The sequence below is a fragment of the Syngnathoides biaculeatus genome, chromosome 19 (genome assembly GCF_019802595.1).
Source record: "Syngnathoides biaculeatus isolate LvHL_M chromosome 19, ASM1980259v1, whole genome shotgun sequence".
NCBI lineage: Eukaryota > Metazoa > Chordata > Actinopteri > Syngnathiformes > Syngnathidae > Syngnathoides > Syngnathoides biaculeatus.
In genome coordinates this window covers 7477034-7621212 of record NC_084658.1, presented here as the reverse complement: position 1 = coordinate 7621212, position 144179 = coordinate 7477034, and the positions used below count along the sequence as shown (strand labels likewise).

General features: G+C 40.8%; 2 protein-coding genes across 5 annotated transcripts; both read left to right on the top strand.

Moving 5' to 3' along the window:
- Positions 1-31085: 31085 nt before the first annotated feature.
- prmt6 (protein arginine methyltransferase 6) lies at positions 31086-32817 on the top strand. The gene has a single exon (XM_061805862.1). The coding sequence runs from the start codon at positions 31360-31362 to the stop codon at positions 32416-32418; it is 1059 nt and encodes a 352-aa protein (XP_061661846.1). The 5' UTR covers positions 31086-31359; the 3' UTR covers positions 32419-32817.
- A 13651-nt stretch (positions 32818-46468) lies between these two features.
- ntng1a (netrin g1a) lies at positions 46469-122277 on the top strand. Of its 4 annotated transcripts, XM_061805270.1 has the most exons (10): positions 46469-46846; positions 72453-73096; positions 91812-91984; positions 102580-102606; positions 106452-106496; positions 108131-108190; positions 110182-110349; positions 114755-114889; positions 120791-121020; positions 121352-122277. In XM_061805270.1, the coding sequence occupies exons 1-9, from the start codon at positions 46571-46573 to the stop codon at positions 121009-121011; spliced, it is 1749 nt and encodes a 582-aa protein (XP_061661254.1). In that variant the 5' UTR covers positions 46469-46570; the 3' UTR covers positions 121012-121020; positions 121352-122277. The 4 variants fall into 4 exon arrangements, with proteins under 4 accessions (XP_061661254.1, XP_061661255.1, XP_061661257.1 ...); XM_061805271.1 differs by lacking the exon at positions 108131-108190 and having other exon boundaries at positions 120791-122277; XM_061805273.1 differs by lacking the exons at positions 102580-102606; positions 106452-106496; positions 108131-108190 and adding exons at positions 97563-97578; positions 100187-100193 and having other exon boundaries at positions 91812-91988; positions 120791-122277.
- The last annotated feature ends 21902 nt before the right edge of the window (positions 122278-144179 follow it).

Sequence of the window (144179 nt, the reverse complement as noted above, 5' to 3'; positions counted from 1 at the left end):
CTTTTTTTTTTTTTTTTACAAGGCAGAGAACATATCACTTTCTTGGGGAAATTGTTGGTCCACCATATTGGCAGATTAAGCAAATTAATCCCTTCTTTATGATTAATCCCTTTCCTTATCATAAGATTATGAAAATACAGATCCCTCCCTCGTCTCACATATGAAATTCCTCACAGAATATAACTTCTGGCATGAAAAGGAAAGGAGGGCAAAAAGAAAAAGGGGGAAAAAAGAGAGCCCTGAGTTGTGTTTCAAGTGGTTTTTGGTATGGATTTCTTACAGTAATTGATAATTCCTCTAGTATGAGTTTCTGGTCTACTGCTTTACGAATGGGCCAGCCAAGCTGTGGTTTTCAGTTGTTGACAGTCTGCTTAAATACGCATCAGCATCTGACTCAAATCAGTGTTTTGTATGAAACTCAAGGAGCTTTATTTTTTTTTAAACCATAAAAGGATGTTCTCTATTTTGTGTTGCATATTTAAAAAGCTGTACAGTGGATGACTGGTTAGCATCTCTGCCTGTAAGGAGTTTGCATGTTCTCTTCGCACCTGCCTGGGTTTTCGCCAGGTACTCCGGTTTCTTCCCAGCTGGCAAAAACATAGCTGGTAGGTTAATAGAAGACTAAACTGCTCTTAAATGTGAATATGAGTGAATGATTGTTTATTTATATGTGCCCTGGGATTGTCTGGCAGCCAGTTCAAAGTGTACCCAGTCTCCTACCCGCATTTAGATGTAATCGGCTGCAGCAAATGCGTGACCCAAGTGAGGATAAGCGGTATAGAAAATGGACAGATGGATGCTTTATATTATTGTCCATGCATAGTTTATCTTTTATCATGACATGTTTCTCAATGTGTTGTAGGGTGTTGTACAATCAATATATATATATCATACCATTTTGTAATATCCACAAAAAATTAGCAACATATCATTTTGATGTCTCAGTGGCTCCTGACTATTTATAATTTTGTTTTCTGTTTCAAGTACTGATAAAAGAAAATTGCTACACAGTCACCAGAAAGTTTTCAAATCTCTTAATCACATTGAATGCATCCCCTCTTATTTAGCAACATAAGGACAACAAAATGCATTGTAGAAGAATCCTGTAGTACTTTATGATGCGGATGCCTAATGAGATTATGCAAGTGGACAACGTGTCCACTGCAAACTTTTACTGGACAGTTTCTGTAGAGGTACTGCCTTGAACCAGAAAAATAAAAGTGTTTCAAACCCTTTGCTATCTTTTTGTCTAGGGTTCAATCAGACACTAATTAGCGTTAAAGTATTACTTTACAGAGAGCAAACCAGACAACTGCACTACCTGCTATTGGGAGCAGGGGGCAGCTACATGAAAATACTGCATCATTAGCACATTATCCGAAATGTGAAATGTCACATTGCCACAAATGAGACAAAGAACTGAGAGAAAGAGCATATATGGCTAAAGCAAAACTCTTCTTAAGATTCAGGATCTGCTGGGATGCACCACTGATCAATATTGACCTTCTTCAGATGATTATATAGAAGGCGAATTGTGTGTGCATGCTCATAAACACTCGTACACACTACATATGTACTAGTACATATACTAATACATCTGGTTGGTGACTATGGTTAGTGATTTAACTTTTGCTTTTGGACATCTGGCATGAGCATTTACAGATCTTCCGGTCTCTTCAAGCTGTTGTCAAGCTATTCAAATGCAGGTCTGGTGGAGGGGGCTGAAGCTGTCCGCTGCGTCGGATGGGGTTCTGTCAATATTATTCATCAAACGGGATCTGATCAAAGACCTGCCTATGCCCGTTCATGGGAACAACAACAACAAAACAATCCTTTGCGGATAGTGACATCTCACTCAAGTACAGCTGTGACACATAACACGATAATATCTGTCCATGTGTCCATGTCCGCACAATCATGAGCTCACCTAGCCCCAGTGAAATACCTCAGCAGAGACTTACTATATAATGATACTCCTTATAGGTAATTGTGATTCTTGATCATTCTATTTTGTATTCTGGCAGACTTCATTACCTCCTCTGTTCCCTCTTGACCTGAACTCACACTCCAGGTTTCTGGATGTGACCTTTAAAATACCACAGATCCTTGTGGATGAGTCCTGCCCATTTTAAGCTGTTAACCTGACAAAGATTTTAATAGGCATTGTTTGTATTGTATCATATGTACACCATGTATTTGTCTCTTTCTTTTTAAGTTGAAGACACAATTAGAGAACCACATTGCTCTGTTTTTAGTAATGTTTTTAGCATGAGCATTCACTGTGCAAACACGGCTGAAACGTGGTCTTCGTGCTTGTTAATAGACTTTAACAGTCTTGTATTTGACAGCTGGAGTGAAAAAGCAGCTACTGTACTGTGTGGTCAATGTGGCTCCCTTAGAGTGCCTTATTGTCAGCCGTGACTCTGCAAATGTCACACGGAAAAAGATTGAAGTGCGAGGATGAGGAAAAACCTTTTTCCAAAAGCCCGGGTTGAAGTTAAGCATGTGGACCAGGACCTTCGGATAGAGTTGCCACTTGAGAGTGCCTCGTTGATATACATGAGTGCATGCATCTGATGGAGAGAAGTCATGAAAATGAATTTGAAAAAAATTCCCTCTCTCTCTGTTCTCAAGTGTTTTTCACTTTGTGATTTGAGTCTTGGGTCTGTAACTTTCAGTTCAATTTCTGACACTTGGTACCACATTTTGTTCTTGAATGCCTTCACATTCTTGAGATTTCATTGAACCCTCCACACACTCGAGACATTCTATATCAGATGTAGCAGAGCATCCCCAGGTCATTATCAAGCCTCCTTCATCTTTCACAGTCAGTATATTTTTCTGTTCTTTGTATTCCTCCTTCATATTTCACAGTTGATATATTTTTCTGTTCTTTGCATTTTTTTCATCTGTAAACAAAAAGCTGCGGTTACATCACATCTGTATGAAGGACATTATCCAAAAGGAGTTGTAGCTTCTCAGTAGAGTTTGGCAAATTCCACATATTTAGTAAATGTTTCTATATTGGTTGTTAATATGAGCTATTTGGTTTAATGCATATAGTCATTCATCACTGGTGAGCAAAATATATACCCGTATTCTTTTAGATTTTTGCAAAATGCATAAACTGTCGTAAAATTCTTTCATGTCACACCCAAGAGAGAGTCGCGTGAAAATGAAATCCTCACAAGGAGACACTTGCCATAAATAACTTTCAAAAAGGCCTTTTAAGCAGAGTATTGTTTCCTCTTGACATTGCAGAATTTGAAACAATAATTTCACTAAATATACTTTCGCAGAAGCCCCTTTACATCGGAACAGCAGGGCTTCATGAATACCAATCAACTCAGAATGATTTTAGAGTGCTGGAATGAAAACTCCACAGGGAGATGAAATATCAGCCCGCAAGCAGTAATAACCGCAGAATCCTGAGGATGAAAGATTATTAGGCATACAGATGACTCCACCCTGAGACTTGTATGAGCACAGCGAGATGAACATTCATGTGTAAACCTGTTTGTCGCTATTCTATAATGGAACACGTGAAACATAATCCTTTGTGTTTATTTTTCAATTACGTGACCGACAGAGATAAAATCATCACTTTACATTCATTAACCTGTCAGATGTCCTTTTATGCAAGATGTACAACCTTTCCGAGGGAGGCAGACACTAATGAGCAGCCATTTAGCAATGTTATAAAATGAGCAGGAAAAAAAAAAGATTACCTAGGGGCAGGTTTAGTGCTAGAGAATGAACCATTATTGGCACGGTTTGAGGCCTTTTTGGGCGGTTTCTTATTCACATGACCGAAACATACATAAAAGGTCTTTCCACCAGATCAGTGCCATCTGCACCCAATGGAAATAAAATGCATAACCATGGAATGAACTGTAAAATACATTTTGAATCCGCAAAGTGTCCTTTCCCATGTGATTGAGTCGTGCATGGATGGAGGGATAGGATGAGATGGATGGGATGGAATGGATGGATGGGATGGTATACTTCCCTATTAACCGAGTATACTAGATATTGTTTTGTTATATCGGGAAAATATTCTGTCCCAAAATTTCACTGCGAGGGGATGAAATGCATCCACACACACACACACATTGGGCACACACGCATGCATACAAACAATTCCGTCTCGTCGCAGTTGCCTCTCAACACCTGCACAGAGGGGAAACATTTCCTCATCAAAGTCACTCCTCTCTCCACGTCTGTCAAGGAAACCCAGTGGGATGCTGTGGCAGAACAGTGGTGGCGGATCTCAAGGAAAGACCCAAGCTGCTGCCCGACTTTCACAATAAAAGGCAAAAGTATTTACATTGTTTGGCCGACGGTGTTCTCTCATTTTTATGGGGAAAACAAGTTATATTATCTCCTTTGTTTATGTATAAAAAGAGAATATGGAAATTGAACCTCAAAAGTGAAGTTGACTATATCTTTAGGGGATGTTTTTAAACATGAACCTATTCTGATAAAAGCCATTTAAACTGCTTTTATTGTAGAACAATGTGTTCCCTGATGAGTCCATTACAATGTGTGTTTTGTGATGCTGTTGAATGAATGAATATATGAGCACTCTTTTGTCATTGCCTTTATAGAAGTTCAAAACTGATGCAGGGAAATGAGAACTCTTTTCAATGTGACTAATAAAACCCAAGGGGTGGATATGGGAAAATATTCTCAATCTACTTGCTGATCTGTTTTTTTTTTTTTTATTAGATTTTTTTTTTCACTTGACCAGTAAATTCAATCAGAATGTTAACCCCAAGCCCTTTGATTGTGTCGACAAAAGTTGATGGTTTTGCAGCTTGTAAGCTGCCTATCAGATAATAAGCGGGACCGCAATGCCAGCCAGAGTGCAACAATGACGGCGTACCCGGTGTTGTCACCAGACGTCCGGCATGTCTTTTCCTGCCCTGTCTTAGTGCTCTCTCTGGGGAAATCTCCCAAGAGCAGCTGTCCTTATCAATGTGCCAGCTCTCCGCTCACTGCCTACCTGGGTCGCATTCTCCATGACAGCAGCACAGAGGTAGCGGTAATCTGCCAAGACTTCAGCAAAATTAAATCACCAACCAGGCCACTGGGTGAGAGGCAGCGGGGAAAGATTTGCTGCTCGCTGTGATACGGCAGTGAAGGCCACACGCATTAATATGCTTTCTATCTGCCCGAGATGCACATTGCTCGGTGTTCAGTTAGGTGCTACCTAATCTTGGCCCTCTTAAAGAATCATTACAAATGAGCAAAAAAAAAAAATGAAAATTCTGGCTGGATTTACTCTACATGATATGTTATGTGGTGGCATAGTTATCACATCTGCCTCATAGTTCTGAGGCTCCAGGTTCAAACCCAACTATTTGCATACAAACAATATATAGTAATATGTAGTTATTAAAAACGTACAAGGTAATAAACGTTAAATCGTTTGATGTGGCAAGGAGCAGGCCGACCAGTTAGCGTGAAATCTGTTAAACCCTCCCAATCTCTCCTGTGACATCCAAACACATCGTTAGCCATGCTCACTGGTTCCTGACTCTGGTGACGCACTTGGAGCCAGGAGATTAATCCACAGAGCGGTTCTACTAAATGACACTATGTTACGCCATGTTATGGTTTGTCATCGCTGAGGCGCTTGTGCCATTTTCAAGCTTTTGCAGAATCCTTTTGTTACGCTCCCAGGCTGCTGGTAAACCTTCAACACCGTGAGTGGTTCACAGTCCAAAATAGTTATTACACAGAAATCCCTTTCCCTCTTCAGCTAAGATATATTTGGAGGGCTAGACCAAGGAAAAGAAAGAGGTCATGACATCCTAAAGTTCGGCACATACGAAGGGAGGGAGATCTAAAATTTGGTGTTTATCATTAACATTTCTATAGCTAGAATTAATAATTCCTGAATCAAAAAATAATCCAGAAGATTTATTACCACGTATACATCAGCTTCTATAATGCACATGAACTATATACTATAATTTCACATTTATTCTTGATGTTATAGTCTGTCTGGTTAGTTTTGTCTTTATAATTTATTTTACCTTATTTTATGAACTTTTAAAAAATAAGATTTACAATTTTAGACAACTCCACATCTACTTCTGCACATATTTGCTCTTTATCCAGCAATATTTGAAATAACTATCTTCCAAGTTTCAACCACAAACAAAGATGAAAATATTTTTACTTTCTCTCAAAAGCTTCAAAGTTCTGTCTAATTTTTGTTGGAAATGATACATTATTTTTTTCACTCTTCGGCAAGGAAAAAATATTTGATTTTACTGCTACATGAGAGACATGAGAGGTCCATTTTCAATACAAACTGATGCACTCACACTGGGCCAATTGACTTGTAACGTTTTGAACTATAGCAGTTGATAACTGCAGGCAAAAGGAAGGGTTGCATCGATATGACATGACAAATCTATGTTGCTTTGACAACCCACTGTGCTCATATTCTACTCCATTAACCGTATTGGAGTCAGGCGAGTACTGATATACCGGACTTGAGCATGGTACAGCGCACAAACTCAGGTATGAAGTGTACTTGAGCCTGGCGTGCAGTGCGCCCTTGAGTTACCAAATATGTTTTCGGGCTAAGAGGCCTCTTGTGATATATGAAATAAGAGCGTCCGCAGTCTTCCGCGGTAACAGCGGCTCTAGTTACACATAAATACGGTAATAATAGTGGTGATTCATTATTTAAGCGTAATCTGTAGTAGACATAACATGATCCCACCTATTTATGACATACAACACCTTGACGTTTCAAAAATTTTGCACACTGCATAGCATATCACCAAACAAGAGCCTATAATTGTGTTTTTGTGAGTCCCGCTGGGAAAAGTATATACAACAGCATTTTTGCACTAAATATTAGTCTGGTATTTTTGTTCCATGGAGCTATAGGACCTTTCACATCCGGAGCCTCTGAGTCTGGACACACTAGCTGAAGGCCAGAGTATACACCTCCGACACACACACAGACACACGCACACACTTTAAGAGGGATGTTTCTTTTTTCAGAATCATGCAAAGTGCACTCTGCTTCATCACATAGAACTAGAGAAGAAAAGGATATCATCTCGCAGTACTATTCTAAAACTATTGATTTTCAACTTTTCATCACTGGTAAGAACATTACAATAAAATAAAGCCTGTTCATCGCTCTACTGTGAGAGATGACTTGGGGGGGCTTCTTCATCTCTTGAGCTTGTGCTTATTCCTAATAGGTATGGCTTGAAAGGCAATTCTCTGAAGATATGTTTCTTTAATGTGCCTCATGTGGCAGTTTAACATCAATGAAGATATACTTTAGTAGTTGTTAGCCATCTGTTTTTCCAAACTTGTTGATCGGTGATCAGCTCCAAAAATGCTGATCGTTTAAAGCCTAGTCATTACTAAGCTCTATTTTTTCTGGAATTATCAGGGTAGAAATAAAAAGCCCACATAATATTCCAGGGGAAATTCCAATACAGTTTTACCTTTTTTTTTTTTTTTGTATCCCGCACAGCAGGAGGCTAAATAAAGCTGTGTGGCTCATTCTATAGCTTGCATCAAATGACTTAACCAGGGCATAAAGAAAGGCTCACTTATACAGATGCTGCGTTGCCCCTGTACTCTGCATTTCATCAACCCTAGGGAAGGGTGAAATATGCTCCCTCTGAAGCTAATGTGCCCTACCTCTGTCTGGGAACGGCCAAATTTATCGCCACCATTGACTATATTTACAATCTGTCCTAGGCATGATAATCTGGACTGTGGCTGTTATAAAAGCTCCGGAGGTACAGCCATGTTGGTAATACAGCCATGGTGAGTTGGCCCAAAAGAGAGAAGCAAAGTATCTGCCTTTCCAGTTCCAGATGAAATAAACAATAATCGTGTGGAGAAAAAAAAAATCTAATTATCATAAGATTTTTTTTTGCTGTCATTCAGCAGTGGCTAGGTCCAGAAGAATTTGGAAATGACAGACATATTATTTTGGCTCTCTACATCATTGACAATAAACATCCAGTAAAGTTGAAGTGTAGACTTTCCACTTTGATTGAAGAAGTCTCACAAAAAAAAAGACCTTTCAGTACGGTGGAGAACATTTCTGAAGCCTAAGAAATGAAATGGTCTTCAATGACTAAGTCAGCAACCCAGTCTCAGTCTAATGGAGCATGCTTTTCATTTTCTGAAGACAAAACCAAAGCCAAAAAGGATTCAGAAAAAAAAAGCAAGTAAAGGTACCATCTCCATGGAGGAACCTCAGAATTTGATGATTCTTATGAGATCCAGACTCCAAGTGGTCAAATGTATCCGTTAATATTTATGTAAATTGACAAAATTCTTTTGAGCGACTCAAAATGTTCTGCATAGAATGGAAAATGCCACGTTTCTAAGCCGTATGAATGAAAGTCACACGTTTACGTTTCAATCACTTTGATGGTTTCTTTGTAAATACTGTCCTGTTATAAAGGCAAAATAATACAAATGTTATCACTGTCCAAATACTGGATGTACAGTAACTGTATAAAGATATAACAGTACTTTAAATTTCCCCTCTGTAGCTGCATGAAGCAATATCTGTGCAAGTTTTTTTTTTTTCGCTCCCCCATACAATTCCATTTGCCCATATCATCATGTCACTTTTTGGTCTTTTTTTTTGGGGGTGGGGAGTGCTATAATTTACCCCAACATCTTTGCCATTTTCCACAGCAACTTTTAAATTATGATTTTCACTAGTTTACAAATACATTTGCACGGAACTAATCAGCCACTTACATTTAATGACCTTCATTAGGATGCAATCTAAACTACTACCTTTAACTAAGTAGTAAAATATTTATTTTCTAATCTGTCTGAGACGGATACATTTTATAATCAATAGAATCTAATTTGTGTTTGGTAAATAATAAATAAGCCGTGTCAGCTGCAGAGAAAAGCCCACATTTTTATTTAATCAAGTAGCTCCTGGAGCAATTAAATGGTTATCACAATCAACAATTTTACTTCTCTCATGACAGCATTTGAAAAAAAGATATGAAGCTCCCCTCTTCCTAAATGTCATCCCACCTAATATACTCTTTTACTTATTTGCAGATGAGATGAGTGCAGATTACTCAGCGAATACCCTCTTTATCACTCGTTGACTGATCCATTTAGCAGATCGATTAAATTAGAAAGAGCAACGTCTTGGCATCAACAGCCATAAGAATACGATTGGCCCCACCATCTTTCAATATCAGCTTGTGTGAAGTTGTTGTATGAAAACATCATAAAAATGCAACATTAGCATCCATTAACGTTGCAGCACTGGACACTTACGGTCCTCACTGGTAGTAATAAAGCAGATTGCCTTCTCTTCTTGTGTTTGATTATAACGCAATCATTTTTGAATGCAGTTCTTTCTTTTGACAGAAATTCCATAGCCATCGAATGCATGTGCTCATTCCTTGGAGAGTTATATTTCTCTCTTAGGTTGTCAGGTCAGGGTATTAAAGAAACAAGACAGCCACGTGCATATCATGTGGTTTTACATTTGCATATCCTATTTGTGATTGGGTTTTTTTGTTTTGTTTCATTTTATGATGACATGACAATTTTTCAACGTGAGATGCAGTTGTACCTTGACATATGAGTGATCCACGGTACCAGTTGTGAGCTGATCTTTTAGATTTGTGATACATGTCAAAATTTGATTTCAATCACACTTCTGGTACGAGTGAAATGAAATGAAGGGGAAGGAACACCTAGCGATGGACTTTCATTCAGTTCTTGAACAGTCACTTACAGTCTAATAGTCAAACAAACAAATCCAAAATGAAAACAATTGCAGGGAGCACGGAGGGGCATTCGCAGTCATCAACCAACTGACTCATGGGTCCACAACAATACATAAATGTACGACATTGTGTGTGCGTACATGTGCGCGTATGTGACTTTTGTCTTAGTTATATACTTTATACAACAATTTTTTATTCAATTTTTTTTTTCATTATGTGAGGATAAGTATTGTAGAAATTGAACGGATGGATGGATTCTTTATTCTATTGTTATATTGTACAATAGAGTACAATGCTATTTTTCTTTATCAAAATGTAACAATAATATTGTGATTGTGTTTTGGGGCTGAAACAGACAGATGATAAAGTTGAATTCATTTTACAATATAATTATATAATATATAATAATTTTATAAATTTGGCCTAAGTGGAGAAAATCAAACTCCAAGTCAAGTACAGGGAGTATACGACTGAGATCCGTTTCTGCAGTAGCGACTTAACTCGAATTTAGACCTAAGTCGCATTCCACCATTAAAGTCAGAATTTACATTAAAATACTTTATAAAACACAAATACATCAAAATAAACAAGATGACGTACTTAGCATTACTGCTGAGAGGTGGATGGAGAAGAAGAAGAGGAGGTTGTGCTTCGCTATTGCGAAGGAAGCTGGTCCTCAAGTCTCTCCATCTCGAGAAGTATCAAAGAACCAGACACAGCTTTCTTCTTTGGGGCGATAATGTTTCAAAAGGAGGGCAAAAAATGCGAATATACTCCCAGCGCACAAACACGGACAAGCGTTAGCCAGACAAAATGACGGATGGGGGACCGGCGTTGTAAAGTCAAAACATCTTTGGTCGAGCCCGTCTTAACCCGAGGACTGCCTTTAGTTGGTATTACATAACTTTATTCTGATCTCGCATGATTTTGTGCTTTTCTGCTGACTCCTCTGGATTTGGGCAACATTGATAGTTTCAGTGAAACATTCCCTTTAACGGGATTGCTGCATTTATTCAGGGCATTATTTTCAACAAGACAATCAGTGTTTTAAAATCATTTCACAAATGTGTGACCTAGTGGACCATGTACATGTAATACATATCGCATATGTAAGGAGAATGTGAAAATAAAAAATACTTTAAACAGTGTTAATGGCTCCTCGGTCATATTTTTACTTCTAATATGTGCTTGTACTTGTCCTGTATCCAACTTCTTTCAGCATTGGGTAGAGAATGATGACTGCTTTCCTCGACCGTGCCTTTCAAATGCCTGCACATCCATTTAACTTCCACTTTTGTCGCTTTTGGTCCCTCACTCTCTGCATCTATAAAACCTCAGCTTCATCTCGCCATTCCTCACCACCCTTCACTCACTTCGGTGCCTTTTCGATTGGAGTGACAGTCTTTACAATATGTGACCGTGAATATACTGTACCTCAACTTTAATATTTCAATAAAAAGTCAAATGGTGCCGAGCGGTGAAGGGCCTTGAGAATTGACTTGAAGCTGGTTCTTTACTTCCATCTTTGTTTTTTTTTTTTTTTTTTACAAGCACAACTAGAAGATGCAGACGGAAGCCGTATAGGTAGTTATATTATATACATGATGTGTAGCTGTAGATGAAAAAAAAAAAAAAAAATATATATATATATATATATATATATATATATATAGTATACAAATATAATGATGCCAACATACCGGAACAATTTGAAATGTTGACAGTTTACAGGAAAAAGAAAGTGGCCAGTGAGATCGACTGCTTACTTCAGCCACCAGCTGCTGACAGCCTATCTGTTACTGTTTGTGTTTAATTGTTTGACGCTCCTCTGAAGAGCCGCAATGAAGATTCAGCGCGCCGACTTGCCGACGCGCACCACTGTCCTCGCACCCTCTGACCGACCACCGAGAAATGAAAAAAAATAACCTTTTAAAAGCTTTTCTCTTCAGAAATTGTTTATATTGTTTTGTATCGACTACAAAGCTCCCAAAAATATGGCAAATATTGTTGTCTGTAACTTCAAAACAATATCATAATAAGGTAGCCAGATACTTGAAAGTTCACCTGAAGTGCATGGTTAGAGAAACCTGTGCTCTCAAGAGAGTACATAAAATATTCCAATCACTGTGTGTAAAATATGCTACTGAAGGGATGCTCATGTACTGCATTTCAAATAATAATAATTACACAGTTCCAAAATACCAGTATATATTTGTACCAGCCCACATGAGCGTCAAAGTTGCCCATCTCTCTGCAACACATTTATTTATACCTTTATTGTCCTTGTTTTGTGTGTAGCAGGAGTTATCCTAGATGCATGCAATCATCCAGTAAGTCTTAATAGCATAAGAGTTAACATTCGCAGAAAACGTAAGAGCGTATTCCGACCCTTATTGATTGAGTAGCGTCCCTCAATGCAGCATACAGTCGTATTAGTCCAAGTAGTTCTGTTCATTTACTGTGAGAAACTCCTCACTAAAGAGATTGACTGGGTCTAGTATTTCTACGGAGTGGAGGTGAAAGACAATACTTTTGTCGCATCGCCTCACTTCGTTCAGACAGAGGCTTGATCAATTTTTTGGCTCTGTATGGACTGCGACTGGTGTTTCTAGGCGTCACTGAACTCGTTTGTGGCGACAACCCTTCAGGCCTCCGCCGCACCTCTACCCTCCACCAGTTCGGTTACACTACAGAGACCCTTAAAAGAAGAGTTACGACAAATTTGAGTTCCTTGATACCCCAGATGCCTTGTTCTCGTTGGCTGCTGTTGAAAATGCCATCTTTTTTGACACTCGCTTCCAGTGATATTTCACTTCTGTATAACCTCAACGCTTCGGTAAGCCAAAAGTCAGACAATTACTGAGTCAACAAGCATCAAGATGACATGATTATGCGCAGAAATATTAGCTCAGCTGGGTGCAATCTGTTCGCTACCACGTTCCGGTCTCTTCTTTATGGCCTCTTTTTTGCATATTGATGGTATAATCTCATTGACGTGGACCCAAGTGAATCAGGAGGATAACCTGAAGAGTTCACGTGAGCTGTTTTTTTATCCGGGCCACGGCACAGGAGTGGGTGCTGGGGTGCAGAACGAACGAGCTGGAGCTCAACTGGGTGTGTGCATACATGATTTATGTGGTTTACCCTCTAAGGGGGAGATACAGACGACCTTCTGTGGAGTCAGAGCCAAAGCTCTCTCCCTATAAGTGAAAAGTGGGCCTGATTACTGCAGGAAAGATGACACAATGCAAGAAAGGTCAGATTACTACTTATGATGTGGATGATGCATCACTTTAAAAGGTTTACAGTAGTAACATTATCTCTGAACTTCACAAGGGTTCTGCAATTTACAGAAGCAAAAATGTGCCGCTTATCGGGGCTTCATTTCGGAAGGTTACTTCATGAAAAGGTTTATGTTGGTGTTGTCCTGGCTTATAATTTTCACACAGAAGCATTGTGATCCTTCGCCATTTGTCAACTCAATCCTAAATCAATGCTGCGTTTAACCGGGTTTTTGTTTTTGTTGACCCCTGTCAAAACAAGTTAAGATTATATTCTATGCTGCAGTCAATTGTTGTGGTTTAACTCTTGAACGAAAGTTGCATTTTGATGTACACTAAAAATCTGACGAAAAAACAAACACAATAAAGGGGGGCAGGTGATCGCCGTCAACATTTCCTGACTTATTCATTTGAGAACATCCATAAGAAGTTCCTGCTACATTGTCTGCCGCTTTTGAGTTGACCTTTAGTTAATAATTTTCTCTTTTTTTCTGTTTGAAGAGTAAGACTTTAAGCTTTTCATTACTTGAGCTAAATGACCCACCATAAATTATCGCAAAACATTTTTCACCCAAAAATATTAAAGTACTACATTGCATAAGTGTGACCCAATCTATAAAAGTAATGGAGTACCTTGAAGTATTTAGTACAATATTATGGTTTTTACAGATCAAAACCCCTATGTATTCCTTTGACTGCGTTGTTGTCTTATTTCACTGACTCACGCTCACTTTGATTGCCACCTCTAGTGGTTCTTAAAGTGAGAATATAATTTGATGCCAAATCGTGTTTCTGAGACCTTTTCACTCTTCAAAATTGACTCTCATACTTAATTTATAAGGCAAGCTCCCACCGTCAGCACCTGCTCGCATCCTCTCATCGCATCAACATATGGTAGCGCACATAATCAGGCTTGCTATTATCCCGCCGCTAACATTTCAACAGATGCACGGTGTACGTACATTCGCCGTCGGTCACGTGAAGGGCCACAGGCTTTTCATTCGCGACTGTCAAAAAAGATGGCCAAGTAATTTTGATTTACACAATGGTTACAGCTTTAATTTCACCCGTTCATTCATTATCTGAGCCGCTTATCCTCACAAGGGTCGCTGTAGTGCTAAACCGCGGTCATCAGAACTGTTGGGCTAACTTTCTAACCCGTTGCTCTAACCAGTCTCACCTTGCCAACTTAATTTCCTTTAAGAATTTCATTTATGAACTGAAACCTCTTAGATTTTCTGAGAGTCCATTTTATGAAACCGTTTCTTTGCTTCCAGAACTCTCTGTCAATCAAACATAAAGAAAGAAGCCAATTAGTATGATGCAGCCACTAAGGACTGTGTAGTTCAGAACAAACTTCTGAAAATGCAAAAAAAAAAAAAAAAAAAAATGTCACTCAACACCGTACACATCCATAGGGAAAGCTATCAATATTCATAGGAATTTCTTCACAATGGCAGACGCTCTGACTTTCCGGAGACGTCTCATTTTCAAGCAAGAAAATGTTCTTCTTTATATGTTACACACTCTAGCTGGGTCAATATAATGTTTTTATTGAGACAAGATAAATGGATTATCTTATAGTTATTTTAGAAACTGTTTCCAGATCTGAGAAGTCTTACACGTGTACACACGTGTACAACAAGCTGCATAATGTTACTCATAAAACCCTTGACACCTGGAGGTTTAACCATGTTCCAAAAACACAGCAAAACTCCAATATACTCCATTTTATTCTTTTTTTTTTTTTAATACAACAATCATGTGATTTGACCCAATCATTTCGTTATCACTGAAAAGAATTCTGTGAGGTGTGAATTAGGACATTTAGCCGTCCGTTTTCTCCACGACTTCCCCCAAGGGTTGCGGGTGGGCTGCAGCCTAACCCAGCTGACTGGGGGAGAGGCCAGGGACACCCTTGGGTGGTAGCCATCAAATGAAGAATAAAATGGGATTGACTCAATTATAAAAATCTTAATTGAGTTGTAAATGGTGGAAATCATTTTCAGACAAATCTCTTCCAATACTCCAGAGGCGCCTCCCCCTCCGCATTTGATCAGTGGTCAGCCAGTTTTTGCAGTGAGATTTTTTTAATTATTATTTTTTTAATGTCACACAATGTAGGAACAGTGGAAGGTCATTAGGTCCCCAAATCTACGATTCTACTGTCATCTACAACTTACATTTTTTACACCTATTTAAACTTGGTCAGCCACCAGGACTCTGATGAGTCCCCCCACCCCTCTGTTGCAGTCTACATGAAGAGTGTTGTTGCACAGAATATCCTATTTTGTACCTATTGGTGGTCGTCATCAGCAAGGTATTTAGATAAAGTAGGACTAGAAGGGCAATACCACATTATTGTACTTTGCTTGTCAGTAATTCCTCAACTTTTTGGGACTCTCGTGTTCATTCCTTATTCTGCTTGACTCGCCACTGGTGAATTTTTGCCACTCTTGCGTGGGTTTTTGGTTTTGTGTTTTCATTTTCACCAGTTGTCTAAGGGTTAGGGTTTTATTATCAGTTATGTGTTAAACCCTAGTTAGTTTTTAAGGTAAATATTTAGTCGCCTTTTAATTCCCTATAGTCTCCGACCAATTGCACGCCTTTGTGGTTTTAGTAAATTCTGTAAATTTTGTTTGTTCGATTTGGGATCCACAGTTAACATTTGTACATACCATAACATGGCTCCATATTTGAATTTTCTGAGCTGCTTATCCTCACAAAGGTAGCGAGGGCACCGGAATCCTAATGATTGCCATAAAAGCAATCCTCTCTATGATGTGCAGTGGTTTTTCATAGAATTGCTATCATCATTTGCGTATGACTATTTCACATAAATGTAAAGACTACAGAGGCAATGAGTTGTGATGAGATTTTATCAATCTAAAAATATACTCAACAAGCTATATCAAAGGACCTGTCGTTTTGTAGCCGAAGGTTAAAGGCCCACACTGGGGAACGAACAAATCATAATGGTCCACGCTCCCTGGCTGACACTTGCAGCCTGGGAGTACTTTAATAAGCTGCTGGCTGACAGACAGAGGCGAAGGAAGTGAGGCGCTGTCTTTGGGAACGACACCTTGCTCTCCCTGACGGGTGTGTGTGCTGAAGTTATAATAAGAGGTTCAAAAACCTCTTGGCTGAGGTGATATCATAAGATTCCAAAAGATTGCCAAGCTCCATGCTGATGATAAGTGCGACTTGGGAGCAGTAGATTTGCAGTACACAGCTTCAGCATTTGATGTGAAATACAATCCTTAAAACCAGATTTTGTAGAACTTGAAATATCAATTAAAATGAATTTTTGAATGGTCATGCTGTGTGTTAAATATTTCATTACTTGTTTTTTTGAAGTCTCGGCACCTTGCCGCGTGGCCTCCGGCGAGACCATTTCCATCATGGGGTGAATAAAATTGTACTGCATTCTACATTCGAGTCACATGGAGAAAGTCATTTTGATCAGAGCAATAAGAAGAAAATGAATGACTGAAATGCGCTACCAGTAACATTACCAGAAATGAGACAAATACATTACAGGGGAATATCTCATACTCTCGACTGAGTGGTTTAAGCAATCGGAGGATTATCAACAACTGCCTTTATGCACAAAAACTATTCGCGGGTTGTATTGAGTGCATCTCCTTACAGTGTCTTCTTAAAGAACATAATTTGAAGTGGATCAATGGTTTCGAAGGAACTACAACATCCTTCGAAACTTTGGGAAAAATCTTTTGGTAGTGTCCTGAGATTTTCTAACTGTCTGCATTTCCGTTAGCATTGATAATTCTTCGGCTTGGTGTCTTGCCTCAGTACGACCAAACTAAAAATGGATTCAATATCCCCACGGAGGGGATCACTGTTGTCGCGGTGGCCAGTCGTGCCAGATATAAACACCCCTGTTTAAAGATTATTCTTATCAGTCATCTGTGCATTGACTGAGCCAACCCTCCGCCATGTAAAAGAACACCACTGCCTGTCCCTAGATTAGAGCTGTATCGCAGTAAATTTCCATTGCAGGGCAATAAAAAGTAATATACCCAGCTTTCACTCACAGGTTTATTCGCCGCTGAGAGAATAAGGAATTGGCAGTTAAAAAGCAGGAAAGATAAGCGAGCTGTAAGAATGCAGGTTTGTCCCCTTCTGTAGGTGATGCGGAAAGTGTGTGGCAACCTACATAAAATATTGTTTTCACTGTTGCACATGATCCAGCTGGACTCCAAGTTTACTATTTAGATTTAAATTATATTAGAAGACAAACAGATCAGGGTCCAAAATGCTCTTTACCCTAGTAAAGCCCAATGCCTCGCTGTCATAGTGTAATGCTGAGATTTCGGATGTGATTGCCCTTCTATCATGGTTCTCGCTGAATCTTTGTGTGCAGGCACACCAACCACAATGTCCTGTGCATTCAGGGCATGTTTGACACCTGGAGGTATTTTCACAGGCACTGCATCTGTGACATGGCACAAAACCAGCGGATTCTGCTTTTCATGCAAGTGCAAGGCTCACTCCACGAGTTTGCCAATTTGGCAAACCTCTCTGCACCAACCGGGGTGCTCCAGTACAGCGAGGGTGTGTTCTAGGAGATTTGAGCAAAGTGACAATTTGGTGGCAGAAAGTTGGTCTAAACTCCCACTTGCTTGGACCGCATCTAACTGTTGGTGCAGATGGTCTAATGATATTCCTTCTTTACACAGCCTACTTCGCTCCCATCAATAATCATGAACACACATTTTCTATTAAGAAAATTAAAAAATGTTAAAATTAACCTTTTGCAATTCCCATTTGTTATTCTTGGTGAGACTCTGGAAGAGGCTCTGAGGCTCAGTTACAATCTACTGGCTCTATATTAGTTAATTAATTCGTTCCTTCCACTTCACCTCTTCGTGGAGTACATAGGTTTACTCTTCAGTACAGTCCAGAAATTATTGCAGAGTTCACCTTTCGCTTTTTAGCCTTCAGAATGCTGGAGCTTGATTTCTGACCACAACAAAGAGGTCAGTAAAGTCTTTACACTGACTTCTAGTCAGCTTTAGAATATATTTTAAAGTTCTGCTACTAGTCAATAAAGTCCATTTGGTCCTGAATACATGAAAGAAATGCTTACAAAATACACACCCAGTAGCGGTCTGAGATCGACTGACTCAGGTCAAATAATGGAGTGCAGGATACAAAGGAAACATGGTGAAACTGCATTTATTATGAAATAACCAGATGATATTTTTCATCCATCCATCCATTTTCTTAGTCACTTATCCTCGCATGGGTCATGGGAGTGCTGGAGCTTATCCCAGCTGTCATCAGGTAGGAGCTGAACTGGTTGGCAGCCAATCACAGGGCACATGGAGACAGGCTATAGTCGCACTCACAATCACACCTAAGCACAATTTAGAATCTCCAATTCATGTTGCATGTTTTCGGGATGTGGGAGGAAACCTTGAGCGCCTGGGGAAAACCCAGACAGGCACGGGGAGAACATGCAATCTCTGCATAGACAGAGCTGGGATTGAACCCTGGACCCCAGAACTGTGAAGCCAACACTTTACAACTATTCCACCGTGATCCCCAGATGATATTTTTATTAAATACAAAAGATCATTGACCAATCATGTTTGAAGTATGATAATTGTAAGAGAGCAGAAAGAGAGAGAGAGGCGCAAGAGGCAGAAGTTGAAGTGAGACAGCTTTTGATTTGCCTGCATTGGACACAGAGGCTCAACCGCTATGATACTGGGTTCATTGTAAATAGTCTCCTTTTTATGGATCTTATTTCTTGCGTGTGAAATGTTTTGTTATTTCAGATGACCTCCAAAACCCATCAACAACTTGTATTTTACGTGACTCCAAGACATTTTCTTCCAATCTACAGGGCTTCATGTTTCTACATACGCTATTAAACCCTAGTGTCATATGGGTTCTCTTTACAGCGCACTTCACATTTAGACAGAGAGCCACGAAGATAAACCAGAACCCTTCACTTGCTCTGTTGTCTTTTGCTGCTGAGACAAAAAGGACAGGAAATTATTGCCGTCAGAACCATACTGAGGAAGGTCAGCCAAATCAGGGTTATTAATCACCTTGAGGAAAATCAGACCAAGGAACCCAGGTAGGGACAAACCTGTGGTCAGAGACACTCACTTAATCCCACATGAAAAGTAATTGTGTTTACATGCTAATCAAGATATGCAATTTTGTTAGTCTTTTCAGAATGGGCGGGGGGGCTGTATATATATATATATATATATATATATATATGTGTGTGTGTGTGTGTGTGTGTGTGTGTGTGTTGTGTGTGTGTGTGAGAGACAGAGAGAGAGAAAGAGAAAGAGAGAGAGAGCGAGAGAGAGAGAGAGAGTCTGTGTGTGTGTGTGTGGTGTGTGTGTGTGTGGTGTGTGTGTGTGTGTGTGTGTGTGTGTGTGTGTGTGTGTGTGTGTGTTGGTGTGTAAATAAGCAGTTTGGAGCCCAAGACTGGAACGCTTTGAGCGTCGGGATTGTTTCCACTTAATTTACATACAACTGTGCAATCTCACCTTCCAGAAATGTGTTCCCATTGTTGGAGACACAGAAGAGCTGCCGGGTCTTTTCAACTCGGGGATTCATTAAATAAGCAAATCATGTGGATGTTAGCATGTCAGACCCACAAATGCAACGACAGTCTGCAGTGATGGAGGAAAGTGAAGCATTTTTGAGAATATGATCATGACTTTGCTGGCAAAAGGACCTTTCTTACTCTAGACAATGAACAACAATATAAAATGACAAGGTACAGTTGACCTACGATGGACAGACAACTGGCTTCTGACAAACGGTCCTCAAAAGTGCATACCTAGGACAACTGGTCCTTGCAATAAATTTAACAATTTTATTTTTAGTTTTTTAAGTAAAGTGAAGCTTATTACTATAGCCCTCAATCACAAAAGAGATCCAAATGGCTTCATAGGCCCACAGCTGGCAGTGATTGACAGGATCTCTTTAACTAAACTCCCCAATCAGGGATGAAAAAACTCACAACCGCATTTTTGGGGAAAGAGAAACCTTAAGAAAGGACTGTAAATGTGGTCAATCCCCCTTCAAGAATGACCAGGCTACAATGGATGTCATGAGGGCAACAATTATCACATGTTCTGGACCTGTACAGATTTAACAGGCTTTTGTTTTTGTTTTTGTTTTTTAATGGTTAAGGCTCAATGGCACGGTGGATCAGCTGGAAAGCATTGACCTCACAGTTCTGAGGTTCGATCCCAGACCTGCCTGTGTGGCATTTGCATGTTCTTCCCATGTCTGCGTGGATTTCCTCCGGGCACTCTGGTTTCCTCCCACATCCCAAAAAACATGCAACATTAACTGGACACTCTAAACTGCCCCTAGGTATGATTGTGAGTGCAACTGTTTTCTGTCTTCATGTGCCCTGTGATTGGCTGGAAACCAGTTCAGGGTCAACGCTGCCTCCTGCCCGTTGACAGCTGAGATAGGCTCCAGCATGCCCCGTGACCCTTGTGAGGATAAGCGGCAAAGAAGATGGCTGGATGGATGGAAGGTTAAGCCTAAGCTTCGGGTACCCAAACCCTACTTGTGGTGTGATATACCATATGTGATGAAAGTAATTTTTGAGCAAAGTTAGTGCACATTTATTGAACAAAATTACTTTATATTGCCTGTTATACACTAATAACTTCAAAATAAGAAAACTACATTTCCATTTAAAAGATGAAATTTCATTGAATGTCATGTTCGAATGATGTTAATCAGTTTCTTTGGATCCTAACTGAGGAATCGTTGACTGCCCAGGGTGGTCCGAGAGGACCAGTTGTTCTTTGTATTGAAGACTATTTTACTTTTATTGTACTTTCATTATTTGCTTAAATATGACCTTATACCTGTAATCATCAGATAAGGCGTTGTCCATTTGGTAATCATACAAGAATGTGTTGTGCAGCGTGGTGGTTGTCCTTGATCTTTGTACGCAGAAACCATCTGGTGACATCCTCCTCACCCAGGCATTGCCGTTGAGATGAACAACACCAGATAAGGAGTGGAAAGTTACTATCCCGGCTCGGGATCAGACTTGGGGGGGGGCGACAACCACTTCTACCTTGGACCCATACAAACAAAAATCTTGTGTTACCAGGCAGCTTTTGTCTTCCTCTTAGGCTATCTTCTCAAAAGACACACGTCTCGTGTGCAGCAGATAGCTAACTAAGACCCAGACGTCTGTATTGCACATTCCTTTGTAATAAATCCATTTGCTGTTAACTCATCTAATCATTGGTCATCTCTTCCTTGATCCATGAACACGCGTAGGGTCCAACACGCAAATCCCTACAGTATAAAGACCAGTTGTCTGAGTACCAGTGGGTCCTACAATCCAGATTTACAGCAAATACAACATCACACCGCAAGTGAATTTTCAGTTTATACTGTACACTTTAACTTTAGCACACTGTTGTCTGTCATTTACATCTGGGAAGTGAATTAAAAAAGCCTTACTGGAAAAATGAAAAAATCCATGTTTTCTAATTTGGATTAATATAAAACAGGAGGAAATATGTGAGAAAAAAATGAAAATATGAACTATGAAAATATGCAACTTGGGATTTGATTATTTTGATATCATTTTAATGGTGAGGGACAATATTTCACCTCATACAGTGCTTCCATGCTACCTTAACTGTATCCAGCGACCTCCCTGCAGATTCCTGTCATTTACAGCACATTGTATGTCTTTGCACTTTCTTCCAGCCTGTATAACAAACTCCTAACTGACTCTCGGGGGATAGAGAATGACCCAGGCTCACTAAATGTCCAGTTCAGCAGCCCCAAGTAGCCATTGACGACTGCAATGCAATGTCCCTCCTGGCCATTCCTGCCCATCCAATTAGAGGTCCAAACAGAAGTACTCAAGCTGAGCGCTGCTTTGGATGGATGATGTCATTGTTTGGAGATGAAGCTGAAGCCGTTAGGCTCGGCGTGGATCCCCGAGTGCAACATTTTGAAATGCAAATTACAGGCAAAAGCTTTCTTAACACTTTCAGAAAGCACATAGGGGCTTCGCTCCACATTGTTGCGTCTTTTATTCACTTACAGACAAAATAACAACACAATTCTCTGCGTTTTCACTCCAAAAAATATGCAACATCATGTTGAAAAATGTGGCTTCAGACCAAGAAATGAGGTGTGTGAAAAACACTGGCGATGAACTGTAACAGTAAGTTTATGTTGCTGAGGGGACAGCGTTTGCCTGTGGGCACACATTGTTTTTCTCACAGGTTCAAATGAGGTCCTCAACACCACCCAAGGCAAAATTCCCATTCGGTCAGAAAAACTGAAAAATCTACTTGCTTATCCTCATGCACAGAAACTCAACAATGCCATTACATTGAATGTAATTTAATCAGCATTTTGTTTCCCTTGGTTGAAATGGAAAAATAGCTGTCATTTGTGATGGTAAAATTTAATTTGCGGTTAGCCCCGATTTCACTTGGCATAATCCACTTCTGTAATGTGCCAGAAAGCAGGCAGGCCAGAACATAATGAGGGCTAGTGTTGTAAACAAACTACCAATCGTGGCTGTCATGGCTCGCAGGCCACGGCAACATTCCATTAAAGTGTTAAGTGGCCCATGATCCATTTTTCTTTAAATTCTCTCCTGGTGCTTCCAGAGATTCACAAAAAACAAGCGGTGGCTCAAGAATTCACTCTCTGTAATTTCCTTTTAATATTCTTAACATCAGATAGTATGGCATAAAATCATTTATCTGTCCACTCAAGCGCTTTAATTTCATATTTTCACTTCAACTGGTTGAGGTTGTGGACAGATCGATGTATGCAATTAGACACGCAAGACCCAGCAATTGTGCGAGTGTCTTTGGACAATGGATTTTCTCTTTTGTGTAAAGGAAACCAATACTGTACTGCACAGCTACCGTAAATATGTTGCATTGGTGTTTATGGTGAACATCTCTTTGATCAAGCAGTTAGAGAAATCTACAGCACCTCCATGCTACATTCTACGTTGTAGAACCAACATAGCTGCCCCACTACATTTCACTGCCCACTACATCTTTGTTCCTGCTTTCTGTTAGACTGAGTGCATTATTTTTCATCCATCCATCCATTTTCTTTGCCGCTTATCCTCTCGAAGGTCACGGGAGTGCTGGAGCCTATCCCAGCTGTCAACGGGCAGGAGGCGGGGTACACCCTAAACTGGTTGCCAGCCAATCGCAGGGCACATAGAGACAAACAGCCGCACTCACAATCACACCTTGGGGCAATTTAGAGTGTCCAATTAATGTTGCATGTTTTAGGGATGTGGGAGGAAACCAGAGCAAATTCACAGCAGAAAATATCACAAGCAACTTAACATACAGAATAGAGTCGCTCTCACGAACAAAGTACAAATACTTTGCTACATAAATAAATATTGATATAATCTGTAGTTGAGTATTTATTTTTGTGACTCTCCACGTTTAAGAACAAATGTCTGTACTTTCTACCACTTATTTTCTTCAAGATATGTCTGTTACTTTGTTTTTATCACAGCCTTAACCCATTCGTGGGCAGCGTCCCATTTTTGGGACATCAAGATTTTCACGCATTATATCCTTAAGTATATCAAAATACCCCCTTTAATCGGAAGCCATAATTTGGTGTCAGCACAGGATAACTCATCGGTCAAAGTTAGCACGGAGTTATTTCCCTTACGTTCCTGACCCAACATGGCTGCCTCAAGTTATCACATAACTTAACCAAAAAGGGTCATTTCCTTGATTGTGGCCTGTTAGGAGACTTTTATCTCAATAAGGCATAAAAATAGTGTTTATATATATATATATTTACACATAGTATATAAAATGGGAACGTTGATTGCCTGTTATCTGATTTAAAGCCAGATACCAGTGCTGGTCTGATATACACTGTCCCTTAATATCCATACAAGTGTTTCTGTTCGAATGCGCGTGGGCCTGTCGACCCAGATAAACGTCCCACTGACAGTAACTACCGGCCGATGTTCTCCTTTTGCCTGTCTTACCTTCAGGGCGAGATCCACAACACCTTAACAGAAAGTGAATACTGCCTTCTGTCCCTTTGAAAGAGCATTGATTTTTTTTTCTTTGCAGAAACCAAGGTCAGCGGGAAGAACAAGCCGGGAGCATCTTATCGCCTCCAAAATGCAAGGCCTGTATATCGGTCTATTTGTTAAGAGCAAAATTAAATTCAAATGAAGATACATTCGTTGACTTATCGTGTCCTTGTAATTATAACAAAAGACCCACAACTGTTCAAACTAACTTAAAACTTCCATTTAAAGAATCTGTTATGATGTTACATTACTGCCTCCTTTTTCAGGGCTTCTGCAGCCCACAAATGTCAGCGCTTTAAATTGCTTATTATCTACTTTCAGTGTTGAAATGTGCCTCTTAACCTCTGGCATAACACTCCCTTGGCTGTTTGCAAAATCCTACTTTTTACTGTGAAATGTCCTGTGAAAAGTCGACACGCTCGGTACCTGCGAGACAAGAACAAGTAATTGGCCTGATCACAGCATGTGACAGTGCCTCTCTAATTAATTCTTTCACAATAAATGACTTAAAAATCCCTCCGTGTACATGATTATTACCTACAACTAGAATGAAAATGAAAAAAAAAATATTGCAACAAAGAAGTCAACATATTGCAAATGTTACTCAACTTTGTGTCCGGTGAAATTTAAACCATGCTTAAGAAGATTATTCTAAAAATTCAAATCAATTCCATCTCCCTTCCAATCCTAAAATGCTACATGCAATTCACAGTCAGAATTCATTCATGTAAGCCAAAAATAACCGCTCTTGTTGACATACCAAAATGCAAGTCAGCGGGTTGAAGTTGGGTGCAATCGTTTATAGATGGTGATCTAAAGCAAACTTCAGTGTCTTATTATGTTCCTGGCACCAGGCTGGGGGAAGGTCATCTTGGTATTGATGATTATTATCTTTATTATTCTTCTTACTAATTAATCATCTTATTCAGGCCTTCAAAGCGCCCATAAAGCTCCATGCTCCAAGTGGAGGAGTTCCAGTATCTTGGGGTCTTGTTCACGAGTGAGGGAAGAATGGAGCGGGAGATCGGCAGTCGGATCAGTGCAGCATCTGGAGTGATGCGGACTTTGTATCGGTCCGTTGTGGTAAAGAGGGACCTCAGTTGAAAGGCCAAGCTCTCAATTTACCAGTTGATCTATGTTCCTACCCTCACCTATGGGCACGAGCTGTGGGTCGTGACCGAAAGAACAAGATTCCGGATACAAGCGGCCGAAACGAGTTTCCTCCGCAGTGTCGAGCCACTACTCCTCCGCATTGAGAGGAGCCAGATGAGGTGGCTGGGGCATCTGATCCGGATGCCTCCCGGACGCCTCCCTGGTGAGGTGTTTCCGGGCATGAAACAGACACCGAGGACGACCCAGGATACGATGGAGAAACTTATGTCTCTCGGCCGGAAGAGCTGGGGAAAGGGAAGTTTGGGTATCCCTGCTGAAGCTACTTCCCCCATGTCCCGACCCGGAAAAGCAGTAGATAATGGATGGATGGATGGATGGATGGATGTATCTTGGTGTAAATGCACATATTTTAGAATCTCAGTAACCTGTCTCTCACATTGTAAAGGAAGTATGATTTTTTGGTTTGATGTAATTTTGGACAAATTCCAGGGCTACCCATGTATTGAACTACTGTACTATTGAATTATCCAGTGTCCTGTCGAATTATTTTTCTTTTAATCTAATTTTTTTGAAGTGCTTGCAGTAATATATAACCTTTCAGTATACATTGCTTTTATTCTAGATTTATGCACCCGATTTATGCATTATCAGAAATGAATATTGCCATTTTGGAGATGGTGACTCAGAAATAATTTTCCACCAACCATGCAATATTTCAAATTGTTTAAATTGTGGGTCTTGCATCTATAATCTATGCAAGTTTAACTTTTTGAATTGAATCATGGAAATAATAATAATTATTAATAATAATAATAATACTTTTCCATGATATTCACAATCTTGGAAAAAGGATCTGTAGGACTCTTGCGGATCGGAAGAATTACTCTTATCCCCGTTTGATTCCCAGTTAAAATATAATGTTGATAGATTAATATGGGGTAGTAATAATAATGACAAATTTATTTATTTTTTTTTTAAAGTACACTCACACGGGGCCATGCCTTTGCACTCCAAAATATTTGGAATAATTAACATTTAACTTCCTTTCATTCATAGAAACCACAATCTCTCTTTTGCTCAACATTTTTGATGCTCAAAAGTACTCGCTGAAAGTATTTTATTGCACCTTTGGTGTTTAACTTCTTTGTGGCGACTGTCTTGTTGAAATAGATGCAAGTACGATTTTAAACTCATTTGGTTCAAAAGGACAGGTGGGGAATGAGGCCCATTGTTCTCCCTATAAACATTTGTGTATGAGGACTGTTTATGTTCCATTTCGATAGAATTAAGTGAACTCAACTGATTCAAACATTTGCTCTTAAAAGGCATTTTACATTTTATGATGACAATAACTGACCGGTTAACACATCAGCATCGCCTCAGAGGTCATCCAGTTTGTATTAACACCTTCCTGTGTGAATGGATGTTTATCTAAATGCACCCTATGGCTGGCTGGCGACCAATCCAGGGTGTACCATACCCATTGTCAGCTGAGGTAGGGACCTGCAACTCTAATGAGGATAAGTGGTATCGAAAATAGATGCATCATTATGTGACAGCAAAGGGTCTTTTGGAGATTTGTGGAATTCTATTAGGATGCATCCAATTTGCTCTAATGTACGGACGTACTCATCAAAGAGAGACCGTTAACACACGGGCAGTATTTAATTTTTCTAAATTGAGCAGTTATTCTGTCATAACTAGCTCAGGCCTCCTACACAATACCAAATGGGGCTTGTGCTTGGTTGTTTGATATAATTGCGCTGTAATGTCAATGATATTTGGATGCATGAGGGAAGTGAGTCTACAGGGAAGTGGATGTGATTAATGAATTGATGTTCAGGGATATGGATTGTCGGGCCAAGGTCTTGCAGGGATTGTCTAGTGCGACAGTGTGTGTGTGTGCTTGTGCCTGTGTGTGTGTTTTCATGGTGGGCTGGTGACTGGACAAATAAACGCGAATGAAAATCCCCGGAGCAAGAAATTTTGCTTTGCCCATTGTTATAAGTTTTTCGCTGATAAGGACTGGCACACATTCTTGACTCTGTGCAGTGAGATACCAAAGAGAGAAATAAAATAAGACACATTTGGGAAAGAAATCTAGATCATGCAAGTTGTAAAATACTGTAGTCAGTGGGTGTTTACTTGTAGATGAAGTAGAGGAGCTTCGCAAACTTGTCTTTTCTTTGTAAGACACATAAGAACATTGATCACCAGGAGTAATTAATAGGAAGTTACTGCACTTTAGTATTGTTGAGTAGTGTACATTTCTGTAAAAAGATGAGAATTGTGTGTGTGTGTACATGTTCTACAGTACATACTGTACATTATGCACCTTGGACATTTGCATACATTTCATGTCATTGTGTGGATTCTGTGCGTGCAATATGTGCATGCTCGTGTGCACTTCAAGGAGAACGTCGCGATCGTGTTTGCAAGTCGGTTCCAGCAGCTGACGTGTCCGGTATTACTAACAGTGCGCAGGCAAACTCCCATGAGGCCGCTGCAAGCGGACCGAGAGGAACAACAGCTGCTGGTGGCCTTCGTGCAAAGCCAACCTGTGCGTTTTCTTTAACTGTACTTGCAGCACTACTCACGCATACAGTTATACAACACTTAGCATTTTGCTTTTCAGTTTGTCTTTCTCTAAAACATTTTTTTCATTTATTTAACCTCTATTGTCACATCTTGGTTTGTATTCGTTTGGATTTAGTCACATTTTGGACAAGATTTAACAGAACCTTTATAGCTTTACCAGTATATGGTATTTTTTGGGTGGGGCGGTGAGGGGGGTTCTTAGTAAAACCTGAAAATGGAAAATTTTGTTAAATATTTTATCTCATTAATTAGTATTTCTCTCTGTTGTTGTGATGGTATTGTAAATTGTCCCATCTGGAATTAAACCGTAACTGTGTAATGGCTGCATTCTTGACTTCCAAAGTAAAATACTCTAAGTTGTTTTGACAATATGTCAGAAGGAGATGAAAGTAACCAATAGGGACACAATAATAAAAAGAAGGTGATGAGATTGGTCAAGAATAGCAGTTCATTGGTCTACACAGTTTTCATAAGGTGTATTTTTTTTGCCTTGTAAAATGAAACCTTAACCTTTTTTTTTTTTTGTTTCATAGAGTATAGTGAGTCAAATCCTTCCCACTTGAAATTCAATGTTTTTCTATCATATGCACAGCAGAAACAGAGTGTTTAGTAAAAAGCTTTTACCCTCCGAGTTCCCTTCACTTGACTTTAAAAATGAATCTGCGATTTCAGGTCAGCTGCAGCCATAGCAGCTGACCTTAGGCTAGAGGCTTGGTACACCCAGGACTGGTTGCCAGGTGCAGTATATGCCGAGCCCATACAGACAAACAACAGGCATTTAAACCTGCAAGCAATCTTCAAAGAACCTAATGTAAGAAACATGATTTTAGAATGTGGTTGGAGGCTGGAATACCAGAGAAAAACCATACAAACAAGAGATAACATGCAGACTCCAAACAGCGTGCCAGAAGCCTGGATTTGAACCCTCAACCTCAGAACTGTAAGACAGATGTGTGAACCACTCATTCACCATGCACCTTTATACAAATACATTATTTAAATATACTGCATGCAGTCACTATGATTTGTCGGGCACGTATGCACCCGCGTGCCATTGCACTCGAAAATCTGCACAGTCGAGCACGAAAAATCACGCACGTAAAATTTGTTACGACTGGATATACGTAGATATCGAAAGACGTCGCTTATTTTGTGTAGTCTTGACCAATGTTCCCTCGAAGCTGTGCCACTGCGCAATTGCGCACATTCTCAGTGCACATGAAAACCAATCCAGCGCAGTGAACCACAGCCTGACGTCTTTTTTGCACCGGTCTCTTGCTGCTCAGCCTACTTATACTTCCTAGTTTACCTGACACTGCCCCCCTCCGCTCTTAAGGGGTAAACCCATAATTACAAACAAAACACACACCCGCAACTTTATATATGCGGGCATGACTGACCACACCTGTACATTTTTTGAATGTGAGTGACTGCTGTATGTGCAGGCGGTGGAGCAACTGATTAGAGTGTTGGCCACACAGTTCTGAGGACCGGGGGTTTAACTCCCGGCCCCACCTGTGTAGAGTTTGGATATTCTCTCCTTCCCTGCGTGTGTTTTCGCCAGGCACTCCGGTCTTCTCCCACATCCCAAAAATATGCATTAATTGGAGACTCTAAATTGCCCCTCGGTGTGATTGTGAGTACGACTGTTGTCTGTCTCTATGTGGCTTCCAATCATTTGGCATCCAGTTCAGGGTGTAACACATTTCCTGCCCGATGATAGATGATAGCTTGTGAGGATAAGCAGCTCAGAAAATGGATGGATGTATGTGCATGTAAATATGCTCAAAAAGTAGCAAAACAAGGCAGTGAGATACTGTTTTTGTAATGTGCACATTTACAAATGTGCAGGTGTGTTGAAGGGACAATCAGTTCGGGGATGTGTTGTCAATGATTCAATATCCTCATGGCTGTTTTTTGTTTTTTTTTTTTTTTGGCTTGGCATCTCCATTTCTGTAGTATCTTAGATGGCAGGAGTGTGAACTGTGTGTGCCCTCCTCGCGACTTGTGTTTGATGAATCCCCGTAGTGGTGAGACGGCTGCTCCACAGATGTATTGTGGCATTTTAATGACATGTTGAAGCACTTTCCTGCCCTCAATGGTTCAGTCCCTGTATCAGCTCATGATATTGTTTCTCACGTTTCTTTTAAAAGGCTGGTTTTAAATGCAGATTTCGTCTGTGTGTGAATACAGATGAGTTGTAAGTCACAGTGTAAAGAAGAAAGTAAATAGGGCCAGCTGACACAGTGGGAGCTAGGCCCTGGCTGTTTGGGTTTGGCAGCAGTTCTACATGAAGGTTCAGAGGAGAAGGGGAAAACATGGCCGAGTGCTTCTTGTCTGGATGTCGCGTCCAGCACTTACGCTTCAAAACCTCCTGCCAAGTTCATAGCATCACAATCTGTCTGGTTATCACGACGCAGTCATGTATCCCACCATAAATGTCCACCCTTACTTTGCACTTCATCCAATTTTGCTTTTGGCGATTTATCAAATACGGATTCAGCTCCTTCGGTGTTTTGATCATGTGTGGATGTCTAATGTTTCTGATGCAACATGCAAAGCTGTAATACTCATTATCTGCAACAGCTGCTGTTGAAGCTGAAATCTTGATTTTAATATGAAACATTTTTCCTGGTTTGATATTTAATAATAATGCTTCTAGTTATAGTTGCAACAGTATGGTCTTAAAAAAAAAAAAAAGCCCCTTCAGGCCACTCAGCTCCTACATTGCACTTTGCCGTCCTCTTGCTTCAAATGGTAAAACGTGAAGACTCTCACATTTTTTGCTTCATTTTGTTCCTCAGACTACTGCTTTTCCCTTCATGTCTCCATCATTATAACACGGGATACAGTGGTTGCTCGTTTGTACAGTATCGTTTGGCGAAATCTCTGAAAGTCCCATAGGACCAACAGGAGGAGAGTTCTGCCTGCCACAACTTTGGAAACATCTCAGAAGTCTTGTTTGTGTGTAGCTTGTTAAAAAGTAGACGCCGTAGATGTCTAGCACATGAACCCGGGCATAGATGTCACAGTGTTATCCAAAAAATAGACCCGTTTTCTGTAAATAGACCTGTTTCCTGCAACTCGTGACGTTTATATCATGGAATGTTACCACTGATCACGCTTCAAATAAATTACAATGCCTCATCATCTCTGACTGTCTAATTATTTGACAATTGTCCAAATTCAAGAGCCATTTTTTAGACAAAATATAAATTCAAAATATAACGTTAGAAAAATCTGCCTTCGGTGATGTTATCTTTTTAATGACTGAATATTGTAAATAGTCCACCCTTTGAATTTCTGTTGATGTTTAAAAAAAATTGTTTAATTTTACCACGTCTTCATTGTCTGTGAACGCACCAACGGGCTCTTGCGTCATTTTTGGGTATTTATGGGAAATGTAGTCTAATTAAGCTTCACGTATTTGTATCACGACCTATTTAAAACTACAAATCCCATTTTCGACAAGGCGGAAGTGTCTCAAAGAGAAGCCTCCGTATCATTAGCGGTAAAGATGTCGCGTGCGGCGAAGAAACGAAAATGCGATAAAACCCGTCAGGACGGCCTGTACTTTGATAGCTATTCTGATGTGACAATACACGAAGAAATGCTAGCGGACCATGTGCGAACCAACACGTACAGGCTGGCCATTCTGAAGAATAGCGAATCGATTCGAGGGAAGGTCGTGCTGGACGTCGGGGCAGGGACCGGCGTTTTGAGCATGTTCTGCGTCCAGGCCGGTGCAAAGAAAGTGTACGCCGTTGAAGCGAGTTCCATTGCTGAGCAAGCTGTGAAAATAGTCAAACAGAACCACATGGAAGACAAAATCGAAGTCATACACGGGACTGTTGAGACTGTGGAGCTACCGGAGATGGTGGACGTGATAGTGAGCGAGTGGATGGGTTATGCCCTCCTGCATGAGTCCATGCTTAACTCGGTCCTGTACGCCCGCGACAAGTGGTTGCTAAAACCAGCTGGGATTATGCTGCCCAACAAAGGCGAGCTCTTCATCACACCCATCTGCGAGCCGGTGGTGGAGGACCGCCTGCACTTCTGGTACACGCTCAAAGACCTGTACGGCGTCGACATGTCCTGCATGAGGGATTTTGCCAGGAAATGCATCAAGAATTCTGACATATCTGTCAGCCCCGTGACGGCCGAGGACGTGCTGTCTCACCCGGCCCGCTTCGCCGAGCTGGACCTGCACACGACCACAGTGGAGCAGCTACGCTCGGTCAAAGGCCGCTTCAGGTGCGAGTCTTTCGGCTCGGCTGCGGTCAACGCATTTTGTGTGTACTTCACGGTCTCGTTCCCTTGTCCGGACAAGCCCCAAGCCCTTGTCCTCTCCACCTCCCCATTCCAACCCGAGACCCACTGGAAACAGGCGGTTTTGTACTTGGATGAGCCCGTGGAAGTGGTGCAAGACACACTGGTGACTGGAGAGCTCAACATGTACCCCTCAGAGGAAAGTGACAGACATGTATGCATTCACCTGGAGTACACGATTGGAAAACAAAAAACACAGTCCAAGACTTTTTCCATTCCTGACTGGACCTCCGAAACGTTATCCTAGATTGCGCACCATCTTCAATTCAATCCAACCACCAAGGATGGTCTACTTAATTCAAGATGTTTGAGCATTTGTTTGATATCCTTGATGTCCACACACTAGTATGCACCGTGTCCTCATTAGTAGGATGACTGCATGTTACTAGTTTGTGTAGTACGAGAATGTTACTGGAAGAGCTTTATGGAAAGTTGAGTATTTACTCAATTTGATGTTTAAGATCCATTTACTAGTAAGTTTCTTGTCATGAGTAGTAAAGCGACATTGATGTACTTTGAGAACACCTACATGTTATTACCAAGGCAAATGGCATGAGAACTCATTTCTGCTAGCACAACTGAGATAAAAATCTTAAATCATGTGAGTTGTTGACATTGGTTGTTAAATTGAAAGTTTTCAAATCCACTCCCATCTATTGACTCTTTGTGTCATGATTCTTATTTTTGGATTTAAGTGCTATTTACTAGAAAAACCTCCACTTTAGGGGACACTTTGTTTGTAGTCTAAATATTTTAGGAGTGCCTTGCAATACTCACACGCGTCAAACACTTTTTGCCATGTTTTTGTTACACTACAGTTTTGGTTTGCGACATTTCAGTGGATCACAAATGGTACAATTTTGAGAAACTAATGAATGAGTACAAATTGAATGATTTGACTGCGTCAGATTTTGTTGTTTCAATATGCTAAGTACAAAATATTTCACAGCCAGTGTCTCGCTGACTAGTTTTATTTAACCTGATTATGTTCCTTAATGCCAGTTCAAAGTTAGTGCAGTGTTTCATTTATGTGGACTGTAAATTCAAACCAGCAGGAGAGCAGACCTTGCCGTGGTCTTGAAAACAAGAACCTATGTAATACTAAAGTCAACAATAATACATCTTGAGTCACTGATCGTGCAGTTCTACATGTGGCTGATTGGAGGCCGTCTGGGTTCAGTTCCCACTCAGTGACTGTGTGTGCCCCGGGACTGGCTGGCAACCAGTTCAGGGTGTAAATCTACCTTTCGCCTGAAGTCAGTTGGGATAGGCTCCACCACTTTCGCGACCCATGTGAGGATAAGCAGCTTGGAAAATGGATGGATGCAATTATTTCACATTTACATTTTGTCACAGAGAAGCATAATCCAACTAAGGGCTGTAATTGTATTTCTGTGAAATATTTTTACACCACACATACTGAAATAGGAACTCCTCCTATTGACAGATAACTAAAATACACATTTTACAATAGATGGGATTCCAATAATACCTAATCCATACATACCTTGATAATATTTAAATAGTCTTATTTGGATAATACACAGTGGAGCAAAATGTGCAGTCTACATATAATCACGAAGAATGTTTTCTTCTCAAATTTATGTTCTGGGTAGTTCATCAATAGAGAAGCTCTTTAACCAAACTATTATAATTGCTAGGATTATTATTATCCATCATTCCATGAACCACTGGAGAAATAGTATAGAAATGGACATTCAAGTTAAAGGCCACACTTCAAAACTTTCATCCAGTATTCTCAAAATTCTACTTTTTTGTTGGACATAAAATACAAGTACAGGATACAAAATGGTACTGTACTTTTCTTGTTACATATGTAATGGTAGATGCTCCATTTTTTTGTGCTTGCCCTTGGTCAAACAACAGTCAAACAAACCAGTTTATCAGACAGATTTTGGTCTGCCATGAATGTGAACGGAAATGTCAAATGCGGGCAGTCCCGAAATCACGTTAATGGATGCGTGGCCACACTTGGCTGCTTACTGCTAAACTAATTAGGCTCCATCCCTGCCTGAAATGATTGGGAAAGCATTAGAACCAAGTGCTGAATATTGACATTTGATTATTGGTGTTGCCAGGCTCTGCACTTGAGGAGCCGATCAATAAACAGTATGCTGAATTCTAATTATTTGAAGTGTCATTTAGCGACGTCTATTCTAAAAGTGGGATGGGCACATCACAGGTGTACTGGAGTCACGTGATGCTGATTGCTTTGTTTACAATTCCTTATGCTTTTGATAAATGTGTATGCACCATGAATGATGTGTAAACGGTGTTCAGCCAATTGTGCCATTTAAATAATTGAAGTGTTGAATTCACTCACTGAAAAGGTGTGACTGGCAACCACGTCCTGGCTTTAACCCAGTAATATCTGAAAGAATGAGCTGTAGGCACTGTACAAAATGAATATTTCTTATCTCGCTGCCAATTTCCCTCAGCCGTATAAAGGCTCCAAACGGACGGACTCCCACATGGTGTGTCTCTCAGGGTATTTACATTTTTATTGGTCTTGGTTTGCTTTTAATAATCACAAGATGGAAAAGGAATAACACACTTGCACTTGAGGCCCCAAAACTATCTCACATAACCTATACTTTATTTTTTTTAACGGGAAGACACAGGATAAGGGTATATTTTTTACTGTGTGACAGCTATAGTGTGACACGGTTTTGACCTTGAGTTATCTGCAACTCGGAAGATGGGAAATGTCTGTAGCGCTTTTGTTTTTACAAGCAGATTTACATTTGAAAGACATCAAACTCAGAAAAATAGAATCTCGTGCAAAACAACACCTTATACCGATTTTGTTCTATAACGACTGCGTAGAAAGGTTGAAAAGGAACTGGAATAGCATGACTTTGACAATATACAACCGTATGCTTTTTGTTATACAAATCTGTGCACTCGCAACACTCAATACATGTTATATTTTTACATCAAAAGGGGTCTGTGCAATTGTATTTGATACTTCTTACTCATTCGTATTTTAAAATCTATTAATATTACACTGCAGAGAACTAAATTGTGTATTTTGTACTGCAAAAAACATACAAATTTAAAAAATGTGGGGGAAATAGAGCATTTTCAGGAATTTTGGCAGTCTTTATTGCTGCCCAACTGAGTAGTAGGTTCCTACTTCTGCTATGATGGAAAAGTGGGCAAATTATTGAACGCGTTCACAAGCATCTTGTTTTTCGATCGCTTCTGAAACCCGACAGGTGGCGCGGTATCTAATCACGGCCGCTCATTCATCCTTGTATGCAAATGACACCGGGAATGAGCCAATAGGATTCAATTCCCGCAGTCAGTTACAGTAACCAATATTTTTGTCAGCACATCCTGCGCACACAAATTAGGACCATGTTATTGACAAAAGCTAATTTGGTGGACTGACTTCCAAAGAGGTGAGCTTCATTTCTCTTGGGGGGCCAGCAGAGAAAACTATTCATCATCATTAACCATGAGCTGCCGGAACTGACCCCTCGGTCCTGTGTCCACTGCATGGTGCTACTTTTCATTCTTTTTTATATTTTCTTCTCTGGACCGCAATAAAACACCGTTAATTTTAGCCCAGGGCTGCAAATCTCACCCAAGCATGATGCTGTCTTTTCCCAGACATCCAGTTAAAGCAGTGAGGCATGAGGGCATGGACGGATGGACTGATGGACGCACACCGTGTAACAGGGGCAGAACTGCTCTGCGCCGTTTAAGAAACCAAATCATTGGCCAAAACCATAAAAGGGTGGGCCCAATTCACAATCGACTCGAAGGCACTTTGCTCTCGTACAATTTATCCCAAACTGTGTAGGCCACTCCTCCCGCTGCCCACTAATCCTTTTTCAATCATGCACTTTTTGGATTATGCCTCCATGTAATTCTTTTCAGGTATTGTTTTATAACTTAATATGATATTTCAATTTAGACGAGTTGGTGCACGGGCTTAGAACACCATATAGGATTGGATAAGCAGTGGAGGTCTGCTCGCGGCAGATTGGAGCCGAGGGTTAGCGCCCGGCTGATAAGCACAGAGGCTGACCTGATTCGGTCCTTCAGCCTGTCCCGTATTGAAATGGGAAGTGACTTTTCACTTGGTGACTGGTCCCTGGAAGATTCTGGTCCAGCAGGTGGGCATCATTTACAATAGTTTGGAACTTGTATACAGTACTAACTTTGTTCCTATGTGGCACTCAGGTGGGGGAATCCAAACACCACAAAGCCAAAGTTCAAATTGCAATTTGCTCACAAAGACTGATTTGTTCAATTGGTCACACTGACCTCATGTTACCTATTTTGTGCCTTACGAGTCCCAAATCCCGGCGAGCAGTACAGTTTGGTTGAGCATGTAATCAAAATAACTGGCCAATTCGTGCCTCTTTTTTTATTGTTGATATAAACTGCAATGGCACTACTCCTACAGTAGAAATGCGACTGGATACACTGCAGGCTGCTGATTGGTGGACAGAACACATTAAAATATCTACTCTGGTGTCAGCTAGATAGGGAGGCAGCTTTTCCCATCAATTTCCAAATAACTCACATGTGATTTGACGAGTGACGGAAAAAGAAGGAATTTTATAACACGCAGGGGTGGAGGGATATTATTGGCAAGTGGGAACCTTAATCCTCTTGAAAGAAAAAATGAATTTGTTGAACACTGGTAGGAATGAAGACATATGATTTTAGAAGTGTTGCACTTTTTTACCTAGTGGCCGTTGGCATTGGTTTAACTTTTTTTTTTTTATTTAATTACAAAATGTACCTAATAGATATTGGCAATTCAAATTTGACATCTCTGTTGAATCAATTTGGCTCTTTTGATTTATCAATGCCCATGGTCCGAACTTCTCTTATTGTCTCTGCTCAGTTAACATTAGGATACGTTTTCTTCCCTGGGTCAACCAGCCTTAAAATAAATACATTCAAAAATGGTGTTTGGGTATTTTTGTCGTATTATTGGTGTCTGGCAGCACTTTAAATGCTAGCCGTGGACGCTCGGATTTATTTCTTCAAGGCTCAACCCTTGAATCAAAGAATACAACTGAGGAGTCCGTGGATTAACCACGCACACACACACACGAAAAATGTATTTTGAGTGAACATTTCAGACAGTGCCACAGTATTCTAGTCTGTACTTAAACTGTCTCTTTGTTAGCTTGCTGCCGTGCACCTCTCTCTTGTCAGAGAGTGAATTAGAAAAAGAGGTTCATGACAGGCAAGCTGCCCTGAGGCTAAGAGGCAGACACAAAGAGAGAGACGGCTGCGAGGGGAGCTGTCGCCAACGTTCCCACCCTTGATGAGTCCAACAATCAGGAACCAACAGCGATCATGCCTGTGTACTTTACATCACAGTTTGTTGTGCTGATCCAGGACAGGGATTAATCCCAGTCAAAACATACTTTTTTTTTTTAACCTCTATTTCCCTTGGATATGCTTATTTTTGCACAATGCCATAGCTAAAGTATGTGGGAAAATAAACATCTGGCACGTATTGACCTTTGAAGACTGTTGGCAGCACATTTTTTTTCTCTGAGTTCCTTTGTGATTTGCGTCATCAAAAGACGCATCACCTCTAGTTTCTTCTGGTATATTCCATTAAGAGTTTTCGTACAGTACGTGTACAAGCCAGTGGGCAGTTTAGTCATAAAACCTTGTGTAACTTGACTTTAAATCAGAGGTGGCAGAACCAATTGTGTGACAAAAAAAATTCCCTTGGAGCACTCCTGAAATTTTGGGATTTTGATTTAAATTTTTAGGTGGAATATCACTACATATTGTCAAAGCTATAGCATTACAGCAATGATTACCTCAATTGTCCATGTACTGCAGCTGTGTCAAACTAATGTAGATGTAGAACAAATGGATCCCCTCATGTGGCTTTTATGATTGTGGAACAGCATAATCCATCCATCCATTTTCTTTTGCTCTTATCCTCACGAGGGTTGCAGGGAGTGCTCGAGCCTATCCCAGCTGTCAACGGGTAGGAGGAGGGGTGCACCCTGAACTAGTTGCCAGCCAATCGCAGGACACGTAGAGACAAACAGTCGCATTCACAATCACACCTCGGGGCAATTTAGAGTCTCCAATGAATGTTGCATGTTTTTGGGATGTGGAAACCGGAGTGCCCAGAGAAAACCCACGCAGACACAGGGAGAACATGCAACCTCCATACAGGCGGGGGCGGGATTGAACCTTAGTCTTCAGAACTGTGAGGCCAACGCATTACCAGCTGACTCACCGTGCCGGCCCGTATGTACGTATAATTGCCTCATTATAAACATACATAGATGGTGGAACCTTATTTTTGTATGACGTACTTTTTGTCTGTTTGAAATTTTTTTTGGTCCAAAATTTGTCCCAGTTTTTCTACTTCTGCTTGGTTTTCGTACAGCTAAAAATGGTGCAAACACTAAACGCTTGCCCACGTCACGTCTAACTTTCCTTTTTTAAAATGCACCAGAAAAAATGAAAATTTGAACTTTTGGTGAATAGCAGCATGAAGTACATGCACAAAATGATATGGTGGGTCAGATCTGGCCCCCAGGCCTCGAGTTTGACACCCGTGCATAACGGTACAATATTAAAGTTTAATTCATCTAAAGTCCAATGTCTTTTTTATCTTGTTTTGATACTATTGAAACACCTTCATGCATTCTTACCATAGATGCTGTCTGACTTGCATATTTGAGTGTTATTGCAAAAAAAAAAAAAAAAAAAAAAGTGTCACATATTCCTTGCTTTGTCCAAACTTGTGACAAGCTGATGCCGAGACATCTTTGATGAATAAAACAAGTTGAGTTCAAGGTGGTGGCTCCAAGCAGCTGGTGTCTGCAAAGAAATCAAGTTGAGCTGTCAGAGGCTCTCAACGTCTGCATGCGTGCAGCCACTCGGCTCGCTCGCTCTGCGCCTGTGACGCTTCGCACCACCCTGGCCCCCCCAAGCAGAGCCACTTGGAATGTTTGCATCCAGCAACCTCTGCATTTCTACAAACTTTTAAACAATTGCACAGCTTTTGGGAGCGTTCGAATCTCTTTTTTTCACTCCCTTCCGCCTCTGTTGGCTGCTTTTAGGTGAGTCGCGACTCGAAGCTATCCCTTTCCACCCGACTCGAGGGCGGAAGCGAGCTGCACGGTGGCACCTGGTTGACACGTCTTAAATGGGATTTAGGCGGCTGCAACAGGCGGCTTGGCCGGCTGGCTCTCCGAGACCAAGGTGAGAGGCTCACACGACCACCCAACCGTGTCTTTAGCTGATGTTTGGTCAACTTTCCAAGCTTAAGTGGGGGAGGTAATTGCGTGTCGTGGACAGGTGATCATTTTAATAATGCAAGATTGTTTCAATGCATTTTTTAGGATATTCCTGAAGATGTGCTGAAACTGCGCTTTTTTATTGGAACTGTCAAAATTTATGCAATACCTCTGTGGAAATGCGTAATTAAGTGAACAAGCACGGCACGCCACGTTTTATTTTATTTTTTTTGGGGGGGGAAAGGGGGGTGGGTCGGGGGCAAACGTATATAGGTATAGTACCATCGTCACATATGCATAATATTGGTATATTAATTATATATGTATCAAAATTTTAAATGTTGCCATACTGTTCCCTCTTGTGACATTTTTTTTTTTTTTTTTTGCCCGGTGATTTTACCTCTCAAACTAACTTTTTCTTTTTTCCTTTTTTTTGTGGCGGGGGTATAGTGACACTTTACAAGTCAGAATAAACTGCTGTGAAGAAGGTAATTTTATTCATTCATCTTTTTCTTATTATTTTAGCCCCTCAGTACCAGAGTATTTTTTCAAAGAATTTTAGCAGCTCTCTTCTACACAACAACAATATCCCTAATTTTATCCATACAGAGCCTAATGTATTGACTGAATGTTAAACACGTCCACTTTTGTTTAAACTATTTTGTTCTATGAATATACTACATTCCATTTTGACGCTAATGTTCATTCATCTGTGATCTATCTTTATTTATTATTGAATCCTTTTTTGACTAGCATACATAACAGCTCAGGGTTGTTATTATTATTGCTATTATTGGTATATTCATATTTTGCACTGCATTGCGTGTCTGAAAAGAGGATAGTGTGCGTGCCTGTGGGTGCATGCACGCTTGGGTGGGGAGGATGTTTTGCGCGGTGGAGAAAAGGCAGGAGAAGCAGGTTGGGTGGGGAGGGGAGAGACCACCCATAGGTGCGCGTGGAGGAGTTCCGAAGCTGAGCGTGCGCCCGGGAGCGCACCATTCCTCCTCGCCGCCACATCTCGCGCTGCCAATGACGAAAGTGAAGGGATTGTGAGGAGATTCCAGAGACTGGCAACAACTCGGGAGAGGAGGGCAAGATTGAAGTTTGTTGGGCAGAATCGCCACCGTCAGTGTTTCACCCCGATCCGCGATGGAGTGACACCTGGAGGGGACTATGATGGACACTTTGGCTTCGGAGCTCCTGTCCAGAAGTGGTCCGGTTTGCCTGAGGCGAGGTGCTGAGAGAGCCCACGGGACGGCCATCAATCATTTGTGTGCATGTGGCAGGACGATCCTCTTGATCGTCCAAATAGAGCGATGAGCGATCTGAGACTGGCGTGCGAACTCATCACTTTCCGGCTCGTGCAAGAGCGCGCCTTAAAACGCTTCATTCTTCATTCATGATCGTCCTGCTGCCGCTCCGAACTTGTTGATGACCGCGTGGACCTCGGAGAGCACACGTGCACGCGTGGACTTCGAGGCTTGTAAGTTCATTCAACTGCTTTGTGAAATTGACTGAGTTTGTCTGCTAAAGTTGTTGAGGGAAAGTAGTAATGGATGACCGCTAATAGGACTTGCTTGAAAAAAAATACAACTTTTTTTTTTTTTTTCCTAAATAAGACTTAACGTCCAGGACGATTCCTTTTGTGGCGCCCCCTTGTGGAGTCATCGTCGTTTTCGTCATCTATCAAGCATAATTGCATGTCTCTTCTGCAGCCGCCTGGTATGACATTACAGTACTTTGTCATCATTTGAGCTGCCAATTACAGTTACACCTCCCTTGGTATATTTTAAACAGGTTCTTTGGGATACAATTTTTATTTAAATGTATGTTTCACAGTACTTCAAATGAGCAAAACAAAGGCAAAAATTGAATGAAATTATTATTACATATGTTAGATTATCCACAACAATTCGTATTTTAGGTAGATAACTGTTAAGGATTACCATAAAATAATTGCTTAAAAAATAGGGTTCCAATCTTAGGGTTCATATTAAAGGTAGCAATGAACTTTATTCTGAATATTTAATTTTTAACCATCTTGTATTTCAGTATGAAATTGAGAGCCATATTTTTACCTTTTTTTTTTTTCTTAAATGAATATCTCTTTTGTTCCGGCTTTTGCATAGATCTAAATAGAATAGATGTTACTATTAGGCTATGTCACAAAGAGGATTTGTTCATTTGGAAAATGAAAAGAAGGAGTAGACATTGAAAAGGTGAACTCGAGTTCCCTTTCTGTCCAGTAATTTTGCTCTGCATTCTGCTCTGTAGCCAAATTTTTCTCCTGGCTTATTTGCACTATTTTCTGCTTGGTGCAAGCTACTTCAGTGACCATCTTCCTTATTGCTAAAAAGTGGACATTTTTGAGTATCCAGGCTTGTCTCTGTGCTTGCAGAGTAATGTGCATATTGCCTTTTAGGAAAAGTGTGTTTAATTATGCATTAGGTGTTCCTGTGTCGCAAAGAGAGCGAGAGCCAGTGTCAGGGGTGGGAGGCGGGTGGGTGTTCTCGCTGTCACTCGTATGTGGCGCTGGAGTAACTGACGCCTGAGGGCTCTCGACTCAAACTTGGAGCCGCGTCACCATGTCGCCCCATCAAAAGTGCTGCTCCTGCACAAACAGGGTGCACTGTGTCAGACCAGGACACTTAAGGGAGGACGGCCATTTGTTTAGGATGACAAAAGTCACCGATAGACCACAATGGAGGCCGGTGGAGGCAAGTGAAGTGTATCTTTAGCGCATTGATTGTCTCAAACACCTCAGAGGTGCGGTTGCACTTTGATCCTGGATGTGAGGAGGCTTACATGCAGTATGTCCTGGAAGTAGACATTGGAGCACTAACAACAGACCCCGACATTGAGATGAAATGCCAAAGAACGAACTGTATTGAGGACAGTGGCGCTGATTTACATCGCAACATAAAAATCTCTAGACAGATACCACATACTTTGAGTAGCATAGGAATGATATCAGTATATCCATTACAAAAAAAGTATTTCCAAAGATGTCTTGACATTGTTGCCACACAATTGTGCTTCTATTCCTCATGTCATATTTCATCCCCTTACAGAAAATCTTTTCATAAGTACTTTTTTTAATTTAGCTCAGTCCCGTACAAACACACATTGTGTTCTTTGATTGTATCAAATCGATTGAGAGACTGTCACAAGAATTAACCGAGGACTCTTGCTGATTAACACAAATCCGACACAGGATATCATTTAAGAGACGTAAAGGTGCATAGGATATATATATATATATTTCATTCGCTTTCTTGTCAAGGTGTCTGAAATACATGACACCGCAACCCAATTGGGATTCTTTCAGGGTGCACTCTAACGAGAGATCTAACAACATTATAACGCAGCTGATGAAATGCAGCCTGGAAACGGGCTGTGCAGCCTCCCCCTCGCCGACCCCTCCATCAACCAGCCAACATCTCAGGCACTTAAACAGCCGTCAGCGCCGCACCCATTTACAACGGGCCAGCATGATTAAAAGTTCATAAGGCAGCCACTTGTAGGCGTCGACATTTTAAAAAGTGCAAACGTGATGTGCTGACTCCAAGGCAACCCCCAGGCGTGCATTATAGGTGGATTCCACAGGATCCATAGCTGTCATGTTTGCAGGGCCAAGCGCCACTCTTTACATGTTTATTCATGAGAACTGCGGTCCTGCATTGGCAGGTTATTAACAGCTCAGATGAGAGGATGAATCTGGTGAGGAGAGCAGACGGAAGCTTCTATCCTTATCTATCTTTCATCTACCTCTGACTGTCTGCCCTCCTGTCTTTCTGCCCTTCCCTCTTCTGTGTTTATCCTATTCGGAAGAACTGGTGGAGAATATGAAACGGGAAGAGGCAGGAAAGATGAAAGTAAAAGAGGCAGGACAGAAGCTGTGTCAGAAATTGCCCTTGAAAGTGCATAAAATGCGTGAAATTAAAAATAAGAAGGTGGGGATACATTCCTCGTATTGGTGCTTCACCTTAATTCCAGTTTAGTCTGTGCTCAGCCTGTTCTTTGCAGCCTGGGTGCAGGGTTGTTTGGAAATTATTGGGCATTACTAATTTGTTTAATTGTGAAGTAATAGTGCTGGCCTTGCTTTTAGCCATTGTCAATGACTCGTACCGCGTTAAGAGACGATGTCATGCATGTTACGTGTGTCAACATTTATGAACACAGCGTAGCATATGAAAATTGTAGAATCAAAAAGGGAATGGTATTGCTGCTTCCCAAGGAAGAGTGAACCTAAATAAGTGTCACGTCCCATCGGAACGAGAGGTAGGACCCAAATGCAGGAACTCGGAAGACGCAAGGTAGTTCAAGAAGAGACATGTTTATTGTATGCCGAGGTCGGGGATCGAGCAGGCAGTCCGGTGCAGCAGCGGTTGTTGGGGCGTCGGGCGAAGAGAGCAGATGAGTGGGCAGGCAGTACACGGGGAAACAATCAACGCAGGCCGAAGTATCAAGGAGTCAGGCTTACAAGGTTGGTCGGAGAACGGACGAAGGTCGGTACACACAGGATCAGTCAGGAATACGAGAGTGCTGGAACGGGACATAAAGCTCAACGAACTGGCGGAGGACCAGTCGTCATCGGTGTGATATAAATACACAGACTAATCAACCCGCATGAGACGCAGGTGTGCACCCCAATCAGCGCGCCCGCGCAGGCACCTGCACAGCTCATGCTGGAGTGGCAGGATCATGACAATAAGGCTAAATTATGCTTATGTTTTTGGGTTAGTGGTCATTGTGAAATTAGTTGAGCTACTGCCCATCTGCACATAATGTTCTATTTTTTTAAATTGTTTTGATACTGTAACATTTCCTGTCATCATTGCAATACCATTCTTTGGATTTTAAACAGTCATACATCATCATCATAGGTTCCTGCCTTTTTGGAGAAGTATCACTCAATGTTGAATGTAAGAAATAAATTGTAGATAAGTGTAAGTTTAATAAGTGAATGTTGAACTGATAAAAACTGAGCTGTGAGGCACTTATGGCCTTCAAGCCAAAGTTTGGATCCCCTTTCTTTCATACTTTTAATCAATATGACCCAATAAAAAATGCCCATCAAAAACATTGATAGGTTTCCAGTCAGACTAATCTGAATTTTGTACATTTCTAGTTTATATGTTATTTCATTATCATTAACTCCCACAGAAAGTTGCAACAGTCCTTTTTTGAAACCCGACTGGTGGCCTGCCATTGCTTTAACTTTGCCAAAGGTTTAGATGGAGCCAAGAATAAAAGTCAGTTCTTATTACAATCTGGAACTGCCTATGCTTCATCCAACCTCTTTCAGACGGTGACAAGAGTGTCTATTAGTTTGAAATTCAGATTGAAAGTGTATCACGGGCATGTACATTTACACACATGCAGTCGCCATTCCAGAGAGCTCCTTAGTGTGCCCCTTAACATCGTAATAGTATGTCTCCTAATGGGAGACAGGGAGCTCAGTGCCAAGAGTTCTTCTGGATAATTGGCTGCTTCCCCACCTGCTGACTACTCGCCCATTCACATTGTATGATTTTACATTTAAGGGGTGCCTTAACCTCTCATCCCTTTAAAACATCCAACAACTAGATTTTTGTCTGTCTCGTCATCCAATACAGTCTTTGTCCATACTCTCACTGACTGGTGATTTTAGTCATTGATAATATCAGCTTTCATCATGGTTGTGTTGCAAGATTTTCTTCGAACCTGATAATAGTGATCATTTTGTGTTTAGAACAGGTGACTTTGACCTGACCACGTGGATTTCAACTGATTCATTGTAACCGTAACTGTAAACATTATGAAATTTTATAAAACAGGCATCCATCCATCCATCCACTTAAGGCCTTAAGAGACTTAGTTATGCATTAAAGAGCAATTCATTATGTCCCATATTGTCATAACATTGGATATGCAGACTGTTAAGCCATTGAATTAGTTACTCTTACTAGTTAAATCTTATTAAATCATTCCAAAATAGTTCTTGAATCCATTCAGAGTGTGACGGTGTACCAAATAAAGTGTCCTGTGATAGTAAATGCAATATCATCATGCATTTTGCTTCGTTTGTTGAGTCCATGTCATTCGGCCCACTTTGTCATGATGTACTCCAGTCAAGAGTCACATGCTTCCACTGGCGACGGTGGATGCCGCCACTCCCATCACTGTAATTCAATTCATCCCAGTGGGAGGCACAACAAACTGCTCTGCTCTCAGAAAAGTGAAGAGGAGTCGTACTATGTCTATTGTGACAGAAATACCCCAAGGCACGGCAGGTGCCCCTGTGATTGTGCACAAGATCTGCCATCAAGCATGTGATGTTTTGGAAACACATTGGCAGAAAAGTAGAAGGTTTTTTTTTTTCTTCTTGTGGAAAATAATGTGGCCACCACTGAAGAACGCAAACATATCTAGAACTGAGAAACTTCAAAACAGATCACACACACTCTAATAGACCTACGACATGCACATTTTTCCTAGCTGAGCTTTATTAATAATAATGTCAGAGTACAACAAAACAAGCTTTTAAGATTCAATGCAGATGTTAAATAACATTTGGACAAAATGTTTAATTCAGTATTTTGTCCTCTCATTCCTCTCCCATGGACTGTAGCTCAGGGAGGCTCCACACATCAATTTTCAACAACTCAACAAATTTTCTAATATGAGACGCTTGACCAATATGGTCCATTCCTGCTTAAATTTGTCAACAAACACCAACTTTTTCCATTTCTCCTCATAATGGTGCCGAATAATGTCGCTCACTTGCATTCGTTGCCCTCTTAAGGGAGGTGTATTCATTCTCGCTCTCATTTCTCCACAGTTCCAGAACACCACACAGGACGAGCACAATGACTGACAGCCAGACAAGCTGAGGAGACCTGTCACACATTGTCTTATCAACACGTCAAAGGGCTATCTCTTTTTTCGCCTCCCTCTTTTCCACCAATCCTGTCCACTTCTCAATGGGCTGCTAACCCAAGAGAGACAGAAACAATAATAAAAGAAGAAGACGCCTCTAAATCACCGAGAAGGTATGTCTCCCAGTTCCCGTTGAATGAGTTGCTGTCAGTGGAAGTGGAAGAAGAAGACGGGACCCTTGTTCATAAGTTTTGATAAGGAGATCCAGCTCCAATGACAGGGGCTGAGAGAGGACCAGTCATGCGTCTCTATTTAGCACTGACACTGCAGGCGTTGTGGACTGGCGTTTGCCAAGCCGGCATGCAGCACTACCCGGCAGCGTGGGGCCACTATGACGTGTGCAAATCCCAGGTTTACTCAGACGAAGGACTAACCTGGGACTACATGGCCTGCCAGCCGGAGGCGGCAGACATGACCCAGTACCTTAAGGTTAAACTGGATCCACCCAACATCACCTGTGGAAATCCTCCTGAGACATACTGCGCACTGGTGAGTCCACGAATGCAGCGAGTCTCTGATTAAACTATGGTGTTAAATAGAAAATATTTACAATCTTATTGCACAATCAATCGATTTGTTCTATCCTCAGAGTAGTGACAGACAATTACAAAGCCTGTGCTTCATTAATGTGGCTAAAGACAAGGAAGCAGACTGACGTCATGTTTTGCTATTTGGAGAGCTGCTCCTCGATGTGTTGTTGACACTGATTACTCACACAAAGTGCAGCATAATGTGACTTTGGCAGGGAGATAAAAATATTTCCTCAGTAGTACGGCTGCAGCGATGCAACCATAACTAGCATAGTAAGCACACAAAAGCATGAATGACAAATCGGGAGCACAAATGTGCAGTTAAAGTATTAACAGCAAGCATTGTCTGGTAAGCATTCAGCGCAGTCTTTTAATACTCAATATTTGTATGAAAATATAGTGCACATAACCAAATGTACTTTTATATACTGTATATTACTTCTATCCAACATTGGGGTACTATCAAGTGTTTTTTTTTGTATACACATAACACTGGTTATATTCCTCTGTAACTCACATTCAAATTGAGCAGTGCCAAGGAGATATACATATATGTATAGAAATATGACATTTGTTAATTGTCAAAAACAGTTTCATTTGTATATGATTCATTTTTTGTTTTGTGAAACAAACTGCAAAAAAAAGGTCCATTTATCCTCAATGGTATGAGGTTTCGATGTTACCAACGGTGCACATTGAACAAGTTTGCACAGCGGCTTACAAATATGGAAAAAGGCACACTCACTTATTATCATACTTACTGTTTGATAACTTTGTTCTTCATAGTTAAAGCCAACTAGTTTTTTTTCATAATACCTTTACTGTAATAATTACCGTAGGTTATTGAGAGAATATGGTGTATTCTAAGCTATAAATTCTGGTTAAGGCGCCATTGTAGGAATGGAACTAGGTCAGTAACTGAGGACTTCCTGTATAATACACAATTGGAGGATGCCCAGTGGAATATATTTTAGTTTACGACAAGCTTGCATTTCATGTACATTTATTTTTACTGCATCTAGATATTTTCTCCTGAAAATGTGAAATTGTCCCGTACAATTATTTTGTCTGAGAACAATATTCATGGTTAATAGATAACGATACCGAGCTCCATTTAGTTAATATTGTTGGGACCATTTTGTGTCACATGAAAAAAATTAAATTCTCTCAGTTGATGATTAAAAAATTTAAATTATAAGATACTAATTAACTCGGCAAGTTTAAATCTGAGTATACTGCTTTAGGTGCATTCATTCTCACAGATACATAACAAGAAAATAGTTGAAGTGCCCTAAATGCAGTGATTAGTTGATTAGCTTAGAAGACCTCTGTGGTGCATCTACAAATTATCTAGCGATCAAGAAAGTCACAAACTCCTTGAGGAGCTGAAAATAAAATGACGTATATTAGGTCAAGTATTTTAATTAGGAAACCAGCCTCCTCCTAATTTGGGGTCCTTTTCACTTAGAAGCTCCCAGCTGGTTACCCCAGATTGCTCAATGATGAGTCCATTTTGATCCGTCCTGCAAGTCAAAGATTCTCCGAGAACAGGCGCTGAGCCTCAATAGCTTCAAGAGCTCTTTTTGATAATTAGAGAGATTTTTCCAGGAAGAAAAGTAGTAACTTGAGGAATATAAATAGACTCGAGGAGTCGTCAGCAGAAAGTCAGCTTGGGGGGGAGAGAACTCAGGGGGGTGGGTGGGGCAAATTAACAAAATGGGGAGGACAAAGATCAGCTAGTGATCAAGAGAGATGAGAAAGAGAAAGCGTCAGGGAGCCAGAGACCCAGAGCACTATGTGCGACGCATGCAGTGACTGAGTTGCTAATATCTCCTCAGTGGGCCAGGATAGAGACTCGGAAACATGAATAATTCAAGGTGTACCGCTAGATAATGTATTTTATTCATTCTGCACATTATTCTGCTGGACATACTTTACGCAACGTCCACATTTACACAGGTAGTTTTGAAAATGTTGTGTCTATGGTTAAGAAAAGAAATCTGTGTCCACATCAAAACCCATTAACGGGCTGTCAAACAGGTTCCGCTGCAGTCCAGGACTGTATTGTGAGGCCATATTGGCCAATCAGAAGCCTGAAAATTGGATTTTGCAGGAAAGCGCAAAATCCAATTTTCAAGGAAAGGCGGAAAACATTATACCATATTTAATTAAAATGTGTCAATTTAAGCATTGCAGCATGTCACAATGTTTTGTTTCTAGAGGCTAAATGCAGATCATGAACAAAAGTCAATTCACATGGCTCATGCTCCACAGCAACAAACAATATCAGGTAATATAGGAATTAAATACACCATATTTCATCACATTTCACTTATGTCAACCACACATGATGAATATTATCCAGAGTGGGGATCAGGACAAGGATTAACGTTCTAAGAATTCGAGAATAACAGGTTTTATGGATTTATACTAGCTACAAGTAAAAAAAGTTTTTATCTTCTGACTCCAGCTCACCCATGACCAGAATGAGGACAAGCACTATAGAAAACAGAATGATAAATGAATGTTAAATATAAAAATGCATACTTCAATTATGTTGCTGTGGACCCAGCCTGAAGGTCTTTCAGAAAATATGATTTTCTCCGCCTTCAGTTTACTCCGTGACTAGCTGAGGTCCAATAAGTTTGGGGCTGAGACGGAATCGTTATATCACAGGAGGTCATTGCCAGAACAGGGTCCCCTTGCATTCTTCAACCTCTCATTTCTGTGACCCCCGATTGGACCAAAGTGACACCATGCACGTGTACCCAGTTTGCTTCACTGCAACTCTGTGACGGACAAAAATGAATCATGGATGCGGAGGATTCATGCATGTCGGAGGCTCCCCTGGATACACAACCGGAACAGTATATTATTATTGCCTATCACTGCCAGCCTTTAAACATTTGGATGAACGCTTATTTAATTACTGATCGTTGATGCCATCCTGTTGCCCCCGTGTCTACAGCACGTAATTTGAGAAGTGCTTCAATTAAAAAGGCCGTGGGTAGCTTCAACCTCTCCACTCTCTATTCCAATCATGTGAAATTACACTGATAATAGTCACACACGACACGTGCCGATTACAACACAGCCCATTCCGCTGTACAAAAAAATTTGGCATTGCGGTAATTGATTTAACATTCGTCCAATCTGGCCCATTTTTATCGGATTGTGTCTGTGAAGCTGAAAGTTGGATATGAGAGTGTGTGCAGTGGAGTACCTGGACGGTGTGGCACTTATATAAGTCCTGTTATGTCTGGCAGAGGCCTTCATCCCTGGGTCATGGATGGAGGAAGGTTGCGTCACATACGCCACCCCCCCACCCCACCCCCACCCCCCGGACATACACACCTTGACTGCTTTTTCTGGTTCACCCCAGTGACCTTTCAAATAGCAATAAGATGCCAATCTGTGAACTCTGTGACAAAAGTCTAGCACTATATGAGATCCTGCTGTCCCCTCAAGTTAAATTCCTGGCCTTTAATAGCACCGACGAGTTGCAAAATCTAAAATATTTGGGAAGACCTAAACCGCAAAGCCTTCAGCAGAGTAGCCTTGAGTTTATGAAAAGTATTATTGGTCATAAACACCATTAGTGCAGAGTTGAGAGCAGAAGCTTAAGCTTAAAATATCATGACATATGACAAGATAATTAGAATGTGACTGCATACCTTGTTTTCATCGAATGAAATAATAAAATAAAGCTAGATTTTAACTGTATGGTTTCATTTATAAATAAAGCTGCGTAATCACGCGGAACTGGTGAATACACGACAAGTACACGGAATTCGCACTCTTGCAAGAGTGAATAGCTGCATCACAGATCTGAGGACTTGGGTTTGCCTGCGTGGGTTTTCTCCGGGTGGTTCGGTTTCCTCCCGTGTCCCCAAAACATGCAGGGTAGGTTAGTTGAAGACTCTAAATTGCTCATAGGTCTAAGTGTGTGTGTGACAGTTCAGGGTGTAACCCGCCTCTTGCCCAGAATCAGCCGGGATAGGCTCCAGCATGCCCGTGACCCTAGTGGGGATAAGCGTTATGGAAAATGAATGAATGAATAATTCACCTTGCTGTTTAAAATTTTGAATTGTGTTATTTTATTACACACATGATTTTCCTCTTCAGCAACAGATTATTTTGGATATTTTTTTTTTTTGGGGGGGGGGGCATGGTTTATAGTACACGAGTGGACACTCAATTTATGACAGCTTTGTAAAGCAGCAGAACAGCTTTTTTGCTTCCACAAATTGAATGGCAGTTTTTGTTTAAAATTAACACATTTTGGGGAACCCTGTAATGTCTTACAGGCAGAAGTTTGTTGGATGTCTCAACAAGGACTACAGTAAATAGGGCATGCGTTACTCGCTAGTTACTGTGGATCAGGTGATTTGCCCGAGCAGATTTAATTATGTGGGACCCTGCTGACGTAATCATTTTGTCATGTATTAGTCAGAGCTCACATACTTCCAAAGAGACAAGGCTCTTGAGTAAACAGCAAATTTAATATTTTGAGAGTTGTAACACTGGTATTCACATTTTGATGATCACACAAGTCTCAAATAGTTTATCCAACCCAATTGCCTTGCTCGGCATGCACAGTACACATGATACATCCTGCTCTAGATAAGTTCTGAGTATAAAAATAAAAATGGAAATTACAATATACAGTACAATGGAAATGAGTAATAAGTATTCATTGAGATATTATATAACATGCATACAAGATATACATTTTACAAGTGCATATTGCTTATATTTATCAATCCCCTAACTTGAATAAAAAGACATTACTTCCATATTAATAAGTCATATTGAGAATTTCTTTTACTTGCATTGAGGACACCGATGTCAATAATTCAACCTGCAAAGTGGCGTCGTGGGTTTTGACCACTTTGATTCCTATAAACCAACATTCTTGATATTTGGGTTTGATAGTTACTCAGCGCAAGCGAGACCTGCCCAAGTCGTCGGCGGATTCACACGGGGTTATGCAAACTTGACCTTTTCAAAAGCTCATCCTGATTAAGCATTTGCGTTGGAGAAAGTGTTTTTATCCCCCCTCCTCCACACACACACACACACACACACCTCACTCGCCCTTCGCTAATGGACTGTGCGGTCTCACAACTGCCTCCATGATGACATTTCCTTGAAAAATAAGACTGCCGGTCAGCTGCAATATGTCTCATTTCATATCACAATACTGCATGTTTTTGTGGCGGATGAGTGGGTGAGATGATTTTCACAGGGCTGCAATGTTTTCATAGACTGTGACATTCTGTCTCATAAACCTGTTTATGGGAGATTTTTTTTTGTTGTTGTTGTTAAGTGGGTGAGATAGCAACAGCAAGCACGAAGGCATTTTTCCAGACCAACCGACTGACTTCAAAAAGGTCAAATTCCAGAACCGCAACAGCAATTAACTAGCATAGAAAAAGTAATTACACTTCCAATAGAAGTATTAAGCATCAGAGGATGAAGTCAGCTTGATTCATTTTACATGGTTTCTTTCATCTTTATTGCAATACTACGGTGACTGAAGTGTAGGCTATGGAACAAAAGTGAATGGAACGTAAACAGGCTTCATTTCATTTGTTTGTGACATCACAAAAAAACAATACAGTACCTTTTAAATCGGTGCCAAAGGGAGTCACGTTTTCTGATTAAATTAGCCTAATCAACGCCGAACATGTTTAGTGTTTATGTTTGTGGCACTTCCCTTTTATCTTTTTTTTTTTAATTATTTTCACTGCATTCAACGGCACTCTTTACATGTTGCCCATTATGCTATCTCACTGAATTCAAGCTGCGCCCAAATCTTACATTACAACAGCATGATAAATTACTGGGGAAAAACAAGTCTTATCTTTAAAAATAGAAAGGACATGTTTGCAGATCCTTCCAGGGTGAAAAGTTTGTTAAGTGTAAAGTTGGTGAAAAGTTGGCTTGCTGACAACTTCAGGTGTTTTGTTATGCTGTGTGTGTTTTTGTGCGTGTGTGCATCTTGTCTATCTGAGCGCCATCAATGCATTCAGTGTCGCTTGAACCGTTTTTATTGCCACAGTGCGATAACAGGGGGTCTCCTTGACTCCAGCTTCCGAAAGCCTCTGTCGACATCTTTTTTAAAGTCGGGAGACAAACATCTCTTATTTTGCCCAAAAACAATGAAGAAGCAAGCAAGAAGAGGAAAACTTTGCGCGTTTGGATGTGAATTTTAGAGTGTTTCTGACTAAAAATGGAGTGTAAGAAGGAATCTGTGCAATGACCCCAGGGGAAAACAATGGCGTTAAATGTTTCATACAGTTTCCATAGATTTAAAAGATGTCAGTTCCCAGTTTAACCGAAGTCAACTATGGATTAGTTTTCCTTGGAATATGTTACAGGCTTTTTCAGGTGAAACCCACAAATCTCACATTGTCTCTTTGTTAAAAGCTTTCGCAGCTCACAGAATAACAACCCATGGATGAACCCCGTGTCTCAATTTTCTCTTTCATATTCGGCCAAAATCTTTTTCATTCCTTATGTGTGGTCCCTGAATCTCTCGCACTTATGAAGGGATTTGTTGCATTTCACAGTTAATTGCTTGTGAAAAATTATGATGAGGAAGGCCCTGCTTTTATCGTACATTTCATCTTCAGAGAACTGAAAATGACATTGTAATATTATTTATTGGTAATTGCTCTTTTCCTCCTGAAATCTGGTTTCCACAACACAGTCTGGGATGCCAAATGCAAATCAAAGTCCATGGCATATGGTAGCTTTCAGATTTAGAGACACTTGCGATTTTATTTATTTGTGTTGGATTTTTAATGTTAATTGCAAGAGATCAACATCAGTCATTTTTATCTACGTGGTGGGGGTGAAATGAGCCCACTGTAGTAGCAGATGCTAAACCTTCTAAGCTCAGCACTTCTGTCCTTTACGAGCAATCGTTTAATTGAGTGCATATGTAGCAAATGTGTCTCCAAGTTGTAACTTTGTCTGAAGATGCATCAGTAATGTTCCACTTCAGACCTAAAGGCGACAGAAATATGCATTAGAATACTATTTAATGCTCACAAAGTACAGGATGGAAAGCCATACGTATCCACTTTGTTCATGATAAATATGCTACATTACGCGCACTTCCACGAGTTCTTGTGGAAATGAGTTATACTGGTAACATTTGGTAGTCCAGGTAGCAAAAGTGGCAATAGGGAATTAAATTGGTTGGTGTACCTTTTTTGGAGTAACCAAAATAGAACTCTAGCAGATAAAAGGCTACAGATATAACTGTCTAGGAAGTACACACTCTGCAGTTTTTCAAAGCAATACAGCAGTGTGCTGCAACATTTTCATTTGACTGTGCACTCAGCTTGATCTGACATTGAGAAGTAATCTGACATTTGCTGCTCTGTATCATTGTTTTCACTACTCATTGACAGCTGCAAAAAAAAAAAATAAAAAAATAAAAAGATAGTTCAACCAGATAGCTAAACACAGTAGTATACATTCCAAAAAATGGGGGAGGTCGCTATGCTTTGTTTTTAGCCATTTAAGTCTTTTGGGAGAGCACTAACTTATTTTCACTCTCAGTCTTCTGGCTCAGTCCCTCTAAGCAAGCAAGCATATGCCGTGCGAGGGGACCACGCTCAAGCCTGGAAAATGTGCTTGCTTAATTAAAGAAAGGGAATAGCCACTGCAGCTATTTACACCTAATTCTGACATAAATCTGTAGTTATCGCACAAGCGAGACCATGCTCCCCCCAATTTAGAGAGGTACCCCTGAGCCGTTCCTTAATAAGCAATCTTCCCGATTGAGCCGAGGTGAGAGTTACAGTATCTTTCTCAGGGAGACGAAACGACAACAGAAACTGAATTTAACCAGAAGGGAAATAGTTAGTGATGTGCTGCCAAGGCTATTCCGATTGTTAGCGTTCTATTAACCCCATTTAAGACAGCGAAAGCGGTTGATAAATTGTGGCTTGACTTGCAGTATCTGCAGGACTGTAGCTTCAGGGCGAAAGCAGAGGCGCTTGGCATTTCAACCTCTCAATACAGCAAGCCATCCACAAAGCCTATGTACTCATCTTCACTCCATTTCTCCCTTAATTAGTGGCTTAATATGTTGACTTGTAACTTCGTCTTATGTTGCAAAATGGGGTCATATTCACACTATCAGGGAAAAAAAATGCTAAATATTAAACACAATCTGTTGTGAAATGCTGGGTTCTATTTGTTTAGATTTTTAAACAATGTAGGAAATGATGGAAAATCAATTTCAGGGTCAAGCTGTTACCATCGTACAACTGCACAGGCAGTAACTCACATTTTAACATTCTTAACTCTAATATACTGCAGGTATAAAATTAGTTCACGCCAAACAATAAACATGACTGATAAAAGTACTGTGTGAAGGTGATTATTCGTGCAAACTCTTGCATCGCAGATTTGAACTTTTTCACAGTGTGTAAAAAAAAAAAGTTAATCACTGTTCACATGGTGATGAGACTTATCTTAACACCTTGTTGAGGCTGGAACTTCTTTTGAATAACTTGCAAAAAGAGGCCAGAAAACAAAATTCACTGAGTTAATCATTTGATGCTGTCTGGAGGGTGGTCTCAAGAAGTGTGCTGGGGTTTTGTTGAGGCAGGTTGAACTTCAACTACAAGACCGAGAGAAAGCCTATGACAGAGTACCAAGAGAGGAACTGTTGTACTGCATGCGCAAGTCTGGTGTGGCGGAGATATATGTTAGAATAGTACAGGACATGTATGAGGGCAGCAGAACAGCGGTGAGGTGTGCCGTTGGTATCAGAAGAATTTAAGGTGGAGGTGAGACTGCATCAGGGATCCGCTCTGAGCCCCTTCCTGTTTGTGATCGTAATGGAGAGGCTGACAGATGAGGTTAGACTGGAACCCCCTTGGACCTTGATGTATGCAGACGATATTGTGATCTGCAGTGAAAGCAGGGAGCAGGCGGTGGAACAATAAGAAAGATGGAGGCACGCACTGGAAAGGAGAGGAATGAAGATTAGCCGAAGTAAAACAGAATATATGTGCATGAATGTGAGGGGTGGAGGAGGAGGAGTGAAGCTCCAGGTAGAACAGATGGCAAAGGTGGATGATTTCAAATACTTGGGGTCAACGATACAGAGCAATGGAGAGTGTGGTAAGGAAGTGAAGAAACGGTTTCAACCAGGGTGGAACCGTTGGCGGAAGGTGTCTGCCATTTTATGTGACAGAAGACTAGCCGCTAGGATGAAGGGCAAAGTTTATAAAACAGTGGTAAGACCGGCGATGATGTACGGATTAGAGATGTTGGCCCTGAAGAAACAACAGGAAGCAGAATTGGAGGTCGCAGAAATGAAGATGCTGAGGTTCTCGCTTGGAGTGAACAGGTTGGATAGATTAGAAACAATCTCATTAGAGGGACAGCCAAAGTTGGATGTTTTGGAGACAAAGAGAGACAAGAATTCAAGAGAGCAGACTTCGATGGTTCGAACATGTCCAAAAGGCGAGAGAGTGAGTACATTGGTAGAAGGGTGCTGAGGATGGAGCTGCCAGGGAAAAGAGAAGATTGCTGCTTGTCGATCTAGCACTAACTACTAAGTGGTGTAGAGGACGCGGAGTATGAAGCAGTGGACTTTCCAACTAAGAAAATCAGCACCAGGAGCATTGGTACTCGGAACCATCAATGTACATGATTGAAATTTTAGGAGTGGTACCCTAAATCTGCTCCGGGCTGCTGCTCATCCTCAGATTTGTTCAGATTTTGAAACCTTTTTCCACGAATAAAAAACGTGAAAAGAAATAAGGAAGTCCAAGGTTACAGTACACTTGACTTTATAGCTTTTCGTTTTTCTCTCTCTAAAAAGGTACAAACACTGTAGTTACCCTGGAGTCCCATAATTTGCCATCTGTGGTGAAGATCGACCAAAATGGAGTCCTTCTATTTCTGAGAGTATATTGAAAATAGCTCCCATAAGGTGTCATGGACTTATTTCAGAAGTATGATTTGACAAGGGGGTGCAACCAGTAATCTTTTCATTATGCTCGCATGGGCGGTAAGCACTTGAGAGGCTTGGCGTGAAAATGCATTTTACATCCCGTCTGTCGGCACATCAGACGCTCTAAATGAAATGATTTAGTGAGATGTGCCAGGTATTAGCTGTTACTCTGGGACTTGCATTGTTGTCGCACCAAAAGGCTTCTCTTTCAATGCTTATTCAGCATCCTTCAGTCTGTTTTTCCCCCCCAGTGTAAACGCATGGACCAAACAGTGAGTGGCAGCCATTGTGGCAGGCAGCGCTGGCGTTTGAAGGGAGTCGGTCCCCGCCTGGATTCCCTTGTATCTCATCAAGGGCTTCTGTGAACTTGTGTTATGAGCTGGCATCCTGCCTTGTCATCAGACTGACTGGTTGAGATAAATATGAAACACTAAGAAGCAGATGATTATAGATCAGTAGACAATTAAATGATCGTCTGATCTTCATTAGGATGATACATTTCTTTCTTGCCCGCTGTTTCAAATTTAGCAAAAGTCACCTAAAAATGTTTCGTTTATAACGATTGTCTTATTGCCTTTGAAAATATATACATGCTTGTCTATAAGTTTTCCCATTTGTGATGCTGTTCTACAATGACAGGGCAAGTTGTATTCAGCGAAATAAATGAGTAACGCTAATTAGCTTCTCGAACACACCTCCTCCCCTCCTTTTAAATACTCCCTCTGGTCTGCAATTTAGGTTGAAACCCATTCCGCAATGCCACGTCCCTACAGTTTGTCTGACAGTTTTCCAGATGCTGTGGGGGACTTTCCAATGTTTAGAGATTTGTAGTAATTTATTCCATAACATGCTCTCTTATTTATAACATTTATAAATATAAAATGTTTTATTTCTAACTCTGATGTGCTAATTAAGAGCACTGTAGTAGCATTTAGCACAAAAATGCCACATTTTCATCCATCCATCCATCCATCCATCCATTTTCTTAGCCGCTTATCCTCACAAGGGTCGCGAGGAGTGCTTGAGCCTATCCCAACTGTCAACAGCCAGGAGGCGGGGTACACCCTGAACTGGTTGCCAGCTCATTGCAGGGCACATTGAAACACTCACAATCACACCTAGGAGTAATTTAGAGTGTCTCATTAATGTTGCATGTTTTTGGGATGTGGGAGGAAACCGGAGTGGCCGGAGAAAACCCACACAGGCATGGGGAGAACATGCAAACTCCACAAAGAGGGTTCCGGGATTGAACCTGGGACCTCAGAACTGTGAGGCCAACGCTTTACCAGCTGATCCACCGTGAAGCCTGTCACATTTTGTATTTGATAAATTGAAATAGATGAAAGGGGCTACAAGCTGAAATTTAGTATCGAATGCTTGGTTTTCAATGTGTCACTCAATGAGATCACCAAACGTTTGCACTTTTTTATGATTATCCAGCTTTGACCACAGTCTCTTTCATTTGTCGTTTGTTTGAATCCCTTCAGCAGCAGATAATATGCATGCTCTATCAGGTTTAAATATATGTAGTGACTTGAGTCTGTGCGGTGGAACAGTACCACTGAACATTGCCAAAAGCATGGTGTCTATTGATATGTCACAGAAAACATTGACGGTCAGGACCTTTGACCCTGATGTATTGGCTTCCAAGCTGCAAATATTTCAGCAGTGGTCACCATGCCTCAGTAATACAAGTCTACATGAAAAAAGACTTTGATAGCCAGGTTAACTTCAAAAGTAGTAGAATCCAATCATTTCCAATGGTAATGACATACCACCTATTGGGGGGAAGTTATGGCAAAATGAGTGAATAAATACTTTCCATATAACATTGGTTAATTGAATAGGAAAGACCCCAAAATGTACCCATTATCAAACAATGCTTGCCATGCATTAAACAGTTGCATGCCAAGAAAAAAAAAAATCACATTATGATAGATATCCACCATTGTTGTCCTTCATTTACCGTGATTGATCCTGATTGAATTTATTGGCCGATTACAGTGTTGTGCCACAACGACGTCCCGTTATTTATGTGTCACACAAGCCAGCTAAGAATTTAGTGTTCCAATGTACCATGGCAAGCTGAACAGAATTGCACAGCTTGGCGCTCTTGTGGTTCATATAGTATTTGCAGTAGCCTAATGCCAGTCAGTGTGTCTCTATAATGGGTTGTGCAGCCCAAACAGTTTCACCCCATTATTTTGCCAACTATTTTGGGATTTTAACCGACCAGACCTTCTGATTCTTGACTGTTTTTGCCTGTCTGAATCCATGGTGGTGTGCAATGACTCATAAAAGCCAGCATGTGTGACTGTGCCTCACCACGTATCTGGGTGCCATGTGGCAGTGAGCGCCTCAGCATCGCTCTGCCAAGAAATAAGAACACAGAGTAAGCCGATCACGGTGCCAGCATACTGGATTTCCACTCTGAATCATCTTTGTTGGAAGCTGTAGGCTTCTCTATTTCTAAAGTAACAATTCCTACAGAACACCATGTGGACTTTAAATTCTTTACATGCTCAGGGTGAGAAGCTTTTTGAAATAGATTATCAATAGCAAAGCACTTGACACTGAGGCAGAAAAGTGAAATCCCACAAGGGCTGAAATTGGTAAGGTTGTTAAGACACTGTAACAAAGGACACATTTACCTGATGATTAGAGCTAATAGCATGTATCCGGATGCTCTACTTGTTGTTGATTATGTAAGTACTTAAATCTCAAGTACTTCATGTTCTATTATAGTGCCAGTGAGATTTAAGGAGAAGCGTTTTTAATTGAGCGTGTTATTGGAGATTAGAGCATCGTGATCAAAAGGGAGACAAGCTCTTGAAAGAAGAGGTGGGAGACTGTTGTGCTGACTGGATGAACACCTTTCAGCAGATTTGTGCCAGTGTTATATTGGCTGAAGTCAGCAAACAGGTCTGCGACAAGAGGGCATTGCCTACTGGGAAGTGTAGGCGGAGGCTGGCATACAGTTAATGGCTCACAAAGCTTTTGCTTCAGCAGTTCACAGCCTTGATTGACTTCATTTTGAGCCTCTTTGAGCTCAGAAGAGCCTCGATAATTCATTTGGGATGATTCTGGTGGGTAATATTGTCGGGAAGTGACTGGACAGTGTCATGCCATTGACTTGGCTGCTTCTCTAAGCTTTGGATGCCTTTGGAACAAAATGGATTTGTCATTGAATTGTCAAAAATTCTCCCATAGTTGTATTGTTGTTGCCGCTACGTGTCAGGGTTCCCTTCACAGTGCTTAACTTGTCAACAGCTGCTACTCTGACAAATCCAGAGTCGACGTGTGTTGTAAATGCGCTAAGTGTCACGCACGCAAACAAAATACTTTGTAAGAGGACTTTGTGTGGTTGTCAGCCTCAGGGGCTTCATTCAGACTTAGTCCGGCTACCATATCTGTCTACCAATCTATTTCACACCAGGACCAAGAACAAATTTTTCCAATAATGTAATTATGAAATTATTACAACAGGGAATAGCGGAATGTAACGCAATGTCTTTTTCCATGGCCTTGTGATGTTTCCCTAAGCACTTATTTTTACTCAAACTCTTGTAGCAGAAATTTTCATTTACCAATACTCCTGTGTAGTGTCAATTGTTGAGGAAAGACCCTTTACAAATATACGTAGTATCATGCTTTTGTGCATCTTTTGCATCTTACTTGCAAGCACTGTTAAAGATTACATTCTCGCGTTCAGGGTCGGGAGAGCTTCTTAAAAAATGTATTCCAATTGATTTACTAGTTAACTGTTAAAAAAAAAATCTAGTCAGTCGTACAATCCAGAGACCATAGTATGAAAGCAGTGTCATTTTATTACGTTAAGGCATTACTCCCCAAGCGTGGTCTCGTTTTAGTGCATATATAGTAACTAATCAATCTCCTGTGTTACTGTAACAGTACAAGAATCTCTTCAAGAGAATTTAGAAACAAAAAGACCAATGTACTGCTGGTTGCAATTTGCCAGTGTTTGCCTTTGTTGTATAATTGCTTGTGGCATAATGTTACTTTTACTTTTGGGGCGTCATTACAAGTTACTCTATGGGAATATTTAACACAGGCCTGCAGGAAATACAATGTATGTTTGAGTGACAGTACCTGAAACCCTCCCCGGCTTCTTCAAAAACCTTGTCTTTTCAAATCCCTCCTGGGCAACGCCTGGTTGCCTCCAGCACAACAATTTAAATCCCACCTGATAATAGCTTTTGTCACACTGACAGCTGTCATCAAGTCAGCCGTGTACACGCTTTAGTTTGCTCCTCAAATTAGCAAGTGGATTTTCTCATCACGCGCTTTGTGTTTTTTTTTTTTTTTGTACTTTAAAAAGGCAAAAATCACCCTCGGGGAAAGCAACCAAGCATATAGCAAGTTCTGTTTGTGTGGCTGAAAATTTAAAGCAAGTTTGATTGAACCGAAACGACGATTGCTGAAGCACAAGGTTTTTTTGTTTTTTTTTTGTCTAGAGGTTCGTGTAACAGTCACTTACAGTATTAAATCATGCATGTGCACACTATGCAATATTGCTGCTTGGTGACTTACACACACGCAACTTCAGGTTCACTGACCTGTAACATTTTCTTGGTTTGGACAGAAAATCAAAGGTTTAGTTACATTCAGCTCACTAACATCACATGCTTTGTGACTGCCACATTTACAACCAACCATGAGTTTCTACAGCAGATATGACTTGTTACATAGGGGAGAGACGCACATTAGTGAACCAATATTCTTGCTTGTAAAAGCAATAATCGGTCAGAAATCACATTTGTATTTTTAATTTTCATAACGCTATAAGGAGCCTACTCTTACAGTAAGTTGGTAAAAATGTTGATCATCCCCTTGGTTGGGAAGTACAGTAGACAACATTTATACAGGCCTTTTACTATTCTTTTTAATTGTTTAATGGATATGGCAGAGATACATATTGACGGTTACCATTTTGTATGAATTGGAGTCAATTTGACAATTGCTATTTGGTGGATTTTAGTTCTTTAAAATCAAACATGCGCCATGGCTTTACCAGCTTTGCATTCTCAATGCAAGTAGCTGCTTCCGCATGAATAGTCACATGCCTACATTACTGTCAACGCTTCACTATCCCTCTCCGTTTCTACCTTGCTCACCCTTCTTTTAGCCATTGTTCTTCATGTGGGAGTTCCTCTTGAGGGGAAACTCATGCAAACTTTTGATCCCTAGCTCAACGACATGGCTCGCGTCTGTGGGAAGCTAAGCCAGCAGAGTTTGTCCCTGAAAGAGATAAGGGATAAAATCAAGTCCAATGTGTTGGAAATTGAACCTTTTTTGTACTAGTTGTAACAGTAGTATAATACTGTATCCATTCTAGTTATGACTGAGAGGTCATGAGTGACTACTAAGTCGTGACTGGTCTTGATGCAGTGTTGCAACTTAGTAGGGATGAGGGTTGTAGGGCTATGACAAACAGGATTCCTGTAAGACTCTGGTTTATTTTCATTCACGTTGTGGCTTGATAGCTGAACACCTCAAAGGTAATAAATTAATAATGGATAACAAATACTTTTTATCTGCTTCACTGGTGCCTAGAGGAAGAATAGGGACACTTTCCATTGTTTTTGTCATTTCTCACAATTTGCAAAAATAGTCCCAGTGGCATCATATTGCCATTCAAAAGGTGCATTAGTTCAGGTAGATCAGCTGCCATACTCCCACTAAGAAGTCAAATTTGGGTGAGGGTTTGGCAAAGCTGTTCCATCTCACTGCCAACAGACACTCTCCAAGGGTTTGTGCAGGCAGATGCCCACACTGAGCACGGCCAGCCAAACAAGACTGCTCGCACCGAGTGTGCGCGCCCTGGAGCCTCTCGAGACTAGTCTTTATTTGGTGGATTAGCATAATACTACAAGCCAACGTTTTCAATGGATTATCAATGAACGTCCACATAGCTGGTTTAAATGACTAATTAAGTGTTTCAATAATCCTCATTTGCTAGCCTCAACATCTGGGGAATATTTGGCTAGAGCTATTGTTAGTAGTTTCTCTGCCACAAAAATACTGTGGATGTTTGTAAAGTTAGACTTATTTAATGAAAGGTGTGAAAGTTTTAGGAAGACCCCTCTTTGTTGCTAGTGGCCTGTGGTGTGATACGTAAATGCCGTTTTAGTTTGAATCTTATTTTTACATTTCATCATTCATCAAATTACTAATTGAACCAAATTCCAGCCTTTGGAAGCACACTTCCTCTGGATATATTAGTAACCCACCCATTAATTAAAAATCATTTTAAATTGCAATAAAGTTAGTGGTGGATAGTTAGACAAAATAAATTGTATAATCCCATTGTGCTCCAGTTCATTTGGTTAATTTTAAATTTTAGGACCTCAGAAATTGTGTATTAAAAGAGCACTGCTGATAAATCTTAACCCACAAATGTTCTCACATATTCCTCACATGCAAGCAGTGATGTCTTATAATGCTGCAGTGATGAGATCAATGTGAAAGGCTAAATTACATCTCATTCTCATTTGTGTCAATAGAGTTGAGTCAGAAGTAATATCGAAGTAATATACATGCTCCCCAGCGATAAGCACCAATAAAGACCTCATTTACAGTAAGCCGTTTACTTTTTGAATGCGTAATTTCAAACTGGGATGTTTTCCCTCCAGGATCCACTGCCAGTCTACCTTTGCTTTTCAATGCCACCACCTCCATGCCAGTAAGTTTTCCCTCGCCAGCCCCAAAAGTAGGCCAGTTGAAGAGGGTGGAAACAGAGAACTTTTCCGGTGCAGATGAAATGAGGGTATCAAGGCTGGAGTCAAACAGGCTGCAATGATGCATTGCATCTTTTTCGATTCCCCGAGTTGCACCCAAGAGCTGTCAAGGCGTTCTCTTGCTGGCATGTTTAGTTCGGTGACAGAGCATTTGTAGCACCTCCGCCCATGGCTTCCTCAACTCTATTGCGTCAGATGAAATCAACTTTTAGAGAGGATAAATAAGGGAAGAGGCAGTGCAGACAGAAAACTGGAGAAGCATGTACAGAGGAGCAGAAAATAGGGGAGTTAAAAACAGTATGGCAGCAATTTCACTGTGCCATTGAATATATTTATTGTTTTGAGCCACTGGGAAGAATGGCTTGTCTTTGCATTTTGGTGCTGGATGACAGAAGGGCACAAAAAAAAAAAAAGAAACTTCAATATTGCGTAGCCCTTCTGCGAGGGCTGTTGTATTATCTATATAAATGTGTTGCTGCACTTTTGTGTTAAATATGTTACTTGAACGGTTGAAGCACCACAACATATATTTATAGTTAGCACTAAGCTAATGGACCGAAAGTCTATACAGCTTTTTTTTTTTTTTAATTGACAAGGTGTAATGGTTTTGTTTCACCTGATAGTTAACTTCACATGGGAGTGGCAATAAACAGCTTGAAGCATCTTTTTTTTTTTTTTTTTAAAGAACTGTTCACTCTTTTCCAAAATGGTGTTTATTGTGGAGCTGGTAGACTTAGTAGAGTTGAGTTCACTGCATACAACATAGACTTATATCTCAAGTCTGTACTCAAAAAAAAAAAAAATATGCGAGACAAAGTCTTCTGTTTTGAAAACTTGCATTTCGAGCCACCCGTATCTCAAGTCACCACTATGTACATTTTGGGAATTAACACAAAAAAAAGGTATCCTTGATTTCCACATAAAATAAAAAAGGAATGTTTCACCCAATGTTAGCTGGGATAGATTCTGGCACTCACACGACCCTTGTGAGGATGAGTGGCTTGGAAAAATAAATGAAATGCCCCCCACTCCCTTATTATCATCATCCTGACCATCAACAATAGCCTGAACCATTTTGAAATGCACACAGCGCTGCTTCTGAGGCCCCTCAAATCCGCCGATTTGCAGATGGACCATGCCCTTATTTCTTCATTTTTAAGCCCATCCTGACTACCTAATGAGCACAAGTGTGTGTGCAGCGATCAGAAGATCAACCACTGCATCTAATCCCTCATTAAAGTGGATTGCAGCCTAAAACCGGTGTGCTTCTGCTGTGTTTGGCACCAGAAATGTACACATGGAATTCTACAAACAGGCAACCCCTCATCACGCACACACACACACACACACACACACACACACACACACACACATACACTCCTCCGTGTGGACTCATTAATTTGTATCTCTTAGTTTAATTCATCACTAACAGAGAGCTTAATGTATCTTTAATTTCAGCAGAGTGGAGTTGATTGGTACTGTTTCCCTGTGGCCTGTACAACTGACTTTTCATCTACAAAAACCACAAGCTCCCTCTCATCTTTTTATGGTATCATCTTAATCATCAGGTACTCAGTCACAATCAACTGACAGAACACCCTTGAGTTCCTTTGGAGAATTTGGAATTGTAATAGCTGTGGATGATTGCAGCCATTGTTGGGAATGCAAGTGGATCCACTTGTATTTAATCAGTGGCAGCTGCACGTCGCATACTGCTTTTTACCCCACATTTTAACCCTGATGGGTAATGAGGGAAAGTGTGCTGTTTGTGCGTGTGTATGTTTGTGAGGCGTTCTTTTTTTTGCCGTGTGGTTTGCCTTCAAAAGGAGTCCGTGTGTCCGTGTGAGTGTGCGCTTGGACATTTTGCCTGTCAGTGCGTCCAAGTGTCGTGATCCTCCAAGCTCGGAGAAAGTAAAAGGCCCGACCAAGCTTCTTTTCCCCCAGAGTCATCTGTCAATCATCTCAGATTCAGAGGTAGGGAGAAAAAAAGGAAGGCATTGAAGGGAAAGAGACACAGTGAGAGAAATGAAGACAAAAGGAAGAAAGTCTCCCTTTAGAATGACTAAATAGACCTTCAGTGATCTGACAGAGGGGCCTGGAGCTGAATCACAACTAGGCTCTGCACACTTAAATATCCACAGAGGGAATGCTAGGCCTAACCACATTATTGATTTTAATCATCTCTTAAAAACAACGACTTAGATAAATAAAATGGGACTTGAGGGGTGGTGTGGAAAGAAAATGGCAAATGCATCCGGAAAATGACGCTTGATTGGATTTTTTTTTTGACATCTCCCAATGACACACTGGGTGCCCCACCTATAATGCATCTTATCCCTTCGAGATGATTAAAACGGGTTAGATGTACAGATGATGATTCCCTGGATGCTGATGTTACTGCTATGGCCAAGAACGCAATTCCCGTTTGCTTGGCCAGTAATGAGGGGTGAACCTTGATGCCAATGAGCTTTCTTATTAACCTGAAGCTCCACACTTGTATCATAATCCATCCCATAATCTTGGTCATATCAAGGATTGTAGCAAATTTTACAGAAAAGCATGTGTTCCTTTTGCTTTGGGAAAATATTTCATTAACATCAAGAAAATAAATGTATAAGCATCAGCATTGTTACTCCTGATATTTGGAATAAAACATTAGATTGAGTGAGTCGCTTTGTTTTATGAAGCGAATATATGACAGACTCCATTGATAACTCATCATTTCTTTATGTATTGCATAATTTTATTTCTTATCTCAGTGTGGGTCTCTATCTTTTTATGAGCATTCAGTGTGTCTGAGGTCATTTTTTTCCATTCATCCACAAGTTCCTATGTTTTAATATGATTGGAGTCAGGGATCTCATCCAAGTATTTTGTCCACATAGGGTACCATTTCAGCAGCCTTGGTGTGCGACTGCCATAGCCATGAACTCTCCATGTACTTATCGCCCGACTGTGATTTTTACACTTACAATCTCAAGCACATGGCCATCATCCTGTCCTTCAAACCATATGAGGCACTAAAAGAGGGGAATGGATCATGAGGACATGTACACATGGTCTTGCCTCATAAGCTCCTCCATGTTTATGTGACAGCCACACACTGGTGCATAAGGTGGTTAACCAGAGTGGTTCACACTGTCATGGATCTCTCCCACTGGGGCCGCAAAACAAAAAGTGTTGGAGCCTCTGGAACCGTCGTTTTTCCACCAAGGCTTCATGGAATACTCTCGGTCTGTGTACAAAAACAATTAAGGCCGTTTAAAAGATTAAAATGATTTCTCTAGCCCTGTTACAGGCCTGTCAAGTGACATGAAGTCATTTGAAAAATAAATACGAGCAGAAGTAGGTGTGAATTTTAGCTGTATGGTCCACTATCACATTGTTGACCACAGTCTAGCTTGGGCGACCTCTGTTTGACCCTGAACCATTTGAAAATATGATTGTAATCCTTGTGAGGATTTGGCCCAGGTGTCTATTACCGCTGTAATCTGTCACACTGGCATCCAATATTCATTCCACGTCCAGGTTAAGCCCCTCTTTCTGTCTGCACCACCTATCACCATGGGAGAGAGAGCAAGGAAGATGTGGTGTGGGATGCAATGGTGGAGCCACTCAAGGCATGGAGGCGAAAGGGAGAATTCGGAAATTGAGATGGCAGGGCTTCAATAAAGCCCCAGGGGTGGCTATGAGGAAATTAGCGAGGAACAAAAAGGCTTCATTAGCAGGACCGAGATATCTTCTAGCAGATTTTTGCTACAGACATTAAAAATATGACACATTCCAGTTCATTTACCAAAGGCAACAGAAAATGTCCGTGATTGGTTACTAAAAAATGTAGTATCTGTGTGGACAGATAGTAAAGGAAATGTGTTGATAAATCCCACCTGTTCAAAACTGCCATCCTCGAGGGTGTCTGACTTCATTTGCTAAAGGAAATGCCTCCAATTGACCATATGTGGCAACAGCAATCCCTTTAAGATTGCGTAAATGGACTACCGTACTTCGCTCTCTGATAAAGGAAAAATGTCCGAGACTGGCATTACAGAATTTATTTGAAAAGTGTGGGGGGGATACTGTATGGAACAATTAATGATGTGGAGAATTTTATTGCTGGTGTTAATTCTGTTGGATCAGTGAAAAAGAGCAGTGTCAAAAATAAACAGGAAAGGTTTGACATCAAACTTAATGCTCAAAAAAACGTGTTCATGGCCCACAGATGAGAATCATCCTTAAATCCGGGGAGAACAAACAATTGTGAATAGCTTTATTGCACGCATTATTGGGAACACGTCATTACACATGCAGCCAACCATCCTCAATCACATCTCCCATGGAGGCACACATGCATCATAGGAGTTTTTCCTATAAGAATGAACAAATGAATGAGTTGTCCTTTCCAGGCAATGTGGATTGCAGATTATTTTTGTATTGACTGAATGAAATCCTTTCCTTTTCACATATCTGAATTTATTGTGTGATGATGCTCGGTGCAGTCTATGGTTCCAACTATGCATTTGGGAAACCCTTGTTTAATTTTGGCTCATTGGTGATGTCTGTGTGGGAACTGGATTTAAATTGGCGCCAGGAAAATAATTGCCTCCAACACTGCTGGCATAGTATTGATTGTGAAATCTCCAATCTCCTCCTGAAATGTGCCAGTGGCCACAAATCCCAGGGATGACAGGCGGTGTATGTGCTCTTGGATGTCTTTGGTGACCCTCTTAGTGCATTTTATTTGTATTTTCACTGTTCTACCACAAGGTTTTGTGTTTGGGTGAATTTACGCACATACAAAAACACAAGTCCAAGTATCGAAGCTTTACGCACAATTCCATGTTTACGCAAGCATGATTGGAGACGTATCATAAAGACACCTGGAACTCATTTTTAATTGTAAAAAGAAAATGCATACTACATGTACATTACTATAGTCAGCAGAAGGGTGTTGATAATGACCTTTACACAATGTATAATATGTTTGAATGAAATGAAAACAAACCACAAAAACGTACTGTGATTATGTTTCAAGATGAATCAAGGAAGAAGGGGGACACATGGGAAGAGCAGAAGAATAGACGCCACTGGCTGGGCTCAATTTGCTGTCTGAGCTATACATCTGACACATCTGTCACACATACAGATTGATTTGATTGGTGGGAGCCCATCCATCTTGGTGTCTTATCAGCAGGCAGTAAATTTAGATTCCCTCAAGTCCCATCCTCCATCAATGGCTGCAGTGTAGACAGGCCAAGGTTGTCAGCGCCACAATCACATCTCAAGTTTAAAACTGGACATGGTTTAAAACCTTACACACCACTTTGTCCTGAAATGGTCTAGAAATCTTGCAATGAACGCTTCATCTCAAACTTAATCTTAAACTTTGGTTTTTCATGTTGACACTGCCGTAAACCAAAATACGGTGTATGCAAGAATATACTTTAATATGCAAACTGAGCGTTAATGAAATGCTCAGTGAGAAAACCCCAAACTCAAATTTGCAATTATTTGAACATACAAAAGTTTCTGATTAAAATTAATTCAGACAAGTGCTTTATAATGTGTCTAAAAACCCCTCACATAAAGAGCAAGAGTTAATCTCCCTCTCAACTCCCTGAAAACTCCAAATAGTTCTGGCTCTGTGACGTGCGCCTGAATGGAGTCTGCAATCAAATTCATGAGCCTCTGTTTACGACATTGTTGATTTTTATCCTTCTCGTTGGCTGTTAAATTGGGTTAACAGTTTGACAGTAACAGGGACAATGAGACAGGAATTCAGAGCAGGATTCTGCCAACAACACACACACACACACACACACACACACACACACACAATCTCTATTCTAATTAGATCAAACCGGTGTGTTCTGATGACAACAGCAATTAAGTACTCTGGCAACCTCAGTTCTGGCTTTGCTTTCTGTGTTGCTTGAACCCTCCCACTACCTTGACCACCCATCACCCCAGCGGGATTTATACGAACATCTTCAGTAATTACAGCAATGCTGCGTTCAGTGTCCGCTCAATTATTTCCGCATGTCCCAAGCCATTAATTGCTTAACAGAGCCCTTACAGTTTCCGTTTCAGTAAAACACAGATGTCTGCCATCAATTTTCATGAGGCCATACACTCAGCATTTTATCTCGTTCCTCTTCACTGCGTCAAGGTTATTGATCTACATAAAGGGTGTATTTTGAAGTGGGGAAGACGAGTAGCAGATGAGCTCATGATAAAATGTTTAACCTCTGGGTTCAGGAGAGCACTGGATAACTGGCCGAGGTTGCACATTTTCAACTCCTCATCGATGGCAAGGTTTATAAATATCTACTGACAGCAGTTTATACTCAGTCATAACACCCAAAACTAGAATTATTTCATTATAGGATGTGGCATAATTTCCAATCCAATTTGACCCCAGAAATTTAAACCACCAGAGAATTGGTTATAATTCAAAATGTTATGCATGTTTATATATTTTATCATGACGAATACAATTTATTTTTTTTGGATTGAGTTTTCAGAAGGAAAAAAACAACTTGTTTTTAGAAGTATTTTTAATGCAAGACTTAACCTAATTCAATTTAACCGACCTAATGTTGGCTCACATCCAAAGCTTTCCAACTGTCCCCATACATGTACCTACCTTCTAAATCAGTCATCTCCAGTGAATCTTTTTATGAAGCTCAAATACTGATTTTGTGACCCAGACAAGGCTAATAGGATATCGGGAGAAATTTTGGAGACATTATCAACACTATTAGGACCTTTAGTTCAACTGGGAAGACTGACAACAAAAATGCTCCGTTTGTGGAAAATAGTATGTTTGCTGGTGGTTGGTTGGTGGTCTCCGTTAGAATGAAGGACAAAGTTTATAAAACAGTGGTGAGGCCAGCCATGATGTACAGATTAGAGACGGTGGCCCTGAAGAAATAACAGGAAGCTGAACTGGAGGTGGCAGAAATGAAGATGCTGAGGTTCTCGCTTGGAGTGAACAGGTTGGATAGGATTAGAAATGATCTTATTAGAGGTAATGTTAGAGAGAGCAGACTTAGATGGTTTGGACATGTCCAGAGGTGAAAGGGTGAGTATATTGGTAGAAGGGTGCTGAGGATGGAGCTGCCAGGAAAAAGAGTGAGAGGAATACCAAAAAAAAAGTTTGATGGATGTTGTGAGGGAGGACATGAGGACAGTGGTTGTTAGAGAGGAGGATGCACGAGATAGACTTAGATGGAAAAAAAATGACACGCTGTGGCGACCCCTAACGGGACAAGCCGAAAAGAAAAGTAGAAGAAGTGTGTTTGCTGGTGGTTGATAGACAGTAGTTAGATTAGAGTAGGAGGCGGCGGCTTTATATTACAGACACATTCTCCTCTACGTCACTTTCGTGGTTTAAAAAAAATACAAAAAAAACATCTTATTGATTGCAAGTTTTCCTTAGAAATCAAAGACTAGAAAGGAAAAGCAGAAAGGAATAGCAAACAACAAAGAAATGGTTTTGACTTCGCAGCAGTTTTAGTAAATAACGATTTGCACACTTAGAATTATAGTGATCGCACATGAAGTGACATCAATATTCAAAGACATCATAACAAAAAGTGTGTAAACATACAGATACATACACACACATATAAAGGGGTAACTGGTGAAAATATCTTTTCTCAGTATGACCCACTGCAGTTCTACTTTAATGTAAACTATAGAATAACAATAATAAGCATCCACTGAAGCTGAATCCTCATAGATAGTACAAATTGAAATGTAACCACAAATGTTTAAAAAGTCACCAAAAAAAAAAAAAAAACACTTGTACATACTAAGTCTAGCTCATTCGTCATCACATCATCACGTCAAGACCAACCCATTTATTAAGTTTGCTTTTTTACATTTTATTGGCAGTGAAAAACACTCAGAGGGCACAAAATGCTGCAGCTAATGTCACACCTTAACGTGCCACCGTGAGATTGTGTTAAGAAACCTGGGTGGAATAATCCACCGCCATGCAGTCATCTACCACCTCACAGCCATGACTTCCCGGAACAGGAAAATGCCTGTAGGGGATGGTTGAGGCAGGATATTAATGGAGACCTCCACCAGTGAGAAGGCCCGAGAGAGTGTTGTTTCATTGCCACCTTGCCATGGAGGACGAGGGAAAAACTTGCAAAGCTTATTAGTCAAATGGAAATGTTTTTCACTCTGACCTCATTAGATCACCTTACATCTAAGGCCTGATCCTCTCGTGTTTTTCCCCACTTCATCAGAATGGCTTCCACATGTACACTGAGTGGCATCTTCAAGCTAATCAAGTTCTGAATTCTTTTACTGATGAATTGGGGCTTGTAGCACTTGAAAGGTCCTTTAAGCGGGTGCTTTGGGCAGACAGATAAAGCCCCGGGGAGCCTGGTAATCATGTGTGACAAATCGGACAAATGTTTTTGAAAGACCTCTTAAGGAGGGGGCTCGATGAGTTAAAAGCTTGTACTCCAAACATCGGAGCGAAATGTAAGCTTTTCTAGCTCTTATTTATTGTATTATTGCAAAGAGTAATTGGTACAAAAATGCAAGAGCTCTTCATACTGTGCCACTTTTTTAAAATGTCAACACTCTCATTTACATTTCTGACTTAAATGTTTGTGGCTAAATACAGTAATTCATAAAAACCAAGAGAAGATTTAACATCAAAAAAGAAAAATTCAGTTTATTGTCAATTTTGACACCTTCAGACTTTTTACAGAATCACCACTATGCTTAAAGATCGATCTGTTTTCATTTTTGATTTATTCCAATTAACATATGATCCTTTTTTTTCCCCCTCTTTATAGGAAAACCCCTACATGTGTAATAATGAATGTGACGCCAGCACAGAGGAACTTGCCCACCCTCCAGAACTCATGTTTGATATCGAGGGCCGCAACCCCACCACATTCTGGCAATCGACATCCTGGAAAAGGTATCCAAAGGCCCTCCTGGTCAACATCACGCTGTCTTGGAACAAGACAATCGAGCTGACAGATGACATCGTCCTCACGTTCGAGTCAGGCCGGCCCGAACAAATGGTTCTGGAAAAGTCACTTGACTATGGACGTACCTGGCAGCCATATCAGTTCTATGCCACTGACTGCCTGGATGCTTTCACCATGGAGCCCAAGACAGTGCAGGATCTGACCCAGCATACGCTGCTGGATATCATCTGCACTGAGGACTACTCTCGAGGTTATGTTTGGAAGTATGACAAAACAGTTCGCTTCGAGATCAAGGACCGCTTTGCGCTGTTCGCCGGGCCTCGACTTCACAACATGGCTTCTCTTTACGGACAACTGGACACCACTAAGAACCTAAGAGACTTTTTCACCATCACAGACCTGAGAATCCGACTGCTCCGACCTGCCACCGGTGCTACAATGGTGGATGAGAACAACCTGTCCAGATACTTCTACGCTATTTCTGACATTAAAGTCCAGGGCAGGTAAGAGATCAATGCATCTGCACTTAACTGTAAGTAAATGCTGGGAAAGACAATTTTCAGGATTGATGACTTAATTTCTATTCAAAAGGCCAAATCTCTTAGACTTTTGTGCAAATGCAGTACATTTATCCAGTAGGAAAAACATGGTTTTACCATTAGTAGTGCTTTATCAATCATCAGCATGAAGTTTGCTGACATGCTCAGATTCAGTTTTCGGTCAATAGTCTGAGCATTTAACTGTGGTAAACATCAGAGGTACAATTTCAGCTGCCAGGTCACAGCCTATAGTAATAAGTTTGACTTCTGGCTTTCATAATGGTCAGCGGGTCACATAACGTGTAAACCAAGACGCCGTTATAAAATTAGTAACCGTAAATAATTAACTAAAGGTTCCCTCCATCTTATCCCTCAACTGTGTGTTGCTGGGGCGCAAGCCTAAGTGGATGTATTTACGCTGTGTTTTACATTTTGTGGTTTTTCAATTTGACAGATGTGAGTGTGGTTGCAGGGGTGTGGGAATGAAGATTTAATCACGCTTTTTGGGCTCTTTACACATGAGAGGCTCGCAGTACAAAACATGCAGCAAGGAGTAACATCACAACAATCCAAGTGTGCAGTTACAGTATAAGTGTCGGAGTCATGCTCGCAGAATGTGGATCACAATTTTTGTTGTGTCACAGCACAACTGAAGATAGATTTAAGAAGACAGGAACAAGTGGAAACATCTACATCAGTATTAATGTCCTTGTGTGTTTACAATACAATACAAACATATGAGTCAGCACTGGGTCATTAAAATGAGGAATGACATTGGTCTCCTTTTGGTATTTACTTGATTACTCTTTTACAATCTTGCCCTATAAATAAATCAGTGCCTATATTCACACAGAACTAAAATAAAAATAAATATTCCATCACTAATTGCTTGCAAATGTTGAAAGACGTTTAAAAGCCGTAATGGACAAAATATTTGAATTGCTAAGATGGTTAATACAGCCCTGTTTAATAAAACAGTCTAACAGATACAATGTAAAATTGAAATCCCCAAAGTCATTCAAAAAAATATTCCTCTACAGTCAAACAAATCAGCCAAGACCACTAAATTGAGTGAGTGGTGTGCTATTGGCGTGGGGATGGGTGGGGCTGCCCACTGCCTCCATGGTCATCTGGTTGCAGGGGAGTCTAGGCCCCTATGTCACCCACTCAGCACATATCCACAGCTGATACTATAAATATTATGCACAAGTCACGTTTGGGCACATACATACACAGGATTACCCCATGAGGCTGGTGCCTCTGGGATGTGGCCAACAGACAAAGTTATGGCTTAATTGTGCTGTTCCCTGGTCCAACTAGGCTGCTCCTCTCCCCAGCCAGTCCCAGCCTTTTAATGCATTACACTGTCATCATATGGCTTTCCAGCAAAGGTTGACTCAAGGCAACTGGACTGTTGTTAGTAGTTGAAGACATTGCACCATTAGGGGAATCCACACAATACAGACCTACTCATCATATGTGGGCAGGGAGGGGCAGGCCTGTGAGGTGGGTTGAGGTTCCCTGCGTCTCATCCCAGGAATTGCTCACTGTTTTTATTGAATTCACCACATTCAGAAGCGTAGGGTTGCAGTTCAGTAGTTCCCTGTAGCCGTCCCACTTTATTGCCAGCGGCCACACGTAAATGGTGTATTGAGAGAGGTTCCCAGTCAAGAACCTGGTGAACATCCTTGTTTCCCAGCTCGTGTGTGTTTTAGGCTCGCAAATTGCAGCTCATTGCCTTCCCGGGTAGAGGATGGTCCCTGTGTCACCCCTATTTGTGGGTGGGGGGCTTCTGGGATGAAGTGGGGGAATGGCAATAGCATGGTGCACAGGGCAGTGAATGGAGTGGTGGTTGGCCAGGCTGGTGACTGGTTTATTATCTTTGGGCTGGGACGTAGGTGGTGTCCTATGAACTTCTTTCACCTTTCAACTGGGTTCGCCTGGCCCGCATTCACTCTTGGATTGGTGAAGCCATGTACATCCGCACTCATTATCCAGCTACAGCAACTCCACACACCAAACCGCTAACATCGATGTGTGGCGGTGTTAGCTCACTAATATAACTCATTAAATACATCTATGATATGTAGTTGACCAGTGTGGAGCCACTTCCCGTCAAACAGCCCTTATGTTAACACCTTGGACTGTTATTGAATAAAACATTGTTACAGGTACTTAGCCACTGATGGCACAAACAACCACAGAGGGAGTATTTCTAACTCCCCTCATGCACAGTCATATTGGCATAAAAAGGCAGACAGATCAACCATCGTGCATGATCAAGTAGCTGAACTGAACATAACATTGTTTGCTGTATTTAAAAACAAAAGAGTAAAGAACATGTTTGGAATGAGAAAAGAATAGCTCACTCCTAAAAGAGAGGCAGATTTAATTTCTAAGAAAAGGTCAGAATCTATACAACACAGCGGTTAAGCACGATAAAACTGAGGAGAACGGTGATAAAAATAATGTGATATATATTTTTTGACACCATATCATGGGTGTTAATGGTTGCAAATGCTTTTCCCTTTTCACATTACAACAAAAGTGAAGGGATTTAAGTAACAGGTTGAATGAGGCCGCTTTTCAATGTTTATTAAAATTCCTCTGTGAAATATGGATCACAGTTCTGAGGACTGGGGTTCAAATCCCGGCCACACCTGTGTGGAGTTTGCATGTTCTCCCAGTGCCTGCGTGGGTTTTCTCCGGCCACCCCAGTTTCCCCACACATTCCAAAAACAATCATTAATTGGAGATTCTAGAGTGCCCTTAGGTGTGATTGTGTGTGCGAATGGTTGTTTGTTTTTATGTGCCCTGTGATTGTCTGGCAGCCAGTTCAGGGTATACCCCGCCTCTTGCCCAATGACAGCTGGGATAGGCTGCAGCACTCCTGCAACCCTTGTGAGGATAAGTGGCTCAGAAAATGGATAGATGGATGGATATATGCTTCATACTCCTATTTATATACAGGTATCTAACTGATCAAGACTAAATTCAGACATCGCTATGGGGTCTCGGTTTGACAAATGGCTGCTCACAACCATTGGTACAAGGCAAAATACCAGCTCACCGGTGAAAGTAATATTTGCTTGAGAAACATGCCCAACTGTTTACCAAAGGTAACACACAGTTCAGCCATAATGAGATACACTTTATACTGGCAGGCTTCACTCTCCTTTTTACCCTCCTATGGCAAATCACCGCTCAGCTCTTTTCTTTATGCACCGTATACGAGACATAAGCTCCTTAACCCCTTGGAATACAGTTCTGTGAGACTCGACAGGAGCGAATTTGCTGGGGCAGTGAGGTTGAAACTGGCACATTTGCCATCTGCCTGGATCAGGATTGAGAAGCGGTATGGAGGAAGAAATTCTGTCAGAGAGCTCCTAGATTTTCAGGCCTTGCCACAGAAGTGTGAAAAACAAAGACAGGATCGTAAGCTTTTTCCTAAGTAGGTCAAAATAGAAAAGATCGCGCGTGAAGGAACAAAGTAAAAGTCCAACTAGAGGAAAGTAGATGTGAAAGGCAGGGGTGTCATGCATGATGAGCCTTCTGCTGGAGGTTATTACTGGAAGGGACTGTACTCGAGGCAGTTGGACTGAAAGAAATCAATGCAAAGAATTTGAAATCTAACCATGCATGTAACCGTGTGATGGACGTGAACAATGCAAGCCACCAGGACTTAAATTAATTTGACACCCGTATAATTTTTATTGTAGCAGGTGTGCTAAACGGGGGTGTGGAGATAGAAAATGTGAAAGGTCCAGAGGATTTTCTAATTATCTACCGTATGACTTTAACATAATTGCAAAGCCTCTTTTTTTCCCACTTCTTTGCAGAAATGACAGTCTGCAATTTCACTAACTGACGCCCCCCCCACCCACTCCGTCCATCTCACCCGTGATCAATATGGTGTAATTACAGCAGAAGAGCCCACCAAAGGATACCCCCTCCCCCCCCATCACCCTCGTACCCATGTTTCGCTCTATTTCTTCTGTGCAGAGGATACGTCTCTGAGGGGACTGTGGTTCCCTGTCTTGAATTGTACATGAAGTTGCGAACCCTTTCCATTCCTTCACCTCCACTCCAGGGATAGACAACAATCACGGAGCCATGAAAGAACAAATGCTGATAGCTGTAGATTAGATGTTTGAGCACATTTCAATCCGAGCACGATTGCATACTTTGTTTACCAAATTCTGCAAGAACATTTATGGCCCAAAGGTTACTTCTCAATCGGGTTGGTGCCATCCCTCCTAAACTTTTCCCCCACAGAGTCATGAAAGGCTTATGCAAAACCTCGTTTCCTGCTGGCGAGAGGACAATTTGTTTCTCTGATTTACCACTGTGCCTTTAGAGGTTGAAATTCAATTTCCAAAGCTTGCAATGTATATGTGCCATGAGGGGGAGGGTCACTTAGTGTCATAGTAGCCTTTTAACCCAGCATATCAGACCCCCCCTTTTTTCCCCTGCCTTTTTCCTGTGGAATGGCAAGACCCAAAAGTATCTAACTTGTGAGGCAGTATCACAGGTGGAACAGCAGCTGTGTGTGTAAGCGACTACCGAAAAGCCAGGTCTGAAATACACCCAAAACTCACTTTCCCTGCCCATTTTGTGGTTAAAAGCAATCACCGGTGTTCAACAAGTACTGTACTCCGTCACACCAATCGAACAGAAGTCGCCACGATTTTAACTCCAGTACATCGGGTTGGGGAGTAACCCGTGTGAACAAGCACAGACACAGCAATGGCCTGCTTCAGTTAGTTCCATCTCTAAGGCACAGGCAAATCAGTTTTCCAAATTTTTTTGTGAAAGGTGTTTCAATGTTGAATGTAGATTAAAGAGGTCAAAAAATTTGAAGGGGTGGAATCCATCAATATAACATTGTAAAGGTCCACAAACCTTTCAGCTTCAAGGAAAATAAGACTTATTTGCCTAGTGGTTGATCACAAAACCTCAGGATAGAACAAACTATTTGTGATATTTGATTTTCTAATGGGCGGCACAGGGGATCAGATGGAAAGTGTTGGCCTGACAGTTCTGAGGTCATGGGTTCAATCCCGGACCCGCCTGTGTGGCGTTTGCATGTTCTCCCCGTGCCTGTGTGGGTTTTCTCCGGGCACTCCGGTTCCCTCCCACATCCCAAAAACATGCAGCATTACTTGGACACTTTAAATTGCTCCTAGTTGTGATTGTGAGTGTGGCTGTTTGTCTCCATGTGCCATGCAATTGGCTGGCAACCAGTTCAGGGTGTACTCCACCTCCTTCCCGTTGACCGCTGGGATAGGCTCCAGCACTCCCTGCAACCCTTGTGAGGATAAATGGCTAAGAAAATGTACGGATGGATGGATGGATTCTCTAATGATGTGCGATGCTCAACAAAATGGTCTTTTTTGTTTGGAATAATACACATTTTCTAAAAAAGGCTTTTTTTTACTTTTAATAGAAATATGGTTAATCATTAACTCTTATGGTTTGGGATACGCACGTAACTTTGACCCTAGAACTGATAGAAGCCATAACTTTCACCCTACCAGGCCTATGTTATGAAACTGTACCTATGAAATACGTCCGTGTAGATTTTATCGTTGAAGAGACATGGACTGTATTTATCTCCTTATTTTATCACAGTGCAGTGATCAAACAACTGAGCCCAATAATCAGTTTTTACTCAGCCCTCATTTATTGGTGCATTTTAATCATAGTTAAGTGTGTGTGTGTGTGTGTGTGTGGTGTGTGTGTGTGTGTGTGTGTGTGTGTGTGTGTGTGTGTGTGTGTGTGTGTGTGTGTGTGCTGGTGGATGTACAGATCAGCAGTTTGGTGAGTGATGGCTCTCCCTTAAGGGAAGAACATACAAGAAGTCAATCTGCCTCTTTTACCCCCCCTCCCTCCCTCCCTCCCTCTCTCCCATCACATTGCTTGGCTTGCTCTTCGCACTGCCTGTAGTCGACAGATAATCTATTTGTGCTAATTTCATGTTTCTTCCTGTCCAGTTCCCCGTTGAATAAGTCATTCCACTTGTCTTCCCTCCTTAGTCCATCTTTTTCCTCCACACTCAATCTCCCACTCCCTGCCTGCTACCATAAGCATCTATTTACGTTGTGCTACGGTTCGCATTTTAGACTATTGGCAATCAGCAGTCTGTAGGAGTCCTTATGTGGGAGAATGTCATGTTTGTTGGAAAGTCCAAATAAGTGCACCACTAATGTGGATCATCTGCTTACAGACCGCATGCTATTCAGAGATGTGCAGCTGCAGTCTGATGACCCATATCCCTTTTGGTTCAGCTTCAGGGATAATATATATAATTTTTTGTGTTAGGGTGATATAAACCATTCTCTCCTAGTGTCTCATCCTTGATTACGTTCCAGTGCAGCCTAATTCTAAGTCATATTTTCCATATTAAACAGTAAAATAGTCAGTGCTGCGTGAGTATGTACCAGTGATGTCAACATGGGACCGTAATGCAAGTCATGTCTTGGTCTTCTATCTTTTATAAATAATTTGAATATGCATCTTGGTATTTGTACCCAACTAAAATAGCCAAAAGCAAATGTGTTTTTATCCCACTTGTGTTTTAATTAAGTATAACAGTAATAACAGAGAATCAATTTAATTTTCTATTGCAGTTATTTAACCACAGAGATTGTTTCATTTGTATGCTTTCAGAACACGCATTTGCTTGGCTTTATCAAACAACACGGTAAAACAACAAAACATGATTGAAGGGTTAATATTAATTGTGTTTACGTGAAAACAGAGTATGACGTGTGCAGTAAGTTGTAACATATGTCAAGACCACAGCTGCCAGTGTGGCGCTATCTGCATTTAGCATTTGGTAGCAACATGTCTGTTCTTATAGGGTAATGTATTTGGTTACATTTCTTATTGTCAGTCAAGCTATGACTATCTATGCTTCTGACTATATAAAAAGTGACGACCAATTGAATATGCACGGTAAAAGCAAGATGGAATTCTTTTTTCATCTACAATTTGGGCGATATCCTCGTCGAGGAAAATGAGCTCTGTTGCTGCAGGTGAATATAAATTCTTTGTTCAAGGGCATCTGTCAAGTGACTTTTCTGTCCCCTATGTTCAGTAAGAGAACAACAAGCACAAGTGCTCAGGTGGACCTTGATGTCACCTACTGACTCCACATTTTTCCAATCACGGATTCCTTCTTTCCTTTAAAGCTCTCTCTGCCGCTTCCCCGGTTACCATTTTCACATACCAATGGAAGGATGAAAAACGAAGGATTTTTGCTGCTTAGTCTCTGTTTGCTGAGTTGCTCATTTCCACACACAATCCAGCTTAAAGCTATTGTACTGTATTTTTAATATTCAAAACCCAAACAATAGATGGTTTACCTCCAGTTGTTTCCTGTCTGGGTGAATGTTGCCACAAAGGCAATATAAAGAAGAGTCTGGCAATGCATAGTTTCTATAGCTGGGGTGAGTAGAACAAAAACAAAACATGCTTACAATATTTATTTTTGAGTATTTTTGCAGTACAAAATCACAGTAAAATACAGTAACAAACAAGTTTGGGTTCGATAAAAAATGAAAGGTAAGATAATTTGTTGTTTCCTTATGACTATTCTTTACAGGGTACTGGTACCAACTGTTTAACAAAATGTAGTGCTGGAATTCACTGGGGAAGAAAGAAAAATCTATACTCACCCAGCCACTTCATTAGATACACCTTTAGAATAATCTTGCAAGAACAGTTCCATGGGACTTTCGTCATTTTTGGTAATATTCAGTCGAATTATTGATGATTTGCAACTGATTGGACCCAAAAAAGATTCGGATCATGCAACATAAAAAATCAAATATTCTATATTTTCATTTGAGTTACATAGTAATCCAGACTAAGGGTACTGCTAAAGAAGACAATATACTAATTCCAATAAATAAGCAAGTATCAAAACAAGCAGTTTATTGGAAGCTGCAGGACTTTCATTGCTGGATCAGGGAAGGATTCCAAACTGTCCATCTCACACTGTCCCTTGGGTGGGTGTCCAAATGGATGCCTAAGGAAACAATGAAGTCTCCTCACTGACTGCCAGCTTATCCTTTACCTTAGGACCGAGAACACTCCACACAGTGCCTTGACTTCCCATCTGTTCTTTCCATTTAGAATTCAGAAGATCCCAAGAAAGCAACTGATAATGTAACAACTGAGACAACACAGTCTGTAACTGGCCTCCTAACCCTAAAGGAGGTGATGAAAAACTTAAAATACATTATTTCACTTGTTTCGAAGGAAGCGCAAATCCCACGGCATGAATTACTCACAGGCTTTGCCCACACTACAGCTTTCCCATCCAAAAGATCTTCTATGAAGGCTATCTTTGCTACCGTCCTGGGAGTAAGTAATAGGCTACTGATCAAAACAAAGGACAGAGTGGCATCTGCGATAGCGGGTGAAGTGATTGTAGTTAGCCGAGAACGCCGCTTCCCCAGGATGCCCAAACTGGACAAAATGCTCCGAAAGGCTTCCATAATCTTGGGAACTGCTCGTGCTCATCCTGGCCAACCAGCTGGCCTTAGTTGGATAGAGCACGGCAAAACAACTCGAATTCCATGTGGTCCATTTTAGGCCCACATCGTTCTTTAACTATTTACGACTGGTTGGACACCACAGCAGATTCGGAGCATTGAAGGAAATATTCACCCAAGTTGTTAGTCCATAGCAGAAACAAAGAAAGTACACATGGTACACCTTGCTGCTCCACTTTCTGCAGTCAGCCATACATACACAAAAAAAAATACACAGGGAAAAGAGCAATCCAATAATTCTGAGTGAATCTTGACAAGTTGGACAGTTTCCATCCTGCTTAATGAGAATTCATTGGAATTGTAAGATCTATCCATCCATTTTATATGTCCTGCTCGTCCTCATTATGGTTTAGGATAAATTGACATCCCATTTGATTTTGTGTGAGAGGCAGCCTACACACTAAACTGGTCGCCAGCCAATCACAGGACTGGAAATGTACTATATAAAGCCCTAATACTACACTAATTGGAATAATTTTGGTTGACTGACAATTTATTCAAACAAAAAGCATTAATGGAAAATAAAATAATATGTTCCCTTAGTATCCCCGCCACCTAGAATGAAATTTATAGTTCGTACAAACACAGAAAGGTTTAAATCTAACAATTTATTATTGTATTTTGAAGTTGACTTGGAATTTTTCTGGGCCACTTTATGAACCTCATACACGGTAACTACCCACATTTTTAGTGATTAAAGTAATGTAGACTTTTGAATTTGAATTTCTGTTATCTCAAATCGACACTTCTTCACGTTACGGGCGCCAAATTATATTTATCATCAGAAATGAATGAAAAAAATACATTGCCTTTATCTAAACAGAGCCCCACTTATCTCAGTCGTAAAGTTACATCGCACAAAGTGTGGGCAAATAGCACCAAGCTGCAACACTGTGAGATCAAATCAAGTTCACTGAAAGATTTATGCACAAATAAATTTATGCGATCAGCGTCGATGTCGCTGGCATTGAACTTGTAAAAGCCGCACCAGCCATGCGGTCCCTCACTATTCATCACAGACCGGCAGCGTCGAGCTGCTATAGAGATACTGTATACCAAGCAAAGCTACAAGTGACATGAAGATTTTATCAGCAGAGTACATGACAGGACGCAAGACACCTCAACAAATCCCTTTCCTGCTCTCAGGCGGGAGGCGAGATTTTTTTTTTCTTTACACTTTAATCTCATTCTGTGGCTGAGTCTATTAAATGTGGCTTTGCGGTAGGCTATCTCTCCCTTATTCCAGTTATACATACATATACACACACACAAAAATAGATTAAATGCAGTCTTATAATGTGAAGCCAGTGCTTTACCAGGTGATCCACCGTGCTGCCGAGGAAACTAAAAAATACACTAAATAAATGAAAATACTCTATAACCAAAATTTAACCTCTCATATTTGGGGAAATATTTACTTCAAACATTAAAGGACATTTAATGCAAGAAAATTACTCAATTAAATAAGCCAATAGTAAAAAAGGTAATATTTTAGAGTGACTGGATTTACAATGTGAAATCCAATAATTAGAGTCGACAGACTTCCATTGATAAAGCTGTAAAGTCTGTGATTTCATATATCAATTGCTGGGGGGGAAACACACACAATACGTACTGTATATGGATCGAACCAGTCTTGTTCTCATAAAATCTGACCATTAATAATAATAATAATAATGATAATTAATAACAGTATGAAGTAAAATCTGTCCTTCTGGTGAGTCCATTTTTCTATTGCCAGAAACGTCGGGCCTTTCTTCTTTCCCAGTGACGGCAGACCACATTCAACATTCATGTGCTGACCCATTTCATTAATGGACAGCTCTTTTTTCGGCGTGTCTTGTCCCGTCTTTGTGGGCTGCAGCCGTCTTCATAATGGTCCCCGCTGTCAGAGTTTCATGACTAATCTCCTCATTGACCTCTACTTCACTTGCAGTATTGCACTGCTCCTCCCGCCCGCGACCCAACACCACCGCCCCACTGGTGATTCAGTAACTAGTGGAGGGACATGGCAACACACCCATTGGAAAAGCAATTCATAGCCAATCATTATCACAGCATATCCCCCCACCCCATCCTTACCTTCACCGTGGAGGAAATAAATATGTTGGCAGGGTTGACATTGTCGGTAGTCGCAGTTTTGAAAGCTACAGAGGCGCTAGAGAGGTCGGAAAAGACGCTCAATATAGTAACAACACTAAATTGGCGAAAGTGAAGATTCGAGGCATTGCTCTAGCTGGCTTGTACTGGCCGCACATGTACACATCCAAATAAAGCCGACCCTGGAAAGATTATCCTTCCATCACAGATGTTTTAAAGACTGCATATTTGATAGAGGCCAACATAACACCACAAAAAAAAAAAATGAGATGGGGTCTAGAAAATGAACACACCACATGCCACATGTTCCTTTTTCCTCACTTAAGTGGAGGCAGAAACATGCATTTACAACCAAAGATTGTCAGCTGCATCATCATGCTGCCTCTTCTGTTTGCATAATTCATACAAATCCGCGCACGCACGCACACACACGCACACGACAACTGAGTTGATGTGCTAACATCCCGATTTTCCCAAGCGAGATATTTGATTCTTATCTGCAGACGACGCAGACTGATGAATAAAAACTGCTCGATAATGGGAGCATCGAGTCATGAAAAGTGATCCAGAGTTATCTTCTCGCACAAAGCCGGTGAACGCAGACGCTCATTATGTACGGTCATCCGACGATGCATTAGCCTTCAAGCTGAGCAGGCGCAAACAAAAGCGCCGTCACCGACAAAAAGAGGAAAAGGAATAACAAATCATACAAAGAAAAAGTGTCGTCGTGGGTTTTCCAGACCTTTGCGGCTTTAGTGAGCCGATGTAACTTACTCAAGCAAGATGACTCCCCAATGGGTGACTGGGCTCGGCGAGGGTCAGTGCGGAGGTCTATATGTTTGTTTATTAAGTTAAAAGTTAAAACCAAGTCATTGAACATATATAGGTCCGTTTTTTTTTCAAATTTTTTTGTTATTTGCAGTGTTTTTAACTGTACTGCATCATAATCCATGTTTTTTGATTGTGTTTTGGTAAAGTGTCTCCATATAGATGACCCACTCTTTAATAGTATTAAAGAGTATAACACATTATTTTAGTTTTTTAACAACATGCCACTAGTATCAATTTTTCAGAGTTGTCTGATATGAAATGAAAAAAAAATATTAATGGAGGATGTGGTCAGTCCATGATTCAATACTAAAAATGAACATTACTGTGAGATTAAAATAAGATTGAAGACCAATAAAAGTGAAATGTGTTTGTGAGCTGAAAAATGCATTTTTTTTCCCAATTGCTCCAGTTTTTTACTTCTTTAACATTAACAAGCAGGTATCAGCAGAAAAAAAATAAATGCCACCTGAAAGAAAAATAAGGAAATCCCTTTGATATAATAACTTTTGCCTGAATAACCCAAGAGTTGGGTGTTTTGGACTTGAGCAGATACATCATATACCGCATACACTTCCTCCTCTGACTTTTTCATTTATTCATCGGGCCTCATTCACTAATGAATGCATAGAAATGTTCCCACTAGTCATGACATTTGTGGACTGGCCAGTTTTCTTTGTGCCACTGTGGTTATGAGAGTTCATGAGCATTCATTTTAAATGACAATCTTATGACTGACAGCTACAATCTGCATAAACAGCGCCCCTATTTCCCCATAAAAGGGCATCAGTCCAGCGCATCTCAGCCACTGCACAAGTTAGTCATATTATGGCTCCAAAACTTTAAACTTGCTAAAAACATAAACTGAGAACATATCATAATAATTTATAGTTGATCAAATTCATGAAATTATTATCAGAAGTGACAAAAAAAATTATATATATATATAGCCATATTCCGATGGGAGTGTGACAAAATTCAAACATGCCAGTGGCTGTGTATGTGCAAATTGATCCATTTATTAAATGACATTTGCATATGCAGAATCTTAGAAACATCATCATTGGGAACTGAAAGACCACTAAAGCTAGGAAACTTGGGTGGTCCGATTGCATTTCCTGCTCGTTGAGTGACGACTTTCGACTGTTGCAGTAGGCAGGGAGATACGTGTGTACACATATACATGTGTATGTACATGTAAACGTGCTTGAACTGAACGAGGCAAGGGTAAAATTGAGGAGAAGTGTCCTTTTTAATAGTTATTTAGGACATCAGTCAGCTCATCTGCAAATTTCTGTCTTGAATTATTATTTTTATTAATGACTGTAGTTCCAGTGTAGTTCATCTTGGGCAAAATGTGTTTATTTTAAAAGCTGATCCTGTATTATTTGTGTGCACACAATATGAGATCGTTTCCATTTTTTTCCCGCAATGTACCAACAAAAGCAAGTAAGAACATTTTGATGAATAATATTATGCCGAAATTGTGCATAGGCACAGTTAGTGAATGAGGGCCATTATCACTAAACAGAGCAGAAGCTATCTTGGCTGGGCTGGTCTATCAAGAGAGAAACAAGCTCCCACACAACCTCACACTGGAATTAAGAGAGGAGAGAGATGTTAAGAGAGCGTAGAGTTCACTCCTCAGCCGTTTGGGAAACTGCCAATATTGTCAGCAATTACACCTGTTCTTTAGGTCCTATGGTGGGCTCTGCTTCTGGCCCCCAGTGGCTGTTGCCATGGGAAGAGTCTGGTCCAGGCATCAGTGTTAAGTAACAGTAAAAAGGTGGAGGCTTGCCAGAGGATAATGGCTTCACTTGCGTATAGTGTAGCGATGTGGTCTTGATAACAATTAACATGAAGTGGCTACCATTACTTTCAATTATTTGTAGGATATGCTTTACACTACTTATAGAACGTTATGGGTATTTGGCCATCATGTTGAATTTCCAGATGATATCAGATTAATCTCATTTGAAATTCTATAATTTTTTCAATGCCCAACTCTTGAGATGAGTTTCTTCAAGATTAAGCTATGCAAGTCTACGTAGGCACACACACACACACGCAAACACAAACACGTGAACAGTCAAACTACAAATAGCTCAATTATCGGTTATGAATTCTTTGATCGCTTCGTTGTTACTTTGAGAACTGTGGCAATTCGAAAGCTAAGACTCTTTTCACTGTAAATTAAAGTCTACGAGACAGCGAGTGAACTTTGACGATGTTTGATGCTGTCATTATCATCACTTTGGGAGCTAACACCGCACTTTACACCAAACGCAGGAGTGCAGAGTGCATACAATCCATTTGCCCTGGGTTGGTAATTTTCCATAATTCCACTGGTTAACTTCCTATTCAAATTTACCACAAACCTTCTGGAAATATAGTGGAAATTAGTTCTCCTTTGCAACCATGTAAAAGAAGAGATTTACACCCAGTTGGATATTTGAGTTTATATTTTTTAAATGTTTATAATTTTGATGGACATAAACAGCAAATTCCCCAACTCAAATAAAGAGATTACATACAGTACTACAGATGGAACAAATGAATTATTTAATCTAAAAACAATTCGGGCGGCACGGTGGATCAGATGGAAAGCGTTGACCTCACAGTTCTGAGGTCCCGGGGTTCAATCCCGGACCCGCCTGTGTGGGTTTTCTCCGAGCAGTCCGGTTTCCTCCCACATCCCAAAAACGTGCAATAATTGGACACTCTAAATTGCCCCCTAGGTGTGATTGTGAGTGCTGCCGCTTGTCTCAATGTGCCCTGCAATTGGCTTGCATCCAGTTCAGGGTGCACCCCGCCTCCTGCCTGTTGACAGCTGGGATAAAAACAATTAACATTCTGAAAAGTATCACCATTGTTGATCCAATTACATGTAAATGACATGAATGAATCTGTATAGTTGTCAAATTTCCCTTTTTGAATTCAATTCAGAAAAAAAAGAACTTTTCGATCATTTTCAAATGCATTGCACTGCACCTGAACTCAAGAAATAATAACGAATCGGAATGCCCTTTCACCTCCTTCCACTAATCGAGCTTTCTTCCTCCCCTGCAGTGGATCCTCTTGTCACCTGATGCACATGTAGTAGTCTTTACCACAAAGCTGTATCATTGAGGCCAACGTATTGATTATATTGAGCTTCTTTAGCATGTCACAGGCAGTAAACACTTCCCAATGGACTCCTGCTTGGGTCGCTTGGCCAACTCTGTATATTTGCGGAGATTGCAGGTTTTGATTGATAAACAGCGCGGATTGATTTATACAGGTAAGCGGTACATTGACTTTAATGTGGGAAGCCAAAGATGAATTTAAGTTGTATGACCACATGGATACTGGTTATCAAATGGTGCTTCGGCTGCTTATGCTTTTTTTAAACAATTACAGTTATAATCACAGGATCTAAAAAAAATCTGAATGACTCTAGTTGGAGTATGCAGTGAATGAGAACTGCACTGCCTCATACAGTAATAAGAGGTTTAGTGTTGGCTTTGCCAAGTGGAAGGGCCTGAGGTATTGTTCTTGGTCACTGTTAGTTAGAAAGGCTGCATAAAACCTAACCAACTGATTTCCATTAAACTCATTTTTAATGTGAATTTTTGTAGCTGTTGCCGTCCACTTACAGTACATTATGGGCATGGGAGGTACACTGCTTTATTGAATAAGTCAGATAAGTTTAGGATTGATGTTGCTGGTGGGTGCACTGTATTGATATTATTGAACAATATATTTTCATATTAGTCTCGTTGGAGCAAAATATTTATTTTCTTCATGAAAAATTCCCCCGAGGTGGTGTTAAAAGCCTGTGTAAACAGTCTGCTTTATTATTTCGTTAACTACCTGTGTATAATATCACAGCACCTTTCAGTTGATGCATTGTTTACTCGTGTTTTCACATCGCAGTAAATTGAAATGGCGACGATGCATGTTCTTCCACCCACATTTTCCTTTCATTCAAATACTGGAGAAAGGTTGGGGGAAGAAGGCTATCATTATTTGAAAACTGAGGTCCATCCCGGGGGGGGGCTTCCCACAATACACAGCAGCCCACTAGTAAGCATTGTATAAGGCAATTACCAGGTAACTTGGAGCAGGACACAGAAAGCAGCTGCAAGCTACGCGTCACAGGGGGAAGGAAGACTGTTGTGTATCGAAGAAGCACTCCGTGTATTTGTGTGTGTGTGGGGGGGAGGGGGGGTCAGCTGAGACAAAAATAGTCTTCTGTAGCTTTCCTTTGGAGTCACGCAATTATCTTTTCCACTGTTGACAAATCACGTGTGCACACCTCAAGGTCATTCCACTAGATATCATATCTTGTACCTCAGCCCACCTTGTGTGCTGTTGCCTATTCACTCAGGGGAAAAAAATACAGTACTGTACTTTTAGGAGTGAAATGTTTTGTCACTGAAATTGTACCCTCAGAGGTGCTGCTTTTGCCCCCATGACGCTCAGCATTTTGGACCATGGAAGAGGTACAGTTATAGACTAATAATTACCAAATTGGGGCAGAAAAGTCGAGATTGTACACTGTTGGTAAGAAATAAACTTCGATTGGTTTCTAATTTCAGTTTATATGTTTAAAAAATGGGATTTAGATCGACTTTTTTGTTACCTTCTTGGTGATTTTTTTTTCTAAATTATACCTCTGTTCCATTTTAATAAAATATAATGGAAGAAAATCTATCTGGATTTTTTTTTAATAATGGAGATATAGTATATTTACTTTAATATACTGCTTAATACTAAAGTTCTCATCTCCATTATTAAAAAAAAACAAACATTCCAGATCGATTTGCTTCCATTATATTGAACTAAAATGGAACAGAGGTATACACATTGAGTCATGATGCAATTAGGGAAAAGATATGCTCATGAAAATAACACATTTACAAACGTAGGTGTCATGATCCTGCCGCTTCAGCATGAGCTGTGCGGCTGCGCTGATTGGGAGGCACACACCTGTGCCTCATGCGGCCTGATCATCCCCCGTATATATAGGACCCGGTGACGACTGGTCCTCCGAAGGTTCGTTGAGCTTTATGTCCCATTCCAGCACTCTCGTACTCCTGATTGATCCTGTGTGTACCGACCTTCGTCCGTTCTCCGACCAACCTTGCAAGCCTGACTCCTTGACACTTCTGCCTGCGTTGTTTCCCCGTGTACCGACTCCTGCCTGTCCGCTCATCTGTTCTCTTCGCCCGACGTCACAACTACCGCTGCTGCACCGGACTGCCTGCTCGATCCCCGAACTCTGCATACAATAAATGTGTCTCTTCTTGAACTACCTTGCGTCTTCCGAGTTCCTGCATTTGGGCCCTACCTCTCGTTCCGATGGGACGTGACAGTAGGTACAACAATAATCGCAATTTGTGTGAGTGACGGCATCTGTCTTGATAGCTGTACATTTAGAGGCTAATTTCAGATGTTTCTGAAACCCTGTGAGTCAAACTAGCCGTCACCATCATTATGGCGATGGCACCTACCATCTTTTTGCTCTGATTAAAATATGTGATGTTGAAAAAGCTCAAGATTCAAACTTGTCTTTTCCCCCTCTTAACTTAGCTAAAAAAACTGAAACTGAAAAATGAATAACAGATTAACTGGTCTTTATGGTAATAGGTACGATCAGTGGTGCCGCATGCAAAAAAAATGTACAATAGGTGACGATATAATTGCATGCACAGTGCCCATCAAGTAACTTTTTAGTCAGAATTTACACAGACCAATATGTTATTTGTAATACATTCCTCTGTAGTTTGTGATGCATTGCTCCCAACAGTGTTTGTGATTACAGGTATTTATACTGACCTGAATCTAGCTAAACCCAGTCAAAAGACATCCTGGCCATTCAGGGTCAGCAGGAGACCGTGAATATCAAGAACTGAGTGGTTTAAGACTGAGCTTGTCCACCAACTGTCATGTCTATTCTGGCTCGAGGCAAAGCTTTGGTAAATAAGGGTGAGCTTGCTGTCACTAGAGCTCCTCACAATGACATCCACGGCCGCTGTGGGGCTATCTATGTCATCTGGCCCTTCAACACCTTCATGTCCGTCTCCATCTGGCAGCCCGAGGAGCAAATATAGAGAAGCCATTCACCTCGATAGCTGAATGAAAGGGCACTTTCAAATGAGCGCTTGAATGTTGGCACATTAGCCGCCCGAGGATTTTCCTCCTAAAATAAACAAAAACAGGCAAAGTACTAATCTAAAATATGTCACACTGAATGGAAGCCGTGTAAAGTTAAAGCCATTATTGGCTTTGGATGGTGAGTGATTAACACTACTACCCTACTATATTTCAATATTTGTTATTATGGTGTTACTTTGAAAGGCAGGTTTTTGGGGGGGCAGAGGGAGGTGGTACTAGGTATGTTTGAGAACTACTGATACAGTACAGCCATTTAAAGAAAATTGCAAAAAGCCTTTGATGTTCCAACTTTGGTAGTGTACATATTTTCCTTGAGTACATCACAAGGCGAATGAATGAATATGAAAGATCATTAATTAAGGAAAGGAGTGATACCCCCTCAATGCTCTTCTAAGGACAGCCAAAAATGAATTTGTCGAGTTTATTGTTAAATGAATGTAGTGTGAGAAGTGTGCGAGTGAGGATTTAATGCACCTTAAGGGAGTCCCGCCTTGAAAATATGCTTCTGAGAGCTCATCTCATATTAATCCCTCACAGAGAGAGTAGATGTGGCTCCATGCTGCCCGCTGGCTAACTTTGAGCTATTCATTACCTTTCAGAATTACGAGCTCCTCGCCTTTATTCTCCCCATGTCTGTTCTCCAGTTTCACTGGGCTTGTGTTCCACGACTTTTTTTTTTGTCCTTCTCTCGCTCCAAATCCCTCAACCATCGACTGTGACCTTGCGGCCGCTATGCATCCTCCTGTGGGACAATTAAACCTTAGCGAGAACAGACGGGAAAGGGATATAAAGAAGCCAGGTTTGTCTTTAGACTCACCTGCCTCCTTTGAATCGCTCTTGAAGTTTGAGAGTAGTTTTTATCTGCTTCATGTCGCCTTCAACCAAGGACACGTAGGCCTATACATAGATTGTCCAATTGAATATGAAGTGGAAATGTTGCCCATGTTGATGTGTTTGTCATTTTCAACTCAACCTCTGCCCACCCCCCGTCCCCACCCCCTCTTTCCCGCCCTCAACACCCTCGTTCACAGGTGCAAGTGCAACCTTCACGCCAACAGCTGCGTGTTTGACAAAGAGAAGCTTAGCTGCGAGTGTGAACACAACACCACCGGGCCTGATTGCGGCCGTTGCAAGAGGAACTACCAAGGCAGAGCGTGGAGCGCCGGCTCCTACCTGCCCATCCCGAAAGGCACTGCAAATATATGTGAGTCTACGCACAAGCACGCGCACGCGTGCATGTTGATTCGTGAGGCTGACGGGTCATGTGACAGCAGTTTGACACGCAAAGAACAGGTAATGAAAGTGAAGACTTGAAGACTTGAAAGTGAAGACGGATAGCTGGGAAGAGTTGATACCCAATTAGCAGCATCCAGCATCATCATCTTTGACTTCTGACGACGACAATTTGGAAAGTGAGACAATGACTTGTCTGACTGCTTCAAGGCAATTAACAGGGTTTCAAAGAGACAAAAGGAGCAACTGTTAAGGCTTTTTTTTTTTATCAGCTTGATAGAAATGCTTGTAAATTGCACAACATGGTCTACAAGTACTTGAATAGACTATTTGAAGGGGCAGACGCTCAAACCTTAAAAGTAAAACAGCCATCAAATAATGGAACTCAAAAAAATAATAAAATAAATACATATTTTTCTGACCATAGTCTGCTAGAACAAACCTTTGGCCAGGATACAATAATTATACTAAATGTTTGTTTTTAGTGTTTTCTCTTTTCTTTACATGAGAGCTAATTGACCTTTTACAGCAAAATGTTTATGGTCTTGTTTTTTTTCCCTTCTTCAAGCTTTTACTTTATCTTAAAATAATTGGGAATTTAAATTAAATAACTCGGAAACCCCCCAACCTCATGACTGAAGTTTTTATTTTTAGCGCTGGTTCACGTTAAATTCATTGAGGACTAATTACGCTTAAGTATGAATATGAGTGTTAGTGGTTGCTTTTCTCCTTGTGCCATGTAATACGCTCGCAATCAGTCAGGGGCTACATGCCCATCAGATATAAAAAAACATTTGGGAAAATTCGATGGATAGGGATTCTTTTTATGATTCAAGTATTGATTAATGAAGAAAATAAGTGAGGTCCAGCAGAAATAACATTTTTAAAACCGAGGGCCGAAGCCCCACTGGCTGTTCACGTTCTTGAAGGTCTACCACTTGAGGAAATGTTCGTTTTATTTCCTCAGCTGCTTTTAAATGCCATGTTAGTAATCAACCATTGTAAAAATTCATTTGATGAATGAAACATCTCCACCAATCGCTTAAGTGTTACAACAGAATCTCCACTCCTCCTCTTCAGCAAAGGAAAGTAGGTCGCCGCCTTCACATCTTACGTTGGTGGACTCACATCATATGCAAATAGCACAGGCTCGGTGAGGTATTTGTGAAATCAGTACACCATTTTGTTGCATATTTAGATGTAACCCCAGGAAAATGAGCAGCATGATTTCCACTGATTTCCAATCTGTACAAATCAAGCGCAAAAGGTCTTGCAATGTTCCTTATAACCGAAGGTTTTACATACAATATTCAGTTAACCATCTAAAAAGTTATTGTACAGGTCTTTCTAAAAGGTTCGGATGCATTTTTGCAACACCTAAATAAGATGCAAATGATTTGAAGTCTGTTCGTTTTTCATGTCAGCCACTTTGACCAATACACTAACTGTCACTTAATTCATTCATCAATAGAGGGATGTAATAGAGTATCACACATACACACGGCCCACCGGCTCTCATATATCAGCATAAACTATGAGGTGCATTTATATGCTCGGGCGTTCTGGTATCCATTTGAAGCCCAGCTTCTATCCGGCTCCTTCACCTTATTGCATCTGCTGCGATTTCTGCATTCATCACCAGTTCTCGAAGGCTCTTGGCCACCAACTAATGACTTATTCTCCCTCCCAAGGGATCCCTGTTATGAGACTTTGGAAGGGCAAGTCAAATAGCACTTCCGAAAGCCCAGATTGACAGCACATTATTTAAAAAAAAAAAAAAAAAAAAACACACACTCTTTTGATTCACAGAGGTACACAAACACAAACACACATTCATAACCACTCAGAGGACAGCGCTGTGTATTTCCTGGATGTGACTGAACACCGGGTTATGCTTTATTTCAGCCAAGATCTTCATACAGCTGATATAAAAACGTCTACACAGCCCTTTTTCAAATGCCAGGTTTTTCTATGGAAAATGAGACCAAGATAAATCATTTCAAAACTTCTGCTACAATTAACCTGTACCTGATATTTCAAAGAGGGAAACAAGAAATAAAGTGCAAGTGTGTACTGCCTCGAAAACTACGATATGCCTATTTACAAATAATCAATTACCTGTACATTCAAGTCATGTTAAACGGGAATCAACACACACCTCATATATATATTTACCGATATATATATATATATATATATATATATATATATATATATATATATATATATATTTTTTTTTTTTATTTTTTTTTTTTTATTTTGTATTTTTTATTTTTTGTTAGATAAGGCTTCCATCTTGCTAGCCTGTCCCACAGCCAAAAAAGTCTGAAGAAGACAGGCAATGATCTCCTTACTTACCTAAAATTCCTACAGCTCCTTTCATATTGCTGTTGGCCTCCCTGACCAGTTTGTCACTTTGGGAACACATTTTTTCATCTTGATAATACATTAGGAAGAGAAAATCGTGCAGCTTGTAGCTTAGATTTGAAATACATGGATCGCTTTTTGAGACCATTCCTGGAACTTTTTTGACACAGCTGGTGTGCGCTGCCTTGGAAATTCTTTTCAACTCCTCTTCTGTGTTATACCTTTGAAAAATAAGATCCCCCTGATGCTTTGGAAGCTCTCTGCAGACCATGGCTTGCGCCGTAAGCGCCATCCTTTCGTTTTCTATACCACTTATCTTAAGGTCACAGGTGCGCTGGAGCCTATCGCGAGAGACGGGGTACATGTACTGATTGGTTCTGGCCAGTGAGTTAGATTTAATTTGGTTTGGTTAAAATTGAAACCCATCCCTTGCCCATTTTCTTTGAAGCCACTGATCATGTGACAGCTCTTTAGACATGTTGCTCAAAAGTAAAAATTTAATTTATAATTTATCCATTTTTGCAATGCGTATCCAAAGGAGACTCTTGAAGCATCACCCAAAGAGAATTAAGACAAAGAGGAGCAAGAGGGTTTTACAGTGAATAAATTCAAAAAAGGAGGAGGAGTGTCATCAGCCATCAAACTGTCACGTGAGTCTCCTCGCAAGATAGTTGGAGGCAGTTAAAATGTGTCTCACACACACACACACACACACACACACACACACAACACACACACACAATCATCCACCTAACATAACCATCTGTCCTTTAGCCTCAAACATTCTTGTTGAATTCCTTGTGGGGAATGAAGTAGAAGCATGAGTTTGACAACCAGCCATTAATTGTCAGACTGAGGATGCGATCAGAAGAGGGCAGATGAGCTTTTACTGAATATTAAACTTACTAATATTCTTGGAAAATATATAAAAAAAAATTTAATCCAAGTAGCCAGAATGGCAAATGGTAGTTCAGAAATGTTTTGTATTGAATCCAGGATTTAGGCACATAGTATTGGGGGAAAAAAAATCTAATTTAGAATCAGAACTTGTGCATTTGAAATTTGTTGATCATGTACTACTTGTGCCGAAGGAAAAGCAAAAACAACAAAAAAATTACATCAGTCACTGCTTTGCCTCACCTCACTATGGTCGTGTGTATGATTGAACCTGTCACAGCTAACTGCAGGCAGGAGGCAGGGTACACGTAGAAATAAAGAAACATTCAGACTCACCTTCATACCTGAGGTTAATGTAGAAACTTCAGTTGATCTACCATGAATGATTTTGGGATGTGGGAGGAAACCGGAGTGCCCGGAGATAACACCCAACAGGTTGCGAAGGTTGACGGGAAACCAGGTTGATAGACTCCACCTGTTTAGGATATTAAGTATTATGTTCATGATGTAGAGTGTTTTAAAAATGTGACAGTCAAAGTAACAGCCAGTATTCCGCACAACATTCATTACATTCTTCCAGATGCCGTATTTCTGTTTTAAGTGCTTTAAGTCTGCTGTAGAAGTGCTGATCATCACACTCCTATAGTGTCATGGGTGCACACATTTACTGGACATTATAATACCTCACACAAATGCGCACACACAATATTTTGATTAATCTCCCCTGCACAGTGTTAATATGTTTCTATGCATATTTCAGATGTAGGCGCAAATCCCACAGGATCCTCGAATGTTGTCGTAAAATACCGTAAATCTCTGTCAGCGAGCACAAATAAACATTATGCAAATACTACTCCAATATTAGGTGTCTAAAATATCTTGATTTCCATTCGGTTTGGACAGAAACATTTTAATTTTTTTTCGCCAAGCATTTTTCATTTCCATCTGTAATTTCCTTTATACACCACTTCCTTGTATTTGTACAAGACAGTCACACAGTACAAATGCGCCTTCACTAATTGCACGAGTTGAATATTCATGCCCTCAAAATACAAATTCATTAACAGCTGCATCATCAAATGATATTGAATAAAATGGTCGTGGTATATATAATATGTCGTAGTAAGTAAGATTAATCAGAGAGGTAGTTTGAACAGGATATTGAGCCATGTATGATTTCATATTTTGCCTATATAGTACAGCTAAATTTGTCAACAAGAATATTTTAAAACCCCACACAATATGATTAAATACAGTTTCGCACAACCGAAAACTAAAATCAAAATTGAGCCCTATTTTTTTTTATTCTGTATTTTCAATATAGTACTTATTGGTATGAGTGTGCAGAACTATATAGAGTAGTACATACTTATTTCTCATACTACATCAATATAGAACAGTATCAGTATCAGAACGCCAGGGTGGCAGTAGCTCATCGATAAAGACTCTCAGAACCTGTTTACGTCCTGACAACGGTTGAGGTGCCCTTGAGCAAAACATGTTTCTCCAATGTGTCACAGGGTCACAGTGTTGCCGTCCCCTTTCCCACAACCTCTTCCTCCCATTCCTCTTCCCTCCATCCAACTTGTCTCTCCCCCTCTCTCTGTCCCTCCTCATATCAATGCTGCACAGCTGTGACAGTAATATTGTTTTATTACTATTTTTTAAGCTCATTATTTAAAAAGGTTATTTATTTATTTCTTTTAAACTCCCATTACTTTCGCAGCCGACATACACTTCACTCTATCATATAAATTATGAAGGATGTCTTGCCATTTTTGGTTTCCTGGGCACTCAGAAAATAAAACGAAACTTCGATTCAAATCATCACGTTTAGATCATGCGGCATGGTGGATCAGCTGGTAAAGCGTTGGCCTGACAGTTCTGAGAACCTGGGTTCGATCCCGGCCCCACAGTGGAGTCTGCATGTTCTCCCCGTGCCTGCGAGGGTTTTCTCCAGGCACTCTGGTTTCCTCCCACATTCCAAAAACATGCAACATTAATTGGAGACACTAAATTGCCCATGGGTGTGATTGTGAGTGCGGCTGTTTGGTTGGTAACTCGTTCAGGGTGTACTGGCTCTTGCCCGTTGACAGCTTAGGATAGGCTCCAGCACTCGTGAGGATTAGTGGCAAAATAAAATGGATGGATGGATGGACGTTTAGATCAAGCAATTGGTGCATCCGCCTTGGTGAGACAATGTGTAATTTTACCTGTTGACAAACTAGATTGCATTTTGTACACTGCACTAGTGCCCATCTGTCTGCTGTGACCTTGTTAGCAAGGCCTTCATTGAACTCTGTCTTTGAAAATAATTTGAATTTTCATCCCGAAAATACATTGCGCATGTATAGATATGTAAATAAAGTGCCGTTTTGGACACTTTAGCCACGACGGATGGAACTGTTTTGCATCTACAGCAAAGTTGAATTGGCTGTGGCTTCAAAAGAGAACACGCTTATTAAAGACTTCATATAATTTATCATTAAGGTCACAGTGGTGATCTCAGATGGATGACTGCATAAATGCGCAGAGCCTGTGAGGCATTAATTTCTGTAAGCACACATCACTGCAAAGAGAAATATACTGTAAAAATCGCTTGACGTTACCACTCATGACTCAGCCTGCCTGTCATGTAACTGTGTGTGTGTGTGTGTGTGTGTGTGTGTGTGTGTGTGTGTGTGTGTGTGTGTGTGTGTGTGCGTGTGTGTGTGTGTATACGTGATTTGGTTGAAGCATGCTCTACCGACCCCACATGGTCATATATCATTTTCAGTGAATCGCACGCCCTTCACAGATCATGTTCAGTGACTTGCAACCGTGATCCCTACACAGCTCGTAAAAATCAATGAAGCACACCGTCAACACGAGCCGCTAATGCTCTTCCCGTGTGATAGGATAAAATCAGATTCCCGCCACGCCGCCGTAATAATGGAGCCGGGGCCACGTGGATGGGGATAGGAAATGACAATGAGTGAAAAATAATAGAATGGGTGCAACAATGGCGCTTGGAAGTGTGTTCAAAGCCTACAGGTTGTTCAGAAAGGGGTGAGTAAAAAGGCACTGGTGCTCCAAATTATGAGCAGGAAGCAAAGATTTTTTTTTTTAACAATTAAGTCGAATTGATAGTCATAACTTTGTCAGCTTTACATCTATTTGTCAATTTTAGATCCAAACACACCAGCAATATAAAATGAGGTTAATGTCGATATTATTTGCAAAAGACAATCATCTGATTAACAATGTCAGGATTCAATTTCTGATTTAAAGTTTTATACATTGAAAAAAAACATATGTAGTTACACACAAATAATATTTTTACACAAATATATGATACAAATAAATACAATATTATTAAATATAGATTGAATATGGGTTATCTTTTTTTGTAACGTAGACATGCAATTGACCTCAGTCACTTGCCGACGGTTTGAGTTCACTCTTTGTGATGAGGTGTTAATTTATTCAAGTGCGCAACCCAGTCTGCAATTAATTGTTTCACTATGTCTATTAGAGCAGGGGCCACAATTTCAGGAATTATGGCATATTAGAGCACCACTGAGTACATTGTGCCTTTATCACAGCATTCTAATCAACAGCTCCTTTCGTTATGTGGCACACTCATATTTCTTTGCTGCAGGAAAAGAGCAGTCGTGTTGCGGCGCCAGAAGATATTTTATCTCTATAAACCCTGTGATTACTTTTTTTCTGCATTTTTTCTACTTTTTTTTTTTTTTTTTGCTCAAGCGGCAAATTTTGTTTTGTGAACAAGCCTCTGTCACATCTACTGGTTTTTTATTTGTAGCATATTCATCTTTGAGTACATGAGTCTATATATTACTGTTTGTCAACAAGAACATATTTTAGGCACCATATTTTTTTTCTGAAAGAATAAACCAACAACCTTTTTGGTATAAAGTTAAAAATATACAAGCAGGGAGGGCAGGATGGTGGATGAGTGGTAAGCACGGCTACCTCACGACCGAGAGGTTCCCTGTTTGAATCTCGACACTGGTCGTCCTGTGTGAAGTTAACATGTTCTCCCTGTGTGTTGTTTTTTTTTTCTCCTCAGGTATTCTGGCAAAACATGAACTTAAGCTAAATTTAGACAAAAGAATATGTCGGTATGAATGTAATTTTCTCTATAGGTGTTCTGCTACGGGATTGGTGACCAGTCGGGGGTGTACCACAGGTCTTGGCCAAATTCAGCTGGGATGGGCTTTAGAACACCCGCATCCCAAAAAATAAAATAGCATAGAAAGTGAATTATTTGAAGAGATAAGTGGGACAATGAAAACTACTGCAAAAGACAAAATCATATGGCTTAACTAAATGTCGCCAAAACTTTTCATTTTCATGGTTCTTTATCGGCCTGACACTCGAAGCTACAACTGGTAAAACATCCCTTTTAAGCACAATAAAGGTGATTACGACTCCCCTCACCCGAGCCGTTGTCCTTCCTGTCTCCTCGATTGCATCTGCCCACCCCCCAGAGGTTCGACATCCATTATGTTGTGTCCCTGTGCGTCGATATCCTGCAGTCGGCAACGCTCAGACGCAACACACACATACAAGTGCTAGTTTACATTGTGTTTGGCTAGCAAAGATCAGAGACACATTATTGAATGACAGTACTTTGAGTGTCACAGTCAACATGGACGCACGCGAGCCAAACACGTGCATACGCTTGTGACCCCTGCTCCATCCCCTGAGCACCTGGACACATTTCCTGCAGGAAAGCCTTCATCACTTTCCTTCCTGTGTTTGTGGAAGATTAACATTTTCCTCCTTCCTCTATTTAATTTCATCTTCTCTCGTTTACATTTTCTTCCAATGCAGAATGATCGCCATGCAGATGCGATTTTGTGTTTTGTGTTTTCATTTTTCACATCATGGCCAGAATGTGAAGGAGGGCAGTTTTATCAGAAAATGGAATTCTGAATGCTTTCCTCTTTTCTGGGAAGATTTTTTTTTTATCCAATTTTTGTCCGGTCATCGAGTTGTGTTACGCTCAAGTTCAAAAAGTTTTTTGATAGATTGATGTCAGACCTCCTGAGTTCTTCTTCAGCCAACTTTTCTAATCATCAGCGCATCACATGACTCCATTGATAAATTCAATGATTAACATCTACTGTTTGTCCCAAGACAAGCCCAAATAGTTTCAGCACACAAATTTGCATCAAAACAAGGCACGCATTTGCCTATAGTTCTTTCTTCTTCTTTTCCTTTCGGCTGATCCTGATTAGGGGTCGCCACACCGTGTCATCGTTTTTCATCTAAGCCTATCTCGTGCATCCTCCTCTGTAACACCCACTTTCCTCATGTCTTCCCTCACAACATCCATCTACATTTTCTTTGGTCTTCCTCTCACTCTTTTGCCTGGCAGCTCCATCCTCAGCACCATTCTACCAACAAACTGACTCTCTCGCCTCTGGACATGTCCAAACCATCGTAGTCTGCTCTCTCACCATGTCTCCAAAACATCCAACTTTGGCTGTCCCTCTAATGAGCTCATTTCTAATCCTATCCAACCTGTTCACACCAAGTGAGAACCTCAGCATCTTCATTTCTGCTACCTCCAGTTCTGCTTCCTGTTGTTTCTTCAGTGCCACCGTCTCTAATCCGTACATCATGGCCGGCCTCACCACTGATTTATAAACTTTGCCCTCCATCCTAGCGGATACTCTTCTGTCACATAGAACACCAGACACCTTCGCCAACTGTTCCATCCTGCTTGGACCCGTTTCTTCATTTCCTTACCACACTCACCATTGCTCTGGATTGTTGACCCCAAGTATTTGAAGTCATCCACCCTCGCTATCTATTCTACTTGGAGCTTCACTCTTCCTCCTACAACCCTCTCATTCACGCACATATATTCTGTTTTACTTCGGCTAATCTTCCTTCCTCTCCTTTCCAGAGCGTACCTCCATCTTTCTAACTGTTCCTCCGCCTGTTCCCTGCTTTCACTGCAGATAACAATATCATCTGCGAACATCATGGTCCAAGGGGATTCCGGTCTAACCTTGTCTGTCAGCCTATCTATTACTACCACAAACAGGAAGGGGCTCAGCGTGGATCCCTGATGCAGTCCCACCTCCACCTTAAAGTTCTTCTGACACACCTACGGCACATCTCACCACTGTTCTGCTGCCCTCATACATGTCCTGAACTACTCTAACATATATCTCCGCCACACCAGACTTCCACATGCAGTACCAGAGTTCCTCTCTTGGTACTCTGTCATAGGCTTTCTCTAGGTCTACAAAGATACGATGTAGCTCCTCTGACCTTCTCTGTACTATTTCACGAGCATCCTCAAGGCAAATAATGCATCTCTAGTACTCTTTCTAGGCCCATTTGCCTATAGTTTTATTGTCCACTAATGGGAAAAGTAACCAAAAATTAATCAGTTAATTATTTTTTTTAATGGCACTTTTTCCGGGTATCCCGAACTCCTTTTATCATAACATTGTCTTAAGGAAGCTAATCCTGCCCGCACAAATGTGTTATCGTGGATAGCCGTAGATGTAGCTCAACTTCCTATTGACGTTGGTGAAGTTTGAACTGCAGAGTTGATACTGAATCAACAGGACCTCTGTTGATACTGCCTCATTTACTCCTCCACATGATCAATCAACAATAAACCCCACACAAAAGAATTATTCGCAATTTCATTATCACCCCCTTACCAAATTCCAACCAAATATTGCTATGTTGTAAATATTGTTCCAGATGGTGACATGATTTATACTAGAAGAAAGAGACGACTCCATCTCCAAAAACCACAAGCAGTCGACACCTTGAGGTGATCTTGTCACCATGGGAATGAGACACACTATATTATATGCTCACTTGCCGTCTGGCACGAGGAGGGACGGACAAGCAGGCTGCAGGATGAGACGTGTCCTCATTGGCTTCACAGGCAGACTTTTCTATCTGCAGTGACATTTGAAATGTTGCGCTGGTGATGGTGTGCATGAGAATTGTGTCTCGCGCTCCTTTGACAAAGAGTATTTTTAACAAAGCAGGGTAGCTCAGAAGAATCTTCAAACGTCTTTTTAGCTTTCAAAGATAAAGGCTGGTATTGTTTCTGACCCTATTGTGTCCACCGGAATTAGTTTTTCAGTGATTGTCGTACAGTCGGGGTGTTGCGCGAAGATAGCGGCGAGAGTTGGATCCAAAAAAGGGGATTCGTGAGAATTGAATTACAACTGTTAAATAGGATTGTAAATAAAATGGTCTTTGAGGGATGCTATATGTCTTAATTCACACTGTTCTTTTTCTTTTCCTTTCTTGCAGGTATCCCTAATAACATTGGTCCAGTTAGTAAGTAATCCGTCACAAATGCCGGATGCTTCGCTCTTGCCTATTGTGCCACCTTTCATCACACGCCTCTTAAATTTGTGCCAAGTGTTCATTTCTGACAGACTGTATTTTGGGGTGAAAATTCCCCAAATGGGCAGTCAATTTTAAATTAATTAATCAAAATAATAATTGTAATAATTAGAGCCTTTGAAAGTATTGAGTCACATTTAATAAAATACAAATACCGGTACTGTACTTGACAAACTGAGCAACGTGAGATTCTGTTTATTGGACAAATAGTCAATGCTCTAAATACAGGTTCGCTACATCCAAGCCAGTTAAACTTTGAAAAAAAATACTATGGCAATAAAGGTTATAGAACTTTGAAAAACATTTACTTGAACAAAAAAGAAAAACATTGGCTTCACAATACCTCAAAGTGCATTCATTCACCCCTTTCAACCTCCCCAAACAATTTCCCTGATCACACTAGAAATGTGGATGCTGTCAACGAGGCCTTTTTATTTTTTTTCTTAAACGCATTACTTATGTAATTAACTCACCAAAATTTACATGCACAAGTCTGGTAAAATTGTACTATTCCATAGGGCTCAGGAATAAATACACAAAGCTTAGTTCAAGTCAGGTTCTGTGTTTTCTACTAATTAGTGTGTGGAGCTTTCCATTTGTGTATTGTACCTCAAGAGAACATGCTCGCTCAACCCATTTCCCCTTACCACTTCCCATATATTATATATATATATATATAAAAAAATAGCACCAACTTTATTTACTGTAAGTGCCAAGACTTTCCTGTGAGTAAGGTCACTTCAGGTTATTTTAGTATAAGCTGTATGGCAACCTGGCATTGGTACCATCATCATCAAGCTGTACCCTCAGAATTAGAAGAAAGAAATGAGACATGTGGTTGGCACGTTGCTGTTATCTGGAAGGTTGTGTGATGCAGCAACAGGAATATTGCCAGTGTGTGGATTGGCAGGTTGTTGACCAAAATACATGACATTCAAATTTTGCAACCACTGGCTAAACAAATGCAAAGTTTAGGAGTGTCCAAACTATATCCCGGCGGGCATATGCGGCCCACTGTCCACATATCTGAATTAAGATTTAAGTAAATCGGGTCGTTTTCCTGTACAGTAATACTTAATTTTAACTCGTATTGGAAATGCAGGAGGAGTGAAGAAGGAATGTGTTGGAATTCCTTTAACACACGTTTTCCACAATCTGCAATTCAGAATTGAAAATGCTCACTCCAGATTCTGCTACACCATGTTCATCTTAGTATATTTTGATTTTTTGTTTTTTGTTTTTTAGGGGTGGTGCTCAGAAGAAAAACAGACAGATCTGGTTTCACATAAACTGCCCTCAATTATCCATTCAATGATGTGATCAGCAAAGAACCTTTGGTTCCATGCCGTTTATTAATCTAAAAAATGGAAGCTTTTCAGCAATCAAAAGAAAATTTCATGGCACGAAATATCAGACAGAGGACACATGCAGTCATGACGAGTGCTAAATGCACTTAATGGTATCATATGAATAAAATGATGACAGTAATTAATCTGGGTCACCTTCAGAGTGCCGTCAAAATGGTCATCAGACCAATTAAAGCAACTCATCAAGGCAAGAGTCATAATAAAGCCCACAATGTTTTACACATGAATTAGAAAGTATTGTGCGAAAAGAATTTCTACAAGCTCAAACGGAAAACGAAAAAGCATCCATAAAAACATGAATGAAAATGTAACACTTTAATACAATTTCAAAATACAAACGAACTCAACATGAATTCACATTGGGTATCTCATTTTAAGTAGGTTTTGTTTTATTATCATATCAGTAATTTTCTAGTAGTTAAAAAAAAAAGTAAAGCATATCCATGCCAGGTTTTGTTGAAGGAATGTCACATGTTCTTATGATGCACCAGCATTAGGAAAACTCCCTACGGTGTGTTGTGCAAGCCGCAGTGTGTAAACAGAATGTCCTCAGGTGTTTTTTTTTTTTTTTTTTTTAATCAGGCTTAAGAGAATGCGGTCAGCATGGCATTCAGAAATGGACACGTGGCAAATGAGACTAACCAATTTTCCACCGCTTGCTTTCTTCTATCACCTTCACTTGTCATTTTGCACCCCCCGTGCCATGCATGGCCTGACTCAAGCTAAAAATGTGTACGTGTGTGTGTAATTGGTGGGGTCGGGGTTAGCGGATTCATGCTTCTTCTCACAAACGAAACACAGAGGCGGCGGCGCACTGGTCCTCTTGATACATTGCATCTAAATGCCAGATGCCGTGCATGGAAACCCCCGTCCTCAAAACCTTAACACGAAGGGTGCATGCAAGACACTCACACTGTTCACGGCGGCAGCCTAACACCAAATTGCGTGGAAGACGATGAGGCTGTGCAAACAACACAAGTTTGTCGACTAAATGACTAAAGAGTGTGATGAGAGAAGTTCAGCTGTCCTTGAGGATGGTAAATAAACAAAAATGTCGTGTGGAAAGAAGTGGGTCCAACCTGACTAAATTACATTTATATAAAAGCAAAATTTGTATTTCAAAAAACAAACCATATCAGATTTTATTTTTAATGTTGTGGCATTGATTGAAATGCTCTCCCTGCCCTCCTGAGCATATCGAATCATTTATGAATTTAAATAAACTTGCCGAGAAAAACCATCACAATGGCATACAAAGATGGAAAACCTAAGAATGTTACTTAAAGCAGACCCCTGTTTCAGTTTTGAAAAGCATAATGAAAACAACAACACATTTTTTGGTTGAAGGCACCAGAGGTGAATTCACAATCACTGCCTGATTCCAACAGCAAGATTAATCATAAATCATATTTAGGAGGGAGGCGGGAAGAAATGTGATGAGAATCTTTTGTCTCTCTTAAATCAATAAATGGAAGCATTGGGGGATTAAAAGTGATTGTCTCAGTGTTTTGCGCTTCCAAGGTGATGTATTATTTATTCAGTTCCGGGAGAAACAGTTTAAATGCACCAGTGCACTTCTGACAGCTTAAAAAATATATATCTTATTTTGAAAGAAGAGAGGTCACATTCTCTGTTGACAGCTTTTTATAGTTATCGGCTTTGTGTTGACTACAGCAAAGTGCATGATTTATGAAATCAAAGGACAAAGAATGATGAAGTAAAAAGATGGCGGCGCATGATGAGGGAATCTGTACCTTGTTGCTTGAGTCCTCTCCATTTCCAAGAACATGCGAGTATTTCCCTGACGCGGAAATACCGACGTGAATGAGGTTACGCTTCCCGCAGCGGTCCGTCATTCCAAATCTCAACACCTGCCATTATTTATTCATTGTTATTCCTCCACCAGAAATACACTGTAATTAGATATTGATCACATAGTCAATGTGATGAATTAAACAAAATGCCCCCTAACGTCTTGGGTTGCCATAAATAGTTAAGTCACGACTCAAACATACGACTTTAGTGATGATGTTTGTTTGTTTGTTTGTTTGTTTGTTTGTTTTTGTCATATATTCTCAGTTTGTCAATCATCATTGCCATCACCATGAACACACAACACCCCCCACCCCCCCCACCCCCCTCGTGCAAGTCACACTAATTATATGCAACGTCTCCCCAGTGTCCTCTACCGGGACATTCCGAGTTGCCCGTCTATGTCAAGCTGTGCCACATCACATCTGCCTTTTCCCAATTTTACCGGTTTGACTCATGCCGGACTTGTGCGTGTCTCCAGTTGTGTGTGTTCACTACCACATAGTTTCCCCCACCACCCACCCCCTGTAGACTATCTGTTAAGTGCCTCCCACAAGTGCACATGAATAACTGATGGTTTCTCTCAATTGCACGCAGTACGGCCGAATGTCTCGTCCCTAGGTGTCGCTAACCGAAAAGAAGGTAGGCATTTCAGATTACATCTCAGATTCTTTTTTCTTTCACACGGATTTATATTCTGTACCACGGTATGGCTGTGTAGAGTTATGAAATGAGCCATTTTCTAGCTAGGTGCACTTGAATGTAGCAGATGACCCCTTTTAAAGGTCCATTGCTGTCAAAATTTTTCAGTTTTATGTATAACAGAAATCAAAATGCGGTTGCGACATTTATACATTTTTCCCGATTGAATGCAAAACACAAAAAAAATGGCATGAGGACTTACAAAACTCCCGGATAAGATTTCAATTTATTTGAATTGTTCAGACGTCGTAAATATAAAGTTTCACGCACGCTATATTTTTTATTTAAATTGTAACTGTGGATGAAAGATCAAAGTTTCCAGTCATTGTCATCGAAATGTGTCAGCACTTAACATCATCCACAAATTCATTGAAATAAAAGAACGGAAGACAAGCCTAACCTCAAAATATCCCCGTCTCTTTTTACCTCTGAATGCTTAGCCTCCACAAGCTGTTCCTATTCCAAACAGCCAATCAGAGCAAAGCTGTTTTCCATTTTCAAAATAAGAAAAGCAGTTATCCAATCAGAATAAAGCTTCTTGACATAATGTGTACTAATGACAAATACAGCAGAAAGACTCACTAGAATAGTTTGAAAAAGGCCAACCCGGGCGTTTTCCTTCCAAATTCTCTTGCAAACCGAAAAAAAAAATATTACCAAAGACGTATCGTAAAATAAAACAAACAAATTGATGGCATGGGACCTTTAAAGCTTAGTTTATTTATCCCAACGGTGCTCAGGGTAACACATTGACTCGTCAGTTAAGATTTGTTTTTAACAGAATCTTAATGTCGTAATATAATTTGAGGATACACACTATTCCCTTGGCCACACATTGTGTGCATTTCCCTGCTTTTATCCAGCGCTTCCTTGAATTCTTTGTCCCATCGGAGCGCATCAGGAAGAAAAGCAGAAGAGCTTTCTCAGTGGTTTTGTACATATTGATGTTAGTCTTCTCGACTCTAATCCATCATGCAGATATGATGTGCAGCCACAAACAACTAGCGCACAATACTCTGCTTTCCCATGACTGCAGTCAAGCATCCGTACGTGTCACGCTGTGTACGATGGTAGATGCATACTTTCTTTACTGAGTTTTTGTTCTGTGACTGAAGCACAATTGGGAGATTGATGCGTTCACCGTGAGTCTGTTTCCTTAGCCACGCTTCTGCACACGGATTTAGAGTGGAACATTGTTGGCTGGCCTCCAGTGAGGTGGAGGAGTGCTTTGTCAGAGGCTAGTTTATGTCTGGGAGAACACAAACACACATAGGTCTTTGAATCATACAAAACACTTGTTTTTTAAATGAAGCATAAAATAATAATACTCGAAACCTTGGGCATCTCCGGCATTTGTAACAGATGCTGCCTCACGCAGCCAGCTTCGTTTGGCAATGCCACTCCTCGTTTTCCACAGCCATCATTCATCTTATATGAGCTGATTTTGTTTTCATCATCAAATTCGATGATCTATGTTCTTAATTCGCGGACATTACATGTTTATGTTTGATTGCATTGCCATGTTGATTTTTTATTTTTTTTTTTACATTTGTTTCCTTTTTAATTTGTTCTAGTACCACCACAAGTTGCATTGTCCACTGCCCCTACAGTCCACGTTCCAAACCGCAAGCGAGGTAGGAATTGCCCCCATTGAAAATGCTGACTTCTTATTTAATGAATTAATACTTTTTTCTTACCCTGAAGTACTAACCCAATGTTAGACCAATCCTTACATGAAGCTCATTTTAAATAAAGTGGCTAACACTACAGCTACAGTATCACTAAGCCACAAACACATTTTAGTTGTTAGTCCTTTTCTTGAAAATAGTGCTTGTTTGTCCTGTGACTAAAAACTTGTGAAAGTAAAGGGTATTACTTAAATCTTTACTGTAAATGGATTTGCAGTGGACTAAACGGGTGCTCCTTAATTTCCAAGTCTTGTCAGATTGTTCGTAAGTAGACAGGGAGAATTGACCTCAATACTCATCCTTAATAATCGCAATCCCTCTGACAAAAAGCCCCAATCTCTGTCTGCCCTTCCCTCTCTGGGTTTCCCTTCCGTGTGGTTGGCAGTGGTGAGGCTTAAGAGTTCACATCTGTCTCAACGGTGACACATGGTGTCAGTGGTCATTCAGCCTGCCAGTCTTGTTCCTATAAGCAGAGCTGAACTGAGGCTCCAAACCTGCCCATCTTGCTCCCCTCAGGGCAGGGAAGATAGTAAGCATAAATGACTGCAGCATGAGGTTTCAAAAGCCAAGTAAGTGCTTCCTCTATGGTTCTAATTTAACGTGACATTGCAACGCAAAGAAGCCAATGAAATCTAGAAAAATATTTTAATTGCCTTAGGCCTTAAATCATTTAATGCACATACCAGAACTCATTTACTTGTATGGCTGTACATTTTCATCTTAACTTTGTCCTTGGAAAATGTTGTTTGTACCCATGTTTGTAAATACTTTAAGTTGTAAATTTGTACCAGGTAAGCTAATAATCAGAACAATCTTTATACACCAAGTGTGTTTGAAACATACAAGGAATGTGCTATCAGTAATATGGCAAGGATGGATGGTTCATCAAAGCCAAAGGATACAGAGTCCTCTAGAGAAGTTAGTGTGCCTAACAAAGCAATTATCCAGTGCAATGATCATTCTGCAAAGGGTGTCAAGACTTCAAGGAATATTTGCTGTTGCAGAGATAAACACTATCCTGTTCCCCAAACAGGATAATATAAATACAGGACCAGCTTGGAAGAAATCAGGCCGTTAATTCACACATTTAGTTATCACTGGCTCAACAAAAGGAGGGACAGCTCATAATCAGAATCAGCTTTATTGGTCAAGCATGTAACAACGCACAAGGAATATGTCTCCAGCAGTCGGTGCTGCCCTGGTACGACATTCAGAAGGACAAACAAACTAACAAGAACAAAGAACAAGAGACATTCGATCACAGATGTGCAAGATGCACTCTTCTTCATTTAGAACAGTTAAGAGTGCGTCAGCGCCCCACATTATGTTAAGACATGATTTGAACACTTTTTTTTGGGGGGGGGGGTGACTAAGGCTCAGGCTGTGTCGGAATAGTGATTTTCAGTAGGAGATTTTCACTGTACAACTTCAACGGTGGAAAAGCATTACAAGCTACTGGCTAATATGATTTCATCTCATCCATTTTCTCGTCACTTCATATCAGAACAACCATGAAATTATGTTTAGACAGGTGATGTCTAAAGTCTAAAGGTTCTGTTGCCTAGGTTTATATTCCTTCATGGTTTGACATTCTCTACATTGTGTGGGGATCTTGATGTGACCGTATATCTGTGCTCTCATTACCATCCCTCGCCTTGCCTCGTTGTGTATTGTGATGTGTTGTGATTATACTAACGCTGTGCTTTTGTAATATTGTTTCTCAACTGTGGCTGTGCTCATGCCAGAAGCCTCCCTCCCCTCTCATTACTTCACAAACATCTCCTTCCTTGAACTGCAGTCATTGTTTACCTGGCATGCCATGTCGGCAAATTCATGCTAAACCAACCGCCGGAGCACTTGAAGCAACAGTCCAAATTCCAACACTCTATACGACGTTTCTGTCTCCCTTCTCTGCACACATCCTCCTCCTTTGCAAGACTGTGAATGCTTCGGCCACTCCAACCGTTGCAGCTACATCGAGCTGCTAAACACGGTCATTTGTGTGAGCTGTAAGCACAACACTAGGGGGCAGCACTGCCAGCTGTGCAAGCTGGGCTTCTTTCGCAATGCTTCAGCAGAACTGGATGATGAAAATGTTTGTATAGGTTAGTCCCCCATTTCCCTCCCTGGCTCAGTACTTTCTGACCAACTGTCCTTACTCTTTCTGACATTACCCATGTCATCTTCTTTCTATGAACTATCCTTCTGTTCACCTCATCTTCCTTTTTTGCCTTTTCTAATCAACATTCATCCACATATTTCATTATTTTACATGTCTGGAAAAATGTTAGATGGAGGGAAAAGAGTAAAAAAAACAACAAAAAATGGACACCGATAACATATTTTTGTCTGAAACCAGAGAGTTGTTGGGCCACGCACTCCAGGTCCTCATGCCCAATCTTTAAATAATGCTTAAGAAAGATTTTTTTATGAATGGCGAAAGACATCGTATGTGATTGTTTAGACTGACAGAATGCATGAAAAAGATGATTTAAGACTATTTTCAATGTTGACTAGTGTCAATGTTGGAGTAGAGCCCACACCGTGCCTAGATCTTCCTCCCATTCCACCTCAAATGAAACCACCGTCCACTAAGATGCAAAGGACCCCACCTCAACCCATGAAGAATCTTATCTGCGAATCAGACTGTTATCTGCGGGGTCTTTTCCAGAATAACTCAGACCCCTATGGAGATCAGGCATTTTTACATCTAATTACAGGAAAAATTTCATCGAGATATGGCACAAAAAAAAAATAGAACTAAAAAGTTTGTGAGGATAAAATGTGAATCTATCAAACTATTGTCTCCAGTTTTCTCTGTGGAACCAGCTCTTTTTAACATCAGATCACTGGATAGTAAATCAAATTTAATTAATGACAAATGAACTTTTTGATATTAAATGGAATTTACAGAAAGCAGCTGTAATATGATTTTAAATGAGGCAACATCAACAAATTTTAATTTTATGAACAAGTGTCTAATAGGGAAAAAAGACAGGGGTACTGCTATTATTTTGAAGTCATTATTGCAATGTAAAGAAATTATACTAGATGATTTTAATGCTTTTGAATACCTTTTTTTTTATAAGTTAAAGGTGAACCAAAGGTTATTGTTTTAATAAATCTATAGACCACTGAGAAACAATGGAAATTTATGGAGGACTTTTCAAAACTGCTGTCAGTTATGTGTACTGAATACAGCTACAATATTTTGTCATAACAGCAAACTTAAACATTCATGATTACAATAACATGGAACAAAAATCTAAAGAGCTCTCTGCTTCAACATATTAAGAGTCCAACTCACACTAATCTTAGGCCTGGTCATCTCTAAGGATGTTAAAATTATATCAATTGACATGGAGAAAATGGCTATTTCCGAGACTATTTTTGTGGATTCTTCTAAAAATTCAGACAATGTCTGTGACTATTAAAAGACTGTACATAAAAGAGTACTGCAACTGAGTTTGTGGAGACTGTAGCTGTGTCACAAACTGTGAATGGGGAGCGAGTTGAAGAACTTTTGGACAATTTCACCTGGAAAATTTCAAATGTCATGAAACAAGTCTGAGGTGCCAGAGATGTTTAACACCTTAGAAAAACCCAGAATGTGAAGCAATGCAATTCTTTGCAAAGCAATTGTTGAAGTTCCATTTCGTTTGTAATGCTGCATCCAGTATTTGAAATGATAAGTTCATGTAAAGGTAAATACTATGGTAAAAATTGGAAAAAGCACCTTAAATCTGTTCATTTGTGAGTGCATCTTTCATGTAAAGCCCTAACCCTTTAGGTCATTCCAGATACTGATTTTTTTTCCCCCCAAAAATTTACAAATTTGCAAAACCCCTCATAATTCCTGTTACCTTGACGATAGTTCTAGGTGCAGACAAATAGTCCAAATTACTGTTTTTGTGAGGAATAGCTCTAGTCCATATATAATAACATGGTAACTTGTTTCTACCCTTGCTTGTTTATATCAGCTTAATTTATGGGGATAGTTTGATTCATGTTTATTTTAAATAATGTGCATTTTACCGCCACAAAACATTTTTCCTTTTATGAAAGAGTCAATCGTTCGTGTACAGTGGTGTAATATGAAACTATAGTGTTTAATTGTTGCACTCTTTCATAGGATTATCTCACTCATCTATTATTCTCTATTTAGCTAACTTTTTGTTCATATTCCTAAAACAAGTTTAATTTAGGTTCCTGATGAGTTTTGATCAAGACATTAATAAATGAACTAAGACACATCACTGCCCATCAATTAACTACAGTGCAATGATAACTTTCAAACGGAAGATCCTCCTAATGAAGTTCTTGAAGCATTACTGAAGGAGGCATATCTTTTTTTTTTCCTTTCCTGCCCGTGTTCTAAATATAGAGTACAGTGTGAAAACATTTCTTTATTATGCAATACTACTCTTCATCTGTTTTTGGCGACTATGTAAACAAGCTGTGTTTGCTATTAGCTTTAAATAGCGCCATTATTTGTGGAGAAAGCCACTGTTTTGTTTCCTTAATATTTCTGCCACGCAATTAAGCCCAATAAGACAATGTACTTTTTATAATTGATAATGTCAGTTACAAACAATTTTAATCTGACTACAACCTTTGCACAAGCACCCCAACTTGCCTCTGCTGTTTTTCTTTGTGTAAAACGTGTGAACATATTACGCATAGTTCCCCCATGGCAAAAGTTACATTGCCCCATCATTCAACGTCCGCAGCGCCAGGTGCATTTGTAAATCCTGAGGGGAGGTGAATGGGGAGGGGGTGGCTGACAAGCTGCCACAGTTCCGAGAGAACAAAGAAGTCAACGTGCCGGTCAGACGTGCTATATGGCTTTACGTCAAATATATGAAAAGGCCTCAGGAGCAGCAGCTGAAACCCATCACAAGGCATTAAGCGCCACTGACAACTTACCTTGTGCCGAACTGGCAGCCACCCCAGCTCTGTAATGCTGACCCCTAACGCCTTGGTTTGTCACTTAAAGTCACCCATTTCCTGTTGCCTGGCACGTATGTTAAAGTTGATGGGCGGGGTTCCTCAAAAATAACAAAGGTGTCACTTTGCGAGCCAAAGGTTGCAGTTGTACTGCAAAGCTGTGAGGTCAACATGGTCCAGGGCCAAAGACATCTAGTACACTGATTTTGCACTTACATTTTCAGTAACATATGTATAAATAAATAATTACATATCTCGTGATTTTATGCAGTGACTTTTTAATATTAATATGCCATTTTCTTGAATTTGATGATAACTCCCTTAAGGAATAAGCATCCATTTTTTATGTTGCTCAACCTCATTTGGGTCACGGGTTAGCTGGAGCTCATTGCAGCTGAGTATGTGCAAGAGGCGCGGTACACCTTGGAATTTTTGCTAGCCAGTCGCAGGGCCCTGAATGTCACAATGTAATAATTTGGGGGTTTAAGATATTACCACAATGCCCATTTCAATAATATGTCCTTCCACTCATTCCACTCATTTGTCTTTATTTCATTCCAGTGTGTCCTTACATCTGTCATTTCCACTCTCCCTTTTCCACATTTCCATATCTCTGCCTGTTTTGACAAATGCAATTTGACACATGCATGTGGAATATAGCCTGTTTGGGACATCTGAAAATTGAGCTCTTGAGTTATATATGTGCTCGCTGCATGCTATACATTAAAAGAAGGGTTATGGAGGCAGTGAAAACGGGAAGTTAATTTCTAAAGATACTTTAGAAATAACCAATTCACATTTAAAGAAGTATTTAAGAAGGTAGACCAAAAATTATATTAATGCATATTAGTTTTAATTTGTTGTAAGGGTGTCCCTGCACCTGAATATTATACTTAAATACAATTATCAGAATCAGCTTTAATTTTTGTTGAGTTTTATTCAACTTGTTAGAATATTTTTGTACTATTAATTGCTACATTCTATTTTATACCCTATTTCAATAATGCTTAACAATTCTAATTGTTAATGCTCATTTTTTATATTGAATTTTATTGAATAAGTTATCCATGTAGATATATATAGTATAAATGTTGTGCTAGCAGATTTGTTCATTAGGGTGTAAATTTAGATATTTGATTTACTACCATAAAAATGCACATAATCTAATTTCATACGCTTGTAGTATTCTCAAATAGAATCCAACTTTGTGTAGGATTAAAAGGATGTTTCTATAATTTTAGGTGTGGCCCCAAAACTCGTTTGCATGATACAAAAATTAAACATTTTAGATAAAACTTTTCATTAAAAAAAAATGAATGCTCAAACATAGAATCAATTTCATAATGTTTTTATTCCGTGCAACTGTTGAAATGGTAGCATTTTACTGCAGATGACTAGATCGGTACGTTTTTATCAGTTGAATGTTGTACAAGTGTACGGGTAATTGAGTTGAAGGACTGTTGGGCCACACTGTGAACACTCGTGTTGAGCTGGGATGTCAGAGCACATGCACCTTGTCTCCAGCTTGTGTGTGTGTTTCTTTTTTTTTTTTTTTTTTTCCAGAGTGTAATTGTAATCCCTTTGGCTCAGTCAGTGATCACTGTAATGGCACAGGATATTGTAGATGTAAGGAGGGCACTACAGGGCCTAAGTGTCGCAAGTGTCTGCCCGGCTATATGTGGGAGGATGGCTGCAAATGTAAGTAGAACCACAACAACCACCACCTTACATGTCCACCCTTTGCCCTAATCAAGTGTTTCTTTCTCTATCTCTCTTTCTCATCTTTACTTGTGTATTTCCCTTCAGCCTGAATTTTTGGCTTTGCTGTAAAAATGTACAAAGATCATAAATGCAGCTGAAACAAAACTGAACATAGTCCTTACCAATGTTAGCAGGTCGACCGTAGGGCTCAAATCAGGAGCTTGTGGAAAATAATGGCCCGGGTACCGCTCACTAACGTGATTATTCAGCCGTGCAACACAACAGCAACATGAAAGCTGAGTCAATATTGACAGCTTGACAGGCTGCCTGGAATCTGTTTGAGTATCTGTCACCTTTTTGTCAATCCACAAAACCAGACAATGTCATCCAAAACCAACAGTTCTGGAGGGGAATACAGGTTGTTTTCCGATTAAATCCATGTATTATTTCTCAACTGTTTTAGACAGTAATAATAATTAGTTCAAATTACTTAAAGTACTGTTCTGACTTTTGTTTTTGTTTCATTCAATATGAAGCAATGTGAGCACATATACAATATGTAGTTCAGTCAGGAAGACTAAAATCCGATTTACCACCAGTTACCAGAGATTTACTTTGAAAAGTTTTTCGTTTTGACCTTCCATTACATCCTCATTTTCCAAAGGAGTTGAGTGCATGGTCAAGTCCCCATTTGTATGCAGACTGAGGAATGCAATTAAATCTGAAATCTCTTACCAAACACATCTCAGATCCTGGCAGACACGCCTACTTCATCAGTCCCCTCTCCAAATATTTTCCCTCATCAAAAGTAAATGCACCAGATCTTATCATTTACTACCTGTGCTGACTCTGTGTACACGCAGACTTGCGCTTCATGCAAGAGATTGATAAGAGATTCATAAATTGAGTAAAACAAAGACTTTCAACAAAATCCAATGATTAAAACTGTCATTTGGCATTTGGCATCATTCTTGGATTACTACCTCTTGAACACCAGTCTATGATTAAAAGCATGTAATATTTATATTATTGTTTTCCTTTTGACTTTTCTTGTTAAAGGTTGCCACCACATGTCATCCTTGTCCATGTGCACCTATTTCCTGCATCTACCTCTTAAACACAATCTCCCTTTATGTCTTCCCTCACTACATTTATCAATCTTCACTTTGGTCTTCTTCTAACTCTCTTGCCAGGGAGCTCCATCCTCCTTGTCCTTCTACTACAGCACTCGCTCCTCTAGAAGTGTCCAAAACATTGAAGTCTGCTGTCTAGCTTTGTTTAAAAAAATATCTAACCTTGGCTGTCCCTCAGATGAGCTCATTTCTACTCCTATCCAACTTGATCACTCCTAAAGAGAACCTTAACGTTTTCATTTCCGCCACCTCCAGGTTTTTTCCTGTTGTTACTTCACTCCCTCTGTCCCTAATCCGGCCGTGCATTATGACTGGCCTCACCACCGTCTTATAAACTTTGCCCTTCATCCTAGCAGAGATTCTCCTGTCACATGACACACCTGACACCTTCCTCCACCTGTTCCAACCGACTTGGACCAGTTTCCTCACTTCCTGACCATACTCACCATTGTTCTGGACTACAGACAGCAAGTATTTAAAGTCCTTCACCCTCACTATCTCTTCTCCCTGTTGCCTCACTTTTATTCCTTACCCTTCTCATTCATTGTCATATAGTCCGTTTTCAGCTTCAGGTAATCTTCATTCCTCTCATTTCCAGTGCTTCCTTCCACCTTTCCAAAAGTTACTCCACAAAAGTATGACAATCACAAGTACGATATCTCAAGGTCATCTCCAGACACCATGGTCAACAGGGATTCCAGTCCGACCTCATCTGTCAGATTGTACATAACCACTGCAAAAAGGAAGGGGCTCAGGATTGATCCCTGCAGCATTTCCACTTCCACCTTGAACTCTTTTGTCACACCTACAGCACACAGTATTATTTCCATCTATTCATCACACTACTGACACCAGTCAAAACATCGTCTGTAAAAGATGTACTTCTCACGCATGCTTCTACATCCGCTCTTGTAGGTCACCCTATGTTCCTGCCTCTTCTGGAAGAAACAGTTCACTGCAGCCATGTCCCTCCTTTTTCCAAAGTCTACCACAATCGATCCCTCCAACGTCCTTTCCTGGATGCCAACCTTACCCATCATTTCTTCATCACCTCAGTTCATTACACGCTGCACCAATCATGACCATCTATGTCTATCTGGAATTCTTAGAACTACTTCATCTAGCCATTACCTGATTGTCTCTTCTACCTCTACGTCTCATCTCACCTGTGGGGAAGAGTCACTAATCACATTGTACATAACATCCTCAATTTCAAGTTTCAGCCTCAATACTCTGATCGCTTTACACCTCCCAGACATTCTTCCTTTAAATCACCACTACTCAATTCCTCTTCCCATCTACACCATCTTAAAGTAATTAGAACCCTGCGCCCAAACCCCTACCCTTACTGCTTTTCCACCTTTTTTCCTGGACACGCACACTATATCAACCATTCTCCCGCTTCCTCCATCATGTCAAACAACTCACAAGCTTTTCCTGTCAAAGTGCCAACATTCAAAGTCCCCACATTCCAATTGAAGCTAGGTGCGTTCCTCTTCCCTTTCTACCTACAAACCCGCTTTCCACCTCTCCTTTGTCTTTGACCCACAGTAGCTGAATTTCTACCGCTGCCCTGCAGGTTAAGAGCCCGATCCGGTTTGAAATTCTTTGGATGAACGCTCATATTTATTTGGCTAAGTTTTAAGCCAAATTCCTTCTTGATGCAACCCTCTGCATTTATCCGTGCCTGGGACCAGCCTACAGTTTCCATTGGCCTATGCCAGTGTGCGTGTGTGTATAGAACATTTTGGCCCTGTAAACATTAAGCATATCATTATGCTTCTTTGATAGGACTAAATGGTACAAGCAAACTAATTTGATCGATACTGTACCACTGGTTATTTTGATAAACCAAGTGAAAACTTAGACTGAAACCATTGGCATCAAACACTTTGGTGTGTATGTCAAAGGGGAGCAGGCAATATACTGCATTGTCTGGCAATATACTGCATTGATGCTTCAATGTTTCCAGCCAAGTAAATGCTCTTTTTTGTGTGTGTGGTTTTGCTATCTCGCTTTAATAAATGGATCCTGATTTGTCAATTGAGGCAGCAGGTTATTTCCACTCGGCTGTCTCCTTCTCTGTAGGTAGTTTGCCAGCTTCCAGTATCATTTAGTGTCAAACCCGATCAGATGATAGACTGAGTTGCTACGAAAAATTTTCCCTATCCATTGAATTCGCTCTCATCCGGTCAGTTTTTCTGATGTTGCACAGCAAGAGCCGAAGATGCGGTGAATATTCTCGGAAGGAGGAGAGTTTTGCTAGGAGCGGCAGGGACAAGATAAAAGGTCACGGTCTAATTAAAGGAGTCTCCCCTGCGTCCTGATCGTATCGCTTCTATTTTCGAGAAAAACGCTTTTAATGAATGCACCTCAGTGACTTTTCTTCACTTCTTTCACTTCACGTTTTTTTTTTTTTTTTAGTTTCCAAAAGTGCAGTATACACATACCTATTTTTAACATCTTAACCAATTTTTGGACCATGAGAGACCCTGCACAGCAGTATAAAAAGCGAAAAAACCTGTGCTTACTGCTCTAAGGGCCACCATGGTGCCACAGACCATCAAGATTGCTGGGGAGAAAAGAAGACAGAAGGACAGTAGTAGAAGAAGTAAAAGAATCTGAGCTATTATCAAGTAACTACATTACAGTTGCTAACACTTTCTCTTATGACCTTTATTGTAGCCAATGTTGTGGGAGGCACGTTATAGAAACACATAGCACTACCAATTGCTCCTTTATTTATATGCGACAACAGTGTGAGGTTCAGGTCGCATCCTAATTGGCTATTGCTCTGTTTCACATCATAATCATAGAGTCCATGTGGAGGCCAAACCTGGTCATGGAAATATGGAACAGGTGTAAATTTACAATTTACATTTTTGAGCAGGCCAGGGAAGAAATGTAACTCTTAAAGAGGAAGTAAACTGCTTCCACTTATTATTACCTAAGAACAAAATCAGACTCTCTGGTGAGGGTCTCTGTCTGAGAGTAAGGTAGAAGGACTTTTACAACACTTCATACAGTGGCATGTACAAGAGCATATTTCAGAAAGAACAGAGACAAGGGCCTTTGCTGGCTTTGATCAGAAGCGGGGTGACTGCACAAATCGGACTCAGTTTATCGGTATGGATGCACCCGGGTTACGATGTTTGTCCATCATGCGTGAGGAGGAATTAAAAAAAATACAAATTTAAATAACCTTTGCAATTTTAATTACTGACGTTTTTCTTCAGATTCTGTTGAATTGTTGAACTGGTCATGAATGTGATATTAATGGGGAAAGTAAGGTTAATGTTCTGTCGACTTGTTTGGTTCAGGGTGTGTGTGGCCATTTGAGGCATGAAGCAGAACAGCAAACAGCAGCCACTAACCAGACACAGGCCTAATAGAAGTCGATATTTCTTCACACGCCCCCCATCAAAGCCCAATTTGACTCCTCTTGGGAAACTGCAGGCAACCAGCTGAGAGCCCCGATAGTTGTTGTTGTGATATTTATGTCCCATCGAGTTCATAGATTGCTTACCGTATTGTTCTCCACTCACGGAAAAAAAGGGGACGGAAATGGCGAGAAGTGTCTCCTGTGTTTATCATTGTTTATTTGTCTTTGTTGGTTTATTAGTTTGTGCAGCCTTGCTTTGTTTGCCTGCAGCTTGCTTGACAGCTTGCCTCCGGCGGGAATAGAGTGGCCTCAGTGTCCCAGCTCTAAATATACACCAATTTTCACCTGATGTTCACTTTGTCGAAAGTCGTTGCTGTCTTAAGGAGAGGGAAAAGCCTCAGAGCTTTGGGGAAACTGCAGATTCAGCTTGGTGACACTGGAAATTACCAATGAGCACATGTAGACAATTCTATAGCATATCTTTAAAAAAAAATAATAATAAAATAATCCCTGAATAGAATCATGAGAATAGTTTTTTTTTTTTTTCATTTGTGGACCAATGACAGTTACTGTACTTAATAAATGTATCCTCATAAATTAGAACTAATGCCATGACATCACACTCTTTTACGAAGTTCCGTCTTTTGTTTTTAACAATCCTGCAGTCATGATGTTCTTTCACCATTCACAAGTGAGAAAATGGAGCCTGATTTTGAGTTCAAGAAATCTCAATGATGATTCATAGCTCACAAAAAAAGATATGCGAGTTCACTATTTAGCAAGCAGGAGATTCCGCTCCCTGTTCATCTCAAATTACTTTTACCCATTTGTTAAGGCAGTACAAAGTATGAAACTAATCAATAGTGCATAAAGAATCCAAAAGCCCGAGAGGGTAACCTTATTTTCAAGTGGGATCCAAGTGACAATTATTGGCATTTTGAAATGTTGGTCTTTTGATGGCATTTAATTAGCATTTTATATTCATGTCTTTTGTGCGACAATCAATGTTATTATAGTCATTGTTATGGTTGACTTGAAGTCCTTTACTCATTAGCGGCACGACAAAACTAGTTTACTACTATTCTTTGACATGCACTTCAAACAATGGTAACCTTACAATAGGTGTTGATAGAAGATATTTCTGCTAGAAAAGCTCTGAAATGCGCTTGTGTCTGACTTCATCACCATTCAAGTTTCTTATCCTCCCAATGGGCAGCCGAGTGGATGATTCAATTATATAAAATCAATGTCATTTGATGCTTTATGATGCCGGGGCCCCGACTGTAATAGGATCTTTATTCCTCACAGCGGCCCTCAAGTAATGTGTCATAAAAATATTCTAATAGACTCACTCTTGTCTCTCTCACATTGCCTCCCCCACAGCTCGGGTGTGCGACAACGAGCTAATGCGCTGCCAAAATGGCGGCGTGTGCATCAGCAACGTCCGCTGCAACTGCCCCTCGGCCTACACGGGCCTGCTGTGTGAGAAGCCGCGATGCGAGTCCGAGCTCGGGGGTTGCCGAGGCGCCGAATCGGGCCAGACCCCCCTGAGGCCTCTGTCCCCCGTCGGGCTCCTTCTTCTCCTGGGCTCGGCGCTTCTCTAAAGAGACATGGTGGGAGCGATTAAACTCCTAGTGCGCGCACACACACACACACAGCCTTCGCCCCATTGACCCATCCCCCTTTTGAATAATCAACAACCATTCAAGCAGAACAATCATGAGCTTTGTGGACTGTACTGTACCAGCTTCTGATGTGAAAAGGAATGTGCCAGACAAATGAGTCCCAATTTTTTTTTTCCTTCAGTATCAAAGAATATATATGAAATAAAATGTAATGTATACATGTATAAATCAGAGATAATATTACGTATAAACATAAGAGTACAATGGAAAATGAGCCTCAGTGCCCCATCTGACTCCTCCTCCTCATCCCTCCGCTAAGCCATACAGGTGCTTAAACCTCCCTCTTGTTGGAGTGAATAACCGAAGATGACATCCTCCATTATTGCCACGGCAACCACGGCTGCAACCAATTGACTCGCACGAGCCAACCGCGGCTGCCGAGACCCCCTTTGGGATGCTCCTGTAAGTTCAATGCTGGCTTGACTGTTGAGGAAGACAAATCAAAGAAATATTTCCCTCGGCCTCTTCAATATAGAACATGGAGAACAAGCTCCTTGCCAGTGCATTGTGGATTTAAAAAAAAAAAAAGAAAAGAAAAAGAAAGTGCGCAGACTGCTTTTTTTTTGTGCCACAAACTTTCGCTCAATCTGCGCCTTCAAGCTCATGCTCCTCTTCCTTCTCCCCGCCATGCTGCCACTGACCTGTGCTTTTGTGAATGTTATTCTGTAAAACCCTCGTTGGTTGAAGGATTCTTGTTTTTTTATTTTTGTTGTTGTCGTCAAATGATGGTGATGCACATGTGTAGGAATCTTCTCTCTCGCTCTCTTTCTACCTTCCCTTCATCTTTCCTCCTCTAAAAAGCGCCACTAAAGCTGTCTGATTCTTTTCTATTAGAGTCTCCGCTCTTTTATCAGAGTCAGACGATAGTTTTCCACACTACAAGTGGGTAGAAAAATCATCAGTGTATTTACAGGTTCTCTTCTCAACTGAGCAAACAAAAGAAGCAATGTTATCCTTTTGTATCTTTGCTGAACTGTGACAAAAAAAGGCAACATTAATGTATACAACACCCAAAATGCAAAGTTTTTCTTTTCTTTTTCTAACCCGTTCATCCTTGTTTAATATTCATTGTACGGGTCATTCTCCTTTGTGTCAGCAACATGCTGGAATCAAAGAATATCGGTTTACAAACAGTATTAATAAAGTGTATTTCAATTCCCACCAAAGGACATTATAAATGTTACGTTCTCGCGTCAACACTTGAGGATTCAAGTGAATAAATGCTTAAAAATAAGTGTTGCGTCTGTTTTGATGGAGAGTCCTGTTTTACATGTTTATCATCCACTTGGAAGCGACTTTGCCTTTTGAAATGTTGAACTGCAGACTGAAAGAAGATGAATATACAGATTTGGGTCATGCCTATAATGCTTACTTGAGTTACAACCTGTTCAATGCAATAATAGGGGAAAACGACTGGAAACATGCATAATTGTGACAGAAAATATCCTTGATTTACATTCAAGCCACAGCTAGAAAGTACTTGTACTTTTATATTAAACAAGTTGGTTTAGCCAAACACCAATTTGCCATGCGACCACAACCACATGGACTAAATATGAGTACAATTCACATACTGTACCTATAAATGTAGCCAATTAAAATGGAGTACATGCTAAATTCATGCATTCATCCCAATAAGCGCCTTTACTCTGATAAACATTATCTCAATCGCTAGCTACGCCATTCATGCATGGTAGAGTTTTTTGTTTTAATTTTTGATGTACACGTTAGTCGCAATACTGTGTTGATGATTCACAGACATTAGTGTCACATAAAAATGGATTAAAAAGTCAAAAATCAATTCCGTTCTAAATTACAGATTAGTGAAAATATACTTGGCCATGATAATGAAGTATTTGTGTATGCAAATACCACCACTGCTGCTGTCCAAACTTGAGCCACAATACGGCTCTCTCATTTTTATGTGGACAAAAAAAATAATAATAAAGTGCATCAGCTTTGGTGATATTTTGATGCCATTTAGCCTGAATCATATGTGGTAACGATTCATTTCAGTACCGTGCATCAGCGGAGGCATCAAATTAAATATTTACAAGCACTGATGTGTCCCAGAGACCATGTGCTCAAATATTGTAATTGACTGTCTATATTCCTAAAATATTGAAATCTACCACGCTCTCATTTTGTGCAAACCTAAGCTTGACTCAAAGGGAGATTAACACTTAAGGATTAAAAAAAAATACATTTTCTCACTGCTCTTAGAAGAGCACATCTGGCCATCAGTCAACCCATTCAATGTACAGTAAATGTACGTTGTAGCCGGGAGGCATGCCTTAAATGAACAATGTTACATTTGTCACAACATCCTGGTGCATCCAATTAGAGAGATGGAAGTGGAGTATTTTTAATGTCCTGAGTTCAGGGATACAGGACAAAAGGAGCAGTGATAGAGGGAGGTCTACACTACTTTGGATGTAACAGGTTGGTTCAAAGTGGTAGAAACGTGCAAGATTTTTTTTATTATTCAGTGAGTAAAGTTGAGTGTGTTTATGGTCTGGTGAATTTCACCAAAGTCACTTGTTTGTGAAGGCCCTAATTTTAACCATGTGTCAAGGCCAGATGTCAATATGCCATACTGTGATGAGAACTAAAATAGACTTGTCCGTTGGGGAGAAGACTCATTTGAAATCTCTCTCCTCCAGCAGCTGTTGACCAACCTGACCATGAAGCATTAACGGAATACCACGGCGCAAACCATCCCCAGACATCCGATTATCTGCTTGTAGTACGACAGCTCTTGAAAAGTGTTTACAAGTGGTTGAGTGTGAACTACGTGTCTCCAGGGTGGCATCTAATTTTTTTTTCTCAACATCATTGTCTTATCAATCTGTCTGTATTTAGTTGTGTATTCTGTTTAGTGTGGTTGTGATCTTTTGTACGACTGTTTTTGATTTTTTTTTTCTAAAATCAACATTTTACATCCCAGCTCTCCAGTCCTTTGTTTGTTTGTTTGTTTGTTTGTTTGTTTGTTTGTTTGTTTGTTTGCATTTTGACTATACTGAGTCCACTTTACCTTGCACTAAAAAACTCAGTCGAGTGTATCGTGGTTCTTTACGAAGAGTCATTATGTAATGTCGAGCCAAAAAGAAAAACTATTTTTTCAGTTGACTGATCAAATCCATATAATGGAAAGTATTTTCCCAAGTTTTTCTGTTTTTCTAGAAATGACTGTCTGTTGTAGATAGGTTACTTTTCATATTCCCCTTTGAGGATACATGACTAAAAGGAAAACATTCATTAACAATTTGAGGAAGAAAGGAATAAAAAGAATAATTCTGAGTCACAAAGAATACTTTTTGCTGACTGCATGGTTCACTCGCCAGTTAACATTTCCCTTTCTACATTTTCCTTTAAGATCCCTGAAGCAAAATGCACATGTACTTACAGTATAATTTGGGCTAATCAGCCTTTTTCAAAAACAAAGACAGATTTCCTTAAGAAATTGTGTGGCTTGTTAGGAGTCATTTTGCATCCTGATCTTTTCTAAATGGGCCCAGAAAGAGTAATGTGGGTCCCCTTCCCATGGGCTCAGCACCTGTGGGAGGAGCCACAGAGTTCAGAGTTCAATATGAGCTGGGGGGGGCATGAGCCTTGGCAATCTGACCCCCGGTGACAGAATCTCTGTTACTGTACAAGGAATAATCACCTCTGGTATGGAAAGAACCCGAGCTGGTGCGTAAGTTCAAAAAGTTCTGACTCAATATAGTTGGGCTCACCTCCACATACAGCTTGGGCTCTGGTACCAGTCCTCTTGAGGGGGGTCGGACTCTCTTCCACCCTGGAGTTGCCTACGGTGTGGGGCTACGAGGAGGTGTGAGTATCCTTATCGCACCAATACATTGGGTTCTCCCCAGTATAGGGTAGTTTCCCCATGCCTTCGAGTGGGGGGACGGGTCCTGAATGATGTTTGTGCCTCTGCGACAACAGTTCAGAGTGTCTTTTTTGGGATCCTTGGCGGAGGTGCTGGAGAGCGCCCTCACTGGGAACTCCATCGTTCTGCTCGGGGACTAAAATGCTCACTTGGGCTATTACAGTGAGACCTGGAAAGGCTTAAATCGAGAGGAACGGGCTTCCCAGAGGGGATTATCCACAATGAACACCATGTTCAAGCATAAGGGTGTCCATACATGGACTTGTCATGATGACACCCTAGGTTGCAGTTGAATGATCGGCTTTGTGGATGTGTTATCGGACTTTCAGCCGCATGTCTTGGAAATTTTGGTGAAGAGAGGGCCAGAGCTGTCAACTGATCACCACTTTGTTGTGTTTTGGCTCAGATGGTGGGGTTGATACTGTCCTGGCAGGCCCAAACATATTGTGAAGGACTGCTGAGAATGTCTGACCAAATCCCCTGTCAGAAGGAATTTCAACACCCTTCTCCAGCAGAACTTTACCCACCTCGTGGGAGACATTGAGTCAGAGTAGATTTCTTCAGCCCAGAGTCAACTGGGATGCACTCTAGCATGACCACAACCCTAGTGGGGATAACCAGTACAGAAAATGAATGAATAAATAACAATTGCCACACAAATGGCTATCTGCATCAGCACAAACCTTGCTGGAGGAGAGAGTCTGGAAAAAGTGCTTCCTCCATTTTTACATGTCCAGGTCCATATATTTAGGGAAAAGATCCTTCATAATATTGTGATTCCTGACTGTGGGACATCGAGTCAAACTGAAAGGTGACATTTATGCTAAAAACACCAGCAACTACAATACAAAATATTCTACTGGCGTAGAATACAGTCATTTGGGAATCCAGCTTTTTAATACTTCAGATTTTTGAAAATACTTGGCTCCACAATTATTTTCCAAGTGTGCACTGGGATTTTTGGAAATGTAAAAAGAGAAACCCTTAGTGGCTCCTTGCAGCTGGTGGATGTCAAATAGTCACTGCAGGGAGAAGAAAAGAAAGAAGACTCAACATGAGCTGGAATCACAGGTGTTGCTTGAACCCAGCTGGGAAACACAGCTCAGGTTAATGTCAAGATCCTAGCATAGTTCCCCAGCCGAAAAGAAGCACCACATCCAGTCCCTAATCGAAAGGTAAGGCGACCACATCACTAACCTCACTGCTGCGACCACCCCTGGAAAGCATGGGGGTCCCAACTACCAAGAGGGCCCAATGGGGGAGCCAGCTTCCAAACCAAAAGGTCACAGCCTGCCAACAGTGATCCCCTGTCAACCCCCTACCATGAACGATGATCCGGCGAGAGTCGCAAGAGAGGAGAGAGAAAAGAGAGTACCCAATTTCTCTCTCCATGGCCCATAAAAAATAAAAGGGGGTGAGGAGGGGAGGGCATCCAGCTTCCACCATATTACTATGGTTTGCCAGGTCCCCAACTGGCAACTATTATCCCTGAACAATGACCATATAAAATGGGCTTTTGTACAGTCAATTGGGAACACTGATGGGGGGAGGCAAGACAGACACGGGGCAGTTTGACCGTCACACCCTGCCAGGTGGTGGTTTGGTGCCCGAGGCACTCCTTTTGGGATTGGTTAGGGTGCTTTGGTTGAGCTATGAACTCCCTGGGTCCTCCCTTAGAACTCCCTGGGTCCGGGGCTTAGGGTTTAGGGTTGGGTAAGTCGGAGTCCCCCTGGTTTTGTCCCCTGCTTGAAGGGCTTCCTGACTCTGCACCACACCAGTTGACCAACATGCATGTGAAACGGTGTTCATTCACTAATAGACAGATACACACAATAGGCTTTAATTACTTGTGTTGAGGTCAATTACAACAACAGAACTCCCAGGTTCTTGCTGGTGTTTGGACACTAAAATAAAGAATCCCACCATACCAATCAATTGCACTGCCTTGCCCATTTCCCCACATCCTGTCGTGCCCTTTTATGTGCTCTCGTATTTTTCCCTTGGTTAGTTATTACATGTCTTCACCAGGATATGTCAAATCATACAACCTGTGGTTCTCCTAAACTCAGTCTTGACCCCAGCCAAATGGATTTATTGGCAATATTGGTCAGCTAAGACTGTTTTCCAAGCAGATTTGGAATGAGGGAGAAAAAAGAAATAGCACTAACATAGCGCACACACTGGTGCATAAATAATTGCTCAGGATAATCTTTTTTTCCACTTCAAACAATCTGTTATTTGCTGAAATTGATTAGAAGGTAGGAAATGTTTTCATATAAGTGCCAATTTATGTCTGTACCCATCTTTATTCATTCATCATGCTTCTCCTTGTTGATATGGTGTTGACTTTCCCTATTATGCAAATAACACCCAACTCTGAACAATTGCATTACATGCCACATAAATTACCTATCAAAGATACAAACGTTTTTTTGTTTTTTTTTTACTTTGACTTTTCCTTTGATTTTTAGTTAAAAATAATTCTATAGAGCTTGTTGGTATCACAGGCATTTCACCAAAGTTCAAATTGGACTGTGTGTCGAAATTTTTAAAAAAGGCCATCCATGCTTTTATTTACTCTGGATCAGATTACTGGACTACAATGCACTGTATGTCCATCCGAAAATAACTTTCCCTCTTAGAGTGCATTCATAATGCTGCCTCTGCAAAAAGATACGAGCACATCACACTAGTCCTGGCTGTCCTTCACTGGTTACCTGTGAGCTTTTAAAATTAAACCGTTAGGTGAGATTTTTGTATTTCAGAGCGGCTGACTCCATAGAAGCTGCCAGAGATAGCCTGGAGTTTACATTTTGTCCTTAAACCCCAGTTCCTCTCCAAGGGAGGAAAAAAACACAGTAATAATGATGATCATGATAAATTATCATTTAGATTAATGAGTGGAGCTTTTTGGGGTATGATATCTGCATCTCTGGAGCTCTGCCTCACAGTCTCAGACAGACTGGATCAGTCTTTTTTTTAAATCCCAAGGAAAAGCTTACTTTATTGTCTGGATTCTATTTTATTGTGGATTTGACTTTTTTGCCAATATATGCTTGAGGTAGTATTTTTCCCAAGAAATAAATCGTATGAGCTTTTCCAAGTTTTTAATTAACATTTACGGCATGGAAAATATGAAGGAAAAAGATGAAGTCCAATGATTCCAAAGACTTCTATTCTGGGCAACTTGGGTGATGTGTCTTGCTGAGCGATGATTTGTAGAGTATACACTTATCTTCTGCACCATGCTGTCAAAATTTTTACTTCACCAAGGATCTTTACAATATCTATCCAAGATGATTCACCATGATGTCAAACGTTCATAAAGCTGGCAAAAGCCAGTGTTCTCTGAAGGCAACACTAGTAAACTCTTTCACGCGATTTAAAACGGGTTGAATGAATAAAGTTATTCTTGTGTGGCGGTACAGAAGTAGAAATCTACCAACATAGTTAGAATGTGTCCATCGAAAAGAAGCTGCTACGTAAGGTACAGTATATTGCTTGGGAGGATGACCGCTGTCAGCCAATATATACGTCTCAATAGGAAAATAGAATAAAAATAATAATAACATGGTGGCATTTAGACATAGTGAACATGATCAAGAACTGGCTAATTAGTTAGAGATATACAGCAAATAATTGAAAACCTTCACCTTGGTTATGGTAATTTGTAAATTAGTCTACCCCATTAATAAGAAGTTCATTTGACGACTAATACTCTTTTGACTTATATTCTCTTGGGCTACTATTGCCCTGCTGACTTAGAAGACTATGATATCTTGTTTATAACTTTTTGGTTTCTCATATTATATGATGTGCAGACATTCACTCAAACTAAAACTTGCAAAGAAACATGCAGAACTGGCTTATTCCACCAAGCCCTATTTTCTCCAATGACAAAAGTGTCATTAGCTAAAAGCTCCTCATTGACATTGAAGTTGTTAGGTGACAAGAGCTTCTTTACTTGCCATTTTTATTCCTAATTGGTGACTTTCAGTAGATGGCTCCCCTGGTGATTCCCCCCCACCCCCCCCCCATATTTTTCCACCCAATCTTGAAGATGCAACTTCATTTGTCAACAGTCATAAATTGAAAATGACAATAAAGTTGGTGATCACAAAAATACATCAGATTAGGGTTCTCGTGTTTCATATATATATGGATTTTGTTGTAGCTTTGTAAATGACAAAACATTCAGGCCATAGAAATAACACGTGCTATAACTAAATAGTCTCTCCTTGTGAGATTGTGACACATTCACTCATGTCAAAGTCAAAAAGACCAATAACTGAATACAAAACAAGGGACTATGTTTGGTTGCTGCGTGCGCACCACCCAGCTGAGTCCACACTGGCAGGTTTCCACCGATGTGTATGCAGTGCACAAACAGCGTGTGTAACCACAGCATCAGCAAACCACAGCGCAGCTAATAGACTGAACAAATGTTGGGTGGTAGAAAGTCACAAGGCTCAAATACCACAAGGGAAATCTATGGAGTTAAGTTGAAGTATTTGGATAATGTTTTTCATCGCTATCCTTTCCACCAGCAAAATGGAGCGGTTTCCCTCTTACAGTTTCTTTGTTAGGCTTACTTGAGGGTCATGCTGCCTTGACTTTATCTTCAGTAAATAAAACCTACGCTTTGTTAGGTTGAAGTCAGACTAACTTGGCTATTTCTCGGCTTTAGAAAGTTTTAAGTTGTTTTTGTCATATCTATCCTGTACTAACCTATTAACCCTGTGCACTGTGAACGTTTGGTTGAATATGAGTACAGAATATTGCTGTGTACACCTTAGATTTGATCTTACTGTTATCAGTTGTCCCATCATCATTAAACACGTGTTAGTCATTTTTCTATTTAAAGTCATATGTGGCCATACCAAAACAACATTTGACACATGATGTGGTATGCTTTGGATTATGAGCCATAATAATGAGCTATAATAAATGTTGACCTTAGTGAACTCATTTCATTCCATTCTTTCATGCTTCTCCCATGAAGAGGATACAGTATATCTACTATACAATAGATGAAATCCTTGAAGTAGTGACTACATATTTTTGGGTTTATTTAATAGCCATTTAACTGTGTCAGGAAATGTCTGCTGGTTTTAGTTTGCATTGATCAAGAAGCGCCTACCTGAAGGAAGGAGCTGTAAGAGATGGGGACCAGTGTGTGGAGGATCCAAGAGGATTTTGCATGCTCTTGTCTTGGTTCTGGCAGCGTACAAGTCATCATGGGTGAGTAGGGGGGTAGCGACAATTTTCTCAGCACTTTCGATTTTCCGTTGTAGTCGGAGTTTGTCCTTTTTTGCAGCAGCACAGAACTGCAGGAAGTACATTCTCTCCTCAGTTTCCTTGAGGATGGAGTTCATGTTCGTCTCCCACTTCCGGTCCGGAGAGGCTACAATTCCTAGGAACTTGAATGTCTCGACGGTTGACACAGGGCAGTTGGACAGCCGTGAGGGGTAGCTGTGGTGATGGATGCTTCCTGAAGTCCACGATCATCTCCACCATTTTGAGCGTGTTCAGCTCCAGGTTGTGTCGGCCGTACCAACGCTCCAGCCTTTCCACTTCCTGTCGATAGTTATTAGCAGAAGAGCTCTTCAGTGTCTCGACTTGTCACGTTCAAGCTGCTGATATAAAGACATAATAATAAAAAAAAAAAAAGTAATCTCTATTAGTGTCACTTCAGGTGGCCCGTTTTGACAGTAATATATTAGTGTAACAGGTAATCATTCACCGATCATGTTCTGATCCCAGACATGCTACTGCTCATTCCCGTCAGTGTTCCACTAATAAGACCCGTGGCAGCTGTCTTGCTAGATATAGGATTGATGTGCTATGCCCACAGGGAAACACCTGATGTGTAAAAACCGTTTCAGATGTGAAAGAGGCACTGACTTCCTGTAAAAGCAGGAGAGACGGGAAGCCGACACAGCTTGAGCCCCTTTTTGTAGGTTGTTGCCTGTGGCGCCACTTGTTGGAGGGCTGAAAACTATTTTATCATGTACTGTATCACATTTTATCTTTACAATGTGACCTTAGTTTATCATCATGCAGTATGTTTACGTGCAAATGTATTTATATGTATGTAAACAACAACTTTGTAATATATACATATATCAACAACAACAGCCTGTGCTTGAATACAAGCGCTAACAATCTTTAGTGTTAATTGACTCTCAAAAACGAAAGTGATTAATTTAATGGAGCATGCTACACAGTATTTTTTAGAATTCTGTATATCTACATACAGTATATTTGTTATGTTGTCGGTAATCTGAAATATGATTTAGCATTGTTTTTAAAATCGTTTTGTCACTCAATGTCATTAACTCAGGACTTAGTTTTATGGATGTCAAACGAATGAAAGTTTTTGGGGTTTTTTGTTTAGAAAAACGTGTAGATCTCAAGTTTGAATAAAATAACAGATTTAGTGATTAATCAGCTATCAACTTTTAAAACTTGAAGCTGAATATAATATTCTAGTCTGGCAACTGAGTAATGTTTATCATGAGAATCTCAAATCTGACAAAATCCAAACGTTTTTTGCTATTTAATGAGAAAGTAACTTTTAAATGAGTGAATTAAATGTGGCATTGACAAGGTTGACCACTTTCTTTGTAAAACCAGATTCAGTTACCTACGCGCAATACTGTCAACAAAGGTGATCTGTGATGTCTCCACAATGTGACCATTAGAAGGGAGCCAACAAGAGTAAAAAAAAATGATGCCTCATTTATTTTGCAAAATCAGACTACCATCAACAGTCCTTAAAAAGGGCATCTTTGGTGCTGTGAATAAAGTTTGCACCACAGCCGGCATCCGCCGCTTGAATACAGATAGCATAATCATCAGCCTTGTTGTGGTCCAGCCCTCCTAATGGGAATATCTCAGCAGGCGCTCTGGCAACAAATCAAACAATCATTTGTGTTTCGTGAGGGGGTAAACTTGATTTAAACTGGACGTGGTAGCTCGATTAGTGGGTAACTTTCATGATTTGGATAGGATGCGTTAATGGCAGAGTGAATCACCATAAACTATATATATTTGCAATTCGTCTGAGACATTTGGAATGCAGAGGCTTGACACAGTGGTGACTTCTGGCTCAGCCACTAACTGATTTCAAGAAAACATTTCTTTTATGTTCCCTCCTTTGATGAGCAGACCTGCAGATTGTTGCCAAGGAAAAGCTTCATTAAGTGTCTCGTGGAAGCAGGACATTCATGTTTGGCTTTGCCTCATCTCCCAGGGGATAGACAACTATACATGATGGGTGCGATATTGGATTAAGGTCCTCTGCAGTTTATTTGTCGGCAAATCAGCCGGAAACATTTTTACAATTTAACCATTGGCTTGATGTATCCTGCACATTATAAAGATGTGTCTCCAATGCTATAATTTGGTTAATATTTTTTAGCTAGGTTAAAGTGGCAAAGCATACAATTCATATAGTTGGGAAATTACTACAACCACAATAATAAACTGCACATAATGAAATTCATATCTAACTGAATAAGCACAATGAACATTTAAAGTGGCACTAAGCAGGCTAAAAAAACATTGCATGTTAAGTCAACACACCACAGAGGACTGTTAACATGGCTGCCAAATCCAAACGAATAAAAGAAATTGCTAAGTATATAAAATCAGGTTTAAAAGCTTGAATAATAAGGGCTAGCTCTCAGCTCTCTGATTATATGGGTATGTGGAATGGACGGACCAAAAGAATCAAACGTACTGAGTAGGTGATGTGTTATATGATGTAAAATCCCATTGGGAAGAGGTTTAAAAGTAAATGGTTATTGTGGAGTAAAATAATAAAAATAAGCACACAAGCCAGCCTACCCTTGTTGTTGGTGTTTTATGTCACAGCCGAACACAGCACCTGACCACAGTGAGACAGTAGGAGAAAGCCCAAGTCGTTCGAAAGTCAGCACTGCCATATACACTTGTATCACATTACCCACCAAGCCATTTTGGCTCTGGTGAAATTTTACACAATTACTAATCGTAAAATGCGCCCCACAAAGTCAACCGACGGTGTTGTATGTTTTTTTTTCAAGGTCAATCCATCAGACTTTTATTTCCTGATTTTTTGGGGCTCTTGAATAAACATCACTGAGCTGTTCTGTAAAGGGTTAGCAGCAGAGACGCCATTTTGTAGCATAGCCATCTTTAGCTTGCTAATTGCACACTACAAACATGCTATCCCTGCACAGGCAGGGCCGGGACTTGAACCCCGGTCATCAGAACTGTGTGACACCCACTCTAACCAGTTACATCACCGTGCCGCATCTTCAAGCATATTTAATGCATTTACAATCAAAACTCAGATATCTGCTGAGAGCCTCTTTGCTACACCAGCGCACTCTAGAAAATCTCCCGCCGCAAGCTCCGTCACTAGTCACAATGCAACATCAAACGTCTCCCAGAGCCAGGATATTCATAAAAGAAGTTTTCATTTTGATATGCTGATAGGATTTGATGTCTGGAAAGATGTTTGGCACCTCAGATGCTTACGCTCTGCAGTAAAATGGCTGAAGAATAAATCAAAGCTGTTCAGATATGCGTGTGTGTGTGCTCATTTTTATTGATTTGGAGCATTTCTATTGTTAAAATTCATATCACCCGCCGCTCCTAACTGTAGCTCCAAGTAATTCCCCAACAACCTTGAACTTAACATGCAGCAGTCTTTTTTTTTATGTTTTTTCTTTCTGAAAAATCCTGTTGATCCATGTGGCCTGCACAGCACAAGTGAAACATCCCTCGCCGATCGCTCACAGTGCCACTTGGAAGATGTAGAAAGCACAAGAATTCGCCTGTGCATCCGCACACGACCTTGTCTGGCAATCTGCTCATCAAAAAAAAAGTGATTAAATTGCACAGATTCCTGTTTCACACACATACACACACATGTGTCATTAGAGAACCTCTTCTCATGGTAAATGAATATCAATAAAGTGTGAAATGAACTGCAGTGACAGCTGTCATGGTGTGTGTGTGCGTGTGTGTGTGTCTGTTTTTTGGGGGTTTTTTTTTGCATGCATATTGAACATGAAACAAAGCATCTAGTATAATCATGGATCTGCAACTGAAGTCAATACTTTAAAATACATTTTGCACCATTCAAGGGTGGAGCCCGTCTCTCGTCAGAAGTCAGCTGGGAGAGGCTCCAGTACACGCTAACGCTAACACCCTAACGAGGATAAGCGCCTCTTTTTCAACAAGGCAATTTAGAGTGTCCAATTAATGTTGCATGTTTTGGGGGTGTGGGAGGAAACCGGAGTGCCCGGAGAAAATCCACACAGGCACGGGGAGAACATGCAAACTCGACACAGGCTGGACCAGGAGCAAACCCAGAGTCCTCAGAACTGTGAGACCAACACTTTACCAGCTGATCCACCGTGCTGCCCTGAAATCACTCACTACCCATTATATATGTACTCTAGTGTTTAAGTCATTTTGTAGTGGTGTAGAAATGCTTAGCGATCAAATTCAGTGCTCGACAAAGTGCACTCAAAATTCCCCACAAATTTTACCCACTGCAACAGCCCAATTTGTTATGGTGCTGTTTCACGAGGTGTTCCAAATGAGCTCACGTGATCGTCCAGTCAACAGCACAACCCTCCATGTGGGCTAAGGAATAGTGAGAGATTAAATGATTTCGATCACAGCACCTATCATTTATAGTTCACTCACTTGTTTTTATTTTTTTTTTTTTTTTTTAACATACTGTGACCCGAGTTCATCTGGCCACCTAATGGATTCCTCCACAAAGTGAACAATGACATTTTGGGTCAGGGACTTCAAGGATGGTCAAGTTAATGAATGGCCACCAGATGGCCCTTATTAGGCTAATGTGTTCACCCTCTCTGCAGCCCCCCAAGTCTCGCCTGGGGATTTGGTTCACTGGCAGCAAGTCTGTGAGTGTGTGTTTAAAGCAGGCGATCCTGATCGAAGAGAAGAATGTGGCAACCCTATTTAAAATGTATTTTGATGGGGTTAAATGTACACAGTGGACCCACTGCCCCCCACCCATCACCCCAGCACCCAGTTGACCCTATGGCCAGCAGCCCCTCGGCATTTTGACAGCCAGAGAGTGGGTGTCACATTTGTACTCAAACCTGAACTTTGTTAAGTGAGGGGGGGGGGGACAATGCAGCAAGGCTCTTTCCCCTCCAATGTGACAGCGTGTTAATTGCCTCATTTATAATCGCCTGCTCATCAAGATGAGTAATTGTTGTAGTGTGCACATCAACCACAAAGGCCTTTTTTAAACTCCCAGAATATGCTAAACATTTTAATCAATTGGCTTTAATTTATAAGAGTGTTGTCAGTGTGCCGTGCAACCGAGCCTTTGTGTTTGTGAGGCCAACTTGGAACCCAAAGGGAAGACAGCAGAGCTGTCAGCTCGGTTTCAAACGAGGACCGCTCGCTGTTCAACAAGTGACTTGGACGACTCCAAATTTCCCCTCTCCCGCAGAGTCTTTGTTGCTTAGAAACCAAGTTGATTCTTCGATTTATTTGGAGAGCAGCAGCTCGCATTTTTAATCAAACAAAAATATCTGGCTGAAATTGTGTGTGTTGTCGTGTTCCCCAAAAAGGACAGGATGTTACAATATGCATGAATATGCTGTGGGGTAGTCACAATGCAGAAATCATTTGAATGAGAAGTTTGTTCAAAATACCAACTATAAACTTGAAAAATCTTTCATTTCAATGCATTTTATTCAAAGACATATACAGTTCTATGAAAATTATTTGCTGCCTTCCCAAAGTCAAAAATTTCTTTTTTGCATTGTTTCTTCTTTCTTCAATGTTGAAGATCAAACAAATTGAATATCATACAAAGACAAGTCAAGTAACCATAAAACGTTGTGCTTTAGGGCTAATTTTTGTAGGCCGGTCAATCCTGATGTCAAGAACCAACGATGCGGTGAGTGGACCCAAATGCAGGACTTCGAAGCAGAGGCGTAATCTTCAATATGCTTTATTCCGGAAACTGGGTCATATAGGCTGTAGCAGTCCGACAAGGCAGAGGCACAAAGACGCTAGACGAGATCCAAAAGACATCCAGTAAGGTCCGATGACTCTGGGGTAAACTAACAAACTCAAAAGGACAGGATCAAAATAAAGGGCACAGAATCACTGTGACAAGGGTTACTCTAATTTACACGTACAAGCAGGGAGTCCCATATGCAGTGAATGCAACTCACTAACTAAAGCATCGAACTGGCAAATGCCAGTGACAAAAACTCCAACTTAAATGTCTGTCTAATTACAGTCCGAATGTGAAACAGCTGTGACCTTTGACAGGTGTCACCGCCCAGAGCAGGGGCCTGACCACGGCCCTCTTGGCAGTGGCCAAGCCTTGCTCATGACACCTGAGAATCTTAACTACTGTATACTATTTGATTAGAGAGTTGTTTATGTTGACAAATGGATATATGAGTTTAGTACAATATACTCTGCTGGGGTTTTATGATTTTTTTATAAATGATTTTGGTGATGAGTGCCATCTTTTAGGCTTGAGCACCTGCCCCCAAAGTCTTTGCACGTGCCTGGGCAGACGACACACCCTGCTGATGAATCTAAATGTAAAGAAAGAAGGATGTGATTATTACAGTATGTCACTGTACCTAATAAAGGGAACAGTGTGTCACATACATTTGTGAGTGTACAGTAAATGTGTCATTTAATAATGCACATCTTTTCCATTGTTGCATTGAGTCAGCAAATGTTCAACTTTTGTGCTGTACTCAGAGCAGGGGTGTACAAACGTTTTCTACCAAGGGGCTCCTACAGAAAAGTCCAAACCATGCCAAGGCCGGTTCAGCATTCTTCATGATTAAACATACTAAAACCAAACATGCATTGTGGGCCAATAAATGAGTATATATTACATACATGCGTACATCAGTTACTGGTGGCGTTGTGTGGGAGTATCAAACTTGTTTCTATTATGAGCATCATTTTACAATTTAGTGTTGCCATACCCGGAGCAGGGTAGCAGGCATGAATGATGAATGAAGCTAATTTTTACCTTGTAAACATTATTGTACAGGTAAATCAACACTTCTATTGTGTGGTGTATTAAGTATATTAGTTTGTACTAAGTGTGCATATTTGTACTTTCTATGCAGAAATGTGTCCATGAAAACAATGCACGTGCCATGTTTTGCACTTTTTAGAATAGTATAATCTTACCAAGTCTTGTTATTTCAGTTCAATTACGTTTTTTTTTTGTGATAGTCACAAAACTTAATATTGTACTGTCTGTAATAATTACTGTCATGCTCCTGGATCCCAGCCAGGGCTGGGCGTGGCCAGCTGATCTGAAGGTGCACACCTGCGCCTCATGACCTTTGATTAAGACCCAGTACATATAGGACCCGGGGGACGACTATTACTCTGCTAGATCGTTGCCTCACATGCCTCGTTCCCGCACTACCGTACTCCTGACGTCTACCTCCCGCGTACCGACCAACGCCTGTCTCCCGACCTACCCCGTAAGCCTGCCGTTACTGATCTTGCTGCTTGTTTGGACTGATTCCCTGGTAACCGACATTGGAACGAATAAAGGCTTATTCCGCACTGCTTACCTCTCACCTGAGTCGTGCATTTGGGTCCACCCCCGAGTCTCGTCCGTGACAATTACAAAATAATGAACAATTCATGTGAGATTGAAACAGTCAGAAGCAGAATGCTTGTATGTATAAAATGTACTTTACCATCCATCCATTTTCTGAGCTGCTTACCTCACAAGGGTCATGAGAGTGCTGGAGCCTATCTCAGCTATCAACAGGCAGGGTACACTCTGAACTGGTTGCCAGCCAATCACAGGGCACATGGAGACAGACAACAGAAATACTCACAATCACACCTTGGGGCAATTTAGAGTCTCCAATTAATGTTGCATGTTTTTGGGATGTGGGAGGAGACTGGAGTGCCTGGAGAAAACCCACACAGACATGGGGAGAACATGCAAACTCTACACAGGTTGGACCAGGAGCAGAACTGTGAGACCAACACCCTAACCAGTTCCTACACTATTCCAGCAATATACTTTACATTTACAGCAAATATAAGTTACCTAATAATGTAAGAAAATATATATATATTCATGCTTGTTCAGCAACAAGCATACCCTGCATGTGCTATGAAATGACAATAAATAAAAGTCCTTTTTCTTGAAGTGTCTTCTGTCCTGTGAGAGCCTGCTCGGACGCTGGAGATGCTGATGAGAATCTCCCCACCAGAGGTTAATATTCAGGGCCAAAGTCGTGGCCATCCTGGAGGTTCTCTTCAGCGACCGGGTCGGTTCACCATATCAACAAAGGTGGAAGACAGACAGAGAGCCACCCACTGAGCTTCAAGCCCAGACGCATCCCAGGTGTCCGACCACCTCTCAATATGGGAAACCCATCACCAGGTGAAATTTTTCCTCACTTTTTTTTGACGCTGCAGTTTTCAGTCTCATGTGTGAAAACACTTACAAGAATGCAGCCGAAAACCTGAAGAACGGGAGGAAGTTCACGCGCACTAAAATACATCCAGATCAGCGACAGTATACTTGTGTTTGTAAAAATCACCAGAGAGGTCTTCATGCACTCCACTATCCACCAAAACACACTGCGGCACTGGCAGTGGACGGGTATTCATATTGCTATTGCTTCTTTGTGTATATGATATTGTATGATGGAGATTTTTGTGTGTATCTAACTAACTTGTAAATTAGCCACAAAGTAATTTACGGACTTACTCAGGGTTATGGCCCACAACAAATAATCCCTGTCCTTGTCCATTTCTTAAAGATCAACTGTCATCCCTATAAGCATTCTAAAATAGATAGTGAAATGAAAAATACATATAACATTATTCACTTCAATGTCTACACAAAAAAATAATTATGAGCGGAGAGCACGTCATCCATGCGCAAAGTTACGGAAGTCTTATTTGACATCCAAGTGGTCGCCATATTGAATGCATTTACTGTCCGTGACATCACCCTGGACATTCGCCATTGAAAACACGCTGTGGCCCCTACTGTGGGACACGCCCCTTCAGACACGGAAGCTCTTTTTGAAGAAGAGAACGTCTCACAATCGAGTCAAGTGTCCGGGGCAATACTATCCTATCATTTCAAGCCATATTTAGATTATATGCGGATCACTTCTAACTAACAACAGACTCCGTGAGAGTATGACAGTATGTAGCGTACTCAGCTGCGAGCGATGACACCACCGAGAAGCGGCCCAGCTTGGCACCGTGATAAGCCACCTCGGCGCCGAAAATGAGCCACCTCAGCCGAAGGCGTGACCGGCGGACGCGGCGCCGAAGCTGTGACCGGCGAACGTGGTGCCGAAGCCGTGACCGGCAGACGCAGCGCCAAAGCCGTGACCAGCGGACATGGCGCTGAAGCCGGTGAAGGCTGACGCATTGTACCTCGCGGACGAGCACGGCCAGACAGGTTCATACAAGCTGCCGTGGCGGCGACAGACTCCCAGAGATTATGTATCAGTCAGCCTGACCGAAGCCGTGCTTGTCCGCGATGCACGATGCAGCATCCTTCGCTGGCGAGCCGTCACGGCAGCCTTCACGGACCAGCCTGACGCGAAATCCATCCGACGCGCACATCGATACATTTAGCACCCCTGTCATACGTACGTGGATCGTTTGTTACATTATGAGAGACGAATTACGTGGTCCGCCCCAAACTATTGTTTTTTTTTTTGTAGCTGTATACACACCTACCTGTCATTTGGAACTCACGATACTCTTGTCCTTTGCACCTGTGCAATCCATTTTTCAAGACGAACTGGGTCTCTTGCAAACTTATGCAGGGTAAATCCATCCTCCCAAGTGTTCAAGCAATGGCTAACACGAAGGAACAATGAGCTACCTTCTCGGAGGTAAAACTAATAGAAACAAACGAGTCCACTTGAAGCCGGTCCTGCCATGTAGATCACTTCCTGCTTCTTCTCGAAAACAAATCCCTCGAGAGGATTTTCATGGCGGGAGTTACAAAAAGCTGTTTAAGTCAAAATCATGTTTTGTGGTGAAAAAATGCATGGGCCCATGTTGGCTGCCGTTTTTTTTTTTTTATTAATAACACTAAAAATCATACAATCCATGACAGTGGCACTTTAAATATCCCAAATATCCTAGAACTAATCTAGGAATTTTTGTCACAAACCTGATACCAAACAATTTGTGATTCAAATGTCAGTGTTACCTTTATAGTATTTGTATAATGACTACAAACCTACACTCTAAAGGACAAACGGCACACTTTGAAACTGACATCACATCCTGTTTCACACTTTTGGGAAAATGAGATCTATTGCTGAGTTGTATTGTTTTGAAAATCAATAGAGTACATCGATGGGGCGAAATGCGTGTAGGATATTGCATTGCTGGGTTTTAGAAGATTTGGCTGGCAAGCTCAACTTTGGACATGCACGAGACTGTGAGGGTGTACCTGATGAAGTGGTGGGTGAACGCATATTACCTGTGGGAAAAAGATAAGAAAATAGGCCATCATGCCCACGATTACCCATCATGCGGAGTATGCAACGCTGTGAGACGGTGGCAGCAGCGACCTCAGGTGCCGCTGGAGCTCCTCACTCCTTCCGTACCATCAGTGGGGCTGCCACACGACTGCTGACGCCATCGCAATCCTGGGAGTAACGAATGAGAGTTGAATATGTGTGGAGGTGCCCTGGGGGACACCGAGGAGCAGGTGCGATGGTAAATGGCAACATTGCTGTTGTCAGATTTATGTGGGGAGCACAGAAGGAAAAGTGTAAGCTTGACACGTAGAACCCAAAATAGAAACGTTGCAGTTCTTTACCACATATAAGGAAATAGCCTTTGCTAACGTAATAGTGAGAACTGCATACAGTACTTGAGTAGACTATAAATAAACTGCATTGTTATCCTTTTGGAAGCAGCATGCCAGTGAGGTGTAATCGACTATGTCTGCAGCTGTGGGCATCAGCGCCAGACTTTCTTTTGAGCTCGCATTGCTTAGTCCTGTTTCCTTGTGTTCTGACACAAATTACTACAAAATATACATGCACACACTAATTAGAACTGTCTGTGAATTCTGCTTGACAAATTCAATACAGTTAGCTAGAAGAATTAACGAGCGAGAATTTATTATACAATTAGTAGCTGTGAATGGTTGTTTCTACTGTTTGTGCCGTGTCAGTGACCAATCCGGGGTGTGCCCTGTCTTTCGTTCAAAGTTACGCTCCCAAAGGACCCTGATGAGGCAAAGTGATCAGAAAATGAGTGAATGAAATTCAAATGAAAAACAGAAAGGGCATCAGAAGTTCAGTTCACCAACTTGTGCTTGAGGAGCTTGAAAGTACGATACGACATCTCCCACACTATCCTATACATACATTCTGTGTCCCAGCAAAGCCTCGAAGCAGTCTTTTGAACAGACCTAGATATTTAAATTGTGTATGCAATGTTTATTCAATACCCTTATGTCATTTCTTTGCATAAGTCTGCATAACAAATTGAAAACTTTCGAGTAATTTAGTTATAATTCAGTATATTACAAGCACTGTGTCCTGTATTTTGAGCATGTGTTCCTCTGCACAATTTATGCCAATTGGTTGTTTGCGGTGGGGGCACCGTGGCGCAGCTGTAGAGCATTGGCCTCGCAGTTCTGACGACCGGGGTTCAAATCCGCGCCCCGCCTGTGTGAATTTGCAGGTTCTCCCTTTGCCTTACGTGGGTTTTCTCCGAGTGCTCCGGTTTGCTCCCACATCACAAAAACATTAATTCATTTGAGACCCTAAATTATCTTTGGGTGTGATTGTGAGTGCGACTGTGGTCTGTGCCACATGTGCCCTGCGATTGGCCAGCAACCCGTTCAGGGTGTGCCCAACCACCTGCCTGATGAGAGGTGGAATAAGCTTTAGCACTCCAGTGACCTTCGCGAGGCTCTTTAAGTCGTCCTCGCAGGCAACCATGGGCCCCCGCGGGCACCGTGTTGGTGACTCCTGTGCTACACCACAAGTGGAAAGGACGGGACAAGATGGGACAGGACAAGAAGCATATAGGACAAGGGTGGTGAAACTGGCTATGCAGCTGAGGTGTGGTGGGACTGACTAAGTGAATTATAGAAGTCTATAGAATGAGAGTGTACGTGGGGGGGATACACACGCTATTCACGTATACATTAGTTATTTGTCACAATAAGTGAGTGATTCCACACCCAGTGAAAGAGTCCCTGAGCTGTGTGCCTACAGATACATGCAAGTGAATTTCCTTGTACATGCAAACAGACATAAATATCTTACAAATTCTGTGCTTGCAATGAGGAGGCTAAGGACCGCACCTAATCCATCGAGGACAGGGGTCCACCCGAAAGCAACCCAATGGATAGGACACATCCCAAGCCACAGTGAGAAAGCATGTACAGTGTGTGCCGTGTGTGCTAACCGAGTCAGTTAAGAGTCACGGTTCCTGCAGGTCAGGCCCATCAGGCTCGACAACCACTGTTAAAGACGGCTGCCACATCCAGACCTGCTGCACCAACCCCAGGACTCCACCCCCACACTCCCCACCAGCTCCCACTACCCGCCCCAGAGTGTAGGAGGTGGACTCCCGCCTCCAGCCCAGGTAGGGCCAAAAAAAAAAAAAAAATACACAGCTGGCACTACAGCCCGCAGGAGACCACCTGACCCTCCCCTCATGGGAAGGGGAAGAGTTGAGTGCAGTGGGATGCAGGGAATGGATAAAAGAGGAGGAAGCTGGTCTTAGGAGCAACAAATTGCATTTTATTGAATGTAGGCATCTTCCTAGTCTTTGGTGAGTTAGCCCCTTTTCTCTAGTCCCATATTATCTGTTATTTGGATTATAAATGAGCTTTTTAGTTTTTTTTATCCTTGACACAGCAGCTTTTGTTTGCTTTTTTGAATAACTTTTTCTGAGTTTCCCAATGCAAAATCCTGCCTTGCTTCACTGAATTTGAATTTGCGGATGAAAGGACCAGGTAGGACTTGGCTGAGGTTTTATAATACATTTGAATATGAAGCAATTTCATATTTGAAATTCAAGCTAACGACTTGTTCTTTATTTATTTTCTCCAATCTCTGTAGTAGGCTGTTTTTCTTTTGCAGGCGCACCAGGATGCAATTTATTTTCATAGTGGCCGTGACTGGCTTCCTACATAAGAAGTGGCGGCATTAAAATTATTTTGTTTCATGGGCCTCCATACAATTTAGACTGTTGTGTTAAATGAAGTTCAACAACCTGGGAAACAAGACATGCAGTCATTATTTCTTAGGTCCACCTTTACAATGTCACAATAATAATCATAAACATATAGTATTTTGATGACTGTTAAGGAAAACAGCATTATTTCAGTGAAATATTGTTTGGCACAGCAATCGTATTTGATTATCCATTGTTATCTAATGTCAAAGTGTCATACAAACAAACCTCCATATTTATTTGAATGTGTAGCATGACAGTTTATTTACTAAATGTTTTCAGAAAACAACGGGCAAAATGTGTGTAAAATTTGCCAATAAGACCTAGCCAAAGTTATTGATCCCTCGAGCTTTTCACTGGTTGAAAACATGCAAATCAATTTAGCTGGGGATGTTTGTGGCGCCATCTGTTATCATGACTGTCATGCACGCTTGTGCAAGTGCGACTAGAGAAAGCGACAACAGAAGTGCAGTTCTTGAAGGAGCACGCTTTTGGTATGCACGTGTGTATTGCCTTCATTTCATGCTGGAGCCAATCGGAGTGAATGCCTTCCACTCTACACACACTTGGGAAAAATATGAAGCTCCAAAGACACACTTCAAAAAAAGATGCAATGGGAACGCTTCAAGCCAGGAATGCATCAATGACAAAAGTCATGCAAAAATGCATATGCTATATACATACAGCATTTGTAATAAAAGTATTCTAGAGATCACGATAGTGTTGCAACCAGTGAGAAATGGTGGAGGCAACAGATGATGCTGATGTGTGTGCGTGTGTGTATTTTATGGTGATGAGCTGTCTGAGTTTGTTGTGTAGCCTCCACCTCGGTGTTCATGCAAGGCTGATAGTCTCCAGGAAAACATGGGGGTGGGGGGTGGGGGGACTCAGGGGGCGCAGGGGTGTGTCTTGATATTTACACACAGCAGCCACTACCATCTGGCAGCGATGATGA

Bases quoted from the DNA above. Each gene is read 5' to 3' on its own strand.
- prmt6 (XM_061805862.1), top strand. From the start codon at position 31,360: ATGTCGCGTGCGGCGAAGAAACGAAAATGCGATAAAACCCGTCAGGAC.
- ntng1a (XM_061805270.1), top strand. From the start codon at position 46,571: ATGACAGGGGCTGAGAGAGGACCAGTCATGCGTCTCTATTTAGCACTG. The intron at 108,191-110,181 runs GTAGGAATTGCC...CTCCTTTGCAAG, and splicing joins CGTTCCAAACCGCAAGCGAG to ACTGTGAATGCTTCGGCCAC. The intron at 110,350-114,754 runs GTTAGTCCCCCA...TTTTTTTTCCAG, and splicing joins TGATGAAAATGTTTGTATAG to AGTGTAATTGTAATCCCTTT.